Below are 139410 nucleotides of genomic sequence, written 5' to 3' on the forward strand. Positions count from 1 at the left end.
TGGTAGGGAGAGGGAGAGGGGGGAGAGAGACAGAGAGAGGGAGAGAAGGGAGCAAGAGAGAAAAAAGAGAGAGAGGAAGAAAGAGAGAGGGAAGAAGGGAGGGAGAGAGGGAGAGGGGGGGTTGATTTATGGTTTTAATTCATGTGGGGGTGATTGAACCCAGGTTCCTGATTGATAAGGCAGCTGCAGGTGTGAACGCATCCCAGAGGGGGAGAACTAAGGGAGGGAAAGAGCAGAAAGTGGGCTTGTGAATGCAAAAGCTGGGAAGCCAGTTGGAGCCCCCCACCCCCAAGAAAAAGGAAGGCATTCGCCAAGGCGAAACTTTCCTACCTCGTAGGGCTGTTGGGAAATTCAAACAAACTCTGATTCGTCCGTGGAACAGAAGTTGCCTCCTGAAGTTGTGAGAGCTTCATCGCTGGAGGCTTTTAAGACGAGACTGGACAGAAATGGTGTAGGGTCTCCTGCTTGGGCGGAGGGGGGTTGGACTAGATGACCTGCAAGGTCCCTTCCAACTCTATTATTCTATATTTATTCAATGGAACAGAAATGGACTTCGGAAGTTGTGGGAGCTTCATCCCTGGAGGCTTTCAAGTGGAGACTGGAATGCCATCTGTCAGGGATGGTGTAGTAGGGTCTTCTGCTTCGATGAGGGGGTTGGACTAGATGACCTACAAGGGCCCTTCCAACTCTGTTATTCTGTTCTGTTCATATATATTTTTTGAAACAGAGGGATAAATATCAGTTCTGTTTACCGGTTGTCTTTTATTTGTGTCCCTGCCTCGAATAATGTTTTGCCTACATTGGAATCCGCGTTAAAACTATCATGCAAGGGACTAGAAACTTGTCGAGACAAACAAACAAACAGAAATGGGTGAACTTGCATCCGTGATCTTGGTTCAAAGGAAGCGACAGTGGGGGAGATCAATTTAGAAAATGGCATAAGGATTCCCCCTTTTTTTGTGTCTGTTTTTCTTCCTTTTAATCTGCAAGATTAGTTTTTCGATTGCCCTCTTTCCATGCTCCGTGTCTCTCTGGCTGAGAAGGGGAGCTAAGCATGGCTTTGGGATCGAAATGATCTTTTCCCGCAAGAGCCACCCCCGGACTAATTTTGAGGATCTGGGGTTGTTGTTTTTTCTCGCCAGGACTTGGAGCCATCTGCTAGGATCCTTCTGTTCTTTTTTTGTGGGTATTTTAAAAAAAGGACAGTCCTGATGGAGACCCCACCCACCCACCCACGGATGCCGAAAGGGCTGGGATGGGATGGAAGCCCAAAATTGGAGGTGGGGGGCTGGGGATCAGCGGAAGCCCCCCCCCTTTGAGTTCAACCACGATTCAGTTTTAAGGCCTTTAAGCCGCGCGAGAAACCAAGCCCCGGATGGATGTTTCTTAATCTTGCCAACTTGAACAGAATAACAAGAGTTGGAAGGGACCTTGGAGGTCATCTAGTCTCCTGCAGGAGACCCTGTAAGACCAGTGAAGTTCCAAAATAATCTTCTTCTTCATCATCCCCTTCTCCTCCTCCTGCTCCTTCTGCTTCTCCTCCTCCTCCAATTTTTCTTCTTCCTTCTTTCTGCTTCTTCTTTTTCTTCTTCCTCCTTCCTCCTCTTCTTCATCTTCTCCTCCTCCTCTTCTTCCTTCTTCTTCCTCCTCCTCTTCTTCCTTCTTCCTCCTCCTCTTCTTCCTTCTTCTTCTTCCTCCTCCTTCCTTCTTCTTCCCCTTCTCCTCCTCCTGCTTCTTTTGCTTCTCCTCCTCCTTCTCGTCTTCCTTCTTCTGCTTCTCCTTCTTTTTCTTCTTCCTTCTTCTTCCCCTTCTTCTTCTTCCTGTTCCCTTCCTCCTGCTTCTCCTTCTGTTCCTCCTCCTCCTCTTCTTTTCTTCTTCCCCTTCTCCTCCTCCTCCTTCTGCTTCTCCCCCTCTTCTTCTTCCCATTCTTCTTCTCTACTCCTCCTCTTCTTCTTCTTCCTTCTCTTCCTCCTCTTGCTTCTTCTTCCCCTTTTCCTTTTCTGCCATTATTGTCTCTTTTCTCCTCCTCCTCCTTCTGGTCTTCCTTTTCTTTCTTCCTCTCCCTCTTCTCCCTTACCCCCTCCCTATGTGTAAAATTTATCCCAATATATAAGTGAGTCCTGCCATACCCAACACTTGCGTCATCCTTAACTCTGCCCTACAACTCCTGCCAGGCCCAAAAAGATCCAACATTTTGCCACCCTCTCAATTTCCTGTTTTTCAGCAGCTTTTCCAAGCAAGGATGCAAGATCTGTTGACATGGCAACAACTGTGGGTTTTTTAAAAATGTGTTTTAACTTTTGCGGCAAACCTACTCTGCGTTCACTCGGGCTGGGCATCAGCTAGTGGCAGCTGGCGAAGTCCAGGTGGAGGTGTTGGAGGGGGAGTTGATCTGCGTGGGTCCCCAGTAACTCTTTACCTTCTGGCAAGGTTTTTCTTTAAAAAGCACCTTGTGGATCTCATTTGTCTCCCGTAAATGCCGGTTGTCTGTTGGCAGTGACCTTACCTTGGTTTTCAAGGTGGAAAGAACATCAGTTCCCATGGAGGGGAATTTAGGCAGCTGCTTCAAAACAAACCCCGAAAGGAACAATTTTATGGAAGAGGGAGAAAGATTAGGATTCGTTTAATAGAAATGTACAGTCCCAACAGCTATGAAATTGTGTCTGATGGATATATATATAGGTAGGTAGGTAGGTAGTTAAGTAGACAGATGATAGGTTAGACAGAGACAGACATAGATAGAGATACATGATCAAGTAGACAGACAGACAGACAGACAGACAGAGTAAATAGACATGATAGGCCGATTAGATAAGTAAGTAGGTGAAATAGATGTAAGATAGGTAGATAAGTAGATTTGAAAGAGACAGATAGAATGATAAATTAGATAGATAGATAGATGAATAGATAGATAGATAGATAGATAGATAGATAGATAGATAGATATGAATAGATAGATAGATAATGAATAGTTACATACAGAGATAGATGAATAGATGGATAGATAGAGATGAATAGATAGATAGATAATGAATAGTTACATACAGAGATAGATGAATAGATGGATAGATAGAGATGAATAGATAGATAGATGAATAGATAGATAGATAGATAGATAGATATGACTAGATAGATAGATAATGAATAGATACATAGATAAATGAATAGATGGATGGATGGATGGATAGATAGATAGATAGATAGATAGATAGATAGATAGATGGAGATGAATAGATAGGTACATAGATGAATAGATGAATAGATAGATATATGTAGATAGATAGATAGATAATGAATAGATACATACATAGATAAATGAATAGATAGCTAGATGATAGATAGATGGATAGATAGAGATGAATAGATAGATATAGATAGATAAATAGATAGAGATGACTACATAGATAGATAATGAATAGATGGATAGATAAACGAATAGATGGATAGATAGATGGAGATGAATAGATAGGTACATAGATGAATAGATGAATAGATAGATAGATGTAGATAGATAGATAGATAGATAGATAGATAGATAGATAGATAGATGTAGATAGATAGATAGATAATGAATAGATACATACATAGATAGATGAATAGATGGATGGATGATAGAGAGAGAGAGAGAGAGAGAGATGATAGATAGATAGATAGATAGATAGATAGATAGATAGATAGATAGATGATAGATAGATATAGAGAGAGTCTGACTGAGCAGGACTTACGAATTCCCCCCCAACTAGTTGTAAAATACAATACAATAGTAGAGTTGGAAGGGACCTTGGAGGACCTTCCAATGTCGAAGAGGGTCGGGCCATCTAATCCCTCCCCCCCCCCCCTCCGCCTAGCTTCCTCCTCCTCCTTGCACCCCCGAGGCTTGGACAGGAGGGGAGGTGGGGGTGGGGGGCTGGAAAGACCCTCGGAGTGGGGAGGAGGAGGAGGAGGAGGTGGGTGTGTTGCAGGTGGGGGGGGGGGGGTTGAAGGCTGCTGCGCCCAGCCTCGCCATGAGAGGCGCCCGCGGAGCGCCGGGCCGGAGCCGCGCGCCGCCCTCCGCCCCCGCCCCCACGAGGCGCGCTCCCGAGCCTGGCCGAGCCAGGAAGAGCCTCCGCCTCCTCCGCCCAGCCGAGGCCGGTCCGCCTTCCCTCCTGCCCGGCGGCCGCCCGGCGGTCTTCCTCCCCGGCCATGTTCGGCCAGCAGCAGCTGCTCCGCTTGCAGCAGCTCCTCCAGCAGCAGCAGAGCCCGCCGGCGCCCCCCCAACCGACGCCCAGCCGGTAAGCCCTGCCGGGGAGGCCGCTGCCGGGCTCGCCCTCCCGACGCCCCCAGGAGGCTGCCAGGCGCGCCGCCGTGCGTAATTGCGCCCCAGAGGGTGGGGGGGGGGGGCGGTCGTTGCGCGCCCCCGCGGGGAGGTGTGGGGGGCCCGCGCGAGGTTGGGGGTGGGGGGGCAGACGGGGTTCCCCTGCCGGCGACCCTCTGCAGCCTCCCTCCCCCCCACCAGGCAGGGGGATGCACAGTCAGATCAAAGGAAGCGTCTGTCTTCCTTGGAAAGGTGCAGCCAAGTTCCTTAAGGCGCATGGACTGCCCATGCTCCCCAGCCATGTTCCCATGCTCCCCAGCCAGGCTGCCCTCCTCCCTCCTCCAAGACAGGGGGATGAGCTCAAAGAAGCTCTGCCTTCCTTGGAAAGATGCAGCCAAGTTCCTTAAGGCTGATGGACTGCCGTCCCCATGCTCCCCAGCCTGCGTAGAACCCCTGCCCCTTACCTAAGGAGGGGGCACCCCATCGGCAAAGCGCCCCTAACCCAGGTTGCAAACTCTGCAGACCACCCCACCCTTAAAAAAAGAATAGACCTCCCCCACGCTTCTCCCTGGTCTTTGGGATTACAATGCCCATCGCTCCCGCCCACCCCTCCAAGCAGCTAGAGTAGACATCTGGCTGTGGAGGATGGATGTTTTGGCTTTTCTTTCTTGCCCTGGCACAATAGAGTGTGCGTTTACGCAAAGGGCATCGCAGAACCTTTTAGGCTTCCCCCTGCAGAGACAGGCTGTAGAGGAGCGGTCCTCGTTTAGCGACCACAATGGAGACTGGGTCGTTAAGCCGAGCAGCTGCTGAGAGAAACGCCCACATCTGAGGGATCCCACCGCGGCCTCCTGCTACAGAGTCCTTTTAGTGGTGGCCCCCCAAAAATGAAAATCACCAAGTGGGGCCCATCCATCTTGCAAGGAAGCTTGGCCACCGCAGCTGGAGGCTTGTTTGTTTGTTTGTTTGTTTGTTGTGAATTTATTATTTATAATTTGCTGCCCATCTCGTTTCCAAGCGACTCTTGACTTCTGCTTCCCGCAGAAACAAAGCATTAAAATCATCGTGTATAAATAAGATACCCGATAATATCACGATCCAAATAGAATAAAATCATGGATGGAGGAAGGGGGGGAAGACTGGATGTTTTAAGTACATTTTTTTGGGGGGAGGGGGGAGTTAGGGGATTTTAATACAGGTAGTCCTCGACATACGACCACAATGAATCCCCCAAATTTCTGTGGTTGAGTGAAACGTGTGTGAAGGGAGTTTTGCCCCGTTTTACGACTTCCCCCCCCACTGTTGTTAAGTGAATCCTTGCCATTGTTAAGTTAAGGTCGCAAAAGAGGATCATGTGATCCCTCCCCCCCCCGGGATGCTGCAACCTTCATAAATATGAGTCAGCTGTCAAGCATCCAAATGTAAATCATGTGACCGTGGGGATGCTGGAACGGTCATAAGTTTGAAAAACGGTCGTAAGTCCCTTTTTTTCAGTGTGGTTGTAACTCGTGTCTGACCGATTACTAAATTATCATCACCTTCATTTAACGACCCCGTAATCCCTTGCGGGATGCAGTCTGGGCAACTGAATGGAGCTAGCAGGTTGTTTACTGGCCGGATGCCATACCTGTCGCCACTACGGAGTTTTGTTCAGCAGATATATTGAAAGTGAAATATCTGCCTCTACCTAGGATCGAACTCACAGCCCCCCTGATTGCGAGGCGAGAGCTCCACCTCTAGGCCACTGCACCACTCCACCGAACGGTCACTAAACGAACAGTTATAAATCAAGGATTACTTATATTCTGGTCCTTTTCTTTCCCAGAACGGTGACGCCATCTCAGCCACAGATGTTAACTCTGCAGGCACCCAGCCCGGCAGCCCTTCTCAACGCCAACCCTGTGCTCCAGCGAGCGCTTCTCCTGCACCAAATGCAAGGTACGATCTCTTCCACATTTCCCCCCCCCCACTTCCTTTCGGCTCTGATCCAGACCCACATTTGACGCAGGATTCCCGAGAACCTTGTTTCAATTTTTGGGATGGTATCTTATTTAACCCCAATAAGACCAAGGAGCTTATAGTGGACTATAGAAATAATCGATCAGGCATCCAGCCTTTGCTTAGCAATGGAGACAGAGTGGGGCAAGGGGCCAGTTTTAAGTTTCTGGGTGTTGTCATAAAAAGAGGACCTGACCTGGGGCAACTCACATTGCAGCCCTGGTCAAAAGGGTCCAGCAGAGATGATGCGACCTGAGACTTCTTGGGAAACAACAACTGGACCAAAAACTCCTGGTGTCCTTCTACCGCTGCACCACGGAGAGTATTTTAATTTATTGCGCCAATTGCCCAGTGGCAGATTAGGATGCACTCCAGAGGGTCAACGTCATTGCCCAGAGGATCATGGGTTGCCCTCTCCCCCTCTTTGGAAGAGCTTTGTAGTTCCCGCTGCCTTAAGAAAGTTCAAAACATCCTTAAAGATCCATCTCATCCTGGGGACCCTTTTTTTTTGAACTATTACCATTTGGCAGCCGGTACCGGATAATAAAAACACAGACAAATAGGTTGAAAAACAGCTTCTATCCCAGGCCAGTAACTATATTGAATTCTACGGTATAGTTCAATTTCAATTATATAGAATGTAAAGGATGTATGTTTTGTGTTTCCATTTTTATAATTGCAATGTACACCGAAGACGGCATTTCATTATTATTTTTTGCGCCGTGTGCAATGGAAATAAACTAAACTATCTTCAATCTCCAGTTTTTAAGCCCGGAAAGCTAAAATCTGTCCCGAGTTGGTTCAGTTTTGCCATGAAGGTGAAGCCCACCCTGGGTTTTCTAAATCCTGGTTTACAGCTCAATTTTTCTTTCGCTAACGATTCAGAAGACCTGCGTGATCTACAGATGGCAAGGACAGATTAGGGGAGACCTGGCTAAAAAACGGAGTGAGCGTGGAACTCCAAGACAAAGTCAACGGGCCCTATCCAACAGCGTGCAATTTAATGTGGAGAGAAGCAAGGTTTTACACCCAGGCAAAGATTAGGCGAAACCTGGCTCAAAAACAGTCACTTGGGGGATGGACTTTGGAGTCCTTGGGGACGATCTCTTAAATATGAGCCAGCCGTGTGCGGCCGCAGCCAAAAACCCTAATGCAATCTTTGGTTGTATAAACAGAGGCACAGAATCAAAATCACGTGAAGTGTTAGTACCTCTTTATAAAGCCTTAGTAGGGCCACCCCTGGAACGCCGCATCCAGTTTTGGTCCCCCCGTTACAGAAAAAAGACGTCGAGACTTTGGAAAAAGTTCAGAGAAGAACAACTAAGAGGATCAAAAGGCCTGGGGACTAAACCTAGAACTAGGTTGCAGGATTTGAGTTTGACTAGTCGAAGGGAAAAGAAGGACTAGAGGGGACATGATAGCAGGATTCCAGTATTTGGGGGGGGATGCCACAAAGAAAATTATTCTCCAAAGCACCAGAAGGCCAGACAAGAAACAATGGATGGAAACTAATCAAGGAGAGGAGCAACGTGGAATTAAGGAGAAACTTCCTGACAGTCAGGACAATGAATCGGTGGAACAGCTTTCCTCCAGAAGTTGTGGGTGCTTCATCACTGGGAGCTTTGGAGAAGAACCTGGATAGCCATCTGTCTGAAACGGTATAGGGTCTCCTGCTTGAGCAGGGGGCTGGACTTGAAGACCTCCAAGGTCCCTTCCCAGCTCTATTCTATTCTAATCTTCTGACTTGTCGCTTTTTGGTTGTTGAACTTGCGAGGTTTGCAGGGAGCAAAACAAATCTTTGGGATCCTTTTTCAGTTCTGGGTGCTAGGTGAGGTTTTCGGAATATTTGATGCCGAGACATTTGAGAAAAGAGCCCGTGCCTGAATAATTCAGGAGCTGCTCCATTAATGGCCCTTTCAAACGTCTTGCTTGGCTCACCCTCGAGGCTCTTTCTGCCATCCAGATATCGGCTCAGGGTTATCTCGGCGAATCTCAAGCATTACCCTTAAAAGTCTCTGGATGGAGCCGCAATAAACCAGAGGAAATGGGTTTATTTTTATGGACGGATCCCAATTGCGGTAGAATCGGTTGCTTCTTGTTCCCGATGCAGAGGGGAAAACTCCAGTTGTGTTCAATTTCCTTGCCAGCCTCCTGACCTTACCTGTTATTGCTGTTATTATTTGTTAGATTTTTTTTTTAATAGAACATAATAGCAGAGTTGGAAGGGGCCTTAGAGGTCTTCTAGTCCAGCCCCCTGCTCAAGCAGGAGACCCTGTGCCATTTCAGACAGGAAGGAAGATGGGAAGGAGGAAAGGAAAGAAGGAAGATGGGGGAAGGGAAGGAAGGAAGGAAAACTAAAGTTGGAAGGGGCCTTAGAGGTCTTCTAGTCCAGCCCCCTGCTCAAGCAGGAGACCCTGTGCCATTTCAGACAGGAAGGAAGATGGGAAGGAGGAAAGGAAAGAAGGAAGATGGGGGAAGGGAAGGAAGGAAGGAAAACTAAAGTTGGAAGGGGCCTTAGAGGTCTTCTAGTCCAGCCCCTTGCTCAAGCAGGAGACCCTGTGCCATTTCAGACAGGAAGGAAGATGGGAAGGAGGAAAGGAAAGAAGGAAGGTGTGGGAAGGGAAGGAAGGAAGGAAAACAAAGTTGGAAGGGGCCTTAGAGGTTTTCTAGTCCAGCCCCCTGCTCAAGCAGGAGACCCTGTGCCATTTCAGACAGGAAGGAAGATGGGAAGGAGGAAAGGAAAGAAGGAAGATGGGGGAAGGGAAGGAAGGAAGGAAAACTAAAGTTGGAAGGGGCCTTAGAGGTCTTCTAGTCCAGCCCCTTGCTCAAGCAGGAAACCCTATGCCATTTCATACAGGAAGGAAGATGGGAAGGAGGAAAGGAAAGAAGGAAGATGTGGGAAGGGAAGGAAGGAAGGAAGGAAAACTAAAGTTGGAAGGGGCCTTAGAGGTCTTCTAGTCCAGCCCCTTGCTCAAGCAGGAAACCCTATACCATTCCAGACATGTGGCTGTCTAGATTCTTCTTTAAAAACCTCCAGCGAGGTTTTTAACCTCTGGTGGCAAGCTGTTCCACTGGTTAATTGTTCTCACTGTTAGGAAGTTTCTCCTTCATTCCAGGTTGCTTCTCTCTCTGGTTAGTTTCCATCCATTGTTTTTTTTTTTTGTCTTGCCTTCTAGTTGGCCCCCTTCTCTTAGGGGCAGCCCCTCAAATACTTGAATATTATCATATAACCCCTAGTCCTTTTCATTATCCTGTCATTTTTAATTTTTAATTTACTATTAATTTGCAACGCACCCTTAATATCCCTTCCTTCCTCCTATTTTCCTCATAAGAGCAGCAAACAAAGCCACCCAGCCGCCTTTTATGCCTGGGGCAGTACTATAACTCCCTGTCTCCCAGTTTTGAGGCCGGTGCCTGAAAAACGATGCCCAACTGATTTCCTCCATTATGTTTTCTTCCACTGTCTTGGTCTGGGTTTGGTCATTCCCGTCCAAGGTGATAGGGCCAACACGCCAAGCCTTGGTTAACTCCCTGAACTGCAGGCTCCTGGGTTCGAAACACACCCTGCAATAGCAGCCCGTGCCAGCCGATCTGCTCTAACCACTCCCATCCCGACCAAAAAAAACCTTTTATCAATTTGGTGTGTGAATTCTGCTCGTTCACCTCCAGCAAAGATTTTCGAGGGAGGATTTACAGTCACAGACCTTCTCTGGCTTGGAGAGCTGCCAGGCCAAGATCTGCAAAACTTGGCCAGGAGTCTCGGAGAGTCACGAACCAATGAAGCGAACTAATGGCCTCCTGCAAACTCCACTCCCCTTTCTCCCCTCTTTTATTTCCTCTGGGAGGGGCCATTCATTGTCCCCTTGTGGCCTTACTCCCAAGTTGACCCCTGTTCTTTAGTTGTTCCCTTCGTCTGGCAACTCTCTGGAAACAGGCTCCAGCTGTTCTTCTGCCTCACTGATGTCTGACTCTGAAGGCAGCTGGTAACTGTCAGACGGCCTCGACCCCATCTCTGCCTCCGACACAGAGCCCTCATCAGAGCCTTCCCCAGACTCCAGGACTGGCCCAGGTTCCTCCCCAACCTCCTCACTGTCCCAATCTGCTGTCAGGTCTTCTGGCCAGCCACAATAGGAAGGCCCCAAATTTTGTGCAATATCTGATCTGTTCTCTCTCTCTCTCTCTCTCTCTCTCTCTCCCTTTCCTGGCTGTTTCTCTTGGGAGGGCTCTTCTTACAGGTAACATGAGAGGCTTCAATGTGGCCGCTGCTCCTGTGTTACAGCAATTCTTCCCTCAAGCCACTCGTCACTCTCTGCTGGGCCCCCCACCCATCTCCCTCAAGCCCCCTCACCTGGGTTTCCCAGCCCTCCCATTTCATCGCCAGGCGAGGCCCTTCCGCAAGGTGAGTTTCCTCTCCGATCCGGATTTCTTCCCGCCGTTTGCGGCTCACCGATCCTCGCAGAGACCTCGCCGTGGTGCAAACAGCACCCCTGCCAGGTAGGCAGGGTCACGAGAGAGCCCTTGGCAGCCCGGGGGCGAACGTATCCTCCGTATTCCCGGTTTAAAACCAACCGTTTTCGCCGTTTCTCCCATCTTCTCGTTACCGACTTAACTGACTTCCGTTTAGCGACCGTTCGAAGGTCCTGGAGAAAGTGACTTACGGCTGTTTTTCACACTTAACGACCACTGCAGCGTGTGTCGTCTCCCCCTCCCCTCCCCCTCCCGTGGTCACACGATCAAAATTCAGGGGCTTGGCAATTTATGACTTTTGCAACCTTCTGACAAGCAAAGTCAGATGTGGGAAGCGGGATTCGCTTAACAACCGTGTTCCTAACTTTTAAGAACGCTTAATTCGCTTAATCACGGGGGCAAGGCAGGTCGTAAAAGGGGGCACCGCTCGCTTAACGACTGTTCTGCTTAGCCACGTAAATTTTGGGCTCAATCGCGATCAAAAATCCAGCGTTATAGATATGATGGCAGTGGTAACAATCCTGCCATCAATCCTTCAATTTTCATCCCTTTTTTTTATCCATTTATCTGCTGGCTTCAGGCCCTTCGAGGGGGAAAGTCCTCAAGTCAGGAAAAGTTTCGGTGGAAATCGGAATAAAACGTAACGGATTTCCACTTCTTTTCACTGCAGATGTAGAAAAAAAATGCCGGTGGTTTTTTTCCCCAGGGGGTATCAGCAACGATTCATTTCCCTTTCTGCTTTCTTGTTCCTCCTTCTCGTTGGAGAGTTTAGGGCTTCATTTTTTGATTTTGCAGAGTTTCTCCCCGTCCTCTTTCCCTCCCGCATGCTCAACTGGAAGCATTTGGTCGCCACGATGTAGAAAAGATGTGGAGACTCTAGAAAGAGTGCAGAGAAGAGCAACAAAGAGGATTAGGGGACTGGAGGCTAAAACATATGAAGAACGGTTGCAGGAACTGGGTATGTCTAGCTTAAGAGAAAGAAGGACTAGGGGAGACAGGATAGCAGTGTTCCAATATCTCAGGGGTTGCCACAAAGAAGGAGTCAAACTATTCTCCAAAGCACCTGAGGGTAGAACAAGAAGCAATGGGTGGAAACTAATCAAGGAGAGAAGCAACTTAGAACTGAGGAGAAATTTCCTGACAGTTAGAACAATTAATCAGTGGAACAGAAGTTGCCTCCAGAAGTTGTGAATGCCCCAACACTGGAAGTCTTTAAGAAGAGGTTGGGTAACCATTTGTCTGAAGTGGTGTAGGGTTTCCTGCCTAGGCAGGGGGTTGGACTAGAAGACCTCCAAGGTCCCTTCCAACTCTGTTATTCTATTCTCTAGGTTATTAATGCTCTGTCTTGCAAAAGGAATTATGAAAAGTTGTCCTTACAATTCACTCCCCTGTTTTGTTTTGTTTTTTTAAAAAAATCTCTTTTATGCTGCAGGATTTTCCCAGGGTCGCGGAGAGGAAGCGAGAGGCAGACGGCGCCTCATCCTCCGTCCCAGGGCAAGGCGAGGAAGGGGCTGCGCTGGTGGGAAAACAGCCCAGCTCTCCTCCTTCAGGTAAGGCGAGGCCTCTCTTGATAGCTCAGAAAGAGTTGATGGTCTTCAGAAGACGCTTTGGCTTGCAAATGAGATATTGGCTGAGGAAGGAGACAGGGTGGATTTGATTTAAATCAACTCCATTTAAATTATGATTTAAATCAATTCCATTTAAATCACTAGTAAAACGGCTTGATTTAAATCAACCATTGGAATCACCATTGAAATCACTAGTGAAAAGGATTTAAATCAACTCCATTTAAAGCACCATTTAAATCATTAGTAAAAGGCTTGATTTAAATCCATTTAAATCACGATTAAAATCACTAGTAAAATCACTAGTAAAAAGGCTTGATTTAAATCAACCATTAAAATCACGGTTTAAATCACTAGTAAAAAGGCTTGATTTAAATCAACCATTAAAATCACAGTTTAAATCACTAGTAAAAAGGCTTGATTTAAAACAATTTAAATCACGATTTAAATCAACTCCATTTAAAGTATGATTTAAATCACTAGTAAAAAGGCTTGATTTAAATCAACTCCATTTAAATCACTAAATTCACCGGCTTGACCACTGGCATGAACTTATGACTGTTACAGTGTCCCAGGATCACGAGATTCCGTTTGGGGACTCCTTGACTCCCAACGTCGATGGGGAAGCCAGAGTCATTCGACAGCCCTGTTCCTCACTTAACAACGGCAGAGATTCGCTTAACGGCAGGCAGTCCTCGACCTACGACCACAATTGACCCCTGTTGTTCAGCGAGACGTTGGTTCCCTTTCTTGCCACAGCGGTTTTAAGTGAATCACTGCTACGTTAGTGACATGGTCGTTAAGTGAACCTCGCTTCCCCGTTGTCAGAAGGTCGCAAAGGTGAATCACGTGACCCCCCTCCCCCCCGGGACACCAACCGTCATAAGTATGAACCAGTTGCCAAGCCACTGAATTTTGATCTCTCGATGGCAGAAAGCAGATAACTCTGAAAAACGGTCGAAAGGGACCTTTTTCCCTGCCGTTGTAACTTTGGTCACTAAACGGACTGCTGTAAGTCAAGGACTACCTGTACTGTGGCAAGGAAGGTGTGGACTATCTCAGCAAGACAACTGGTGTGGACTGCATTGTTGTATGCCACTTCAGCGAAGGGTAGCAAGTCCGAAGGCTGTAAAGTGGGACCAGACTCACTTAACGGCCGTCTCACTTGGCTACAGAAATTTGGGGTCCTCAACCTATTTTTCTGCCTTGCAGAGACCCTCCTGGAGACTTCTCAAGATGGCGAACCAGCGGCCAAGCTGCCCCGAAGGTAACCACGATTCCTGCAAGGGTAATCTAAACGTTCCTCCCTTGGACATGGACATGGGGGAGACCCTCCGTCATCAAGGTTGCCTTTGTCCCAAAAAAGTGCTTCCCCCCCCCCTCCCAGAGGCAACTGAACTTTCTTGGTTTTCCTTTGAAGAGGTTTCACTAGAGTTGAAGAAGCTTCTTGGATGAGAAGCGAAACCTCTTCAGAGAAAAACCAAGAAAGTATCATAAATGTATCCTATCAATAAATTATTTATCATTAATTAGGATCATGATTGATCACTTGTTGCTTCGATGTACACTGAGGTTCAAATTCCTTCTGTGTCCAGTCACACTTGGACCAATAAAGAGTTTATCATAAATTTATCCTATCGATGAAGAGAAGAGAATATAGAAAATTTAATAGAATAGAATAGAAGCATGAAATGGAATGGAATGGAATAGAAGTTGGAATAGACCTGGCTTGAGAATAAATGTAAAACTTAAGGTATAAGTATAGTATATAGAGAGTATTTAAATATGGATATAACTTAGGATAGTGATATAGAGATAGAATTTTATTTTAGGGAAGTAGGATTATTACGAAAAACATGTATGCAGAACATGTATACGGAAAAGCTGTTACAAGTGTAAATATGTGTGTTGTTTTTTTTTTAATTTTGGAAAATGTAATAAATACTATTTTAAAAAAAAATCGGAATAGAATAGAAAATAGAATAGAACAGAATAGAATAGAAAATAGAATAGAATAGGAATGAATAGAATAGGAATGAATAGAATAGAAAATGAATAGAAAATAGAATAGGAATGAATAGAATAGAATAGAAAATAGGATAGAATGGAAAATAGAATAGAATAGAAAATAGAATAGAACAGAATAGAATAGAAAATAGAATAGGAATGAATAGAATAGAATAGAAAATAGAATAGAACAGAATAGAATAGAAAATAGAATAGAATAGGAATGAATAGAATAGGAATGAATAGAATAGAAAATGAATAGAAAATAGAATAGGAATGAATAGAATAGAATAGAAAATAGGATAGAATGGAAAATAGAATAGAATAGAAAATAGAATAGAACAGAATAGAATAGAAAATAGAATAGGAATGAATAGAATAGAATAGAAAATAGAATAGAACAGAATAGAATAGAAAATAGAATAGAATAGGAATGAATAGAATAGGAATGAATAGAATAGAAAATGAATAGAAAATAGAATAGGAATGAATAGAATAGAATAGAAAATAGGATAGAATGGAAAATAGAATAGAATAGAAAATAGAATAGAACAGAATAGAATAGAAAATAGAATAGGAATGAATAGAATAGAATAGAAAATAGAATAGAACAGAATAGAATAGAAAATAGAATAGAATAGGAATGAATAGAATAGGAATGAATAGAATAGAAAATGAATAGAAAATAGAATAGGAATGAATAGAATAGAATAGAAAATAGGATAGAATGGAAAATAGAATAGAATAGAAAATAGAATAGAACAGAATAGAATAGAAAATAGAATAGGAATGAATAGAATAGAATAGAAAATAGAATAGAACAGAATAGAATAGAAAATAGAATAGAATAGGAATGAATAGAATAGAAAATGAATAGAAAATAGAATAGGAATGAATAGAATAGAATAGAAAATAGGATAGAATGGAAAATAGAATACAATAGAACAGAATAGAAAATAAGAATAGAACAGAATAGAATAGAATAGAAAATAGAATAGAATAGAAAATAGAATAGAATAGAATAGAAAATAGAATAGAATAGAAAATAGAATAGAATAGAAAATAGAATAGAACAGAATAGAATAGAATAGGAATGAATAGAATAGGAATGAGTAGAATAGAATAGAAAATAGAATAGAATAGAAAATAGAATAGAATAAAATAGAAAATAGAATAGAAAATAGAATAGAACAGAATAGAATAGAAAATAGAATAGAATAGGAATGAATAGAATAGAATAGGACTGGATAGAATAGAATAAAATAGAATAGAGTAGAAAATAGAATAGAATAGAAGCAGAACAGAATAGAATTCTTTATTGGCCAAGTGTGATTGGAGACACGAGGAATTTGTCTTTGGTGCAGAAGCTCTCAGTGTATATAAGAGATATAAATGATAAATCACGATCCTAGTCGTCTTAAAAATACATTCATCATGAATCATAAGATGCAACACTTAGTGGAAGTCACAGGATACGAAATAAGCAATCAGAATCACACTAGGAAACTAAATGAAACAATAAAAGTCGTAGAGGCACAAGCAACAAAGCTATAGCCCTAAGTAGAAAGGGAGGGAGGTCCTAGGGAGGATGAGAAGAAGAATACTAATACAGTCTTAGTAAATAGTTTGACAGTGTGGTGGGAATTAGTTGTTTAGCAGAGGGATGGGGGAAAACTGTCCTTGTGTTGTGTTTTCCCGGTGTGCAGTGCCCTATAGTGTCGTTTTGAGCCGGGGGGGGGACGGGACGAGGGGGGGGAAAATTGGGAGCTTCAAATTCCTTGTGTGTCCAATCACACCTGGCCAATAAAGAATTCAATTCTGTTTCCGTTCCTGTTTTATTCTCCTCCTCCGCCCCACTAGTGAAGTGGAGATCTCCGACGCTGAAGATGCACCAGAGATTCCCAAAGTAGAAGATGCTCAGACAGAAAGAGAGACAGAATTCGTGGCAACAGGTAAGTATTGATGACCGTTGGGGCGTTTTGGGGGCTGCAACTGCCTGATTTGCTTAGTGACCGTGGCAAAAAGGTCATTAAAGTCAGGCAAGCCACGACTCCCCGAAGGATCACATCCCTTAGCGATGGAAATTCCAGCTTCAACGATGGTCGTAAGTCAAGGACTGTCAATCCAGGCAGTCCTCGACTTACAACGGTTCATTTAGTGACCATTCAAAGTTACGGCGGTGCTGGGAAAAACTAGACTTACGACCGTTTTTCACACTTAACGACCGTTGCGGCATCCCCATGCTCACGGGGTCAAAATTCAGATGCATGGGCAACTGGTTCATACTTACGACGGGTTGCATCCCACTTTTGTGACCTTCTGGGCAAAGCAAAGTCTGTGGGAAAGCCAGATTCACTTAACAACTGGGCGACTAACTTATCAACTGCGGTGATTCACTTAACAACAGTGGCAAGAAAATGGAGGAAGCTCATTTAACAAATGTCTCACTTAACAACATAAATGGGCTCAAATTGTGGTCGTAAGTCGAGGACTACCTCTATAAAGATCTACAGCAAAAGAAACATGCTAAAGAAATAAAGTTAAATATTCTTACAAGTTCTTTGAAAAAGGAATAAATGCTTCTTGGCTGGAGAGAAAAGCCAAATATTTTGAGAAAGCTTCCCTGCACCGAGCAGGGGCTCGACTGGATGACCTCCAGGGACCCTCTCAATTTTCTACAGCTCAATAAGCAGGGGTCTTGAAGGCCAGGCAGTCCAAGCCACCATTCGGTGGAGCGAAGGTTTGCCTTCGGCTCGATTATACGTAGCCAAGGAGAGACCACCTGCCGTTCTTCTGTCTCTGAGGATCTGTGTTCGAATCCAGACTTCCTCACAGTCTCTTGTTTCCTAGATGCTGGGGAAGGGGAGGTCACCGCGGAGGCTTCGGAGGAGAACTTTGAAGAGGAGGAGAAGAACTCAGAGGTGAGCCAAAAAGGGGTGGGGGGAGTGAATGTAGGTGGAATGACCCTGATGGCTAGCACCATCCCCAGAAGGTCTATGACAATTCACCACGGCCAACTTGCCATGGCCAACTCATCATGGCCAACTCATCATGACCAACTGGCCAAATTCAACTTGCCATGGCCAACTCATCATGGCCAACTCACCACATCCAACTTGCCATGGCCAACTCACCACATCCAACTTGCCATGGCCAACTTGCCACATCCAACTTGCCATGGCCAACTCATCATGGCCAACTCGCCACATCCAACTTGCCATGGCCAACTCATCATGACCAACTGGCCACATCCAACTTGCCATGGCCAACTCATCATGGCCAACTCGCCACATCCAACTTGCCATGGCCAACTCATCATGGCCAACTCGCCACATCCAACTTGCCATGGCCAACTCATCATGACCAACTGGCCACATCCAACTTGCCATGGCCAACTCATCATGGCCAACTCGCCACATCCAACTCGCCAAGGCCAACTCATCATGGCCAACTCATCATGGCCAGCTCACCACATCCAACTTGCCATGGCCAACTCATCATGGCCAACTCATCATGACCAACTGGCCAAATTCAACTTGCCATGGCCAACTCATCATGGCCAACTCACCACATCCAACTTGCCATGGCCAACTCGCCACATCCAACTTGCCATGGCCAACTTGCCACATCCAACTTGCCATGGCCAACTCATCATGGCCAGCTCACCACATCCAACTTGCCATGGCCAACTTGCCACATCCAACTTGCCATGGCCAACTCATCATGGCCAACTCGCCACATCCAACTTGCCATGGCCAACTCATCATGGCCAACTCATCATGGCCAGCTCACCACATCCAACTTGCCATGGCCAACTCATCATTGCCAACTCGCCACATGCAACTTGCCATGGCCAACTCATCATGGCCAACTCATCATGACCAACTGGCCAAATTCAACTTGCCATGGCCAACTCATCATGGCCAGCTCACCACATCCAACTTGCCATGGCCAACTCATCATGACCAACTCATCATGGCCAACTCACCACATCCAACTTGCCATGGCCAACTCATCATGGCCAACTCATGACCAACTAGCCACATCCAACTTGCCATGGCCAACTCATCATGGCCAACTCATGACCAACTAGCCACATCCAACTTGCCATGGCCAACTCATCATGACCAACTGGCTACATCCAACTTGCCATGGGACAGCTCGCCACAGCCAACTTGTTGCGGGACAATTCGCTGTGCGGCAAGGGTTACATTAATATGAAAGAAAGGGTGGAATGGACGCACTAAAGAAAGGATGCGAAAGGAGGGACAGAAGGAAAGATGAATGACAACATTGAACATTTTTGCATCCGTGTTCAAGAATGACATGGAAATTGTTAAACTGTCCCGCAGAGAGTTGGCCCTGGCAAGTTGCCCCATTCCTATTCCCCAGGGGGTGCAAAACGGGGGTGCAAAACATCTGCCCAGATGTGGCCGGAAGAAGGACCTCTTCCTTTCCCTTTGGCGGAAGCCAGAGAGTTGAGCTGGGCCCCCCTCTCGTTCTCCCCTCCCTTGTGCCAGGTGCTGAGCAACGCAGGTGCCTTGAAGGTGACCATCCAGCACAGCAGTGAGAGCCGAGCCATCAGCACCACGCCGGCGCTCAAGCTGGGCCCCCCCGGACCCCCCCTGCAGCCCCCCCCTGGGGCCACCTTGAAATTCTACTGCTACATCTGCAGAAGCAACTGCTTCAACCAGCAGGTGCGGAGAGGAGGGAGGAGGGGCAAAGGTCAGGGGTGGGGGGCAAGGCATTTGCCAAGGGGGGCCGTTGGGTGGGCCTGGGGCGGTAGCAGAAGGATAGGTGGTTTCAGCCAGCGCCTCTGTCTGGGGAGAAGCAGGATTTTACTTCTGGGTTTTGTTGAAGAAGGGAATGCTGAAATCCTTCGAAGGAGGAGAACGAAGCACTTTGGTCCCTAAAAGAAAGAGAAATAGAGAAGCGAAAGCTAAGTGGCTCCTTGTCTGCATGTAGAATGGCCTTCCCTTCTCTCATCTCTCTTCCTTCCTTTCATCTCCCTCCCCCCCACTGTCACCTTCCTTCTCTCCTTCCTTTCATCCCTTCCTTTCTTCTTCTCATCTTCCCTTCTTCCCCTTCCCTCATCTCTCTCCCTCCCTCCCACTTTCTTTCACTTTCCTTCTCTACTTCCTTTCATCCCTTTCTTCCTCACATCTTCATTTCTTCCTTCCTTCCCTTTCTCCTTCCTTCCCTCCCTCCCACTCTCTTTCACCTTCCTTCTGTCCGTCCTTTCATCCCTCCCTCCCTTTCTTCCTCTCATCTTCCTTTCTTTCTTCCTTCCCTCCCTCCCACTCTCTTTTGCCTTCCTTCTCTCCTTCCTTTCATCCCTCCCTCCCTTTCTTCCTCTCATCTTCCCCCTCCCTCCCTCATTCCCAACTCCTTCCTTCCCTTACTCCCCCTTGCTTCCATTCAAAAACAGATGACTCACTTAACAACGGCCTTACATAAGAGTGGAAATCGTGGTCATAAGTTGAGGACTACCAGTATCCCCAAACTGGTCTTCTTCTCTTTAGCTCTCGGTAAAAAACTGATTCAATTTTCTTGCTTTGCAAGGGTGCAGCTTCCAAGGAGCTAAGCAATTTCTCTTCTCTGCTCTTCTCTCTTCCCTTCCCCTCTTCTTCTCTCTCTCTCTCTCCTCTTTTTTTCTTTCCTTCCTTCCTACCTTCCTTTCTCTTGTCTTTCTCTTTCTTGCCTTCTTTCTTTCTTTCTCTTTCTTGCCTTCTTTCTCTTTCTTTTCTTTCTTTCTTTCCTTTCTCTTTCTTTTCTTTCTTTTTTCTTTCTTTTCATTCTTGCCTTCTTTCTCTTTCTTTTCTTTCTTTCTTTCCTTTCTCTTTCTTTTCTTTCATGCTTTCTTTTCTTTCTCTCTTTTTATTTCTGTCTTTCTCTTTCTTTTCTTTCATGCTTTCTTTTTTGCATTTCTTTTTCTTTCCCTTCTTTCCTTTCTCTCTTTCTCCTTTCTTTCTTTCTCTCTTTCTCTCTTTCTTTCTTTCTCCTTTCTTTCTTTCTCTCTTTCTTTCTTTCTTTCTCCTTTCTTTCTTTCTCTCTCTCTCTCTCTTTCTCTCTTTCTTTCTCCTTTCTTTCTCTTTCTTTCTTTCTTTCTTTCTCTCTCTCTCTCTTTCTTTCCTCCCTCCCTCCCTCCCTCCTTCTTTCTTTCTTTCTTTCTTTCTTTCTTTCTTTCTTTCTTTCTTTCTTTCTTTCTTTCTTTTTTCTCGCACTTGTCTTGCTCCAGAATTTCCAGGCTCACCTGTCAGGTGTTCAACATCGGCAGCGGCTTCAGGAAATCCAGGAGAGAAGCAACGTTTGCCTCGCCTCCCAGCCGCCTTTGGGGAGGGAGACAGCGGCGCCAGCCGAGAGAGACGGGTGGGTGCGCGGGACGGAAGCCTTGCAATTTAGGAACCTCAACACACACACACACACACACACACACACACACACACACACACAGAGCCGTGAAGGTGCGCTCCCCTTGCCTTGCTCTGGATCAAGAACCAGAGAGTGGAAATCCTCCGGGTTGCGAACGAGAGAAATCAAGCAGGTTGCCCTCCCGGTGGAGCCCTTTGCTCTCTCGGGCCGAAGGATGAGAGGGTTATCGGGGAGCTTGGGGGTGGGGGGGGCGAGGGGGGGGGATGAAAGGAGGTAGAGCAATCCTTTTGTGGTTCCCTTGAGAGCTTCCCTTCCTTCCTTTGCAGTGAGAGCCAGCAGCGCTGGTGTAACACCTGCCAGGTGAACTTCAAAGGTGACCTCATCAAACACCGGAGGACACAGGAACACAAGGTAAAAGCCCCCCCCCCCCCCTCCCCCGGATTCCTCTGATAAATTTGGAGTTTGGATTTCTGGAAAATGGCAGGGAATTGTTCAGCTGAACTAAATATCCCTTCCTCCCTCCTTTCCTTCTATTCCCAATCCCTTCCTGCCTCTCCTTCCTCCCTTGCTTTCCTCCCTTCTTTCCTCCCTCTTCCTTATTTGCTTTCCTCCCTCCCTCTTCCTTCCTTCCTTTCCTTCTTTCCTTCCTTGCTTTCCTTCCTCCCCCTCCCTCTTCCTTGCTTTCATTCCTTCCTTGCTTGCTTTCCTTTTCCCTCACTCTTCCTTCCTATCTTGCTTTCATTTCTTCCTCCCTTCTTTCCTCCCTCAACCTTATTTGCTTTCCTCCCTCTTCCTTCTTTCCTTCCTTGCTTTCCTTCTTTCCTTCCTCCCTCCCTCTTCCTTGCTTTCATTCCTTCCTTTCCTTCCTCCCTCCCTCCCTGTTTCTCCCTATCTTTCCTTCCTTCTTTCCTTCCTTGCTTTCATCCCTTCCTTCCTCCATCCCTCTTCCTTGCTTTCCTTCTTTCCTTCCTCCCTCCCTCTTCGTTCTTTCCTGCCTTCCTTCCTCTTCCTTCTTTCCTTCCTCCCTCCCTGTTCCTCCCTATCCTGCCTTCCTCCTTTCCTTCCTTGCTTCCATTCCTTTCTTCTTTCCTTGCTTTCCTTCTTTCTTTCTTTCCTTCCTTTCATTCCTTCCTTTCTTCCTCCTTCTTCCTTGCTTTCATTCCTTCCTCTTTCCCTCTTCCTTCCTTGTTTCCTTGCTTTCTTCCCTTCCTCCCTCCCTCCCTCCCTTCCATCCCCAACCCCTTCCTCCCTCCTTCCCCGTCTCGTTCCAGCTGGCCAAACGCTTCCTCCGTCCCTTCTGCACCGTCTGCAGTCGTTACTTCAAAACTCCCCGCAAGTTTGTGGAGCACATGAAGTCCTTGGAGCACAAGCAGAAGGCTAAAGAGGTCAGAGACTAAGAATAAAAGGGATTGGGGGGGGGGTGTTCCAGGGTCTTGTTGAACTCTCTTTCTTTTTGCCTTTCTGTCTATCCTTCCCTCCCTCCCTCCCTCTTTTCCTGCCCCTGACCAGGTGAGACTGGGTGAGAAAGACCTGGGGGGCCCCGAGGACTCCGAGGAGCTGATCACGGTGGACGCCGTGGGGTGCTTTGAAGAGCAGGACGAGGACGAGGAAGAGGAGGATGAGGAAGCAGGGGAGGGGCCCCAGCTGGATCCAGCGGAGGCCGTGAATCAACAGGTAAGGAAGGGCCTTCTCAGCAGCTCCGTTTATTTGCGAGGAGGGAGAGCAGAGCCAGAGGGGCTGGCCAGGAAATTTAGACACCAGCTTTATTCAGATAAGGGAAAGGTTCCCCTCGCAGATATGCGCTAGTCGTTCCTGACTCTAGGAGGCGGTGCTCACCTCCATTTCAAAGCCAAAGAGCCAGCGCTGTCCGAAGACGTCTCCATGGTCATGTGGCCGGCATGACTCAACGCCGAAGGCGCACGGAACGCTGTTCCCTTCCCACCAAAGGTGGTGCCTATTTTTCTCCTTGCATTTTTTACCTGCTTTCCAACTGCTAGGCTGGCAGAAGCTGGGACAAGTCACGGGAGCTCACTCCGTTACACGGCGTTCGGGATTCGAACCACCAAACTGCCGACCTTTCCAATCGACAAGCTCAGCGTCTTAGCCCCTGAGCCACCGCGTCCCTTTTATTCACTGCCTTAAGAAAGTTCAAAACATTCTTAAAGGTCCATCTCATCCTGGGAAACCCCCCCCCCTTTTTTTTTTTTTGAACTATTACCATCTAGCAGCCGGTACCGGACAATAAAAACGAGATCAACTAAAAACTAAACTTAACTCTAAACTAAAACCTAAACTAAACTCTAAACTAAACTAAACTAAACTCTAAACTAAACTAAACTAAACTAAACTGGCTGTCATAATTGAATTTTGCAAGCCCCGATTGTGTTTTTCCTGCTTTCTTCCCTCTAAGACCCCCTTGAGTCTGGGGGGAAAGGGCGAGGGGGTGGGTGGGTGGAGTCTTTATCATGCCTCTTCCCCCATTTCCCTCTTTCCCGCGACTTGAGGGATGTGTCTGCTTTTATTTATTTATTTTTTTGCAATCCCTTCTTCCGTGTTTCTTTTGGAGAAATCATCGTATCTTCATAATCCCTTGCGAGGGGAAATCTGGGCCACCAAATGGAGCTAGCAGTGTTTTACTGGCCGGATACCATTCCTGTTGCCAGTGCGGAGTTTTGTTCAGCAGATATAATTCTCATTTTCACCCAGAGAGAGAAATATCTGCCTCTACCTAAGGTCGAACACACAGCCTCCTGATTCCGAGGCTCCACCTCTTATCCCTCTTTTGCGAAACCCGAAAACAAAATTCTCGTTATTTTGGGAGCTTCCGATTCAAAAGTGGGAGTTTAAACCCTCCCCTCCTCGTTCCCCTCCCAGGTTGGGCAGAGAGAAACGTCTGTGGAAGACCCTGGAGGAAACGCCGAGTATTGTCCGGACACGGTCTATGGTAAGAGAAGCGAGTTGGTACTCCGTGTTGTATCTTTGTCTGTGCGCGTGTTTTTTTTTTCTTTCCTCTTTTTCTTGCTTCCTCTCTTGGTTTTTCCCCTGCGGAGGCTCAACAGGTAGACAAACATGTCCTGGTTTGAAAAGACACCCCCCCCCCCCAATATCCCCACTTCCTAGAAGTGGGATCCACCAGACCAGGGGTCCCTAACCTTTCGGATCTCAGGGACCGCTAAATTCATAATTTTAAATCCCGCCGACCGCTAATAAGATCTGCCTAATGACCAGCTGGGTGGGCATGGCTAGGCAGTTGTGTGACTGGGTGGGCGCGGCCAACTGGATGTCACTCACGTTGAGGGGCGCCTCGCCGGACTCTATTCACCCCTCCCCTCCCAGCCCCTCCTCACCTGCCTGGGCTCCTTGGGGCCCCAACAGGAAGCCGTCGCTGGAGCTAAGCAGCCCCCAGGAGAAAGAGTTGGCAAAAGAGCTCAGTTCAAATTCTGACCGAGGAGGAGGCTCAGAAGAAGCACCTCACTGAGGACTAGGAGCATAGGCTTCCCAAGCAGAGGGAAGACTTGCGGGAGGGCAAGGCCAGGTGCCAGCGCCTGGAGACTCAGCGGGCTGAGATGGTCAGCCAGTTCCAGGCCATGATGCCGTCCCACTGGAACGAGGCCCTCTGGCTCTTCGCCATCAGCGGCTCTTCCCTCCAGCCTTCGCCCAAAGCCCCCCACCAGGAGGCAGAAGCAGACCCCAAGTGGGAATTTCTGCCCCCCTCCGACCATCACAAAAAGACCCCAAAGGGGAAGACTCTCTGCAGCAACACAAGCGTCCATTGCACGTATCCGTCCCAGGGGGGCGTAGTTTGAGGACCCCCGATTTAGTGCAATATTTAAAAAATGCAAAAAAAATATATTAGGCGCACCCCCCAAAAAATTTTCGCGGAGCCCCAGTTGTTGATCGCTGCTCCAGACCGTCCCTCCGATCCTGCCTACCTTCCTTAACGTCCTCCCCCTTTGGTAGTCCTTGGTTTACGGGGACAGTTTTGAGTTTGGCCCCATCTTACGACTGTTCTTGCCGCCGTTGTTAAGCGAATCACCACGGCTGTTAAATTGGTCACGCGGTTGTTAAGCGAAACACCCCCCCCCCCCTTTGACTTTCGCTTGTCAGAAGGTCGCAAAAGAGGATCACGGGACTCCGGGAGGTTGTGACTGTCGTAAGTACGAGTCCGCTGTCCAGTAAATCGGGTGAGCCTGGAAGGGTCCCGAGTCGTTAAGTGTGAAAAAGAGGCCACCCGTCACGTTTTTTCCAGTGCCGTTGTAACTTGGAACGGTCGTTAAATGAACGTCGAGGACTTACCTGTAATAAAGATTCTTGGTTCTTCCGTCTTGAGAAAGCTGCCTTGTGTCCCTCCTGCGCGTTTTATGCTTTCTTGATGCGCGGCCTTCCTTTCCCCTCCCTCCCTCTGCCAGGCCTGGAATTCCTGGTGCCCGTAGCGGGATTCCTGTGCCGGCTGTGCCACAAATTCTACTCCAGCGACTCGGCCACGCGGCTCACCCATTGCAAGTCCCGGATGCATTTCGAGAACCTGCAGGTAAGTGCTTCCTTCCTCCCGCTCTCCCTCTATCCCTGCCTCCCTCCTTCTCATTCCCATCTTCCTTCCTTCCTTCTTTCCCTTTCTCTCCTTCCAACCTTCCTTCTTTCTCCCTCCTTCCTTCCTTCCTTCCTCCTTCTCCTCCCTTACCCTTTTTCGTTTCTCCCTCTCTCTCCTTTCCTTACCCTTCTCCTTCCTCCCTTTCCTTCTTTCTCCCTCCTTCCTCCCTTTCCTTCCTTCCTTTGCATTTCTCCTTCTCCTTCCTTTCTCCCTCTTCCTCCCTTCCTTACCATTCTATTTCCTTCCTTTCCTTCTTTCTCCCTTCCTCTCCTTCTTCCTTTCCTTACCCTTCTCCTTCCTTCCCTTTCTCCCTTCTCCTTCCTCCCTTCTCCATCCTTACCACTCTCCATCCTTCCCTTTCTGCCTCCTTCCTTCCTCCCTTCCTTACCCTTCTCCTTCCTTTCCTTTCTTCCCCCCTTCCCTTTCAGCCTCCTTTTCCCCTTATTTTCCTCTCTCCCTTCCTTACCCTTCTCTTCCCTTCCTTCCTTTCTCTCTTCCTCCCTCCCTTCCCCTTCTCCTTCCTTCCTTTCTTCCTCCCTTCCCCTCCTTCCTTCCTTCCTTTCTCTCTTCCTCCCTCCCTTCCTTCCCCTTCTCCTTCCTTCCTTTCTCTCTTCCTCCCTTCCTTCCCCTTCCTTCCTTCCTTCCTTCCTTCCTTCCTTCCTTCCTTCCTTCCTTCCTGTCTTCCTCCCTTCCTTACCCTTCTCCTTCCTTCCTTCCTTTCTCTCTTCCTTCCCTCCTTACCCTTCTCCTTCCTTCCTTCCCTTTCTCTCTTTCTCCCTTACCCTTCTCCTTCCTTCCCTTTCTCTCTTCCTCCCTCCCTCCTATCTAGCATTTCCCATCACCCGCTCCGCTAATTCTTTAATCCACTCCCCCACCTCCTCCTGGGGTGGGGAAATTCCAGGGGGTCTCCACCCCCTTCTGGGCTAGCTAAAGTTCTTCTCTCTGGCCCCGGAAATCTGAACCCTGCTCCGGCATTTGCCCACCGTTGAGGCTTACAGGTTAAGTCCTCGACATACGACTGTAATCGAGCCCAGAATTTCAGCCACCAGCTGTGACGATCCTAAGAAGGCTGTCTGGTGACTCATTTTACAACCCTGGTGGTTGGCAGTCATTAAGGGGATCCGTTGCTCGCTATGGGCCTTTTTTTTTTTTTGCACGAAACTGGAACTCAGTACCAAAAAAAACCCTCAAGAAAGCAATTTCTTTGTGCCTGAAAAAAGGCTCAGGGCAGGTTTATTATTCAGCCACTGGACTTTCTCCCTTAAGATATTTTATCTCCATGAGGACTAGTGGGCTGCGTAAAATTGCTAAATGGGGTTCCCAACCCAAGCTTTGGACCACTTTCTAAAAGAGATTCAGTTCCTGTTGTGGGCCGCCAGTGGCAAGCGGAGTTGGCAGCAGAATCGGACAGTGAGGAGGGTTGGGGAGGAACCTGGGCCAGTCCTGGAGTCTGGGGAAGGCTCGGATGAGGGCTCTGTGTCGGAGGCAGAGATGGGGTCGAGGCCATCTGACAGTTACCAGCTGCCTTCAGAGTCAGAGATAAGTGAGGCAGAAGAACAGCTGGAGCCTGTTCCCAGTGTGAGTTGCCAGACGAAGGGAACAGCTAAAGAAGAGGGATCGACTTTGGAGTAAGGCCACAGGTAGACGATGAATGGCCCCTCCCAGAGGGAATAAAAGAGGGGAGAAAGGGGAGTGGAGTTTGCAGGAGGCCATTAGTTCGCTTCATTGGTTTGTGACTCTCCAAGGCTCCTGGCCAAGTTCTGCAGAGATCAGCCTGGCAGCTCTCCAAGCCAGATAAGGTCTGTGACCGTAAATCCTCCATTGAAAGAACTTTGCTGGATGGGAATGAGCAGAATTTCCAGTCAATGAATAAAAGGAATTTTTGTAGGGACCAGAGGAAGGGAACAGCTAAAGAACAGGGGTCAACTTGGGAGGAAGGCCACAGGTGGACGATGAATGGCCCCTCCCAGAGGGAATAAAAGAGGAGTGGAGTTTGCAGGAGGCAATTACTTCGCTTAATTGGTTCGTGACTCTCCGAGACTCCTTGTCAAGTTTTGCAGATACCGGCCTGGCAGCTCTCCAAGTCAGATAAGGTCTGTGACCGTAAATCCTCCCTGGAAAGACTTTGCTGGATGTGGAAATTAATAAAAGGTTTTTTTTGTCGGGACCGGGAGTTTGCTTCAGGCTCTCGGGAAGCCTCAGCCAGAACAATTATTTTCTGCCTGCAGCGGTACAGGGCCTCCCGGCTCCAGGCCACTGGCGGACACACAGCCACCCCCTCGCAGCTGACGGACCCCCAACCTCCCTCCGCGACCAAAACGCCCGATCCAGAAGAGGCCGTCACAGGACGCCAGAGAATCTCGCCCCCTTGCGAGTCCCCCGAGGTAATCCAGACGTGCTCCGGGTACTTTGAAACGGAGGATATCTGCGGAGTCCTGGTCATTGACGAGAGGAGCAGCCCCTCCTCGCCGGGGAGCGAGAGCTCAGTGGGGCAAGACGGCGAGGGGTCAGGGGAGGGGGCTGGACTGCACCCCCCGGGAGAACAGCCCGCCTTGGAAATGCAGCAAAAACTGGCTGTAGAAGCTGCCTCAATGGACCCAGAAGAAGCCGAACTGAGCGAAGGGCTGGCCAGCCAAGATGGGGCGCCATCCACGCCGGGCGAAGGGGAGACAGTCACTACCCCCCGGCGGTCCAGCCGGCGCAGGGCGAGATGAGAGCAGAGGAGAAACTATTTTTTTTTCCCCTCTGTAGTCCCCCCTGTCCCCCCCGAGAGTTTCCTTTCCTCCCTTGGCCTTCGACTTTTAGCAAAAGAGAAACGTTCTAGTTTTCCTAGTTGGTTGTTTAAAAAATAAAATTTGAAAGAAAAAGAAAACGGCCCAGCCATTTTTTTTTCCTGTCTTCAATGCAGCGCTTACCGTCATTTTTTGAAAAAGAAAGAAAGAAGGAGAAAGAAAGAAAGAAAGAAAGAAAGGAGAGAGAGAAAGAAAGAGAACTTAAAAAAGGAAGGGGAAGAAAAAATGGAGGGAAAGAAAAAAGAAAGGAAAGAAAGGAAGGGAAAAAAGAGAGAAAGAAAGAGAAAGAAAAAGGAAGGAAAGAAAAGGAAGGGAAAGGAAAAAAGGAAAGAAAGAAGGGAAAAAAGAGAGAAAAAAAGGAAGGAAAGGGAAAGAAAAAAGAAGAGAAAGAGAAGGGAAAATAAAGAAAGAAAACGAAAGAAAATGAATAAAGCACCTTGAAACAGGAAAGACAATCTGAGACATTTTGTGCCCTGCTCCGTTTAATCAGTGACCATCAGGCCATGATCTAACTAAGTTAATTGCAAGAAAATGTTGTCCAGGGTTTGTGCAACAGGTTCAGCCAGGAGTGGTAAACCATGAAACTTAGCCTATTTTGCAAACCTTCAGGGCCAAACATAGCCTGTTTTCCCCCTAAATGTTGGTCTTTTCAATCAGACCCATTCTGGTTTAAACTAAGCTAGACATTCAAAGCAACGCGAGAATTCTATCCAATTATCCAAATAAAGAGAGGTTTGTGGCTGCCAATTATAGGAATTACGACCCCCACGGAGCCCGAAATCTCTGTTGCTAAGCGAGACAGTTGTTAAAAAACATTTTTCCTAATTTTTACGCTCGCTCTTGCGATGATTCTTAAGTGACTCCCTGCCGTTGTTAAGTCAGTAACCTGGTTTTTAAAATGGCTTTTCCCCCATATCAAAAGTTTGTAAAAGGGGATCATATCCCACTGGGGACACTGGGACCATCATAAATACGACTCAGTTGCTAAGCTTCTGAATTTTGATCTGCTCACCGCGGGGATATTGCAATGGTCGCAAGGGTGAAAAAACGGTCCCAAGTCAGGTTTTTTTCCCCCCAGCGTCACCGTAACTTAAAACCGTCACTAAATGAAAGTCAAATGTAAAACGCTCACTGCCTTCCCCCTATGGCAATTCTCACAACCACGCACCTATTTATTTTAAAAAGCCCTTGCTTAGAAGCACGGACAGGATTTACCGGATCTCTCAAACTCAACCATGAGATTCTGTGATTACTTTTTAAAAGCCGGATTGAAGATATAACTGCCTGCGAAATTCCATCAGCCAGAGAGCTGCAATCTTTTAAAAGCGGGTCAGCAGCTCTGGCTCTTGCATCCCTCTTTTTTTTTTTTAACATTTTGTTTAAAAAATATATTTTTTGAATAGACACAAACAAGACACACCAAACACCCTAAAAACATATTCCATTACAAATTATAAAAAGTGTGTCAATTGGTTACAAAGAACTTTCCCCTTCCACAGTCATCACCTATAATCCGTATCAAATTATATATTTGACGTCAAATATATTTTATCTACGTTACTATCATCATCCTTCATCCTTCATATGACTATAGTGGTTTTAACATCCCTTTATAACAAATATTCCAAAATTCGAAGCAAAATCACATAATGGCATTCCATTTATTTTCAATATCATCCCAACAACGTTGTATCTTTGTGAAACGTTCGAAATAAAAATTAATTATGTTTGATAACAAAGTTTCTAAACCTCCTTTCTTAATCACTGTTTACAATTTATATCCAATTTCAATATTATAGGCTTTCATACATAACTAAGTTTCAAAACTTCCTTTCGTGGTTACCATTTAGCAAATTTCCTCTTCGAACCAATATATATGTATACATTATATTATTATCAATTATTTATCTATGATCAATCCAATATTATAGGCTTTCATACATAACAAAATTTCTAAACTTCCTTTCATGGTCACCATTTAAAATTTATAGCAAATTTTCTCTTGTCAAACCAATAGATATGTATACATTATATCATTATCAATTATCTATCTATGATCAATCCAATTTCAATATTATAGGCTTTCATACATAACTAAGTTTCAAAACTTCCTTTCATGGTGACCATTTAGCAAATTTCCTCGTCAAACCAATATATATGTATACATTATATCATTATCAATTATTTATCTATGATCAATCCAATTTCAATATTATAGGCTTTCATACATAACAAAATTTCTAAACTTCCTTTCATGGTCACCATTTAAAAATGTATACCAAATTTTCTCTTGTCAAACCAATACATATGTATATATCATTATCAATTATCTATCTAGCTATATTCATTGTCACTTCATTTTTTAACATAATGCTCTAATTTTAACCATTTAGCTAGTATTTTGTTAATAGTTTTCACGTCTCAACCTCCAGTAGTCTTCCATCCCTCTTCTGCGGCTCCCTGTTGCTCAAAATATGAGCTTTTCGACCCCCCGTTTAAAGCCAACCGTGGTTAAATCCTAGAAAATAAAAGTTCCAGAAGAAAACAGAACATTTAATTCAACTACATATTCTAGTTTTGTGGCCGCTCAGGAAATAGTCAGGTTTTGTGGTTTTCTTTTCTGGGGTAAACGGGCCCCAATGGCTCTTTTGAATGTTTTAAGGTTGCCGACCCCTGCTTTAAAGTCTCCAAAGTTGATTTTTCGACCCTTAAGGATGCGGCTGGGCTTTTTGGGGTGCCCCATCCTGTCCGAGCTGCTGCTGCTGCTGGAACTCCAGACGGGCCTGGCGGTTGGATTCCAGCAGCTCCTTCAGCTGGCTGTTGAGATGATCGTTTTTCTCCTCCAAGTGATCCAGGCAAGAGTTGATCTGGTCCAGCATCAGGTTGATGGCAGCGTATTCTGTCCGGGAGGGAAGGAAAAAGCCAAAGTGCTTTGAAAGGGAGGTAACCAGGCCTAAAAGGCGCTAACGACATCTTTTTAAGTCGTAAAAGAGAATATTTGTCGCTCGGGGTTGACATGAGGCATCTCTGATGTTTTATTACCCTACTAGATAACATCAGCAAGGCTGGGAGGAGGAGGAGGAGGACTGGGTCCTCGTTGCTCTCTGAGTCTGGTTTTGTTGCAGACGTTTCATGACCCAACTAGGGAACATCATCAGTGCTAGAAGGGAGTGGGGTTTGCTGGGAGGAAGAGGAGGAGGAGAAAGAGGAGGAGGAGGAGGAGGAGGAGGAAGAGAAGGAGGACGACTATGGGTTACTTGGTGCTCTCTGAGCTTGGTGATTTTGTTGCAGACATTTCGTTACCCAACTAGGTAACATCATCAGTGCTAGAAGGGAGTTGGGTTTGGAGGAGGAGGACCACTTTGGGGTCCTTAATCCTCTCTGAGCTTGGTGGTTTTCCTGCAGGCGTTTCATGGCCCAAACTAGGGAACGTCATCAGTCCTAGATAATTATTAATCCTTTCAATTATTTCATGGATAAAATGTATTGGCCACCCGTCTCCTGACGAAGGACTCTGGGCGTGCACGCAGCGTAAAAAACGTGTTGTTTTTTTTAAAAAAAGAAACACCATTAAAAGCCGTCGGATATAAAATAACCAGAGGAGTCCTTGCAATAAATAAATCAGTGAAGTTTATTTTAGCCTTGCCTCCTTGGAGTCTTTTAGGGGCTCTTATCCACTGGAGGTTTTTTTTTTTAAAAAAATGACCGGGACGATATTAAGGTTCCCGGTTTGAACAGGGGTTGGACTAGATGACCTCCGGGGTCACTTCCAATGCTATGGTTCTGTTTTAACATCTTCCTTGGCTTTGGGATGAGCCCCCTCCCCCCTCCCTTTGGCAGACTGGCTAAAACCCTCCAGACGTCCCTTCCCAGCTTGAAGAGACATAAACCCAGGTATTAAATGATGTATTAATCCTATTTATACGGCTGCCCATCTGGCACAAAAGGATCATCCCCGGCGTACAGAGTGGCTTTCTGGGGCCGGTCACCTGGGTCTGCTAGGGCTTTCTACTTGCAGGGATGACCATGAGATCCCCTTGCGTAGAGATCACCCTGAGATCCCCTCCACAGGGATCACCATGAGTCTTGTGCAGGGATCACCATGAGATCTCCTTGCGTAGGGATCACCATGAGATCTCCTCAAACAGGGATCATCATGAGTCTCGCGAAGGGATGACCATGAGATCCCTTCACACAGGGACCGCCACGAGATCCCTTCACACAGGGATCGCCATGAGATCCACTGCACAGGGATCACCATGAATCTCGCGAAGGGATGACCACGAGATCCCCTCGCACAGGGATCGCCATGAGATCCACTGCACAGGGATCACCATGAATCTCGCGAAGGGATGACCATGAGATCCCCTCGCACAGGGATCACCTGGGGTGGGAGTAAGCAAAGGAAGATCCCTCTCCAAACCCCCCCATCCCCAGAGAGTGATCCCCTGGGGGGGGATCTGCCCTTGCAAAGGAATCTCAATGTTACCTGCCTCCTCGTAGCCTTCCTCTTCCTCGCCGCCCCGCCCCAGGTGGAGCTGCGGCTCCCCATTCGGACCCGACATCCCGGCTGGGGAAGCGCCCAGGCTAAGCCACGCCCACCACTTCCCGGATGGAAGGCGGAGACAATGTCGCAGAGGGCCACGCCACGCCCCCTTCCTCACAAGCCCCGCCCTGTTCTCCCCCCAACCCTCCCCAGATAATAAAAATCGTGACCATTGCATCAAAGATTAAATATTAATTTAGCATTCATGTTGCATTCATGGCAACTGATGATGCGCAATAATCAATGGGATTTAATTGGGGGGGAAAGGGGGGGTTAATTTAGGGAGGAGGCACCCAGCAAACAAAAGATTCATTCTACCCCCCCCCCTTTTTTTTTAAAATTAAGGATCATCAATGACCCTTTTTTTAAAAAAGGGGCGGTACAATCAGCCTAGAAATTGACCACCTCCGAAGGTCAGGGCCTGCGCCTTTAAGAAACCCCGCCCCTTCCTTTGCTTTAAAGTTTATGGTTCCCGGGCAGGCCGCCGGTCTGAATGCACGCGGGCGGGCGAGTCGCTTTACATCTCGTGTACAGACGGAATAATAAAAGCGAAATAAACAAATAGGGGAAAAAATCATTTTATTTTCCAAGAAAGGGGATAATCAAATGGGGTGGAGGGAGGGGGACACGCTTCTCCCTCCGAGGCCTCCTCCTTGCAAACCCGCAAGCTTCCACCCCAAGGCAAGCCTCGAGCCCAAGCCGGCCGCGTTCACACGACACCCGTGCAAAACGGGGAAAGCGAAAGGAGGGGGGGCTATTGCAAAGCACGCTTTACATTAACCAAAAGAAGAAGAATAAGGCGCAAGGGATCGGCCCTCCGGCGCCGAGGGAGCGGCTGAACGTGAGAATGCAAACGCGTGTCAGGCTTGCAATCCCCGGGCCGGATGCATCTTGCGGGGAAAGGGATTTCTAAACCCAACCGGGGTTTGCATTAATTGCAAAGCTTCCCCCTCCCTCCCCCGCCCTGGGTTTCCCCTGGCGCCCGCCCGCCTCCCTCCTTGCAAAAGGCGAAGATGGCGTTGGCGCGGCTTGCATGCAACGGCTGGGCCGGGCTGGGGAGGAGCGCGTGGCGGCGGCTGCCCCGGGCCGGCTTCTCCTCCTCCGGGAGGCCCGGCCGAGGCTGGAGCCGGCCTTCCTCCAGGGTCTGGCTGGGGGCCGCCTTCGCCCTGGGAGCCGCGGTGGGCACCGGCCACACACTGCACCGCCGCTTCGGAGCCCAGGAACAGCTGGCCGAGCAGCACCGGGACGGGGTAAAAGAGGACCCGGGGGGGGCGCCAGATGTGCAAGCATTTTGGAATCGTTGCAATTCTTGCATTTACCTATTGCAATACCTATTGGGGGGGGATTGCAACTCCCATGGGGCGCAGCGGGTTGGGTACTTGGGGAAGGGAGGGATGGGGGGCTTGACCTTGCAACCTGGTGTCTCTTCCTACCCCCCCCCCGCATCCTCAGGACCCCCCCCCAAAAAAAGCAGCCCCCCCACCCTCAAAGGTGCCTTTTAATTTTAATTTAATTCTTTTTGCTGAGCTCAAGCCTTGGCCTCTTTAAAGCTGCCTGGACTTCAACTCCCAGAATTCCCATGCATTCAGACAGGAAGGCAGGTTGGAATTCTGGGAGTTGAAGTCCACGGGGCTTAACAACTGGCAGGGCTCAAGAATGTCAGCTGATTGGAGCCCTGCAGCATTTTGCAAAAGCAGAGAATTGGTACATTTTTTTGGTTGGAATAGGAAAGGCGTGTAGGGAGGCGGTGGCTCAGTGGGTTAAGATGCTGAGCTTGTCGATCAGAAAGGTCGGTGGTTTGAATGCCTAGCGCAGCATAAAGGAGTGAGCTCCCGTTACCTGTACCAGCTTCTGCCCACCTAGCAGTTCAAAAGCACATAAAAATGCAAGTAGAAAAATAGGGACCACCTTTGGTGGGAAGGGAACAGCGTTCCGTGCGCCTTCGGCATTGAGTCACGCCGGCCATATGACCACGGAGACATCTTCGGACAGTGCTCTCTCTTCGGCTTTGAAACGGAGATGAGCAGCGCCCCCTAGAGTCGGGAACGACTGGCACATATGTGCGAGGGGAACCATTACCTTAGGGAAGGAGAACTTGAGTGGTTGTGTTTGAGAGTTTTCCCTGGGTTGTGTGTTTTCATTCGGGGGGGGAAGGAATTGCCAGCAAATATCCCGAAGCTGGATATATCTTGAATTCCCTTCTAGATCCTGCCGGACAGCCATCTCCATCTGACGCTCTATCAGTATAAAACTTGTCCGTTCTGCAGCAAAGTCCGAGCTTTCCTGGATTATCACCGGCTGCCGTATGACATTGTGGAGGTGAACCCGGTCATGAGAAAAGAAATCAAATTTTCCTCCTACAGAAAAGTCCCCATTCTCCTCATCGATACGGAGAACACTCTGGTGAGTTGGCGAGTTAGCCAATCCCTCTTTAAGGGACTGCTTGGTATATATTGTACTAGCTGGGTACCCGTGCTTTGCGACGAAACTATGTGATCGGGCTATGCAGGAGAAACCCGGTTTACAATCCGTTGGCTCAGTGGTGGTCGGTGATTGAAGCACATAAGGGAATATCGCTCCCACCGCCTTGAGTCCGGAAGCAGTCCCATACGTGGAAGGTGTAGAGATTATGGTGAGGTACCGACGTTTAGTACTGTAGGGAGCCTCGGGTCACTCCTGAGTGAAGGAGTGGAACGTCTGCCAGTTTAAACTGAGGTAACAGAATGTGAGGCAACTGGCAGTTGGAACAGAGTTCTTTTCTGGTGGGGAGGGGGAGTAGAACTCCTTAGCATCAAAGTGTGTTAATTACTGTATAAGAAATACTAATGATGGTCGTTTCGAAAAATCCTTTCTTAGTGAGCACCTAGAAGCCAAAAGGAGCATAGGTGCCAAATTTCAAGTTTGTAGGCTTTACGGTATATATATGGTATACGGAAGAAGGGGAAAACAGAAAATAAAATATTAAATATATAAGTATATAAGTATATATTCAAGAGCGAGATATAAAAGGGGAAAAAACATAGTTAGGATAGATGAGCGAAGGAAAGCGAATAAGAAATGATATTAAACTAAGATCTGGGTTTGCGGAAATACCATCCCAAGAAAACATAAATTGAGATTTGAAAGAGACACCTGTAACAACAGAAAAAGAAAGGAAGAGAGGAGGAGAGAAAGGGGAGGGAAGAAAGAGGTAAGGAGAGGAGGGTGGAAGGTAGAGAAAGAGAAGGAGAGATGGTAGGAAGGGGAAGAGGAAGAGTAGGAGAAAGATAAGGGAAGAAGGAAGGGGAAGGAGAGGAGGGTGGAAGGGAGAGAAAGGGAAGGAGAGAGGGTAGGAAGGAGAAGAGGAAGAGCAGGAGTAAGGGAGAGATAAGGGAAGAAGGAAGGGGAAGGAGAGGAGGGTGGAAGGGAGAGAAAGAGAAGGAGAGAGGGTAGGAAGGAGAAGAGGAAGAGGAAGAGTAGGGGAGAGATAAGGGAAGAAGGAAGGGGAAGGAGAGGAGGGTGGAAGGGAGAGAAAGAGAAGGAGAGAGGGTAGGAAGGGGAAGAGGAAGAGCAGGAGTAGGAGAAAAATAGGGGAAGGAGGAAGGGAAAGGAGAGGAGGAAGGAAGGAAGTAGAGAAGGGAGGGAGGGAGAAAAGAAAGGGAAAATATGGTTGTGTTATAACAGGAAGAAGGGATGGTAAATAAAGGAACTCAAACTGTATATTATAACCTATTAAATGAAATAATAAATGTAGAAGAATGACAAATGTAAAGAAGAATAACAATTATGCGAACGTATACTTAAAATGGTATGTAAGAGAATAACAAAATAAATAAAAAGTTCTTTGGGGGGAATAAAAGCTGAGCTAAGCGTGAGGAACAGGTGTTGCATTCTAGTTTATGGATGTGAACCATTAATTCTCTTTTCCCTCCAGCAACTGAACGATTCTTCCGTGATCATCAGCACCCTTAAAAGCTACCTTATATCCAGGTAAAAAGATCATTTTTCTGCCTTTTTTTTCTTTTTTAAGAATTCTTCCCTTCTTCGCCTCTTGTTCTCCTTCCCCCAAATGAGTTTAGGTTTATATTTTAACATTGAGAGGTTTTAAGGCAGCGAAGGCAAACCTTTTCAGCACCAAGTGCCCAAACTGCTATGCGCCTGCATGTATAATCCGTGCGCATGCCGGAGAACCAGACACCCAAAGACTAGCTGGGAAGTGCGCATGCTTGTATTTTGGCTGGTTTTGAGGCCGTTTTCACGCCGGTTTTCGAGCCATTTTCAGGCCATTTTCCCAGCTGTTTTGGCCCCCAAAAAACGCCCCAAAAATGGATGAAAAATGGACTGAAAATGGTACCAAAAATGGCCTGGATTTTCGGCTGTTTTTTGGGCTGTTTTCAGGCCATTTTCCAGCGCTCTGGCACCCGCTGACGATGGCATCAAACTTTTGTAATCTTAATGCACGTTTGTATTAAAATATAATGGTGCTCGTGGCCCAGAGGTGGCGCTCTCGCCTCACAATACGATCCTAGGTAAGGGCAGATATTTCTCTCTCTGGGCACAATGAGAATACATCTGCTGAACAAAACTCCGCGTTGGCAACAGGAAGGGCATCTGGCCAGTAAACTGTTATTATGAAAGAAGGATCTGAGCCTGCTTTGACGGGGATGTAATTCTCTTTTCTAGGAAGAGCTTGGAAGAAATTGCCTCTTACTACCCTTCCATAAAAGCCACAAATAGCGAAGGGAAGGAGGTGGCCGAGTTTGGGAACAAGTATTGGTTGATGCTGGACAGCAAGGAGGCACTCTGCGTTTATCCTGTCGAGGAAGCAAGGAAGTAAGTGGGTCTCACTTGGAGAATTGGGGGGGGGGGGCGAATTTTGTAAAAATGGAACTTAGGGGGAGAGGGAGGGTGCAAAAATCCGGAGGGAACCGAAACCACCAAGGGTGGGACTCTCTCAACTTCCTGCTTTTTTTTCCAGGGAAGAAATGAAATGGCGGAAATGGGTGGACGATCGGCTGGTCCACTTGATCTCTCCCAATGTTTACCGCACGCTGGGTGAAGCCCTGGCGTCCTTCGACTACATCGTGCGGGAAGGGAAGTTTGGCCTGGTGGAAGGCTTTTTCGCCAAATATGTGGGGGCGGCCGCCATGTTCTTCGTCAGCAAGAGGTTGAAGAAAAGGTTGGTGCTTCCTTCTTCCCTCCCTCCCTTCCTTTCCTTCTTCTCTTCCTACGTCCTTTCCTTCCTTTCTTCCTTCCATGCTGCCTGGGGGATTCTGGGAGTTGGAGTCCACGGGCCAAGGTTGCACACAGATAGAAGAATGGGTCTCTAGACTAGGAAGTACTATGTAGCCTTTAGGTAAGAATGTTTAGACTGATAGAGGATCAGAGTAAATAATACATGGGATGCTTGGAATTGTTAGAGTGGTGTATAGCGGAAGTCAGGGGGGTGGGTTTGAGTGGGAGGTGGGGGTGGGTTAGGGTGGAGGGTGGGGTAATATATACGTATAATTAAACTAGAAGATGGGATTAATGAAATACTGTTACTTTAAGAGAAATTTATATCATGATTTATATATGTTCAATTAACTTAGAAGATGGGATTAATGGGCTATTGCTACTCTAAGAGAAACTTATATTATGATTGTTGGGAGGTGAGGGGGTACAATATTTGAATGAATAATTTACCTTAAGACGGGGGGAGGGGAGGGGGTACAGTATTTGTATGTGATTTACATTATATGGTGGGGGGGGTAAAAAGGGGGGAAAATGTGTTTGTATAAAACTTTTTCAATTAAAAAAAAGAAAAAAAAAGAATGGGTCTCTCACCCCAGATCTTTGCTTTCGATCCAGGCATCATATGCGGGACGATGTCCGACAAGACTTGTACGAGGCAGTCAACGATTGGATGAAGGCTGTTGGCAAGCACCGGAAATTCATGGGAGGAGACCATCCTAACCTCGCCGATTTGGTAAAGAGATGAGGCCACGGCTGATTAAAACTGAAGCTGTCACCCTTTGCTTTGCCCAATTGTTAACGAAATGCGGCCTTTCCGTTCCCCGCTTTACCTGTTGAACTTCAGCTTTTGGTCAGTTTCCATCCATTATTCCTTGCCTGGCCTTCAGGTGTTTTGGACAATAGCTTGACTTCTTCCTCTCTGGGGCAGCCCTCAAATATTGGAAGACTGCTCTCCTGTCTCCCCTGGTCCTTCTCTTCCCTAGACCAGCCATGCCCAGTTCCTGCAACCATTCATCGTATGTTTTAGTCTCCAGACCTTGGATCATCTTAGACAGATTCAGATTAACAGAATTGGAAAGGACCTTGTAGGTCATCTAGTCCAACCCTCCCACCCAGGCAGGAGACCCTACACCAATTTCTGAGAGATGGCAGTCCAGTCTCTTCTTGAAAGCCTCCAGGGATGAAGCTCCCACAACTTCCGAAGGCAACTTCTGTTCCATGGGTGGATTAAGTTATGTGGTTGACGTGACTTATGGTGGCATTCCTTGCCTAGAAGATCTTGAGGTGGGAAATGTGGAATAGATGGAAGTCCCTCTTGTATTCCACAAATGCACAGCAGAGGTTGTGTCCCTTCTTCCTTGTGTTCCTTCTCGGTTTTAGGAGATGACAACTCTTCTTACACATCTCACTTCGCCCAAATCATGTCCTTCCGAACCTCCCAAGGCTGGGACATCTTCCTGTAGCATAAAACATGAAGTGTGGCTTTTTAGATTCCTCCCTTCTCCTTGGCCCTAATCCCGCCTGCAAATTAAGAGGTTTCTCCTTGATTGCAGGTTGCTTCTCTCCTTGATTGCTTTCCATCCATAGTTTCTTGTCTGTTTGCAGAAAGATAACGTGCCTCTGATGTGAGTCCTGGGGCCGCGAACTATGCGGGCTAAGCCTCAGCCATGTTCCCAGACGGTTTATCTTCAGGGCGGGCCCTATTTTGCATGCTGTCCTGGTTTATAGCCGGCTTAAAAGTATTAAGAAGGGTTAGAGGTCCGATGCCTGCTTTGAATGTCCGTTTCCTTGCACGGTTTGTGTTTGTGGGTAGATGGAAGAGTTCTGGATTTTGAACTTGGAAACTACGTACTAGAAATGTAGAATACTTATATAGTAGTGGGCTTCTCATCCACCGCTGGTCCCCTTTTGAGGAAGACCTGGGTGGAAAAACCCACTGCGCAATTTACAACCTGAATCAAAATAGAGCTTTGAGGTCGTCTAGTCCAGCCCCCTCCTCAAGCAGGAGTCCCTATTCCAGACAAGTGACTGTCCGGTCTCTTCTTCAAAACCTCCAGTGGTGGAGAGCCGACTATTTCCGGTGGCAAGCTGTGCCACTGGTTAATTGTCCTCCCTGTTAGGAAGTTTCTCCTTAATTCCAGGCTGATTCTCTCTTTGATTAGTTTCCATCCATTGTTTCTTGTGCTTGCCTTCTGGTGCTTTGGAGAATAAGTTGACCCCTTCCTCTTCTTTGTAGCAACCTCTGAGATATCGGAACACTGCTCCCGTGTCCTTCTTTTCATTTTCCACCTTTTCCAAATAGCTGGCCTGGCTCAATCATAACTTCGTAACGCTCCTGATGGGTTTTTTAATTTAGTAATTCTATTTAAGGGGATTTTAAATTGTGTTTTTTAATTTGTCTTTCACTTGTAAGTCAACTCTCCTCCATGCACATATGTATATGTCTCTGTCTTTTTGTATGTATGTTTGTTTTATGTGTATTTTTATCCGTTTTGATTGTACGCCGCCCCGAGTCCTTCGGGAGAGGGTTGCGGCTAATCAAATAAATTATTATTATTATTATTATTATTATTATTATTATTATTATTATTATTATTATTATTATTATTATTATTTCAAAGTCCTTCTTTTTACTTTTCAGAGAACGGTTCCATGCTTCGCTCCTGATTTCACTTTTTCTCTCTCGCTCAGGCAGTCTATGGGGTCCTACGGGTTATGGAAGGGTTAGAAGCTTTTGGCGACGTGATGGAGCACACCAAGATCCAGCCTTGGTACCAACGCGTGGAGGATGCCATCGGGCAGGGAGAGGCAGCCAGCTGGGCACGGTGCTGAGCCTCGAGGAGCAAGGTTTCGCCTTGCCTAGGGAAAAGCTGTTTCGATTTAACGCCGCGTAGTTCTGCGCATTGGACCGGAAGAGGACTACATCACGGGGAGAATCCCAAGCAAGCAGAACGGAGCTACGGATTTATTTTGATTTTAGGCAAGAGGTTAGAAAGAGGCTGTGTTCTTTGGAAGCTGGGTTTTGAGGTAAAAGCAACTATCTTCCCTTAGTCCCTTTGGAAAAACGTGAAATTCAAGCGCGGATGGAAGGAAACGGATGCTCGGACGCTGTTAAGAAGAAAGCAATTCAAAACATTTTGAATTGTCCCAAACGCTGCCTCGTTCCAGCAGCTTTAATTTAATCTAAGAACCAGTTTACGGAAGGAAATGCTTGGGTTTTTTTTTGGTGATTGGTTTTAACGGTTATATATCCTGGGGTGTCTGTTAAATCAGGATTGATTTGCAACGGAGGCAGAGTTTCTCTTCGAATTGCAATCCCTTGGGTATTTATAGGCGACCATTATAGACACATACGATGCTTTTACGATATTACTGTACAGTTTTGAAGAGTGCAATTGGGGGGGGGGGTGTCTTATTCTGATTCAAATAGGAAATTGGGCGCAGACATGTGGGGAAAAGGGGATATAAGATCCTGTCCTTAGAATGTTAAGGGAAAACTCGGGATTTAGCTAACCTTAAAAAGTGGGTCCTTGGTACCAATGCCAGAATAGTTCAGGTGTCATTCCTGCGCGCTAGTTTTAGCCTATAAATTTATTTCCTGTGGCTTTGATAGATCAAGAGAGCTTGTTCGCGAATGAAATGACCTGCCACGTTGATAACAGCTCTATGTTTCGAGCATTTTAGAGGAGGAGGATAGACGTGTTTAAGAATTGGCGACTCAAATCCTTCCCGTGAAATTAAAATGTGATCTTGGTCAGAAGGATTTGCAGTCACCTAACAGCTCCCAAAGCTGTGGGTGGTTTTAGTGAAACAGTCCTTTGCTTAGTTAGCATCCCTGCCTCAAGCATAACATTTGAGAAGTAAATGGAAGTCAAATGAGCGATTGCCTTGTGTATGAAATGAGAAACATAGACATAGGTTTTTTGAGAAATGTAGTGAGATAACAGATTTCTCAAAGTGGCTTTTTGATCTGCCAGCGGAAGCCAGTCGTTTTTTGAGAGGCAGATTTTGAGGCAAAAAATAATAATTCTCTACCTTTTTCTGGGTGATCCCTAAACTGGTTGTGTGAGGAGGCAAAACCTTAAACAAAGCTCAGGAAAGCAAAAGTTACAATAAAATGGATTTTGTTTTGGCTGCTGTGACTTGGCATGGTTTCCTATTGCAAAAGGTTTCTATGAAAATACAAATATATATGTATGTATTTATGTGTGTGTGTGTGTGTGTGTGTGTGTGTGTGTACACACACACACACACATGGGAGCTCACTCCATTATGCGGCGCTAGGGATTCAAACCACCAAACTGCCAAGTGTATTTGCTGGGTGTAAAATGCCACTGTTTGCACATTCTTCCCACTTTGACCCCTGCTCGCACACCAAATAGAAAAAAAGGATCAAGAGTGTTTTGTTAGTGTGCCATTTTTATTTCACTGAAACTTTCAAAGAATGGGACTTATGGTAAATGTGGGCAGAGGCACTCAGGGAAGGGGCTTTGAAAGCTGTTAAGCCAATTAGAGCTTCCCCAAGTAAAGTTCTCCTCCTGGTCCTCACAATAGCCACTGTTCTGTGGCCCTGCCTAGGACTTCAGCTCCAAACCAAAGTGCCATTCCCTAATGTTCTCTTTGGTCCTCCGATTCTAGGACTTCAGTGCCAAGCTGAATGAAAGTGGAGAGTTCTCTCTCTGGTCCTCCCAGTGGCTTTTCTCTGGCCCTTTCAGTGATGGCAAACCTTATTTTGGCTCGCATGCCATAAAGTGGGGGGGGGGGGAAGCACAGGGATTGTGTGCAGGCATGCTACACCCATAATGCAATGCATGACCTCCCCAGTGCACATGTGTGCACAGGTGCTTCCCCCCATTTCTACATGCTTTTTTCACCCTCCCCAGGCTCCTCCCCCATCCCTCTACCCCCAACACCCTCCAGAGGCCAGCCTTCAGAGCAGTCAAAATGACCCTCCAAGCAAACCAGAAGTGACTTCCTGTTTGCTCAGAGGGTCATTTTGAGCACTCTGAAGGCTTCAGGGACCATCCAGTGGCCTCCCAGATCCCTTTGGAGCACTCAAAACGACCCTCCGAGCAAACAGGAAGTCCATTCTTGAGCTTCCAGTTTGCCAGTAGGGTGTTTTTTTGCACTTGAGGCTTCACAGAAGTTCATCAAGCCTCTGGAGGGCCTCAGGAGGTGGGGAGGCTCTTTTTGCCCTCCCCAGGCTCCTATAAAGCCTCTGGAGCCTGGGGAGGGCAAAAAATGGCTTTAAAAAGGGGTGAACTCAGCTGGCTAGCGCATGCACACACACTGGCCAGCTGACAGGACACCACCTCACATGGCTCCACATGCCACAGGTTTGCCATCACTGGTCTAGCACTTCAGCTTGAACACCTATAGTGACTTCTTCTCTTTCCTCAGGGATTGAACTTGGTGGTGTCACTTTTCTTCCTCCCCGCAGTTCTTCCTTGGTGTGGCTGTAGATGACCCACAGGTCTCTTCTTTGTGTTCAGCTCAAGATCTTCCTCTTCTCCAAGTCCTCTTCCAGTCTTCTGCCTTCTCCCTCTGCTGCCTTCAGAGTCTTCTAGCCTTCCTTCTGACTTCCAGCTCTTCTGAGGGGGGAAATGGCTCCTGCTGGCAGCTGCACCCCTTTTTATACCCTCTCTCCCCCCCATCGCCCCCCTCTCTGCCAAGCCAGGACTCACCTCATTGGTGGCCCAGCTTCAGACTTCTCTCCTCCATTGGCTCACTTATCTGGTGAGACGATTGGTCCTCGTGCCCTGCAGGGAGACCAATAGCCACGTGGTTGCCTGAGGCCGCCTCCTCTCATTGGCTGAAAGCGAAAGGCTCTGGACCCTCAGGGTTCATATAAAAGGGCGTTCTACCTCCGAGATGGTGGTTAGGTCAGAAATATCAGTTAGGGCAAAGGTGCTTTTTTTTCAACTGGACTTTGACTTGGAAGATATTTTGCTTTTTCTCCAAGAAGCTTCTACGTTAGAGCTCTTACGTTATGGGTTTATTGACTGGAGCATAGTCAAATATCACAAGATAGAAACCACAATCAGGTTTATATAAACTCTTTGTCATGTTGAACTCAAACCATCACAAAGGTCCATTGTCAGCACCACCAAGGGAACATTTTATTGTAATTCTGATTAAAATGTCGCCCCTCTTAAGCTGCTACGAAGCCCTAATGAAGCCCACCTTGTGTGCGATGCTTTTGTGTCTCTCGGGGGGTTTAATTCTACACGTTTTTAACATGGGAGAAGCCTTAAAGAGCCATTTAAAACACCATTGCGGTGCTGATGGTATAATTTATCTATTTTGATGTAGTAAATTCATATGCTGCCCATTTCGCCATCGAAAATACCTGGGTAGTTATAATACAGTCAACATAGAAATCTCAAAATAAGAATGATCCATATAATACATTCCTGGATTGTAATTGCTCGATTTGATATAATGCCTGATTGGCCAGGGGATGATGGGACCTATAGTCCCAAACGCAGAAGGGCCCAGCATGAGTGAAGTCCAGTCCAAACATGCATTCAGGTCCAGGTTCCCCCCCCCCCCACAGAGGCCTTGATGTGATGGAGCCAAGGTGGTAGGGGATGATGGGAACTACAGTCCCAACCGCAGAAGGGTCTTGATTCCCTCTGGGTTCAGCATGAATGAAGTCCAATCCAAACAGATGCATCCAGGTCCGGTTTTTTTCCCACCAGAGTCCTTGATCTGATGGACCCAAGGTGGTAGGGGATGATGGGAACTATAGTCCCGAACCCAGAAGGGTCTTAATTCCCTCAGGGCTCAGCATGAATGAAGTCCAATCCAAACAGATGCATCCAGGTTTTTCCCCCCATAGAGCCCTTGATGTGATGGAGCAGATGTGGTAGGGGATGATGGGAACTACGGTCCCAACCGCAGAAGGGTCTTAATTCCCTCAGGGCCTAGCATGAATGAAGTCCAATCCAAACAGATGCTGCCAGGTCCAGGTTTTTTTTCCCCACAGAGCCCTTGATGTGATGGAGCCAAGGTGGTAGGGGATGATGGGAACTACGGTCCCCCAAGCCCAGAAAGGATTACATTCCCACCCCAAATCCAATCCGACGGCCGTAATTCCAGTTCCAGGTTTTCCCCAGAGCCGTTAGAGAACCGAGGCCTGTCAGTTTTTTTTTCCTCCCCTCCCCGCCCCTCCCTTCGTTTCCCCGGCAACGGCGTCTGGGCGTTTCCCCCCCCTCCCTCTCGCCGGACGCGCCTTGTGACGCCCCGCGCGGCGTCTCCTGGCAACGGAGGGCGGGACTAAGGGCGAGAGCCGGGCGGCGGGCTTGCAGGCGCGGTCCAGCCGGAAGCGGAGGCGGTCACGAGGGCGTGCGGGGCGGGCGCCGTTTGGCGTGGGGTTTAAACCGTCCAATGGGGGAGCGGCGGGCGGGGTCTCGGAGGCGGAGCCGGAAGTTGCTCTGCGGGTCGTTGAGCGGCGGCTGTTCTGCGGCGGCGGCGGCGGGAGCTTGCCGGTGTTACAGCAGCGGCGGCAGCGGCTGCTACGGCGGCGGGGGAGGCGGCGGCGGCTTCTGGCCGCGGCCGCCCACGCCCCGGCTCCCGTGTCTCCATGGTAGCGTGGGCAGCTACCGCCGCCTCATCCACGGCTTCGAGGACGTGCTGAGGAGGAGGCTCCGCGGTCATCTGCGAACTTCACGGTGAGCCCAGCCAGGGCCCCGAGTGGGGGAGGGAGGGAGGGAGGGAGGGGAGGAATGTCAGCGACGGGAAGCCGCGCGGGCCAAACCGCCCCTTCGCTCTCCTCCTCCTCGGGTAGACTGCCCCTGCACAGGGAGGCTCTGCTTCCGCATCTGAAGTCTATAGTATGGAAGGTTTCTGGACTCGGTCTGACCAGGAATGACTGACAGACCGAACTGTGGCTGATCTCTTATCTCTGTCTGTCTAATGTCTTCTATCTAATCTCTTTTCTCCATCTATCTGTATCTCTATATCATCTCTATCTATATCATCTATCTAATGTTTTCTATCTGTCTTCTATTATCTATCTCTATCATCTCTCTCTGTGTGTATCTATCTATCTATCTATCTATCTATCTATCTATCTATCTATCTCTATCAAACACCTGTCTTTCATCCGTCTTCTATTATCTATCTCTATCATCTCTCTCTGTGTGTATCTATCTATCTATCTATCTATCTATCTATCTATCTATCTCTATCAAACATCTGTCTTTCATCCGTCTTCTATTATCTATCTATCTCTATCATCTATCTTTCTCTGTATCTATCTATCCATCTATCTATGTAATGTCTTCTATCTGTCTTCTATTATCTATCTATCTCTATCATCTATCTTTCTCTGTATCTATCTATCCATCTATCCATCTATCTAATGTCTTCTATCTGTCTTCTATTATCTATCTATCTCTATCATCTTTCTCTGTATCTATCTATCCATCTATCTATCTAATGTCTTCTATCTGTCTTCTACGATCTTTCATCTTTCTCTGTATCTATCTATCTCTCATCTATCTATCTATCTATCTATCTATCTATCTATCTATCTATCATCTGTCTTCTATTACCTATCTATCATCTATCTAATGTCTTCTATTATCTATCTCTATCATCTGTCTTTCTCTATCATCTATCTATCATCTAATATCTTCTACCTGTCTTCTATTATCTATCTCTATCATCTACCTTTCTCTGTATCTATCTATCCTCTATCTATTGTCTTCTATCTATCTTCTATTTTCTCTAACAGAGGCAGTTGTAAAAAAGTATTTTCTTCACCATTAAGTTTTCGTTTCCTACCAGGAGAGCTTAAAAATCATCTATCTATCTATCTATCTATCTATCTATCTATCTATCTATCTATCATCTATCTATCTATCTATCTATCATATGTATGTATTGTGTCCCCAAATATTTATCAGCACAAATACAACACACACACACACACACACACACACACACACATATGTCTACAGTATCTCTCTCTTCCATCTATCTATCTATCTATCTATCTATCTATCTATCTATCTATCTATCTATCTATCTATCTATCTATATCATCTACCATTTATCTAATGTCTTGTTTCTGTCTGTCTTCTATCTAATCTCGCTCTCTGTCTATCTACTCTCTATCTCCTCTTATCTGTACCAATCCATATTTATTTGTTCACTTATTATATTTATTTATTTATTAAATTTATTGGCCGACCATCTTATCACAAGGTAACTCTGGGAGGTGTACAGTCCTAAAAAAAATATCCATCCATATATATACAATGAACCACTAACACGGAATTACACGTGGGGAAGGATAGGGGAAAGTGGGATCTCTTGTTAACTCGATTTCAAAGGCAGGATGGACATTTGCCAAAAATCTGTGGGATGATGAGTAATAGAAATACAGGTAGTCCTCAACTTGTGGCCAGAATTGAGCCCAAAATTTCTGTTGCTAAGCAAGGCAGAGGTTACGTGAGTTTTGCCCCACTTTGATCGACCGTGCCACGGTTCTTAATGAATCAATGCAATTGTTAAGTTCTTAACTTGGTTGTTAAATGAATCTGCCTTTCCCACGGACTTTGCTTGTTAGAAGGTCGCAAATGTGGATCGTGTGACCCCAGGACACTACAACCTTCATATAAAGTCCGTTGCTAAGCGTCTGAATTTTGATCGCATGTCATAGGGATGCTGCAGTGCGGGATCGCATCCTGCCCCATACATCCCTGCGACCAATTCGCTCTCACAGGGAGGGACTCCTCCGGGTGCCGTCCACGAAGCAGTGCCAGAGGGCGGCGCAAGGAGCAGGGCCTTCTCTGTGATGGGCCCAGCCCTCTGGAATGACCTCCCCCCCCCCGACATTAGGACTACTACTGATCTCCGCTCCTTCCGCAAGAAACTCAAGACCCACCTGTTCCAACTAGCCGGCCTGGCGTAACCATAGCTCTATCCTCTAATCCCCTTGGCAATTTTAAATTTTAGGGTATTTTAATGTTTTTAACTCCATTAATTATTGTAATTATTGTGTTATTTTAAAATTGCTGTTGTGAGTTTTTATACCTCCTCCTGTGTAACATATGATATGTATTTATTGTACGCCGCCCCGAGTCCCTTAGAGGAGAGGGAGCGGCTTATAAGTGTAATAAAATAAAAAATAATAAAATAAAATAAATTGTAAGCTGTAAGGAAAGAAAAAAAAAGCCATAAGTTCCCTTTTTCCAGTGTTGTAACTTCAGACAGTCACTAAATGAGCTGCTGTTAGTTGAGGACCGCCTGTGAACATTGCGAATTAAAACGTGACATTCAAAAAAAAAAAAACTGATCCGTGGAAAAACGAGCGCTGAATTTCCTGGAAGAGGCGCTAACTTTTTTCTTTTTTCTTCCAGATTGTCCCCATCGATCAAGAGCGGAATCATCATCACAACCCAGAAACCCTGCACCCAAGACAGCGAAGCACTATCCGTAGGTTTCTGCGCCCACCGGGCCTCCCGTGAAGTCCCTTTTGACGCTTGAAATAACCGCGCTAACTTTCTTTCGTTCTTTCTTTCTTTTAATGGGGTTGCTTCGTTTCAGGGTCAGATGGCGTTGTTTATAAGTGATTGGATGGCTTCTAGGAAGCTTTGTGATAGCCAACGACCCTCCGGGGAGAAATCTCCATTTGTTGTGTGTCTTAGGGACAAACGATGGTAGACTTCAAAGGCAGGAGAGTGTTTATGGAACGGGTGTGTATACACACAAACCTGTTGAAGTAATTGTTCAGGTAGATCAGGGGTCGGCAACTTTAAACACTCAAAAGAGCCACTGGGACCAGTTTCCCACACAAAAGAAAACGCCACAAGCCACAAAACCTGACTGTTTCCTGAGCGCCCACAAAACGAGCCTACATCGTTGATTTAAAGCAGTGTTTCTCAAACTTGGTGACTTTAAGTCCTGTGGACTTCAACTCCCAGAATCCCCCAGCCAGCTGTGCTGGCTGGGGGATTCTGGGAGTTGAAGTCCACAGGACTTAAAGTCACCAAGTTTGAGAAACACTGCTTTAAAGGTTCTGTTTCCTCCTGAAACTTTTATTTTCTTGGATTTATCCACGGTTGGCCTGCCGAGGTCGAAAACCTCAATCATAATCGCGTGCTGGCGGATGTCTCACATTGTCGGTTGCGACGCATATTTTGAGCGACGGGGAGCCGCAGCAGAGAGACAAAAGAGTCACATGCTGGGTTGCTGGACCCTTGAAATAGATGAACAATTACTTAGTGCTCCTATTTTACGAAACCCCGAGGCGTGCTGAAATTGAGCTGACGCCACAAGGTTTTGGATTTCTACTGCATCGTTGCGACATGCTAGTAAAAAAGAGAACGTAATTTGCGTCTGATACAGCCTCTTACGTCACAACTTAGCCAGATGAGAACTTGGAAGCTTTAAGAAAAAAAGATTGATTTCAAACTGCTTTATTTGAACTGGTTCAAACAAGAGACATCAGCTGCCGGAGAGGATTCCGATCAAACTTTGAAGCCGTGATGAAATGAGAAAGGGAAGCAAAAGTTTCAAGAAGAGACTCGCCTGCCATTTGTCCGAAATAGGGTAGGGTCTCCTGCTTGAGTTAGATGAGCTATAAGGTCCCAATAAGGTTGGACTAGATGACCTATAAGGTCCCTTGCAACTCTGTTAAATCTGTCTCCCTTTTCTTCCCGGGAAGGCTACAATTCTCTTTAAGGTTTGTTCTGCTTGCGCTCATCGCTTGCTGAAGCACATCAGGGCACCGTGCTCTGTAGAGACGAGACGCGTGCCTCTTTCGTAGGATGTGGCCCTGTGGCGGGTTAAATTGGTGGAACGTGGACGCTTTCTTCCATAGGTCTGAGGAAACGGCTCCAAAGGCCGAGAGTTGCTGAAGTTCTTCCTTTCTGAGAGAGGCCGGTGCGCCGGTTGTTGTTGGGGGTATTTTGTTTTCTGTCTCGGTGGCACCCCTGTTATTTCCAGTCTACTTATTCGCAGGTTGCCCCTTCCACTCTGTTGAATGCCCTTTCCTGTTTTCCCGGGAGGAAGCATGAAGAGCCGTTCCGCCACTCCCCCCTTGCACGTCCATGTGGATGAAAGTACCCCTGTCCATGTCCATATTAAAAAGGGTCAGAAAACCCCACCGTCGGCCAAAAACCAGGTAGGAAGGGGCAGCCGGGCACCCTCCCGAGCTCTGCCCCCTGCAAGGCCAGTGTCTGCTTTGTGGCTGCTCCTCGGTGTCTGTGCCAGCTTAACTCGCTCTGTTGCTGCTTCCGCTTGAAGCTTCCTCTCTCTTTCCCGCTGGAAATTGTCCGTAACCGTATAAAATCGGGACTAGTATTTCGGGACGCGGTCGGCTCAGTGGCTAAGACGCTGAGCTTGTCGATCAGAAAGCTCGGTGGTTCGGCGGTTCGAATCCCTAGCGCCGCGTAACGGAGGGAGCTCCCGTTCCTTGTCTCAGCTTCTGCCCACCTAGCAGTTCGAAAGCACGTCAAAAATGCGAGTAGAAAAATAGGCACCACCTTTGGTGGGAAGGGAACAGCGTTCCCTGCGCCTTCGGCATTGAGTCATGCCGGCCACATGACCACGGAGACGTCTTCGGACTGCGATGGCTCTTTGGCTTTGAAACAGAGATGAGCAGCGGCCCCTAGAGTCGGGAACGACTAGCACAGATGTGCGAGGGGAACCTTTCCCTTTATTTCAGAACCTGTTTGTGGCCGTGGCCCAATTTTCTCCATCCAAAATGTCTTGCATGGGAATTTGGCTCAGAATTAGCTCTGCTCCTCAGGAGGACGCATCCTGGCTCGTTCTCTTCTGTAGTCCCTCCAAGGGGAGCTTTGTCCCTGAGCTGACAGAGGACAAAGCTGGGAGGAGGAGGAGGAGGAGGAGAAAAAAAACTATAACATTTCTGAGCGGGGTTGTGTGAATTTCCTATCGATCAGCTAACTCCCGGAGGATGGAGGGGAAGACAAGTTGCTCCTGGCGGATGGAGGGAATAAAACTCTGTTTAATAGTTCACCCTGTGAAGAGGTCCAAAACCAATTAAAAGTTCTTAGGAATTATTTCGGATCCCCGGGGTTTTCCCACGCTCCCGGTCCTCGACTGGGTGGGCTTAAGTCACAATTTGGGTGGCTGTGCTTAACTGAACGGCCTACACTGAGAGGTCTACAGACTTCTCCTTAGAAACCTTGCCTAAATGATATGGGGGGGTGGAGAGACAGAGGGGGGCTTGAAGAAGACAGGGGAGGGCTGCCCCCTCCCCTGCTCCAAATTGCCCCAATCTAATCTTCCCAGGGTAACTAAGGGCCTGCTTTACATCACAAGAGGCATGGCCACCTGGGTGATGTCACAATGGCCTTGGCTGACCCCTCCCCATGCTCCTGCCAGCCTGTCCACATACTCTCCTAGCTATGCGGTACCTATATTTCTTTTTCCTGAGCGTGATAACTGAGACTGATCTGTGATGTAGAATGTGGCGCTTTTTCTGTGGTACAGTTCCTGGCGGCGGGCGGAGTGAAGGGAGGGAGGGCGAAAGCCACGGTTTGCTTTGCAGAGTCTCGCCCCGCCGCGGTTCCCCCGTCCGGGAGGGAGGGAGGGAAGGGGGAGGGCGCCGAGGCTCAAAAGCTCCCTTTCTCCTCCTCCCCCCCCCACTCCTCTCCCACAGCAGAGGCACAAGCAGAAAATGAAAGGGGATACCGTCAATGTGCGCCGTAGTGTCCGAGTAAAAACTAAAGTCCCCTGGATGCCCCCAGGCAAAACATCTTGCAGAGAATCATCATACAAGTGGGAGGTAGGCAAACAACACCCCAACCTCCCACCCCCTTCCCGGCAGCCGGGCCGGCTCTCTTTCTCTCTTCCCAGGGAGAGCCGGGATTCGAAGGATTTTTCGGGGACCTTGCCACAAGCAGGGTGGCTGTGTCTGTCTAAACTAGCGGTCCCCAAAAGGTGACGGCTTGGCAGCCCGCTGGGGGGTAGGGGAGGAGAGGGGGGAGCTGGCCAGTGGTGCGATTCATTTTTTTTTTTACTACCGGTCCTGTGGGCGTGGCTTGGTGGGCGGGGCGGGGCTTGGTGGGTGTGGCAGGGGAAGGATAGTGCAAAATCCGCATTCCCTCCCCACTCCAGGGGAAGGATACTGTAAAATCTCCATTCCCACTCACTCCAGGGGAAGGATACTGCAAAATCCCCATTCCCACTCACTCCAGGGGAAGGATACTGCAAAATCCCCATTCCCTCCCCACTCCAGGGGAAGGATACTGCAAAATCCCCATTCCCACTCACTCCAGGGGAAGGATACTGCGAAATCTCCATTCCCTCCCCACTCCTGGGGAAAGGATACTGCAAAATCTCCATTCCCTCCCCACTCCAGGGGAAGGATACTGCAAAATCCCCATTCCCACTCACTCCAGGGGAAGGATACTGTGAAATCTCCATTCCCTCCCCACTCCAGGGGAAGGATACTGCAAAATCCCCATTCCCACTCACTCCAGGGGAAGGATACTGCAAAATCCCCATTCCCTCCCCACTCCAGGGGAAGGATACTGCAAAATCCCCATTCCCACTCACTCCAGGGGAAGGATACTGCGAAATCTCCATTCCCTCCCCACTCCTGGGGAAAGGATACTGCAAAATCTCCATTCCCTCCCCACTCCAGGGGAAGGATACTGCAAAATCCCCATTCCCACTCACTCCAGGGGAAGGATACTGCAAAATCCCCATTCCCTCCCCACTCCAGGGAAGGATACTGTAAAATCTCCGTTCCTTCCTCACTACTGGGGGAAGGATACTGCAAAATCTCCACTCCCTCCCCACTCCAGGGGAAGGATACTGCAAAATCTCCACTCCCTCCCCACTCCAGGGGAAGGATACTGCAAAATCTCCACTCCCTCCCCACTCACGAGGAAGGATACTGAAAAACCCTCATTCCCTCCCCACTCCAGGGGAAGGATAGTGTGAAATCTCCATTCCCTCCCCACTCCAGGGGAAGGATTCTGTAAAATCTCCATTCCCTCCCCACTCCAGGGGCCTTTCTGCAGGCTTCAGCAGGACTGGGGGAAGGCAAAAACATCCTGTTTTTCTGAAAGAAACACCCCTTTTCTGCCGTTTTTCGCAAAAGCAGTGTTTTTGCCTTCCCTCAGCCCCGCTGCAGCATGCGGAGTTCTCCTGGGGGCCGGGAAAGATAAAAACTTTTTTCTCTTACTTACCTCTTCGAAATCCTGGTGCGTCTTATACACCGAAAAATACGGTACATAAATTCAGAGATAATTCCCGTCCCCGTCCCCCTACGTTGCAAAGCAGGCACGCAAAATTTAAAAGGTTCTACAACACGGTTTATCCCACCCGCTTGCCCTGGCATCGATCTACTAAACACAGTTAACAAGTGAAACCCAACAGCAAAATTTAACTTCAACACCCTGTGCTAACAGTCTATTATCGGTAGTCCTCAACTTACGACCCCAATTGAGCCCTCCTACATCTCTGTCGCTGAGCGAGATAGTTGTTAAGGGAGCTGTCTCCCGCTTTACGACCTTTTTGTTGCCACGGTCGTTAAGTGAATCCCGGCAGTATTTAAATTAGTAGCACGGTCGTTAAAACGAATCCAGCTTCCCCCTTGACTTTGCTTGTCAGAAGGGCGCAAAAGGGGAATCGCGACACTGCAGTGGTCGTAAATGTGAGTCAGTTGCCCAGTGCCTGAATTTTAATCCCGTGACCACGGGGGTGTAACGTTGGTTAATTGTGAAAAACAGTCCCAAGTCCCTTGAACTGTTGGAAGTCAAGGGCTATCCAAATTGTATTTCCCCTCGTAGAAAGTCCCACAGCGGCTTCTGCTCTATTCTAAGTCATCCCAGTGCTCTTCCTGTGTGTTTAGCACACCTTCTGTCGACGGGGCGAGCTATGGAAGCTGCCTTCGATTGTTGGTCGCTGTTCTGCCCTAAGCTTCCCAAGAGCATGAAGCAAACTCCAACAAAAAACCCTTTTATTAATTTACTGTGAATTCAGCTCATTCACATCCAGCTTTTCAAGGGAGGATTTACGGTCACCGACCTTATCTGGCTTGGAGAGCTGCCAGGCCGATCTCTGCAAAACTTGGCCAGGAGTCTCGGAGAGTCAGGAACCAATTAAGCGAACTAATTGTCTCCTGCAAGCTCCACTCCCCCTTCGCTCCTCTTTTATTTCCTCTGGGAGGGGCCATTCATCATCCACCTGTAGCCTTACTCCCAAGTCGACCCTTGTTCTTTAGCTGCTCCCTTCGTCTGGCAACTCACACTGGGAACAGGCTCCAGCTGTTCTTCTGCCTCCCTGATGTGTGACTCTGAAGGCAACTGATAACTGTCAGACGGCCCTGGCCCCCTCTCTGCCTCCAACCTCATCAGTGCCTTCCCCAGATTCCAGGACTGGCCCATGTTCCTCCCCAACCCTCCTCACTGTCCGACTCTGCTGCCACCTCCACTGGCGGGCCACAACACTCGCTCCCTCTGCCGTCCTCTTTCCCCGACAGACTTCCCGCTCTTCCCCACCGCTTTGATTTCTGGAGGGCAGCCAGCGTAGGGGAGGCTGCTCCGGGGTTTTGGGCTCTATCCTGTTTCGCTCTTGCCACCCTTAATCAGGGACCGACCCATCGCCTGGAAATCACCCCTCCAGATTCCGACAAGTTGCTGTCTGTGCTTCGCTTGAGTGATCTCTCCACCGACGAAGAGGACGCCATTCACTGCAAGATGAACAAATACGAGAAGAAGATCGACAGCTTACTCAATGTCGTGGGAACATTGAAAAACGAGGTGGGGGAACTGCCCTTGAATTGCCCTTGAAGGGGTGGCAATTCATTTGTTCAGCTCTGTTCGTTCAGCTCTGACTGAATGATGGGGTAATGGAAGAATTTATATTCCTCGCAGACCGCTAGTCATTTGCATCCTTTTAGACAGTCATTGAGGCCACTTGGTGTCGACAGGGTCAACAGTGAAGGGAGCGCAGGGGCAGAAACCCAGAAGGCCCCACACCCATCTGCACCGCTCAGGTGATCCTGAGGACACAGATGAACCTCCAAGTGGCCTCAACGACTCTCTAAAAGGCTGCAAATGACCAGCGTTCCTGAGCGAGCGAGCGCTAGTTTCTGGGCTGCTTTGGAAAAAAACTGTCGCGTTGACTCTTGTTCACAGGTTTGTCCGCAGGTCAAGATGCCAAAGCCTGTTGCCACGGGCTGTGTAGCCAAACGTCTTCTGGAGGAGCAGAAGGACGAGTTGGACGAGGTCACGCAAGAGCTGGTGGAGACCGAACACGAGAACACTGTCCTCCGTCGCAATATTGAAAGGATGAAGGAGGAGAAAGATCTCAGCATGTGAGGAAATGTCGCCCAACGCGGGGCTCTGTTCTATAGAACACAGGTCTTCAACCTTGGCAACTTTACAACTCCAAATCCCAGAATTCCTCAGCCAGCCATGATGCAGATTGGACACCGTGCTTGGCTGGCTGAAGGATTCTGGGAGTTGAAGTCATAGTGTTGCCCAAGTTGGAGACGCCCTGCTATAGAGCATTATAAGCCCATTTCATTTGGCTTTAACTGTGTCCCAAAGATGTTTTTTTTTCAGAAGGCAACTGGGCTTTCTTGTTTTTTCTTTGAAGAGGTTTCGCTTCTCATCCGAGAAGTTGCTTCAGCTCTGACTGGATGGCGGGGAATGGAAGGATTTACACTCCTTGCAGACAGCTGGTCATTTGCTTCCTTTTAGAGGGTCGATGAGGCCACTTGGGGGTTTATTTGTGTCTTCTTTGAAGACATTTTGCTTCTCATCCAAGAAGATTCTTCAGCTCTGACTGGGTGATGGTGGGGAATGGAAGGATTTACACTCCTTGCAGACAGCTGGTCATTTGCTTCCTTTTAGAGGGTCGATGAGGCCACTTGGGGGTTTATTTGTGTCTTCTTTGAAGACATTTTGCTTCTCATCCAAGAAGATTCTTCAGCTCTGACTGGGTGATGGTGGGGAATGGAAGGATTTACACTCCTTGCAGACAGCTGGTCCTTTGCATCCTTTTAGAGAGTCGTTGAGGCCACTTGGAGGTTTCTCTGTGTCCTCAGGGTCACCCGAGTGGTGTAAATGGATGTGGAGCCTTCTTGGACTGTGTTGTAGACTGTTAGATCTTTCCACAGTTCCAACAAGGCTCCACATCCATTTGAACCACTCGGGTGACCCTGAGGACGCAGACAAACCTCCAAGTGGCCTCAACGACCCTCCAAAAGGACGCAAACGACCAGCTGTCTGCCAGGAGTACAAATCCTTCCATTCCCCCCACCACCACCATCCAGTCAGAGCTGAAGAAGCTTCTGGGATGAGAAGCGAAACCTCTTCAATGAAAAAGCAGAAAGTCCAGTTGCCTCTTGGGGGTGGGGTGGGGATGCATCTTTGGGATGACAATGCATTGTGCGTGCAGGAGTTGTGTAGGTCCAAGCTTTTGGCCTTGGGAATTGAGGTGGGACCCTCAGCCCATCCCTGGCTTTTTAGCTAGAGACCAAGAGAAGCTCAATTTTCTCTCTCTCTCTCTCTCTTCCTCCCTCTCTCTCTCTATGGTCTTGCGACCCATTCCTTCCACACGCTTTCTCGGGAATTCCCACGTTCCCCCTTTTCAGACTCCAGAAAAGGCATCTGTTGCATGAGAAGGAGTGTTTGATGTCCAAATTGGTTGAGGCCGAACTGGATGGGGCAGCGGCTTCCAAACAGATCCAAGCCCTGAAGGATGTGATTGGGAAGCTGAAAACGGTACGGGCACAGCTGGGCGTGCAGAGGGGCAGTTTTTACTCATTGGGGAGGGACTCAAACAGTCCTTGACTTAGACTGCAATTGGGACCAGCCTTTCCACTGATACAGGTAGTCCTCGACTTACAATGGTTTCATTTAGTGACCGTTCAAAGTTACAACCACACTGAAAAAAGGGACTCGGGACCGTTTTTTCACATTTACTGCCTTTGGGCCCCCCGTCCCCCCCCCAACCACGCGATCAAAACTCAAGGCGCTCGGCAGCCGGTTCACGCTTACGACCGTCGCTGTGGTCATGCGATCACGTTTTACGACTCGCAAAGTCAGTGGGGAAGCCAGGATTCACTTGACCATGTTGTCAACAGGAGCGGTTCGCTTAACAATGATGGCAAGAGGGGGTCGTAAAAGGGGGCAAAAGTCACTTAACCAATGTCTCGCTTAGCAACAAAAAAATGCTGGGCTCCATTGCAGTCGTAAGCCGAGTGAATTGCGCAGAATCTGGCTTTCCTTGTCACTGGGAAGGTTGCAAATGACAATCGCGTGAATCGGAGGTAAATGGACGGTTGCCAAGCACCCAAATTTGAATCCCGTTGTTGTGGCCTGTCGGAGTCAGGGTCAGCATCCGGGCAACCTGAGCGCTCCAAGGGGGGAAGAGGGAATGGAGTTGACAGAGAGAGGCAGAGCCTGGCCTGTCCATCAGCCCTCAGATCTGGAGGTGGCTGATGAAGAAGAGGAGGAACAGCTGGGCCCAGTGCCTGATGCACAGAAAGCAGAGGAGAGGAGAACAGTGGAAATCTATGAGCCGGTCCTCAGGACAGAAAAGCCACCACTGCTAACAAAGCCCCACCTAGCTCTGGGGAGGAAAGGCAGGGGGCGGAGATGGATAGATATGGCAAACAACTATTCATCTCCCAGCCGGCCTGACTTGTTAGCCTGCGAGAGAAACATTTTTACCGGGGATCCCGGCATTCCTATTAAAGGAATCTTTTCAGTTCACTTCAGAGGATTTCTCGTGTTTACGGAGCTGGATCAGAACCCTGGGGATTCTGCAGTGTTCATAAGTGCAAGAACTGGTCGTCGGTCCCTTTTTCTCAGGGTGCCATCCCTTTGAATAGTCGCTAAACGAACGATTGTACTTGTGTTCGCGGCGGCCCTTAGAAGAGACGTCCCTTTTAATTGTGGGTTATGTGAGCGTGTCAGATTCAAAAAGGGCGTTTTAACATGTTTTTCTTCCGTTCGTCTTCTCGTGGCGCCTTCCCGAACCGCAGGAGAAAAACATGACAGTTTCGGACATCAACACCCTGACTAGGCAGAAAGAGTTGTTGTTGCAGAAGCTGAGCACTTTCGAAGACACCAACCGCACTCTTCGAGACTTGCTCAGAGAGCAGCACAACCGGGAGGTGAGTGAGTATCTTTTGAGGAGATCCCGCTCCGGCAATTCCTCGACCCCAGACAGGCCCAGCCTCTCGTCGTCAGGTTTCCAAAAGGTCCCCTGATGATTTTAGAAAAATCAACATTTAACTTAACTTAACTTTATTGGATTTCTAGACCGCCCCTCTCTCAAAAGAGACTCAACTTCCGTTTGTTTGCTCGGTGACTGAGTTATTTTAGAGTCTTAAGCCACGCCTCGTAGGCTTGACCACCTCCATTTCCCAACTCAGTCAAGCCCATCCAGTGTGACTTTGACTCTCTCCTCAATTCTTGAGCAGAGAAACAGAAATTATACTTAGCTTGGATTCTGCAAACAGCAGCAGCTTTTCAAGATCCCCCAAGAGATCTATAGCATCCCACCTTCTAAGGCATTTGCGACATCTATCCCACCCCCGATACTGAACCCACAAGGGTAGCGAAGTTTGGCAGGGAACATTAAGTGGGGTGTAAATTAGGAGGGGTGCGAAGGCCTAGAGGTGGAGCTGTCACCTCACAACCAGGAGGCTGTGAGTTCGATCCTACGTAGAGGGAGATATTTCTCTCTCTGGGCACATTGAGAAGATATATCTGCCGAACAAAACTCCGCATTGGCAACAAGAAAGGCGTCAGGCCAGTAAAACACATTGCTAGCTGTGTTCAGTTGCCCAGACTCTACCCCGCAAGGGATTACGGGGTCGTTAAACAATGATGATGATATTTAAGGTGGTGTAAACTACATTTTGGTGAGGGGCGCTGGGCCATAAGATTTTGCCCTCACCAATTTGTACTTCTTCATTGCGAGGATTTGCATGACTGAGAGGTATCAGTGCCCCTAAACTAAGGAGTCTGAAGGTTTTTCAGGAGCGACGTAAAAACGTCTCCAAACTAGAAGGCCCAAGAAGAAGCTCCCCTTTGTCTGTGCATCATTCTGGATCGTCTGACCTGAATTTTGCTGTTTTATTCCTCTTTTGCAGAAAGATGCGCAAAAGTTGACAGAGCAGCAAGCTACCCTGATGAAAAGGCTAACTGACTCCGATACAGAGAAGGCGGTAAATATACATACATATTAATTTACTATATACACATGTATACACATACACACATACATACATACTGTAAATATATAGAATCAAGATCTCATGGAGTCCTAGTGGACAACCGTTTAAAGAGGAGCCAGCCGTGTGCAGCAGCTGCCAAAAAAGCCAACACAGTTCTAGGCTGCATCAACAGAGGGATAGAATCAAGATCACGTGAAGTGTTAATACCACTTTATAATGCCTTGGTAAGGCCACACTTGGAATCCTGCATTCAGTTCTGGTCGCCACGATGTAAAAAAGATGTGGAGACTCTAGAAAGAAAGCAGAGAAGAGCAACCAAGAGGATTAGGGGACTGGAGGCTAAAACATACGAAGAACGGTTGCTGGAACTGGGTATGTCTAGTTTCATGAAAAGAAGGACTAGGGGAGACATGATAGCAGTCTTCCAATATCTCAGGGGCTGCCACAAAGAAGAGGGAGTCAAACTGGGAGAGGGATCTTGGAGTCCTAGTGGACAACCATTTAAATAGGAGCCAGCCGTGTGCAGCAGCTGCCAAAAAAGCCAACACAGTCCTAGGCTGCATCAACAGAGGGATAGAATCAAGATCACGTGAAGTGTTGATACCACTTTATAATGCCTTAGTAAGGCCACACTTGGAATACGGCATCCAGTTTTGGTCGCCACGATGTAAAAAAAGATGTGGAGACTCTAGAAAGAGTGCAGAGAAGAGCAAGAAAGAGGATTAGGGGACTGGAGGCTAAAACATACGAAGAACGGTTGCTGGAACTGGGTATGTCTAGTTTCATGAAAAGAAGGACTAGGGGAGACATGATAGCAGTCTTCCAATATTTTAGGGGTTGCCCCAAAGAACAGGGATTAAAACTATTCTCCAAAGCACCTGAGGGCAGAACAAGAAGCGATGGGTGGAAACTAATCAAGGAGAGAAGCAACTTAGAACTGAGGAGGAATTTCCTGACAGTTAGAACAATTAATCAGTGGAACAGAAAATGCCTCCAGAAGTTGTGAATGCCCCAACACTGGAAGTCTTTAAGAAGATGTTGGATAGCTATTTGTCTGAAACGGTATAGGGTTTCCTGCCTAGGCAGGGGGTTGGACTAGAAGACCTCCAAGGTCCCTTCCAACTCTGCTATTGTATTTGTAAGTTACGCACTTTATAATGCCTTGGGAAGACCGCCCTTGGAATACTGCATCCAGTTTTGGTTGCCACAATATAAAAATGATGTGAAGAGTCTGGAAAAAGTGCAGAGAAGAGCAGCAAAGATGATTAAAGGCCTGGAGGCAAAAACCCACGAAGAACGGCTGCAGGATTTGGGTATGGCCAATCTAGAGAAAAGTAGAACTAAGAGGAACATGATAGCAGCATTCCAGTATTTGGGGGGGCTGCCCCAAAGAAGAAGGGGTCAACTTATTCTCCAAAGCACCAGAAGGCAGGACAAGAAACGATGGAAACTAATCAAGGAGAGAAGCAACTTAGAACTAAGGAGGAATTTCCTGACAGTGAGGACAATAAATCAGTGGATCAGAAGTTGCCTCCAGAACTTGTGAATTCTCCAACACTGGAAGATTTTAAGAAGATGTTGGAAAACCATTTGTCTGAAGTGGTGTAGGGTTTCCTGCCTAAGCAGGGGGTTGGACTAGAAGACCTCCAAGGTCCCTTCCAACTCTGTTATTGTGTTACATTACTCAAATGTTGAGTTTCCTTGCCAGCGTACCAATAACACTTCAGTTAGAACTTTCTTTTTATTATTATTATTATTATTATTATTATTATTATTATTATTATTATTATTATTATTATTATTATTATTATTATTTTAAATTGGGAGTGGCAGGTGGTGGTTTAGGCCCAGGGAAATCCCCCTCCATACCTGATCTGGTCGAAATAATCTGCTTAAAATTTGTAGGTTGTTTTTTTTTTCCCAGTCGGCTTTTGCAAGGCAGGTAACCTGCATTTTCAATAGCTGCGGTCTCACACAGCAAACTCCCTGTCACTACCTGTCACCTGCATTTTCTGAGTCCCCTCCTGTGTATAAATTATCTTGGATAACTCTTGTTTCATTCAGCTTGCAATTTGACCTCTCTCTTTTTTTGATTCTGCAGCAATTAGTCAAGAAACTACAAGATAAAGAGAAGGAAGTGGATGATTTACTGATTCAGATACAGACCGAAAAGGTACGTTCTCCCTGTGTGGGGTGTGTAGAGACGGGGATTGAGTAACGCGAAGGAGGGGTTTTGTGTGCTTGTGCCGGTCGCGGAGCGGACAATCGGAGGCTTTTCACGCATTCTTGACTTCCCGCATGTCATTTTTGCCTTCTAGGATCAAGCCAAGACGGCCGCTGAACTCTCAAAGTCTATGGAAGCCGTCAGGGGTCATTTACAAGCCCAGCTGCGGAATAAGGAAGCCGAGAATCACCGGCTGGGTATCCAGATCCGGGTACGGCGCCTTGTCCTTCTTTGGAAAGCGGGGAGCCGGTGACACCAGTGTAACAAGTTATGGCGAGCCCCCTTGCGCTGGGTCACCTCGAGCATCAGGGCAGAGGTGCCCAACTAGGGGTGGGATTCAAAAACGTCAGCAAACGGTTCTCTGCCCGATTTGCTCGGTGGTTTTAACCCTCCGCAGGCTCTGGTGGTCTTTCTCGAGCCTCCGGGAGGGCGAAAACGGCCTCCTGTGGGCTCCGGAGACCGAAAACAGGCCCTTTTTTTACCGTCTGGACTTCAACTCCCAGCATTCCCTAGCCAGCCAGGAATTCTGGGAGTCGAAGTCCCTCTTAAAATTGCCAAAACTGGACCTTCCCGCTGTGGAGTCTATTTTTAAACACTAGTTGTTTATTTGACGTCATGAAGGCAACGAAGTCTTGAGGCACTCTCTGGATTGTTAGCTTGGGGGAGGTTTTAACTTAGGACAGGGGTGTCCAAACTTAGGAACTTTAAGACTTGTGGACTTCAACTCCCAGAATTCTGGGAGTTGAAGTCCACAAGTCTTAAATTTCCCAAGTTTGGACACCCCTGACTTAGGAGGATTATGGAAAAGTCATCTTTTGTGTACATTCAGGCTGCTACATGAGTAAACCAACTCTCAGTCTTTGAGTAGATTGCAATTTTGGGGAGGTTTTGGAGGAGTGATGGATACAATTACAGAACAATTGGGATCGGGAGTAGCCTTCCAGTAAGATAAGGTCTTACATCAGTGGTTGAATTGGGATCCATCTCCAATCGCTACCTAGAAATAACCTCCCACGTCTGGTTTCTCTCTCTCTCTCTCTTGGTCATCTTCTCCAACTTTCTCCTCTTCTGGAAGAAGACCGGCTGCCGCAAGAAATGGTGGCTTTTACAGGGCATATATTTGACCTCTCTTGCTATTAAGAACTGTGTCCACCGTGACTCTCAAAGCATGTTTGCCAGACAGGCTTAACTGCAGGAAGTAAAAAAGTTTCTTCGTGTTAAGGAGACAATTCCAGAGCAACATCGGTGGCTTTGTAGTTGTGTCTGCTGTATAGGGCTACCATAGAGAGTATTTTAACTCACTGCCCCTGTGTCTGGTTGGCCAATTGCCCCAGGGGCAGGTAGGACAGCGCTCCAGAGGGTCAATGTCATTGCCCAGAGGATCACGGGTTGCCCTCTCTCCTCTTTGGAAGAGCTATGTAGCTCCCGCTGCCTTAAGAAAGTTCAAAATAGCCAATATATACTAGATAGACAAGCCAAAGATAACGAAATAAGAGGGTTAAAAACTGTGAAAAAGTGAAACACATTAGGAGGGGAAACAGCATAAAGAGGATTGTACCGATTTGAAACTGCTATTAGAAGGAACACAAAGTTCCAATGTCTCGTGTAAATGTAGTCTATGTCTTAAGTTTTGGGGGAAAATTTTTTTTAAAGAAAGTTCAAAATATCCTTAAAGATCTATCTCATCCTGGGCACCCCTTTTTTTTTGAACTATTACCATTTGGCAGCCGGTACCGGATAATAAAAACACAGACAAATAGGCTGAAAAACAGCTTCTATCCCAGAGCAGTAACTATTGAATTCTACGGTATAGTGCAATATCAGGGGTTTTCAATTTCAATTGTATAGGATCCAAAGGAAGTGTGTTTGCGTTTTATTTTTATAATTATAACGTACGCTGAAGACTCCGTTTCGTTGTACGGGGCGCAGTGACAATAAAGTAAACTAAACTAACGAGGCAGCCTCTTGCCTTTCTGCTTCCTCTGCTTTGAGGACTTGAAGCGCTGAACATCCCTTCGAGCATCCTGATGTCCTACCTCACTGTCTGCCTTCCCTCCCTCCCTCCCTCCAGAATCTGGAGCGGGTAGCAGCTCAGCACAAAGCCGAAGTGGAGAACATCATGGAACAGTTGAAGGAGCTGAAGGCCAAAGGAGATCGGGACAAAGAAGCCCTGAAGAAAGCCATCAAGGCGCAGAAGGAGCGAGCTGAGCGAGCTGAGGAGTTTGCCGATCAACTGAATGTCCAGTTAGCTGAAAAGGTGACCGCTGGGCCACAGCTGGGAAAGGGCCTCCTGAAGCCACTTGGAAAAGGGGCATTTATTGAGATGTGATTCAGGTTTAGGGCAATAGAAGAAGAAGGGGTGTCTTGACTTTGCCCCCCAAAAAGATGGTCTGGTAGTCAAATGGTATTTAATAGCCTTGAAGGTCTCTGAAGATATCTTGAAGGTATCTCATGATATCTTGAAAGTACCTGGAGATACTTTGAAGGTCTCTGAAGATACTTTGAAGGTCTCTGAAGATATCTTGAAGACATCTAATGATAACTTGAAAGTATCTATTGATACCTTGAAGACACTTTGAAGGTATCTAAAGATATCTAATGATAACTTGAAAGTATCTATTGATACCTTGAAGATACTTTGAAGGTATCTAAAGATATCTAATGATAACTTGAAAGTATCTATTGATACCTTGAAGATACTTTGAAGGTATCTGAAGCTATCTAATGATACTTTGAAGATATCTAATGATACCTTGAAGCTATCTAGTGATACCTTGAGGGTATCTGAAGATACTTTGAAGGACTCTGAAGATATCTTGAAGGTATCTAATACCTTGAAAGTACCTGAAGATATTTTGAAGGTCTCTGAAGATATCTTGAAGACATCTAATGATACCTTGAAAGTATCTATTGATACCTTGAAGATACTTTGAAGGTATCTAAAGATATCTAATGATAACTTGAAAGTATCTATTGATACCTTGAAGATACTTTGAAGGTATCTAAAGATATCTAATGATAACTTGAAAGTATCTATTGATACCTTGAAGATATCTGAAGCTATCTAATGATACCTTGAAGCTATCTAGTGATACCTTGAGGGTATCTGAAGATACTTTGAAGGACTCTGAAGATATCTTGAAGGTATCTAATACCTTGAAAGTACCTGAAGATACTTTGAAGGTTTCTGAAGATACTTTGAAGGTCTCTGAAGATATCTTGAAGACATCGAATGATACCTTGAAAGTATCTATTGATACCTTGAAGATACTTTGAAGGTATCTAAAGATATCTAATGATAACTTGAAAGTATCTATTGATACCTTGAAGATACTTTGAAGGTATCTGAAGCTATCTAATGATACTTTGAAGATATCTAATGATACCTTGAAGCTATCTAGTGATACCTTGAGGGTATCTGAAGATACTTTGAAGGACTCTGAAGATATCTTGAAGGTATCTAATACCTTGAAAGTACCTGAAGATATTTTGAAGGTCTCTGAAGATATCTTGAAGACATCTAATGATACCTTGAAAGTATCTATTGATACCTTGAAGATACTTTGAAGGTATCTAAAGATATCTAATGATAACTTGAAAGTATCTATTGATACCTTGAAGATACTTTGAAGGTATCTAAAGATATCTAATGATAACTTGAAAGTATCTATTGATACCTTGAAGATATCTGAAGCTATCTAATGATACCTTGAAGATATCTAATGATACCTTGAAGCTATCTAGTGATACCTTGAGGGTATCTGAAGATACTTTGAAGGACTCTGAAGATATCTTGAAGGTATCTAATACCTTGAAAGTACCTGAAGATACTTTGAAGGTCTCTGAAGATACTTTGAAGGTCTCTGAAGATATCTTGAAGACATCGAATGATACCTTGAAAGTATCTATTGATACCTTGAAGATACTTTGAAGGTGTCTAAAGATATCTAATGATAACTTGAAAGTATCTGTTGATACCTTGAAGATACTTTGAAGGTATCTGAAGCTATCTAATGATACTTTGAAGATATCTAATGATACCTTGAAGCTATCTAGTGATACCTTGAGGGTATCTGAAGATACTTTGAAGGACTCTGAAGATATCTTGAAGGTATCTTAATACCTTGAAAGTACCTGAAGATATTTTGAAGGTCTCTGAAGATATCTTGAAGACATCTAATGATACCTTGAAAGTATCTATTGATACCTTGAAGATACTTTGAAGGTATCTAAAGATATCTAATGATAACTTGAAAGTATCTATTGATACCTTGAAGATACTTTGAAGGTATCTAAAGATATCTAATGATAACTTGAAAGTATCTATTGATACCTTGAAGATATCTGAAGCTATCTAATGATACCTTGAAGATATCTAATGATACCTTGAAGCTATCTAGTGATACCTTGAGGGTATCTGAAGATACTTTGAAGGACTCTGAAGATATCTTGAAGACATCGAATGATACCTTGAAAGTATCTATTGATACCTTGAAGATACTTTGAAGGTGTCTAAAGATATCTAATGATAACTTGAAAGTATCTGTTGATACCTTGAAGATACTTTGAAAGTATCTGAAGATATCTAATGATACCTTGAAACTATCTAGTGATTCCTTGAGGGTATCTGAAGATACTTTGAAGGACTCTGAAAATATCTTGAAGGTATCTAATGCCTTGAAAGTACCTGAAGATACTTTGAAGGTATCCGAAGATACTTTGAAGGTCTCTGAAGATACCTTGAAGGTATCTAATGATACCTTGAAGATACTTTGAAGGTCTCTGAAGAGCAGTTGGCCTCGAGGCATCTTTGATGCTTCCCAAAATTAAACTTCTTTCAGGGGTTCTCTGGCTTCCATCTTCTTCCTTCCACTGCTTCTTTCTTCCTCTTCTGCATCATTTCCCTGTCCTAGATTAAGGGTGGCTTCGCATGGACACCACTGAGCTCTCAAGCTCAGCCTTGCCTTTCCCTATGTCTCCCGCCTTACTTGGTAGGATGCCTACGTGGCCGAAGCACTGTCCACCCTAGAATCCTGGCGGAATCGCTACAACCAAGTTGTGAAAGACAAAAGTGACCTCGAGGTGGAGATTGTGATGCTGAACAGGTGAGAGCCGCGAGGGAGGGAGGGGCAGCAGAGGAACGGGCCTCTTGCGGTAACCGCAGACCCGTCCTGTGACATCTCGGCTTGATCCCCGCAGCGCCAATCTCAGCCAATGAAATTGGCCTCTCTGGCTGTGAGGTTTGTGGTGGTGAAGGATGGGGTCTTCTCTTGGAACAGCCCTCCCTTAATAGGACACCTGATTGGGGTGTCCCCCTTTGGATGGATGCCAATTCAATACCCTGTTTCCTCAAAAATAAAACCTCCCCGGACAATAAGCCCAATCGTAAACCTTACAATACAATACAATAGCAGAGTTGGAAGGGGCCTTGGAGGTCTTCTAGTCCAACCCCCTGCCTAGGCAGGGAACCCGATACCGTTTCAGACAAATGGCTATCCAACATCTTCCTAAAGACTTCCAGTGTTGGGGCATTCACAACTTCTGGAGGCAACTTCTGTTCCACTGATTGATGAATTTAGATAGATAGATGATAGATAGATGATAGATAGATGATAGATAGATAGATGATAGATAGATAGATAGATAGATAGATGATAGATAGATAGATAGATAGATAGATAGATAGATAGATAGATAGATGATAGATAGAAGATAGATAGATGATAGATAGATAGATAGATAGATTGATAGATGATGATAGATAGATTAGATAGATAGATAGATAGATAGATAGATAGATGATAGATAGATAGATGATAGATAGATAGATAGATAGATAGATAGATGATAGATAGATAGATGATAGATGATAGATAGATAGATGATAGATAGATAGATAGATGATAGATAGATAGATGATAGATAGATAGATAGATAGATAGATAGATAGATGATAGATAGATAGATGATAGATGATAGATAGATAGATGATAGATAGATAGATGGATAGATGGATAGATGATAGATAGATAGATAGATAGATAGATAGATAGATAGATAGATAGATAGATAGATGATAGATAGAAGATAGATAGATGATAGATAGATAGATTGATAGATGATGATAGATAGATAGATAGATAGATAGATAGATAGATAGATGATAGATAGACGATAGATAGATATTTAGATAATATAGATAGATAGATAGATAGATAGATAGATAGATAGATAGATAGATAGATATTTAGATGATAGATAGATAGATAGATAGATAGATGATAGATAGATAGATAGATAGATGATAGATAGATAGATAGATAGATAGATAGATAGATAGATAGATAGATAGATAGATAATAGAATAGAATAGTTGGAAAGGGACCTTGGAGGCCTTCTAGTCCAACCCCCTGCCTAGGCAGGAAAACCTATACCATTCCAGACAAATGGCTATCCAACATCTTCTTAAAGACTTCCAGTGTTGGGGCATTCACAACTTCTGGAGGCAACTTCTGTTCCACTGATTGATGAATTTAGATAGATAGATGATAGATAGATAGATAGATAGATAGATAGATAGATAGATAGATAGATAGATAGATAGATAGATGATAGATAGATAGATAGATGATAGATAGAAGATAGATAGATGATAGATAGATAGATTGATAGATGATAGATAGATAGATGATAGATAGATAGATAGATAGATAGATAGATAGATGATAGATAGATATTTAGATAATATAGATAGATAGATAGATAGATAGATAGATAGATAGATATTTAGATAATAGATGATAGATAGATAGATAGATAGATAGATAGATAGATAGATAGATGATAGATAGATGATAGATAGATGATAGATAGATGATAGATAGATAGATAATAGAATAGAATAGTTGGAAAGGGACCTTGGAGGCCTTCTAGTCCAACCCCCTGCCTAGGCAGGAAACCCTATACCGTTCCAGACAAATGGCTATCCAACATCTTCTTAAAGACTTCCAGTGTTGGGGCATTCACAACCTCTGGAGGAAAGCTTACGAGTGCTAAGAGATAGCAAGAAAGCGAGGTGGCTTCATACCCCCCCTTGTCGCTCTGAAGGGTGGGAAGCCTTCCACGCCCTGAGAAATTCTGTGTCGCGTCGCAAGGCCGCCGCTTTGCTTCCCCGTCAGTAACGCTTGATTCTCCTCGCTTGTGCGGCAGCCGGATTTCCGAACTATTGGAACAGCAGAACACCATGGAAGAGAAAATGCGGGAAGACCGAGATATTTTGGTGGATAAACTGCACAAGCAGGCCACCGAAACCACGGCTGTCAAACTGGAGAACGAGAGACTGAAGGTGAGTAGGGAAGGAGGAAGGCAAGAGCAGACAAGTGGCGCAAGATTTTGCACTCTGCAAACCTCCCCCAAAAGGGCATGCATAGCCTTTAGGAAGCTTATAGATTGCTCCTGGGGGCTGGGGGGAGGCCCAAAATTGAGCAAAAACCGGGCTTGCTCATTTCTTCCCTCCCCAGCCCCCAGGAGCTCTCTGAAAGCCTCCTAAAAGCTATGCATGGCCATTTTGGTGAGGGGTGCGGGGTTTCTGGGAGGCCAAAAATGCTGTATTCAGTGTATAAGACGCACTCAGATTTCCGGCCTCTTTTGAGGGGAAAAAGGTGCGTCTTATACTCCGAAAAATACGATAACCAGACACTGGGGACGTATAATCTATCGTGCGTAGTGGTCATGTGAAAAAGCAAAGAAATATTGGACGAAAACACATACACGCTTGGAGAAAATGTTAAAACAACACATGGGTTGTAAGCCAGAAATATTTTTGTTAGGCATGATACATGAAAAAGTATGGTAAAAGGGAAACTCTATTTAATGCTTTGACAGCAGCAAGAATTCTGTATGCACACTATTAGAAAAATGAGGAAAGGCCCACAGATGGCGATGTAATAAAAAAAAAATTAGATTGTGCCGAAATGGATAGATTGACATTAAAAATATCAATGACTTACTCTCTGGAGAAAAATGCTGTGGGCTAAGACACCCCTAAAACCCCTCAGGGTGTGTGTTCTGTTAAGACGCAGCCTGTTGTGCCATAAAATGGCTTCTACTGTACAGCGAAGCGGAGTTGCCATGGTAACGGCTTCACAGTACTCCACAAGGGGGCTCCCTCTGGTAAGGGGGAAAATCTAACATTAGAAATTACATTTGGTCCGGACATCCCCCCCTATAAATAAATACCTGGGCAACGCCGAGCTATCAGCTAGTTCAAAAGAAAAAGAAGACACTGTATTTTCGAACATGGGACTTGTTTTATAAATGGTTGGATGGTAGAGGTAGAGATAGGAGTGGGAAGAATATTATTGTTTAAAAACAAATATATTCAGACAATACCCTGTTCATTAAGCTCATTCATTACCCTGGAATCGGCCGAGATGCTATTCGCTGTCTCCCGAAATCGGGGAAATCTCATTTATACTCAAACCAGGGGGCCGCAACCCTCAGCTCTGGAGGCGCATATGTGGCTCGTTTCACCCCTCGCTCAAAATATGCGCCACGACTGCCAATGTTGTGACACCTTCCGGCACATCATTTATTGAGCCTTTTCAATCCCCGGCAGGCCAACCGTGGATAAATCCAAGAAAAGAAAAGTTTCAGGAGAAAGCAGAACTTTTAATTCAACTACATACGCTAGTTTTGTAGCCGCTCAGGAAATAGTCAGGTTTTGTGGGTCCTGGTGTTTTCTTTTGTGTGGGAAACGGGCCCAAGCGGCTCTTTGGATGTTTAAGATTGCCGACCCCTGATCGATCTGAACAATTACAGAAGAACAAGTCGTGTTTGTCCTTTTCAGGATCGACACATGTTGAGGTGACTGAAGCCGATCCTGGCTTGCTTAGCCTTGATAGCAAGAGAAACCTAGTTAGGGGATCCTCTCCCCAAGAAAGTGAGAGAGAAAAGAAAAAATTACTCGCAATTAGCGAAGAAGCTTTATCAGAAAGGGGTGTGGTTTAGATGGTTGATGCCTGAAGGTATGTTAATTTTCTGGGAGGATACTAGAGTTAGAATCAACACAACCATAGAGGCACAGGCCTTTATGGAAAAAAATAAAGCACTCCTAGATTTACCTGATGATCTTACACCCGACATACAAGACACGGGAGGGGCCGGAGCGCTGCTGCCGGGGGGAGAAGGGGCAATACCAAGAAAACTCAGATCACAAAAATGAAAGGAAATCGGCTTTATACAAATTGATTGAAACTTTCATATGAATTTATATGCTGACAAATTACTACTAGTAATACTGAATTATTTGTTTAAATGAATACTATGAGTACGGGGGGGGGGGGGGCGGGGATACCCTTCACACATTGTAACCGCCAAAATTTGTAACCTATCCCAATACCCTTTTCCTTATTATTATTATTTTTAAAAAAAAACCAATAAAACTTTGTTTAAAAAAAAAAACCTAGTTAGGGGATCCTCCACCCTGAATAAACCGGGTTCGTATGTGGCCCCCTTGCAGACTAGCATGATTCCAGTGGAGGAGCGGCTCAACCAGGCCCAGCAGGAAGTGTTGAAGTTGAAGGCTTCCCTCAAGAACTACGAAGGCATGATTGAAACCTACAAGAATCAGGTAGAGGACCTCACCTCTTTGGGCAAACCGTTTCCTCCTCCAGAAGTCGTCGATCTGGGCCTGGGGATGGGATGGAGCTCTGTTTGCTACTCAGGTTTTCTCGCATGCCACATGATGCTCTTTTCATTCTGGACTTGTGTTGATAGTCCATATCCAACTAAGAGCCTGCTTGGGTGATTAAACAGAACTGGCCCATCCTCCACATTTCCTGGGTTCAAGAAATAGCAGCTCTTGGGGTTTTTTTAAGATAGTTTCTGCCAGGGTCAATCCCCCAAGCTTCTGTTGTGGCCCGCCAGCAGAGCTGGCAGCAGATTCGGACAGTGAGGAGGTTGGGGAGGAAGATGGGCCAGTCCTGGAGTCTAGGGAAGGCTCGGATGAGGGCTCTGTGTCAGAGGCAGAGAGGAGTTCAGGGCCATATGCCGGTTATCAGCTGCCTTCAGAGTCAGACATCAGTGAGGCAGAAGAACAGCTGGAGCCTGTTCCCAGTGTGTGCATGGGCAGAGTTGCCACATGAAGGGAAGAGCTAAAGAACAGGGGTCGACTTGGGAGTAAGGCCACAGGTGGACGATGAATGGCCCCTCCCAGAAGGAATAAAAGAGGAGCAAAAGGGGAGTGGAGTTTACAGGAGAACATTAGCATTTTAAAGGTTAGGGCTATGTTTAAGAAAAGGTTAAGCCATTATTGGGCTTCTGGAAATACTGGACTGCCACACCCATCATCCTGTGTCCCTACACTGCCATCCCGTGAATTTATGGGATTTATAGGTGGATATAGTTGGATTAGGGGACTGGAGGCTCAAGCATATGAAGAACGGTTGCAGGAACTGGGTAACGGTAGTTTAATGAAAAGAAGGACTAGGGGAGACATGATAGCAGTCTTCCAATATCTCAGGGGTTGCCCCAAAGAAGAGGGAGTCAAGCTATTCTCCAAAGCACCTGAGGGTAGAACAAGAAGCAATGGGTGGAAACTAATCAAGGACAGAAGCAACCTAGAACCAAGGAGAAACTTCCTGACAGTTAGAACAATTAACCAGTGAAACAACTTGCCTCCAGAAGTTGTGAATGCTCCAACACTGAAAGTTTTTAAGAAGATGTTGGAAAACCATTTGTCTGTAGTGGTGTACAGTTTCCTGCCTAAGCAGGGGGTTGGACTAGAAGACCTTCAAGGTCCCTTCCAACTCTGTTATTCTATATTCTATTCCATCCCATCCCATCCTATTCCTTATTCTTTATTCTATTTTCTGTTTTCTCTATTATTTTATTCTATTCTATTCCTTTCCCTTCCATTCGGTTCTATTCTATTCTATTTTTCTTATTTTTTCATGTTCTACTCTATTCCATTCTTCTTATTCTTTCTTATTGTATTCCATTCTTATTCTTTCTTGTTCTGTTCTATTCTATTCTAATATACCCTGAGCATCCCAATTGATGCTGAGATAAGCAAGTATTAGTCTTGACTAAATTTATCCCGGAGGTTCCGGATTTATTGTCTTTTTTTCCCCCCTCTTGTTTTTAACTTGTTGTTTCTTTTATCCAAGGTGGTGAAAACACGAATGGAAGCCGATGAGGTGACAGTGAAATTGGAACTCTGCGACAAAGAGAACAAAGCGCTGAAGGAAGAAATGGCCAAAGAGATTGAAAATGCAAGTATCTGAGTCCTTTGCCTTGAAACTCCTCTCCAGGCCTGCTCACTTCCTCCTTTTTGTAAAGGGCTGAACTGGGAGCCCGCATTGCATTCGTTCCCTTTTGAATGGCTGTCTCTGAACCGCTGGCTTCCCAAATTCATTTCGGCCTCCTTCCCATCGGTCTCGGCTGGACACAGCCACCGCCTGCTGGCATGTTCTGTAGTTAATGTGCTCGATCAGAAGACGGTGGAATATGATACCCGTTGGGGTTAGAAGTGGGGTCCCCCAACATCTAGAACAAGGATGTCAAACTCGATTTCATCAGGGTTGTGTTTGACCTCGGGGGGCTGGGGTGGGCATGGCCAGGGTGGGCATGACCAGCTCGACGACACTTGTACCAGGGGCACCCGTGGTGGCCCAAGTGCTCTGCCAGCGAAAACGGGCTCCCGAGATCCGTTTTCAGCTGCGACAGCCTCCTGCAACCCTCTGCCAGCGAAATGGAGCCCTCCCGAGCTCCATTTTCACTGGCAGAGGCATCACAGGCTGGTTCTTTGCTGTTTCCAGGGTGGCCCCCACGGGTCAGATCTAAGCACCCCATGGGCTGGATCTGACCCCCGGCCCTTGAGTTTGACACTCCTGATCTAGAGTGCTGAGAGGTTAGATGCTCCGCTCTTCACTCCCGTCGTTCTTCCTTCTGCCCGCAGGCTCGCAAACAGTTCCAGAGCCAAGTGGCCGAGCTGGAGAAGCTTCCCGAGATCCTGAAGATAACCGAGACCAAGTTGGCTGAGTGTCAGGAGCAGCTTAAGAGTTATGAGAAGAAAAATATGGATCTGTCTGCCATGATCACAGACCTCCGTCAGCGGGTAAGGGATTGGCAGAAGGCGCCCACGCGAACCTCCAGCCGGGGACCAAAATGAGCTTCTAAGCATCAGGAATGTGCAATCTTTGTCTCTTGTCTCTTTTTGAAATGATTAAAACAGCTGCACGGCAGAATAAACAGACTCATGGCATTGCCTGTCTTTCATTTGTGTTGTGCTGTCTCCATTTAAGCTGTGTAGAATTGCCTCTGTCCCTCTCTGTTTGTCTTCCTTGACCCCGATGGTCAGAATGCCTCCCTCTGTGTGCTTCGCTTTGCTTGCAGGTAGCCAGCAGATCCCCGGGGGGGCGCCATGAAGAGGAGAAGCCTTTTCGCGCCGGATCAAACCAATGTCTGAAAAGGCCACCGAAAGGGTTGAATTATTTCGGACAGAGGGATGCAGTTTACTGCCCAGTTTTGGAAGGGTTTTATACGATTAATTGGTTCTTCCCAGGGGTTATGTTACGCATTTCACCCTAGTACCAACAGTGCAGCTGAAAGAGCCAATGCAACGGTGGAATGTTACCTCCAATCTTATGCCAAGATGCTCGCCTCCCACTCGGGTGGTTGAAAGTTCAATCCTAGGTAGCAGCAGATTTTTCTCTCTCCTAGGGCGCAAAGAAAAAAAAAATCTGCTGTGAACTCCCCCGTGGCATCAGGAAGGGCATCTGGCCAGTAAACGCTCAGCTCCATCCATATATATATGGGAGGGAGCTCACTACTCCCCCTTTCTGTCCTTCAGCTCATTACAGAAAACCATCCAGGCAGAAAACCATATTTTTATTTTTAATGTTGCCTTTTTATATTTGTGTTGTATTTGTGCTGATAAATAAATAAAGGGAGACTAGTATAGATCTATTTCAAGCTATTTAGCTCTCATCAGCTAGCCATTCAAATCCCAGTAAGGGTATGGCTAGCTGATGAGAGCTAAATAGCTTGAAATAGATCTATACTAGTCTCCCTTTATTTATTTATCAGCACAAATACAACATGTATATGTATATGTATATGTATATGTATATGTATATGTATATGTATATGTATATGTATATGTATATGTATATGTATATGTATATGTATATATATATATATATATATATATATATATATATATATATATATATATATATATATATATATATATATATATATATATATATATATATATATATATATATATATATATATATATATATATATATATATATATATATATATATATATATATATGTTGTATTTGTATATATATATATATTCCTGTTTTGTAATCCTTCTCCAGATAGTCATCGCTATTCAGAGAAGTGTATCTGTGGTGGGATAAAAATTATCACGATGAAAAGGTGCTGCTTCTTCCTGTTCCAGAAACTTCCCTGCCCTTAAACAGATTCCGGCACTCAACTCCCATTGGCTATATTTCTACCAAAGCTGCTCTCTTTTTTCCTACGCTTTTGCACTCCAGCTAGTTTTATTGCCTTGACCGCTTTCTGTTTCCAAAACAAGCTGGCTTCCGTGGAGGAAAAGAGCAGCATCCGTGCCCTAAATTCTCCGTGTTTATTTCTTTCTCCTTCCCCCCACCCCTCTTTTTTTCTTTTAAATCCTTCCTTTTTAGATTGAGCTGCAGGGGGACAAGATGGAATTGACCAGAGAGAAGTATCAGTCGGCCCAGGAAGAGAACAAGCAGCTGGCTCTCAAATTGGAGGAGATGGAGAGGTTAGGAGATGTGGGCCGATACTCAAGGGTGGAGGAAGACGTGGCAACGTTGATTTAACTGGCATTTCTTAGAAAATGCCGTGTTCTTGACTAAAGTGCTCCTTTTAACACACTGATGGCTAATCTTTTTGGTGTGTGTGAACCCTCCAAATTCAATGCAATGCTCCCCCCCCCCGTGCATGCACCCCGCTCCCCGCACATGCGCCCCGCCCCCACATGCATCCGCCCCGCCCCTACATTTTGGCTTCCAGGTTGCTGCAGGAAGCCTTCCAGGCCCAAATCGGGGTGTCATCAAAACCATCTCTTTGGTTTAATTCAGGGCTCTCCAAACTTGGCAACTTTAAAACCTCTGGACTACAACTCCCAGAATTCCTCAGCCTCCATGCTGACTGAGGAATTCTGGGAGTAGAAAAGTCCACACGCCTTTAAAAGTTGCCGAGTTCGGAGGCCCCCGGTTTAGGTCAGTAAAAGAAAACGCTGTCAACTTCCATGTTGACATTCCACGCATACTGTCGGCGGAGCGGGATCTCAGATTACAGTAGCTGGTTTGAGATGTGTGTATTTATTGGGTAACGTGATTTATGACACAGAGTGAGGGGAGGAAAGGAAGAGGGGCAAAGTTCAGAAGCAGATAGACAAAGCAAAAGAAATGTCTCTGTAAAGTTTCCCAGCGATGCCGTAATTAATTCGGGGTAGAGTCAGGACACCTCTCAACCCGTAACTAATGCGGGGTAGAGTCGGGGCGACTTGGATGGAGCTGAGCGCTTACTGCGAGCGTCGTGGTGGCCTAGCGGTGAAGCTAATCGCCTCCCGTTGGTAAGGTTGATAGTTCAATCCTAGGTAGCGGCAGATGTTTCTCTCTCCGGGTGCAAAGAAAAAAAAAACGTCTGCTGCGAATTCCACGTGGCGTCAGGAAGGGCATCCAGCCAGTAAGCGCTCAGCTCTATCCAAGTCGCCCTAACCTGAATTAGTTACGGCATCGTTGGGAAACTTTACAAATGCATTGCTCGTCTACCAATGATCGTGTTGGTGGTCTTATTTCAAAGGGGCACAGCTTGCCCGTAAATCACGTCTGGTTGCACTTTAGGAAACTCGAAGCGACAAGTGGGCAGAACGTAGAATTCCTCCAGATCATCGCAAAGAGGGAAGAGTCTATTCACCAGGCTCAGCTCCGGCTAGAAGAGAAGACCAGGGAGTGTGGGTCCTTGGCACGCCAGCTAGAAATGACCTTTGATGACACCAAGAAACAGGTTGGTCCCTCCTTGGGTGTTGGGTGGGAGAGCTGGGTCTTCTCCCAAGTGTTGTGGCCCACCAGCAGATCTGGCAGCAGATTTGGAGAGAGGGGAGGTTGGGGAGGAAGATGGGCCAGTCCTGGAGTCTGGGGAAGGCTCTGATGAGGGCTCTGTGTCAGAGGCAGAGAGGGGACCAGGACCGTCTGACAGTTATCAGCTGCCTTCAGAGTCAGACATCAGTGAGGCAGAAGAACAGCTGGAGCCTGTTCCCAGTGTGCGCATGCGCAGAGCTGCCAGACGAAGGGAACAGCTAAAGAACAGGGGTCGACTTGGGAGTAAAGCCACAGGCGGACGATGAATGGCCCCTCCCAGAGGCAATAAAAAAGGAGCGAAGGGGGAGTGGAGCTTGCAGGAGGCAATCAGTTCGCTTCATTGGTTCATGACTCTCTGAGACTCTTAGCCAAGTTCTGCAGAGATCGGCCTGGCCGCTCTCCAAGCCAAATAAGGTCTGTGACCGTAAATCCTCCCTCGAAAGACTTTGCTGGAGGTGAATGAGCAGAATTCAGAGTCAATTAAAAAAAGGGGGTCTTTTTTTGAGAGGAGGAGTTTGTTTCGTGCTCTTGGGAATCCTCGGTCAGTACACCAAGTCACTTGAAGAGCCACTTGTAGGAGACGTAACAAGGAGAAGATTGCGGTGATAACTCCATCACGTCTTCCTTCCAGAAAACTCTGGAGCGTTCCTTAGCTTGGATCCTTTCCGACACCTTTTGATGGTAATGTTGGCCATTGAGAGAAATCCAACCACTCTTAAGGCCGGTCATAATTAAGCAAGGATCCTCATTTGAAGACGGAAAGGGACCAGGCGACCCTCCTTCCTGGGATGGAGATGGATTGGCCCTTGTTTTACCCTTAATGGCTCTTTTTCCCCGCCTTCAGTTGGAGCAAACAAGGGATCGTGCGGCAGTGAGAGAGAGGATGGCCCAGTCAAAGATGCTGGATCTGGAAACCGAGCTGAGCAAGATGAAGACGGAGCTGAACCAGCTGCGACGCAGCAAAGATGATGTAAGGAGCCTTCAACAATAGACCTCCTCCGTGTTAGGAAGCCTAGACTGGCCATTTTTATGCAGGGAAGGCATATAGGTTCAGTGGTGGCCTCCACAGGTGCTGATTCTTTTATCTTGGAGCAGGGAGTTTGAGTTCTCCACTTGAGTGGTGTGGTGGCCCTAGAGATGGAGCTCTTGCCTCACAACCGGGAGGCTGTGAGCTTGATCCTAGGTAGAGGCAGATATTTCTCTCTCTGGAAACGGTGAGAATATATCTTCCGAACAAAACTTTGCATCGGCATGCGGCCAATAAACGTCAGCTCCATTCAGCACCCCGCAAGAGATGGCGGGGTCTTTAAAAGGCAGCTTGTGGTGAGGCTGGAAATCGCCGCCATAGAGGGAGGTTCGTGCAACTTGCAACTTTGCAGGAGGTGCGAGGAGTAGCGCAGCCCTCGCCGGCTGGAACGAGGTAGTGGTGCTGTTCCAGCAACGGGGTAGCAGCACAAGCGGGCTGCAGCAATGAGTGGCGGTAATCCGTAGCTCTTTCGTCCCCCTGCTGTGACACACGGCGCAACTTGGAGATGCGCAACTTCCTCTCCACCCCAAGACACTGCTTGCCCCCTTGAGATGAGAGAGTAAATGAGAAGGGAAAAGAGAGAGAGAGATATGTGTGTGTGTGTGTGTGAGAGAGAGAGAGAGAGAGAAATGAGAAAAAAGAGAGAAAGATGAGAGAGAGATGAGAGAAAAAGAAAGACGAGAGAGAGAAAGATGAGAGATGAGAGAAAAAGATGAGAAAAAGATGAGAGAGAGAAAAAGTAAGATGAGGGAAAGATGAGAGAGAGAGAAAAAGAGAAAGATGAGAGAGAAAATGAGAGAAAGAGATGAGAGCGAGAGAAAAATGAGAGAGAAAGAGAGATGAGAGAAAAAGAAAGATGAGAGACAAGGAAATGAGAGAGAGATGAGAGAAAAAGGGAAAGATGAAAGAGCAAAAGAGATAAGAGAGAAAAAAGGGAAAGATGAGAGAGAGAGAAAGGGAGAATGAGAGGGAGAGAGAAAGAAGAGAGAGAAAGCGAGAGATAAGAGAGAGAGAGATGAGAGAAAAAGAGAGAGAGAGATGAGAGATCCCGGCGATTTGTATACTGTGGGAAACGGGTCTAAATAGCGGGATTTAAAATGATAAATTTAGTGGTCCCTGAACTCCGAAAGGTCGGTGACCCCTCTCCTAGACCCTCCATCCAAAGGATGCCCCCGTGAATTCTTTCCTCGGAAACGCCAGAGGCAGAGGGATGGCCCTGGCCTCTCCCTTTTTGAATGGACCCTTTGGGGAAGGAAAGGACACGGGGGCTTCTCACCGCCCTTCCTTTGTCGTCCCCCTCCCGCAGGGAGAACGCCGGTACCAGAGTCGCCTGCAGGATCTGAAAGACCGCCTGGAGCAGTCGGAGAGCACCAACCGCAGTATGCAAAACTACGTCCAGTTCCTCAAGTCTTCGTACGCCAACGTCTTCGGAGACAGCATCTTGTCCAGTTCCCCCATTCGGCCCCGGTCTCCCCTGTAGCCTCCGCTTGGTGCTCTCTTCCTCCTTATCGTCCCATTGCACCGGGCTCGGTCGGAGGGAGTTGGGGGGGCATCTTAACAACTTACAAAGCCATAATCCGATTCTGGAATCCGCCCTTTCTCGGAATCCAGTTAGAACGAGGGAGGCGCCTTGTGCAGGAGGTCTCCCAAGCCCCTCCTCCTGCCAAGACCCCCCTCTCCCCCAGTGCCTTAACCCATCTCCCACCGTTTTCAAGTACCCTGCGTGCTTTTTTTTCACACACACACCCCCTTTTTTAAAAATCTTTTTCTGAAAAGTTTTGTATTTAATGTTTCGGGGAATTGCTTTCACTCTCCCCGATCCTTCAAAGTTTCAAAGATCATGTGGTAGGATACCGAGACCCATGGGATTTTTAACTTGGCGTGTTAGCAGCGGTGTGTGATTTTCTTCCTTCGAACCAGATGTGCGTTGTGCGAGAAAGAGCACCCTTCCTTCCCCCAATTTTTATTTCAACGAGTGATAACCGTAATGACACATTTGAAACCGCGGTTTCAAGAGATATGTGTATGTTAAATATCCCAATTTAATGGCACGGTTCTTAATCCTCCTCTTGGGTTAGTTTTGTAAGAGTTACCAAGAGTTTACAGAGCCACATATATTTTCTTTCAGTGATTATTCTGTTTGTTAAATATCACTCTAATCGGTTTTTTCTCCAAACGTTCAGGAGAATACCTTCACTTTTACTCTTATTAACCAGCAGGTTTCAATTCTAAACCAAGCTTTATTTTATTTTTATTCCCCTCAACCGAATTAGAGAAAGCATTTTTGCTTTGCAGAGCGTAAAAACATGGTTGTTTCACCTCGCCAGTTCTGTGCTTTTATCACATTTTGTTCTTTGTTGGGGTACGTGTGGGTGGGTGCGCGAGGAATCAACCAATGGAGTCAACGTATATATTTTTTTTGATTTTTAATATTTATGTGTGAGACCATAACGTTGCCTTGAAAAGTTTTAAAAGATTCGAATTGACGTGTGACTTTTTAAAAAAAAAAAATGTGAAAAGATACTACGATAAAGGTTTTTTTTTCTCTCCTCTCTCTTGAAATACCTTAGTTTTTAATTTTTATTTCTTTATTAGTTTGTTAAACTTGTATGAGAGAACAGGTATAAGTATAAACGCGGACATGAACAAAAATATTGGTACAAATAAATGGGGACAGTAGGACAGGGATGGAAGGCAGGCTGGTGCGCTTATGCACCCCCCCCTTTTACGGATCTCTCAGGAATGGGGTGAAGTCCACGGTAGACAGTTTGAGGTTGAAGCTGCGGGGGTTTTGAGGACGTAACAACGGAGTCAGGTAGAGCCTTCCAGGCGTTGACCACTCTGTGGCTGAAGTCATATTTTCCGCAATCGAGTTTGCTATTGTTATTATTTTTAACCCGAGAAAAAAAACCCTTTGCACAAAAGACAATCCTATCACACGCTGTCTCGGCTGACCCCCGCGGATTTTTTCCCATGAGGAATAACCCTTTGTCGTCTTTCTTTCTCGGAATAATGTGAATTGCATTTAAATGCGGCTAGGAAGAAAACCCACCTGCCTCCCTGATAGATGGGACCCTCTTCCTAGCCGCACGTCATCCAATCCACCAACCTAAAACCAATTGCAGGCTCCATTTGTCGTCCCATTTCATGCTTCATCCATCGATCCAGAGTTCGGGTCACATTTCCTTCCGATCCACTTTAAAACAAACCCTGATTGAGGGTGACGGTGTGAGGTGGGGAAACGGAGAGGGGGGAAGCCCTTATCAGCCCCCGGCAAAGCGCCCCAGGAGGGGAGAGTGCCGAGGGGCAGAATGGGGGGTGGGAATGTATGCTGTGCCCATCCTCTGGTTCCCCCCCTCCTCGCAACCCCTGCCCCTCCTCTGGTTCCTTCCCATTCAGGCACGTTTTTGAGGCCAGGTGCAGGCACGGAAGGTATGTTACGAGAGCAAAGCACACGCGTGGAAGGGGCTCGTACACCCACAAAGTGGAAGGGGGGTGCACCCAACCCCCCCTTATGAAGATTATATTGACATAAATATTGTAGAAGAAGTTCTCATTGAAAGAGTTCTGGATCGATCAGTTTTAGATTATGTACATCTGAATAATCCAGGTACTGCGTGATCATCAACAATCCGACAAAGACAAATGGATTACATTGTGAATTAAAGCACTGGTTGTTTATGCTGTTATTAACTAACATTCAGAATTTTGCACGCTGGGCAAACCAGTGGTAAGAAAATGTGGAACCCACCGCTGATTAAAGTTCTATTTTTTCCCCCAAGTCTTTTTCCATTAAGCCCAAAAGAGAAGTTTCTGGTTTTCTCTTTCTATTCACTTTGAGGATCTCCTGTATTCAAGTGTGAATCCTACTCCAATGAGAAGGATCTTGGAGTCCTAGTGGACAACCATTTAAATAGGAGCCAGCCGTGGGCAGCAGCTGCCCAAAAAGCCAACACAGTTCTAGGCTGCATCAACAGAGGGATAGAATCAAGATCACGTGAAGTGTTAATACCACTTTATAAGGCCTTGGGAAGACCACACTTGGAATACTGCATTCAGTTTTGGTCGCCACGATGTAGAAAAGATGTGGAGACTCTAGAAAAAGGGCAGAGAAGAGCAACAAAGAGGATTAAAGGACTGGAGGATAAAACATGAGGAACGGTTGCAGGAACTGGGTATGTCTACTTTAATGAAAAGAAGGACTAGGGGAGACACGATAGAAGGCTTCCAATATCTCAGGGGCTGCCACAAAGAAGAGGGAGTCAAACTATTCTCCAAGGCACCTGAGGGTAGAACAAGAAGCAATGGGTGGAAACTAATCAAGGAGAGAAGCAACTTAGAACTGAACAGCTTGCCACTGGAAATCGGCGCTCCACCACTGGAGTTTTTTAAGAGACTGGACAGTCACTTGTCTCCTGCTTGATCAGGGGGCTGGACTAGACGACCTCAAAGCTCTATTTTGATTCAGGTTGTAAATTGTGCAGTGGGTTTTTCCACCCAGGTCTTCCTCAAAAGGGGACCAGCGGTGGATGAGAAGCCCACTACTATATAAGTATTCTACATTTCTAGTACGTAGTTTCCAAGAACTCTTCCATCTACCCACAAACACAAACCGTGCAAGGAAACGGACATTCAAAGCAGATCTCGGACCTCTAACCCTTCTTAATACTCTTAAGCCGGCTATAAACCAGGACAGCATGCAAAATAGGGCCTGCCCTGAAGATAAACCGTCTGGGAACATGGCTGAGGCTTAGCCCGCATAGTTCTCGGCCCCAGGATTTCCCCTTCTGAGAGAGACACATCCGAGGCACATTATCTTTCTGCAAACAGGCCTCGGAGAATGCAAGAAAGAAACCGTAGAGATTCTCCGAGCACCCTCAGAGCGCCAAGCGTTGGCACAAGCGGAGCTAGATAAATTTACAGTTGCTGTTTTTTTTAAAGAACAGACCCTCTTAGAAGACAGCCTAAATCTCCCAAGTTCTATTAAAGTTCCCGCGTCCTATTAAACTTCCCATGTCCTATTAAACTTCCCAAGTTCTATTAAACTTCCCAAGTTCTATTAGTTTCCAAGTTCTATTAAAGTTCTCAAGTTCTATTAAACTTCCCACGTCCTATTAAACTTCCCAAGTTCTATTAAACTTCCCAAGTTCTATTAGTTTCCAAGTTCTATTAAAGTTCTCAAGTTCTATTAAACTTCCCACGTCCTATTAAACTTCCCAAGTTCTATTAAACTTCCCAAGTTCTATTAGTTTCCAAGTTCTATTAAAGTTCTCAAGTTCTATTAAACTTCCCAAGTTCTATTAGTTTCCAAGTTCTATTAAAGTTCTCAAGTTCTATTAAACTTCCCACGTCCTATTAAACTTCCCAAGTTCTATTAAACTTCCCAAGTTCTATTAAACTTCCCAAGTTCTATTAAACTTCCCAAGTTCTATTAAACTTCCCAAGTTCTATTAGTTTCCAAGTTCTATTAAAGTTCTCAAGTTCTATTAAACTTCCCACGTCCTATTAAACTTCCCAAGTTCTATTAAACTTCCCGCGTCCTACCGTATTAAACTTCCCACGTCCTATTAAACTTCCCGCGTCCTTTTAAACTTCCCAAGTTCTATTAAACTTCCCACGTCCTATTAAACTTCCCAAGTTCTATTAAACTTCCCACGTCCTATTAAACTTCCCAAGTTCTATTAAACTTCCCACGTCCTATTAAACTTCCCAAGTTCTATTAAACTTCCCACGTCCTATTAAACTTCCCAAGTTCTATTAAACTTCCCACGTCCTATTAAACTTCCCAAGTTCTATTAAACTTCCCACCTCCTATTAAACTTCCCAAGTTCTATTAAACTTCCCACGTCCTATTAAACTTCCCAAGTTCTATTAAACTTCCCACGTCCTATTAAACTTCCCAAGTTCTATTAAACTTCCCACCTCCTATTAAACTTCCCACGTTCTATTAGTTCCGAAGTTGTATTAAACTTCCCAATTCTCACCCCCCCTCCACCTTTATCAATGGGCCATTAAGGCCTGAGCCAGTCTATTCCACATAACAAAGATCTACCTCCTTCAGGCAAAGCCATAGTAGGAATCCCATTGCATCATCACCCAGCAAGAGTCAACCAAGCCTGGGACTCAGCTTCTAGAGTTACCCCTGCATGGCCTCATGGGAGTGACAACCAATCAGAATACAAGCTCAAATTCAAAAGCCCAGAGAGGGCATAAAACCCGGGCACGCTCAGTATCTCTTCCCTTTTTTTTTTTTTTTGCCCAGGACCTCAAATCACGGGGTCCTATCCACCATTAAAAACCATCTTTCCAACCAGTCACCGTGTTTCCAGTGTCTTTTCCCCCACTTGGAACTGAACCCAGGGGGACATTTCTTACAACACGACATTTCACAGCCTTCCTCCTAAAACCTCCGGGTTCTCACCGCTGAATTTGCTGAAATAAATAATATGACGACAATATACTCGGCAGCGTTGGATTCTTTCATTTGGCATCCCTCAGTATGAGTTTTCTGCTTGCAGGAAACATCATTGTAGTAACTGTGAGAGGGATCTTGGAGTCCTAGTGGACAACCGTTAAAATAGGAGCCAGCCGTGGGCAGCAGCTGCCCAAAAAGCCAACACAGTTCTAGGCTGCATCAACAGAGGGAGAGAATCAAGATCACCTGAAGGGTTAATACCACTTTATAAGGCTTTGATAAAGCCACACTTGGAATACGGCATCCAGTTTTGGTCACCACGATGTAGAAAAGATGTGGAGACTCTGGAAAGAGTGCAGAGAAGAGCAACAAAGAGGATTAGGGGACTGGAGGCTCAAACATGAACAGTTGCAGGAACTGGGCATGTCTAGTTTAATGAAAAGAAGGACTAGGGGAGACAGGATAGCAGTCTTCCAATATCTCAGGGGTTGCCCCAAAGAAGAGGCAGTCAAGCTATTCTCCAAAGCACCAGAAGGCAAGATAAGAAGCAATGGGTGGAAACTAATCAAGGAGAGAAGCAACTTAGAACTAGGGAGAAATTTCCTGACAGTGAGAACAATTAAGCAGTGGAACAGAAGTTGCCTCCAGAAGTTGTGAATGCTCCAACACTGGAAGTTTTGAAGAAGACGGTGGATAACCCTTTGACTGAAGTGTTATAGGGCTTCCTGCCTAAGCAGGGGGTTGGACTAGACGACCTCCAAGGTCCCTTCCAACTCTGTTATTCTAACCACTGTGCCACCATGGCAGATGATGGGTGGGTGGGTGGGTGGATGGTGAGATTTGGACTGCCAAATTGCAGGCAGCTGGCAGTCAGCAAAAGTAACCTACAGTACTGCAGCTCCTAAATGTAAACAAACACATGTAGTTCATTTAGTGACTGTCTGAAGTTTACCCAAAGTCTCTCTTTGTGTTGTCCCCTGTGACATTGCATCACAAAAGGGAAAATATTGTTCTTATTGCTAAGGATTACACAGATGCCGCTCTCTTTTTTGTTCCAAGAGAGGGGACATTTTGGTTCTGTTCCACTCGTACTTCTTCTTTTTCTACGGGGGGAAGAAGGAAAGGAGAGGAGAGAGAAGGGAGAGAGAGAAAGGGGAAGAAGAAAAAGAAGGAGAGGAGGAAGAGAACAGAAAGGGAAGAAGAAAGAAAAAGGGAAGGAGACAGGAAAGGGAGGGGAGGAGAAAGGGAAGGAAAAGAAAGGGAAGAAGAAAGAAAAGGGAAGGGAAGGAGAAAGGAAAGGGGAGGAGAAAGAAAAGGGAAAGGAAGGGAAGAGAAGGAGAAAGGGAAGGAAAAGAAAGGGAAGAGAAGGGGAAAGGAAAGGGAGGAGAAAGGAAAGGGAAAGAAGGAGAAAGGGAAGTAAAATAAAGGGAAGGAGAAAGAAAGAAAGTAAAGAAGAAAAGGGAGGGAAGGGAACGGAGGAGAAAGGGAGGGAAAAGAAAGGGAAGAAGAAAAAAAGGAAGGAAGGAGAAAAGACAGGGAGGGGAGAGGAAAAGGAAGGGAAGAAAAGAGGGATGGAAAAGAAAGGAGAAAGGAAAGGGAGGAGAAAGGGATGGAAGGGAAGGAAAGGAGGAAAGAAAGGAGAAATAGAAGGAGGAAGGGAAGGGGAGGAAAAAGAGAAAGAATGAGAAAGGAAAGTGTGGGGAGGGAGGAGAAAGTGAAGGAGAGGAAAGGAAGAGGAAAAGGAGAGGGAGAAAAAAGAAGGAGAAAGGACAGGGAGGGAAGAGAAGGAGAAAGGGAAGGAAAAGAAAGGAGAAAGGGTAAGGTAGTAAGATGTGTAAACTTTTACTACAGCCCCAAATGCAATCAGAAATAGTTGGAATTCCTGATAGTTCAGGAGAGAATGACCCTGGGTTGAATTAACTAAACACTCACTTCCTTGGGATCAGCTCTCCACCTTAAGAGATAAACAAAGGCTCCTAAAAGCCCTTTTCCTTTTCTAAACACGCTGGTCTTTGCTTGCTGCCCCCCCCCAAAAAAAAACCACCCCCACATTTAAGGAGACTCACGCAGAGAATAAAATAGTCCGATAAAGGCTCAGTGGTTTCACCCTTTCCATAAATAAAGCAGGATTCTCTTTAAAAAAAACCTCACACCCTTTTAAAGGGACACAAGAAGCAATAGGAGAAATATGGAAAGAGAAAACATTGACATGGGGATTTGGATTAGGAGGAGGAGGAGGAGGAGACTGAGGAGGAGGAGGAGGAAGAAGAAGAAGAAGAGGAGGAGAAGAAGAAAGAGGAAGAGAAGGAAGAGGAGAAGGAGAAAGAAGGAGGAGGAGGAGAAGGAGAAATAGAAGGAGGAGGAGGAGAAAGAGAAGAAGACTATTTAGAAAAGAATAGAATAAAAGTTGAAAAGGACCTTGGAGGTCTTCTAGTCCAACCCCTTGCTTAGGCAGGAAGCCCTACACCACTTCAGACAAATTATTGCCCAATCTCTTCTTAAAAACTTCCAGTGTTGTTGGAGCATTCCCAACTTTCTGGAGGCAAGTCATTCCACTGATTAATCGTTCTGTCATGAAGTTTGAGCAGCGCCTACAAACTAGTCAAACTATTCTCCAAGGCACCTGAGAGTAGAACAAGAAGCAATGGGTGGAAACTAATCAAGGAGAGAAGCAACTTAGAACTGAGGAGAAACTTCCTGACAGTTAAGAACAATGAATCCGTGGAACAGAAGTTGTGAATGCCCCAACACTGGAAGTCTTTAAGAAGACGTTGGATAACCATTTGTCTGAAGTTTTGTAGGGTTTCCTACCTAGGCAGGGGGTTGGACTAGAAGACCTCCAAGGTCCCTTCCAACTCGGCTATTGTATTATTGTATTCTATGTTCTAAATCGGGTGCTTCACAGCAGAAGCAATACAGCTGCCTGGACCATACCTGCACTAAATTCACGAGCTGTATGATCAAGCTCCATCCTTATCCCCTCCTTATCTTTTCCTCCCAGCAAGTAACAAGGCATAGCCAACACTGCAGCAGCTGTCAAAGGACTTGGTGTTACTCCAGGGAGCATCAGCTGATCACAGAAGGGTTACTTAATGCTCTTTATAGTCAAAATGCTTGCAATCTTGTCCTTCTTCCCAAAGGGAAGAGGTTCATCTCATCCCTAGAGCGGTGACTGATGGGTATCCCTCCTCTAATCCTGTCACTTTCTGTGGCTTATTGACTTGATTTAGCCTGTATCGGCTGCATTCCAGTTGCAACTGTTAAGAGGAGCTATTAACCCGAAGGTTAATTTTTAACTCATTCTCCTAACTGCATAAGCAATTAACTAACGGTTTGGGTGAACCGGTTGAATCTCACCTGTGTTGCAAGGGAAACTTTACCTATAGGTAAAGGTTCCCCTCGCACATCTGTGCTAGTCGTTCCCGACTCTAGGGGGGGCGCTGCTCATCTCCGTTTCAAAGCACAAGAGCCAGCGCTGTCCGAAGACGTCCCCGTGGTCACGTGGCCGGCGTGACTCAACCCCGAACGGGCACGGAACGCTGTTCCCTTCCCACCAAAGGGGGTCCCTATTTTTTCTACTTGCATTTTTTAAACATGCTTTCCAACTGCTAGGTTGGCAGAAGCTGGGACGAGTCACGGGAGCTCCCTCCGTTACGCGGCGCTAGGGATTCGAACTGCCGACCTCTCTGATCGACAAGCTCAGCGTCTTCAGCCACTCCAGAACCCCGATCCATTTTTCACCTCAAGGGATGAACAAAGCACCTCCCATCCTCCATCCAGCTGGTTTAAAGCAAGGCTTATCTGAATGAAGACTCCCGATTTTCCAGATATGCCGGCGTGAACAGCTCCTGGAAACGCTGCTGGGAACTGTAGTCGAAAGCCATCTGGATGCCATCCAGTTGGCACATGCTATTCTGGAGTCCATCTAGAGATGCCAATCTTTTGAACTCTCTCTCTCTCTCTCTCTCTCTTCTTTTCTTTTCCCCTCCTCCAAAGCCCTGCGGGTTCATTTTTTCTCTAATTGTATTTTCATTGTCCCTCCTTGGAATTTATTGCTGGTTAGAAAGAGTGCCACAAGGAAGAGAGAGAGGGGAGGGAGGGAGGGAGGAAGGGGAAGAAGAGAAAAAGGTCCTTAGGCAAGGAGAATATTTCAGGCCTGGCAAACGATAAAAGGAGCCACAGTTGCAAAATTAAAGCTTTCTTTTCCCAATCCCCACGCCCCACAGTGGGGCAATTTGAACCTCGTTTAAACCAAGTTATTGGCCTTTGAGGCGTCCTTGCGGGAGTTGAGTTCACTTTTTGAGTAAAGCAAGAATTATATGTCACTGGGGAGGGGGGTAGGAACAGGGTTTTAGAGATGCTTAGGCAGGGAGTGGCCGAAAAATGGGTGGGAACCACTGTCCTAATGCCTCCGAAGAGACCTTGGCGGAGAGCAAACACACCACCCACCAGGGACCACGACAAAAGTGTGGTAAGGCCACCCTTGAATATTGCATTCTGTTTTGGTTGCCACGATGTGAAAATAAGATATGGAGACTCTGGAAAGAGTGCAGAGAAGAGCAAGAAAGATGATTAGAGGACTGGAGGTTAAAACGTATGAAGAACGGTTGCAGGAACTGCGTATGTCTAGTTTAATGAAAAGAAGGACTAGGGGAGACAGGATAGCAGTCTTCCAATATCTCAGGGGCTGCCCCAAAGAAGAGGGAGTCAAACTATTCTCCAAAGCACCTGAGGGTAGAACAAGAAGCAATGGGTGGAAACTAATCAAGGACAGAAGCAACTTAGAACTGAGGAGGAATTTCCTGACAGGGAGAACAATTAATCAGTGGAACAGAAGTTGCCTCCAGAAGTTATGAATGCCCCAACACTGGAAGTCTTTAAGAAGATGTTGGATAACCATTTGTCTGAAGTTTTGTAGGGTTTCCTGCCTATGCAGAGGGTTGGATTAGAAGACCTCCAAGGTCCCTTCCAACTCTGTTATTCTATTCTATTCCAGAAAAGCAGAAGAGAACAAAGAGGAAGGGGTCAAGCTATTTTTCCAAAGCACCCAAAGACCAGACAAGGAACAATGGATGGAAACGGATCAAGGAGAGATTCAACCTGGAAATAAGGAGGAATTTCCTGACAGGGAGAACAATCAACCCATGGAACAGAAGTTGCCTTCGGAAGTTGTGGAGCTTCATCCCTGGAGGCTTTCAAGAAGAGACTGGAGCGCCATCTGTCAGAAATCGTATAGGTTTTCCTGCTTAGGGGTGGGTGGGTTGGACTAGATGACCTACAAGGTCCCTTCCAACTCTATTAATCTGTAAATCTGTATGTAGAGGAATATAAGATTTTGGAATGTATATTTATTTTACTTAACCTAGAAATAAGGAGAAATCTTTCTGACAGGGAGAACAATCAATCCATGGAACAGAAGTTGCCTTCGGAAGATGTGGCAGCTTCATCAGTTGAGGCTTTCAAGAAGAGACTGGATTGCCATCTGTACGAAATGGTGTAGGTTCTCCTGCTTGGGCGGCAGGGGGGTTGGACTAGAAGACCTCCAAGGTCCCTCCCAGCTCTATTCTGATTCGGATGATTCAGTCCTGAGGGTTAGGGGCCTCTGGCTCTCCTCCGGATGCCCAGCACCCTCTCTCTCCCAGATATGGTCTCTCCCTCCCCTCCTGGGTCCTTGCCAGGAGATAAGCAGTCAATGCTTCTGTGGTTTTTACTCCAGACTTCAGGAAGCGATGGGGACTTTGGGGGAACCCCCCCTCCTTAGTCGCTGAAAACCTGGGGTTGCGTGGCACGCTTCCTCCTAAGCTCCTGACAAGCTTCTCATCGCTTGCTTGCCCAGGGAAGGGTGGTAAGAGAATGACCTCCTTATTTAGGAAGACTGGATCCGTGTATCAAATCCTCTCACCTTCCCTGGCTTGGATCGATGGTTTCGAAATGCCAAAATCTTCACCAGCCAGGGAGACCAAAAATCAGCATGTGATGTTATGGCCGGCCATTGGAGCTGGCAGCAGATTCGCACAGTGAGGAGGTTGGGGAGGAAGGTGGGCCAGTCCTGGAGTCTGGGGAAGGCTCTGAGGAGGGCTCTGTGTCGGAGGCAGAGACGGGGCCAGGGCCGTCTGACAGTTATCAGCTGCCTTCGGAGACAGACATCAGTGAGGCAGAGGAACAGCTGGAGCCTGTTCCCAGTGTGCGCATGTGCAGAGTTGCCGGAAGAAAAGAACAGCTCAGAAACCAAGGTCAACTTGGGAGTAAAGTCACAGGTGGACGCAAGATCTTGGACTTTCAACGGGGTGGGGAAAACCGGGAATTCCTCCCATAGGAAATAAAAGAGGAACGAAAGGGGAGTGGGCTTTTGCAGGAAACAATTTGGTGGTTAGATTCATTTCAGGAGTGTGAAGATCTGTCCGTGAATCTCAGAGACTCTGTGCCCAGCCTGTCCTTGCACAGCACCTCATTTGAAAAATATTTACATGGCCGCTTTCCAAGCTAGATAAGGTCTGTGGTCATAAATACGCCTTTGAAAGACTATTTGCCAGGCCTTGGCTGAGTGTGAAGGAGAGGAATTCACATTCATTGAATAAAAGGGGTTTTGTCGGGACCAGGAATCTGCCGCCTGCTTTTTGGGGAAGTCTAGCTCAGAACATGTGGTCCCCACATTCTTTGAGAGGAAGCACAATTGTACTTGTCGGGAAGGCAGTCTAAATTAAGCATGGATGGGCAACGGGCAGAGGGCCCATTCTCAGTTCCTCTTTGCTTTCCTGAAGTCCCAGGAAACTTTCTTGGCAGCCCCAAACCCAGAACTGATGCTGAGCACGAGGATCGGTTCCCTTGGTCCAGCTGCCTCCCTTCATGTCATCTGCTCAGTGTTGGGTTTAAAAATTGACAGAGTTGGAAGGGACCTTGTAGGTCGTCTAGTCCAACCCCCACCCAAGCAGGAGACCCTACACCAGTTCTGACCGTTGGCAGTCCAGTCTCTTCTTGAAAGCCTCCAAGGATGAAGCTCCCACAACTTCTGAAGGCAACTTCTGTTCCATGGGTTGATTGTTCTCACTGTCAGAAAATTCCTCCTTATTTCTAGGTTGAATCTTTCCTTGGTCAGTTTCCATCCATTGTTCCTTCTCTGGCCTTTGGGTGCTTTGGAGAATAGCTTGACCCCCTCCTCTCTGTGGCAGCCCCTCAAGTATTGGAAGACTGCTCTCCTGTCTCCCCTGGTCCTTCTCTTCACTAGACTAGCCAGGCCCAGTTCCTGCAACCGTTCTTCAGATGTTTGATCCTCCAGTCCCTTCATCATCATGGTGGCTCTTCTCTGCGCTCTTTCTAGAGACTCAACCTCTCTTTTATAGTGTGGTGACCAAAACTGGATGTAGTATCCTAGGTGTGGCCTTACTAAGGCTTTATAGAGTGGTATTAGTACCTCCCTTCATCTTGATTGCATCCCTCTGTTAATGCAACTTAGGATTGTGTTGGCTTTTTTGACTGCCGCTGCACACGGCTGGCTCCTATTTAACTGGTTGTCCACTAAGACTCCAAGATCCCTCTCAGAGTCACTGCTATTAAGCCTGGTTTCACCGGGTTTAAATGTGTCCTTTGAGTTTTTCTTACCTAAGTGTAGGACTTGACTTTTCTCTACCTTGAATTTCATTTTGTTAGATAAGGCCCAGGGTTCAAGTCTGTGAAGATCCACCTGGCGTCAGGCCTGCAGCCATATTCCTTTTTGATCTTTAGCCTGCCACACTTTCTTATTATTCTACTATGCCATTTCTATTGTGGGAAAATGGGAAGGGGGAATTGTACGGAGTTAACTGCTAGGTAGCCAAAATAAAAATTCCTTTCTAGGAAGCCAAGGTCATCTTTTGTCTCTGCACCTCTGCACCTGACCGGAACTGGATGGGTGGAACTGCCAGCGTGGCAGTGGGAGATTGGACCATGGGATGGACTTGGGTGGGTGTGGGGGCAAGATCTTGAACTTTCGACTGGGTGGGGGAAACCGGGAAGCTTTCAGTTTTGGGTTTTCCCAGATGTGCCAACATGGCTCTCTTCATAAATTGGAACTTTGAGCAATGATTTGCCTTGGACTCTTGATTTAATTTTGGGGTGCTATTTGAAATGCTGACATTTGAATCTTGAGCCTACCTTCTAGGGTGTTGGCTATTCCTGCCAGCTTAGTAGCCAAATCTGCAAATTTGGTAAGTTCCTCTTCTGTTCCTTCATCTAAGCTCTTCCTGGGATTCTCCAGCTTTGGAGCTTCTGCCAAAAGATTTATCTGCCCAGCGCCTGGCACAAGATGCCCCCATGGAAAGATTCTTGCAACTCAACCCCACAGTAGGCAGATGGAAAGGCTCTTGACAAGAAGGAGGAGGAGGAGTCTTGGCAGAAGGTGGAGACCAGGCTGTCTTGGAGAAGAAGTCCAGGAGTTGCACAGCTCTCTGCTGGGACCAGATCGTCCCTCCCTCCCTCCCTCCTTCCTTCCTTCTCTCCCGCACCATGCAGTGTAAGTTCCAGGCGAGTTCTTGGCTCCCCACCCATCACCCACCCACCCACACCTTCCTCCTACCCACCAAATATTTCCTTTTTCTCTTGCCAGGCTTGTGGTCTGCCTTCCTGCCCTTGGCACTGTTGGTGGGTCTGAATGCCAGCTCAGGAATCTCCAGTTCAGGTAGGGGGGAAAACTTTGAAACAGCCCTGGCTGTGCCAGGGTTGGGGAGGGGGCCCTTTGGCCACCTTCTCCTCGCAGTGGCTTCTTGTGAGTAAGCTCCTGAAATGGGACCGGATGGGCAAGGAAGGATTGCACGCCTTCCTGGGAAGGGATCTTAGGAGCTGTGGTGGGGCCACGCACAACTGTCTTAGGACAGTTTGCTCTGCGTTTTGGGTCTGTGGTTATTAAGACAGCAGGTTAAATCCAGGATAAAGAGGAAATTGATGTACTTCAAGACATGGGGGAGATTTTATGATTGGCTAAAGAAAGGAATCTAGAAAAGAAAGTAAGGGGAAGATACAATATTCGGACAATGCACTATTCAAAGGAAAAGGGGGAGGGAGACAGGGAAAACAGAAAAGAAAATACGAGTATACAAGTATATATTCAAGAGTGAGATATAAAGGGGAAAAATATAGTTAGGATAGATTATCGAAGGAAGGGGAACAAGAAATGATATTAAATTATATTTGGGCTTGCGGAAATACCATCCCAAGAAAACATAAATTGAGATTTCTATAATAACAGAAAAAGAAAGGAAAAGAAGAGAGGAGAGGAAGAGGAGGGAAGGAAGAAAGAGATAAGGAGAGGAGGGTGGAAGGGAGAGGAAGAGAAGGAGAGAGGGTAGGAAGGGGAAGAGGAAGAGTAGGAGTTGGGGAGAGGTAAGGGAAGAAGGAAAAGAAAGGAGAGGAGGGTGGAAGGGAGAGAAAGAGAAGGAGAGAGGGTAGGAAGGAGAAGAGTAGGAGTAGGGGAGAGATAAGGGAAGAAGGAAGGGGAAGGAGAGGAGGGTGGAAGGGAGAGAAATAGAAGGAGAGATGGTAGGAAGGAGAAGAGGAAGAGTAGGAATAGGAGAGGTAAGGGAAGAAGGAAGGGGAAAGAGAGGAGAAAGGAAGGAAGTAGAGAAGGGAAGGAGGGAGAAATGAAAGGGAAAATAAGGTGGTGTTAAAACAGGGGGAAGGGATGATAAATACAGCAACCCAAACTGTACATTATAACCTTTTCCATGGAATAATAAATGTATAAGAATGATAAAAGTAAAGAGGAAGAAGAATTAGATGAATGCATCCCTATAATTGTATGGAATAGAATAAGAAGTTTTTTAAAAAAACGTTTCAAAAAAGAAAAAAAGAACAGCAGGTTAGAAATCGTTTTCGGGAGCAGACAATCCAAATGTTATTTCACTGACTTAGCCAAGCCACAGTTATGCCTCTCCCTCCCTCGCTAAGGATAGAGATACGCCCGAAGGGTTTTTAACGTGGTCGGCAGATGTTGGATACCAACGTGGTTTTGCGGTCGATGAATTTCCAATTCTCCCACCTTGGCGGCAAGACGGACTTTGCAACGGTGTGAATTGGATCGGCTTATGTAGTTTAGCCAGCTCCGAATTTATTCAAAAACCACTTGATAAGGTCACACTTGAAATACTGCATCTCGCCACGATGTAGAAAAGATGCGGAGACTCTGGAAAGTGTGCAGAGAAGAGCAACAAAGAGGATTAGGGGACTGGAGACTAAAACATAGGAAGAACGGTTGCAGGAACTGGGGATGTCTAGTTTAATGAAAAGAAGGACTAGGGGAGACATGATAGCAGTCTTCCAATATCTCAGGGGCTGTCCCAAAGAAGAGGGAGTCAAACTATTCTCCAAGGCACCTGAGGACAGAACAAGAAGCAATGGGTGGAAACTAATCAAGGAGAGAAGCAACTTAGAACTGAGGAGGAATTTCCTGACAGTTAGAACAATTAATCAGTGGAACAAAAGTTGCCTCCAAAAGTTGTGAATGCCCCAACACTGGAAGTCTTTAAGAAGATGTTGGATAGCCATTTGTCTGAAACGGTATTAGGTTTCCTGCCTAGCCAGGGGGTTGGACTAGAAGACCTCCAAGGTCCCTTCCAACTCTCCTATTGTATATCAAAGAGCCAGAGAGAGACTCCTCTAGAAGCAGGAATTCCGAATGTCCAGGAATTTATCGTTTGCCGGCCAAACAATTAAATTGTGTGCGCTTTTTTTTTTAAAAAAATGGAAGCAATCCTAGAAAACTCTCTATATTCCTTGGCTTCTCCTTCCCAACAAACAGACGTTTGCAATTAGTTCAGTTAGCTTACTTTATCGTCATTAACAAAATTAAACGCAATCTGCAGGGTGCAATGACAGCTCAGCTTGTGGTTGTTAAGGAATCAGGCGCCATCATTAAGCGCGACGACAGGCGGTGGCTGGTTTCCCCACTGACTTGACTTATTGGAAGCTGGCAGTGAAGGGTTGATGATGTGACTGTGGGAAGCTGTGGCCATTGTAACTGTGTGCCAGTTGCCCAGTGCCACAATCCTGCGACGGTGGGGACACTGCGACAGCCACAGCTTCAAAGGCTGGCCATAAGTCTTCTTTCCTGAGCACTGTTGTAACTTCGAATGATTTGCTGAACAAGAAGTCACTAATTGAGGACTGCCTGTAGAGTCAAAAGCCCTTCCCTGCCTTTCATGGTTGACAAAGCATCATGCTACCCCTGACGACAACCGTCGGATCGACCACTTGGTGGGCTCCGTAGTACCCTGGGGTCTCTGGCCTGCTGGCAAAACCACGTCTTCGTGCTGGTTGAAGGAATTAACCTAGGATGCTGCTTGATTTTTTCCCCCCTAATAAACCCTTGCGTGCCTGTGTAACGTCCCCTGTGTATTTCCTTCTGGGAGTTTGCATGTTGTCCTTCATCCTTCGGATCGCTCCAGTTGTGCCTCCTGCTTCTTTGGCATCTCCTGGTTCTCCTTCCTTCCTCCGCGTCGTAGGTACGAGCGAGACTGAGCCCGCGACCCGAAACTCCACTCGTTTCTCTGCTCCAAGGCCCTTCTGAGGTTTTTCTCCCGTAGAACTTCTGATCTTTCCTGACTCCAAAGGGTGCTTCGAACCGGCCGCGCAAATCAAAGGCTTTTCTCAGCCCTCCTGGATGCGTCCATGCTCCATTCAGACCGTATCTTGAGATCTTGTCAGGACTTCTGCCTTTTGAGAGACCATAAAAGCCACTGTTTGCCCCAAGGGCTGCAGAAGGTGGACGCGGAGGGAAGGCAAGGCAATGTTTGAGACCGGGAGTCACCAGGGAAGGCCAACCTTTTTCCTGACCTGGGATGCGAGAAATATCCTCTACCCCAGAGTAGGCGCATGCACCCGGATTGCGCGATAAAGTTGTGATAAATTCTGTATGCCACCATACGAAAAAGAGATGTCGAGACTCTGGGAAGAGCGCAGAGGAGGGCAGCAAAGAGGTTTGGGGGAAGGGAAGGTAAAACATGCAAAAAAACCACAAAACAGGCACATGCACTAGCTGGTTTTTGGGTCTGCACTGCGCATGCGTGAGACATGCGCACATGCATGGGGGCAGGGTTGTGCGTGTGTGTGCAGGGGGGCAGAGGTCATGCGTGCATACATGGCGGTTGGGGGGTCATGTGCAGGCACAAGGGCGGGGGAAGCATGGGTGGTGCGGTATTCTCCCCTACGCTCTGTTTTTGGTCCCTTGGAGGCTTCAGGTGCAGGGGGGATGTCACACGCATGTGCGGAAGGGAGGCAGAGCATGTGCGTGCACGGGGGGGGGGAGGATGCATTGCATTATGGGTGTGGGCACAGGTGCGCGGCCGAAAATTTTAGCCATCACTGGTCTAGTCCAGGAGTCAGCAAACTGCGGCTCCGGAGCCGCATGTGGCTCTTTCCTCCCTCTGCTGCGGCTCCGTCACCGATGGGCGCCACAATTTTGAGAGGAGCTTCCGGTGGGGGAGGGGGGAGAGAAGCGCAGTGCGCCAGGAGAAGACTCTATGGCAAGGGGAGGGTTTTCCAGTCGTCTCCACAATTGATAGGGCTTTCGGTTAGGACAGGTAGAGGGAAAAGGACGCCACGCTAGGAGGAGACTCTATGGTGGGGGAAATTGAACTTCCGGTCGGCTCCAGAATTGAACGGGGGGCTTCCGCTTAGGAACTTTGTATCTCCCGGTGTTTTCTTTTCTTTGGGAAACGGGTCCAAATGGCTTTTTGAGTGTTTTAAGTTTGCCGACCCCTGTTCTAATCTAATGAAAAGAAGGATTATGTTGTAATTTCTTTAAAATTAGTTTCTCATCCGTTCCTGTTAGAACGGAATGGAATTGGAATTTGAGCTTGTATTCTGATTGGTTGTCAGACTCCCATGGGGCCATGCAGGGGCAACTCTGGAAGCTGCCCTGAGTCCCAGGCTTGGTTGACTCTTGCTGGGTGATGATGTAATGAAAGGACTTTGGGCAAATCCTATTATGGCTCTGCCTGAAGGGGGTAGATCTGGCTCAGGCCTTAATGGCTCATTGACAAAGGTTGTGGGGAGCTGAGTTTCTGCCTCCCTTTCAGGGGAAATATTCTGCCCCTTTAATATTTCCTAAAAATATTTCATTTTTACAGGAGAGGGGTGGGTGCTAGCTTCCTACAGTAGACAGGGAGGAGGGGGAACCTGTGTTTGAAACAAACGGACGGTTGTGTGAATCCAAACTTTAGATAAAAGGAACTTGGGAACTTTTAATAGAACGTGGGAACTTTAATAGAACGTAGGAAGTGCCTGATCTTTGCTATGTAGAATAGTCTGGCTCAAGCCTTTAATGGCTCATTGACAAAGGATTCTGGGGCTGACTTTCGGCCTCCCTTTTCGGGGAAATATTCTGCTCTTTTCATATTTCCTAGAAGGGTGGGTGCTAACTTCCTACACACTCCCTTCCAACTCCAAGCATTCCGTGTTCTAACAGTTGGCCTCAAGCTTATCTCAGTCCCATATTCTCGTTTATTTATTCATTTTTCTTATCCTCTTACTCCACCAACCGAGAAATGGGCACCACCCAGAGATGAACGGAAGATAGGAGCTCTTGCTTAGCATTTTGCAATACGCAAAGATTAACAGCGAAATCAACTCCAAGACAGCTGTCTTGGCTTCTGCTCTGCGGGCGGGGGGCGCGGGGGGAGGAATTCTGCAGAGTGATGCAATCCTCATCAAGACAAGCTTGGACCCTCAATGTTGGCCAGATTTCCTGCTTGGACAAGACTGAAGTGGTTTGTTTTGTTTTTTTAAATAAGTAAAGCTGAAGTTTTAAAGCAACTTCCCTGTTTCTTTGTAAACCCTTGCATTCGTTTTTGGTTTTAACCAGAAGTTCTGTTGGTTTAAAAACATGGAAAATGGAAAGCCAACAGATTTAGATGCGATCCCAGATCGGAAGTTAATTTGCCCCTCGGTTGTTACTGCAGCCGTGTTAAATAAGCAGCTCTCCGTCTTCCCAAGGTCGGTAGAATGAGGACTCAGTTTATTTGGGGGCAATAGGCTGACGCTGTAAACCGCTTAGCAAGAGCAATAGACTTATATCCCACTTCGCAGTGCTTTTACAGCCCTCTCTAAGTGGTTTACAGAGTCAGCCTCTTGCCCCGCAACAATCTGGGTCCTCATTTGACCCAACTCAGAAGGACAACTCAACCTTGAGCCTGGTGAGATTCGAACTGCCAAATTGCAGGCAGCCCGCAGTCAGCAGAAGTAACCTGCAGTGCTGCACTCTAACCACTGCGCCATCGCAGCTTACAGAGGACTGTAAAGCGCTATGAAGCGATATATAAGTCTGCTCTTGCTATATCTCTATGTCTGTCTATCTTCCATCCATCCATTTATCTATCTACTGCTTAGAGAGGGCTGTGAAGCTCTGTGAAGTGGTATATAAGTGCTATTTTTTTCTTTCTTTCTTTCTATCTATCTATCTATCTATCTATCTATCTATCTATCTATCTATCATCTATCTATCATCTATCTATCTATCTATCTATCTATCTATCTATCTATCTATCTATCTATCATCTATCTATCTATCATCTCTCTATCTCTCTATCTATCTGTCTGCCATGATGACACAGTGGTTAAATTGCAGTATGGCAGGCTAATTCTGCCCACTGCCAGCAGTTTGATCCTGACTGGCTTTAAGGTTGACTCAGCCTATCCAATTTAACGCGGGCCGGTGGCTAATAAACTGCATTTTCTGCTATGAAAACAGACAGAGGTTAGTCTGTTGAGAGAGCGAATTTATTCACCCAAATGGGTGGCTCAGTGGCTGAGATACGGAGCTTGTCGATCAGAAAGGTCGGCAGTTCGGCAGTTCGAATCCCCAGCGCTGCGTAACGGAGTGAGCTCCCGTGACTTGTCCCAGCTTCTGCCAACCTAGTAGTTCGAAAGCAGGTAAAAAATGCAAGTAGAAAAATAGGAACCACCTTTGGTGGGAAGGGAACAGCGTTCCGTGCGCCTTCGGCGTTGAGTCATGCCGGCCACATGACCACGGAGACGTCTTCGGACAGCGCTGGCTCTTCGGCTTTGAAACGGAGATGAGCACCGCCCCCTAGAGTCGGGAACGACTGGCACAGGTGTGCAAGGGGAACTTTTACTTTTGTCTTTAGCTTCCAAATGTATTAAGAACCTATGACAACTTCCCCATATCCTCAGGGCTAAGTATTTGAGCTTTTGTTTACATGGAAATCTTGACTGAATGGTTGTTATATCAAGTTACCTCTTGAGTCCCTTGTCTTGATCTGTCCCTTGTCAGGTTTCACGCCCTAGCCTTTTTTAAAAGTTTATTTTGGCAGCAAAGAAATCCTGAGATCTTGCTTCTTGACCCTCCTTGCCTTCTCCTTTTCTCCTCGCAGTCGACCCGTGCTGCTATTTCCCATGCCAACACGGCAGCTTGTGCGTCCGAGTTGGCACGGAAGGGTACGAATGTGACTGTACCCGGACGGGATACCATGGCGCCAACTGCAGCTCGCGTGAGTATCGCTTCCGAACTCCTCCGTGCAGGGAGGGGGGGGCGGGCTGTACACAGAGAGAGAAATATTGAGGCCCAGAAACTCCATGTTCAGAGGCAGTCTAACTGTTCTGACCCCAGGCGTCCTTAAAAAGGAAGAAGCAGAGTCTTGGTCCCGGCAAAACCCCTTTTATTTATAATTCCTTTCATTCGCAGTCCGCAAGGCTGAACAAACAGTCTTTCAAAGGAACGTTTATCCACACGAACCTTATCTCGTTTGGAGCGCTGCCATATAACTGGTTTCCATGTGCGGGGCAAAGGAAAACTTGTCTCTTATAGTCGCAAACAGAACTTTCCACTCTTGGAACGATCGAAGGAACGAATTGTTCCCTGCAAAAGCCCCCTCCCCGTTCGCTCCTCCTTTGTTTCCCATGGGAGGGGCCAATCACCTCCAAGGTGTGGCTTTACTCCCAATCCCTTTTGTTAAACGAATATGAATTCCTCTCATTCACACTCAGCCAAGGCCTGGCAAAGAGTCTTTCAAAGGCGTATTTATGACCACAGACCTTATCTAGCTTGGAAAGCTGCCCTGTAAATATTTGACAATTGAGGTGCTGTGCAAGGAAAGATTTGGCACAGAGTCTCTGAGAGTCACGGACAGATCTTCACACTCCTGAAACGAACGAAGGAACGGATTGTTTCCTGCAAAAGCCCCCTCCCCATTCGCTCCTCTTTTGTTTCCCATGGGAGGGGCCAATTTCATTTCATTTCATTTATTAAATTTATAGACCGCCCCCTCTCCCCGAGGGGACTCGGGGCGGTGTACAGACAGAAGCTAAAACCGTATATACAATAACAATATTAAATACCCCTTATTAAAAACAAATTAAATATAGGGTCTGTACAATGATAATAAAAATTAAAACAGGTTAAAAGGACAACCCCTTAAAATTTAAAACGCCGGCCAGGAGGATTGAAAATTAAAACTACGATTGGGCCAGGCCAGCTAATTGGAACAGGTGGGTCTTGAATCACCTCCGAGGTGTGGCTTTAGTCCCAATCCCTTTTATTAAACAAATGTGAATTCCTCTCGTTCACACTCAGCCAAGGCCTGGCAAAGAGTCTTTCAAAGGAGTATTTATGACCACAGACCTTATCTAGCTTGGGAAGCTGCCATGTAAATATTTTCCCAAATGAGATGCTGTGCAAGGAAAGATTTGGCACAGAGTCTCTGAGATTCACGGACAGATCTTCACACTCCTGAAACGAACGAACGAATTGTTTCCTGCAAAAGCCCACTCCCCTTTCGCTCCTCTTTTGTTTCCTATGGGAGGGGCCAATCACCTCCGAGGTGTGGCTTTACTCCCAAGTCGACCCTGATTTCTGAGTTGTTCTTCTCTTCTGGCAGCTCTGCGCATGCGCACACTGGGAACAGGCTCCAGCTGTTCTTCTGCCTCACTGCTATCTAGCTCCGAAGGCAGCTGATAACTGGCATAAGGCCCTGGCCCCGTCTCTGCCTCCGACGCAGAGCCCTCATCAGAGCCTTCCCCAGACTCCAGGACTGGCCCAGGTTCCTCGCCAACCTCCTCATTGTCCGACACTCTGCCAGCTCCACTGGACGTTGGCGGGCCACAACTCTACCTCAACGTACCTGGCCAGAACTGACAATTGAAGCTTCCTATGGGTTCTTTTCCATAAATCCTCCAAACGGGACACCTTTAGGGAAATATCTGTGGTTATTTTTAAAAAATACAACCTGTCTTTGGGCCCCCCCAGCGGAGTTCTGGACGTGGGTACACGACACCCTGAAGCCGAGCTCGTCGTCTATTCATTACCTGCTCACCCATTTCCGCTGGCTGTGGAGTATCGTGAACCGAACTTTCCTCCGTAACTTTTTGATGCGAGTGGTGTTAACAGGTGAGTGGGCGAAGGGTCGGGAGATGGGCAGGTGTCTTCGGGAAGGCTCCCTGTCCCGTTGGGCTTGAGAGGCTCACCAGGCCCAGGTGCCCCCACCCAGCTGCCAGTCCTGGGATGCCCCCCCCCAACCCCTCCGCTGCAACTCCTCCACGCCCCTCTCTCTCCCCCCCTTCGCCCTCTCGCCCTGCAGCCCGCGCCAACCTGATCCCCAGCCCGCCCACCTTCAGCGGCGACTACGGATACCTGAACTGGGAATCCTACAGCAACCTCAGCTACTTCACCCGCATCCTCCCCCCGGTGCCCCCCAACTGCCCCACGCCGATGGGGGTGAAAGGTACGGCAGGGGGCAGAGGCCTTTCCCAGCAGCCTGGCTTTGCTTTTGTTGGGAGGAAGAAGTTGGGGAGGAGGGGAGGCAGGGGAAAGAATGGGGGCAGGAGGAGGAGGAGGAGAAGAGAGGGAGGGGAAGGAGAAGGAGGGAGAGGAGGGGGAGAGGGAGGGGAGGGGGGGACGAGGAGGGACAGAGAGATGGAAGCAAAGGAAGAAGAAGGAGATGGGGTACAGGAAGCAGAGAGGGAGGGGGAGAGGGAGGAAGGGGAGGTGGAGGAGGAGAGGGGGTGGGGGAGGAGAGGGAGGGGAGAGTGGGAGGAGGAGGAGGGACAGAGAGATGGAGGCAAAGGAAGAAGAAGAAGATGGGGTACAGGAAGCAGAGAGGGAGGGGGGAGGGAGATGGAGGAGGGGAGGGCAGGGGGAGGAGGGGAAGGGGAGGAGGAGAGAGGGAGGGGAGGAAAGGAGAGGGAGGAGGAGAGGGAGAAAGTGGAGGTGGGCAGGGATGGAGGCGAAGGAAGAAGAGGAGGAGGAGGGGAGAGGGGGAAAGGAAGGGGAGAGGGGAGGGAGGAGGGGGATGTGGGCAGAGAGGGGGAGGCAAAGGAAGAAGAGGAGGGGTACAGGAGGTAGAGAGGGAGGGGGAGAGGGAAGGAAGAGGGAGGGGGAGAAGGAGGGGAAGGAGGAGAGGGAGATGGAAGTGGGAGGGGAGGGGTCTGACTGGCACATGCCAGGAGACCAGGTCCGGGCAGGGCTCTCCTCTCTGCCCCACAGGACCACTGGAGCTGCCAGCGGCCGAACTGGTGGCGGAAGAACTTCTGCTCCGCCGGACTTTCCACCCGGACCCCCAAAGGACCAACCTCATGTTTGCTTTCTTCGCCCAACACTTCACCCACCAGTTCTTCAAGACCTTTGGCAAGATGGGCCGGGGATTCACCCGGGCTCTGGGACACGGGGTGAGGAGAGAAGGGAGGGGCACCATTTCTGGTGAAAGCTTTGTCACCAACTCGCCTTCCGGGCGTGATGATCAAAAGTCCAGAAATGCAGAAGGAAACCTGCCTCCCGGATAATAAACAATCAAAGGGCAGCTGGGGATAAGGGTTTATGGAGTTCTCTTCCGTCGTTCCCCTGAGTTTGGTACTCTCTTGCCTTCCCCCAGTATCTTTGGGAGTATCTCAAAAGTATCTCAAACTTTTTAGACTACTGAATCATCTCTCTCTCTTTCTCTCTCTCTCTCTGTTTCTCCGTCTCTCTGTCTCTGTCTCTCTCTGTCTCTCTGTCTCTCTGTCTCTCTCTCTCTGTCTCTGTCTCTGTTTCTCTCTCTTTCTCTCTCTGTCTCTCTGTCTCTCTCTCTGTCTTTGTCTGTCTGTCTGTCTGTTTCTCTCTTTCTCTCTCTGTCTGTCTGTCTCTCTCTCTCTGTTTCTGTCTCTCTGTGTCTGTTTCTCTCTGTCTCTGTCTCTCTCTGTGTGTTTCTCTCTCTCTCTCTCTGTTTCTCTCTCTCTTTCTCTCTCTCTCTGTTTCTCTGTGTCTGTTTCTCTCTCTCTTTCTCTGTCTCTCTGTCTCTCTCTGTCTTTCTCTCTCTCTCTGTTTCTCTGTCTCTCTGTGTCTGTTTCTCTCTCTCTTTCTCTGTGTCTCTGTCTCTGTCTCTCTCTGTTTCTCTGTCTCTCTGTGTTTCTCTCTCTCTCTCTCTCTCTTTCTCACTCATGCTCACACAGACACAGAAGCTCGAGAAATGAGTCACCTGTTATTTTTGGCTCTCTCTTGCAGGTGGATCTTGGCCACATCTACGGAGACAACCTGGGGCGCCAACATCAGCTGCGCCTCTTCAAGGATGGAAAGCTGAAATACCAGGTAAGGAAGTTGAACAAAACTCTCTTGCAGCCTGTGGAAACTCTCTAACTTGGAGGAAACGTTTGTGCCATGCATTTCATTCCGCACACATCTCCCACCCCTAAAAGAATCTCCCCTATGGGTAAAGGTCAAGGTTCCCCTCGCACATAATTGCTAGCTGTTCCCGACATTAGGGGGCGGTGCTCATCTCCGTTTCAAAGCCGAAGAGCCAGCGCTGTCCGAAGACTTCTCCGTGGTCATGTGGCCGGCATGACTCAACCCCGAAGGCGCACGGAACGCTGTTCCCTTCCCACCAAAAATGGTCCCTATTTTTCTCCTTGCATTTTTGACCTGCTTTTGAACTGCTCGGTTGGCAGAAGCTCTGGGACCAGTCACGGGAGCACACTCCGTTACGCGGCGCTGGGGATTCGAACTGCCGAACTGCTCTTCCCCATCTCCTAAGGGCGATCCTTTGCTTGTCTCTCCCCAGTTGATAAAGGGGGAGATGTACCCCCCGACTGTGAGGGAAGCCGCCGTACACATGATCTACCCACAAAGCACCCCTCCGGAGCAGAGGTTTGCCGTGGGCCAGGAGGTCTTCGGTCTTCTCCCGGGCCTCCTGATGTACGCCACCCTCTGGATGCGGGAACACAACCGTGTCTGCGACTTGCTGAAGCTGGAACACCCCACCTGGGATGACGAACAGCTCTTCCAGACCGCCCGGCTCATTCTGACAGGTGGGCAAGGGGGCTGCAAGGGAGTCCTAGCCACCTATTGTGAGTTTGGGCTTGACAGGAAGTCCCAAACCAGTGGCGTAGATAAGCTCTTATGGGAATATCATTCCCCACGCGTGGCTAGTTCAGAAGGTACGGTAGATGCCCTCACAGCCACTGCCGTTCCCAACTTGAGTTGTCACCTTAAAACCGTGGCTACAAGTATCAGAGCTTGCAGCATTCCAACCGGCATACACGTAAATAATTCAGCAGGACTCATTTATAGAAGAAACTTGTTTATGTACAATAATATAAAACATGATGCATGTATACCATACCCATGAAGCTCTTGCAAGAAGCAGAAGCAGACATCACTATATTGCAAGGACAAACCAACAGATAGATAGATAGATAGATAGATAGATAGATGGATGGATGGATGGATGGATGGATGGATGGATGGATGGATGGATGGATGGATAGATGATAGATAGATAGATAGATAGATAGATAGATAGATAGATAGATAATAGATAGATAGAGAGAAAGAGAGAGAGAGGATAGGTAGGTAGGTAGGTAGGTAGGTAGGTAGGTAGGTAGATAGATAGATAGATAGATAGATAGATAGATAGATAGATAATAGATAGATAGAGAGAGAGATGATAGGTAGGTAGGTAGGTAGGTAGGTAGGTAGGTAGGTAGATAGATAGATAGATAGATAGATAGATAGATAGATAGATAGATAGATGATAGAAAATAGAGAGATAGATAGAGATAGGTAGGTAGGTAGGTTAGGTAGATAGATAGATGATAGATAGATAGATAGATAGATAGATAGATAGATAGATAGATAGATAGATAGATAATAGATAGAGAGAGAGAGAGATGATAGGTAGGTAGGTAGGTAGGTAGGTAGGTAGGTAGGTAGGTAGCTAGCTAGCTAGATAGCTAGATAGCTAGATAGCTAGATAGCTAGCTAGATAGATGATAGATGATAGATAGATAGATAGATAGATAGATAGATAGATAGATAGATAGATAGATAGATAGATAGAGAAATAGAGATAGAGATGGATGGGTGGATGGATGGATGGATGGATTTATTTATAGGGGGGGGAAATGTCCAAACCAAATGTATTTTCTAATTTTGGATTTTGCCCATAACCAGAGGGAGCCCCCTTGTGGAGTACTGTGAAGCCGTTACCCTGGCAACTCCACGGCGCTATACAGTAGAAGCCATTTTAAGGCACAACATGCTGTATCATGTAACAGAGCCTACACCCCAAGTCTTTGTTTCCAGAGAGTAAGTCATCTGTGCACCAAGTTCGGTTGAAATTGCTCGAGGCGTTCCAGAGTTATGCTGGGACATACATACTTACGCACAGCCGTTTTTTTATATATATATATATAGAAGAAGATACAGATCAGTCAAGCTAGGCCACACCTGGGCTCCCGGCCATCTCACGTGGCTCACAACAGATCCTGCTTCTTAGTCACCAAACATGGCCGACTTGTTGCCCATGGCTATCCCGGCTTATCCTTTCTTCGACACCGACAACAAGGGAGTCTCGGCCGTGCCTCTCACAGGTGCTTTCTTCCTCCTTCTGCTCTACCCCAGGGGAGACGATCAAAATCGTCATTGAGGATTACGTCCAGCATCTCAGCGGCTACCACCTGAAGCTGGTGTTCGATCCCGAGCTTCTCTTTGGGGCCCAGTTCCAGTACCAGAACCGCATCGCCCTGGAGTTCAACCAGCTCTACCACTGGCATGCCTTAATGCCGGATTCCTTCCAGCTGCCAGACAGAGAATATAGCTACGACCAGTTCCTGTTCAACAACACCATTGTGACCCACTATAGCATAGAGACCCTGGTAGAGGCCTTCGCCAAACAGCGAGCAGGACAGGTGGGTCAGGGGCCAGATCAGGGGGGGTGGTTTGGTTGCAGAGAGGGCGGTTGGATTCACTCAGTCTTCTCCATATGGACCATCTTCTAAGTGATCTGAACTAGGCTTCCCCAAAAAGCAGGAGGTGGAGTTCTGGTCCCAACAAAATCCCTTTTATTAAAAGAGTGTGAATTCCTCTCATTCCCATTCAGCCAAGGCCTGGCAAACAGTCTCTCAAAGGAGTATTTATGACCACAGACCTTATCTAGCTTGGAAAGCTGCCATGTAAATATTTTCCCAATGAGGTGCTGTGCAAGGAAAGATTTGGCACAGAGTCTCTGAGATTCAGGGACAGATCGTCACACTCCTGAAACAAATGAACGAATGAACGAATTGTTTCCTGCAAAAGCCCCCTCCCCTTTCGCTCCTCTTTTATTTCCTATGGGAGGGGCCAATCACCATCTACCTGTGATTTTACTCCCAAGTCGACCCATGTTCCTTAGCTGTTCCCTTCGTCTGGCAACACTGTGTATGCGCACACTGGGAACAGGCTCCAGCTGTTCCTCTGCCTCACTGACTCCTAAGGCAGCTGATAACTGTCAGACGGCCCTGGCCCCCTCTCTGCCTCTGACACAGAGCCCTCATCAGAGCCTTCCCCAGACTCCAGGACTGGCCCATCTTCCTCCCCAACCTCCTCACTGTCCAACTCCGCAGCCAGCTCCATTTGCCGCTGGCGGGCCACAACATTGAGCGACCTTCCTCTCCTAGTCATGATCAAAGTCCCATTTGATCATGAAAACTGAAGGTTGGTAAGGAAAGACTGGACAGACACCTGTCTGAAATGGTGCAGGGTGTCCTGCTTGAGCAGGGAGGTTGGACTAGAACAGGGGTGTCAAAGTCGATTTCGTTGAGAGCCACATCAGGGTTGTGTTTGACGGGGTCGGGATGGGTATGGCCAGCTCAGCGTCACCTGTGTCGGGAACGCCTGTGGTGGCCCGCGGTGCTTCTGCCAGTGAAAACGGGCTGCTGAGCTCCGTTTCCAGCTGCTACAACCTCCTGCAGCCCTGGAGGTTGTTGCAGGAGGCTGTGACAGCCGAAAACAGAGTTCAAGAGCCCATTTTCATTGGCAGAAGCACCGCGGGCCAGTCCTTCACTGTTAGGGTGGCCCCAGGAGCCAGATCTAAGTACCCCGCGGGCCGAATTCGGCCCCTGGGCCTTGAGTTTGACACCCCTGGACTAGAAGACCCCCAAGGTCCCTTCCAGTTCTATTTTGATTGATCTAAGTTGCTTTTTCTTCATTTCTTTTCTTAAAGAGAGTTCGGATAACATGTAAAGTCTCACACGTGCCGCTTCTTTATTTATTTTTAAAATCTAATTGGTCACTAATTTGGGAGGCACTAAAATGCCATTTGTCGAAAGCGCCCCTCTAAAAGGATGGCGAGGGGGAAAACTTTGCTGTTCAGAGCTAAAAGATTTTTGTGGCTTCAGCGGAAGAGAGTCACTGATGTTCTGCTGGAAAAGAAGGGAGGTCAGAATAGAATAGAGCTGGAAGGGACCTTGGAGGTCTTCTAGTCCAGCCCCCTGCTCTAGCAGGAGATCCCATATCATTTCAGTCACTGACTGTCCAGTCTCTTCCAGTGATGGAACAACCACAACTTCTGGTGGCAAGCTGTTCCACTGGTTAGTTGTCTTGCACTATTAGGAAGTTTCTCCTTAACCCCAGGTTGCTTCTCTCCTGGATGAGTTTCCATCCATTGTTTTGTCTTCTGCTTTGGAGAATAAGTTGACCCCCTCCTCTTTGGGGCAGCCCCTCCAAGACTGGAATCCTGCTATCATGTCCCTTCCTAGTCCTTCTTTTCTCTAGACTAGCCAAACCCAAATCCTGCAACCATTCTTCCTATATTTTAGGAAGTTAAATACTGTTGCTTCCTAGATCTAGACCGGGCGATGTTTTAAAAAATCGTTCTTGACAAAGGAGCTTCTTCGGCTTCTCTTTTCAGATCGGCGGGAAGCCCAATATCAACAAGAACCTCTTAAAAGTGGCAATTGGAACGATCAAGGAATCGCGACTGCTGCATTTCCAGCCTTTTAACGAATACCGAAAGAGGTTCCATCTTAAGCCGTACACGTCCTTCCGGGAATTGACAGGTAATGTCCCCAGAAGATATCTCAAGGTCACCGAAGGCTCCTTGAGATGCTGTCATCGCCTACAGTAGTGGCCAAAATTGTGGAAACCTTTGGGGGGGTGGGGGGAGTGTATTTTTGAGATTTTTGATATCTAATAACGCCACTTTACAATACCAACAGGTGGATCTTCCAAGTAAGCACAAGGCAGGAGAGTTACAGGCAAACACAAGCAGTTAGTTTCATTTCAGCAGACAAGCCCAGTTTACTTTTCAGAGCAGCCGACTGCTTATGTTTCTGTTTCAATTCTCTGCACAGACTCGGATCTATTTAAGCTCCCACTGGCCGACTTCGTTGATATGCCTATTTATTGGCTGACCTTGTTCCCATGTCTCTCCCAGTCATGAATATTTTAACAATCTTTCCTTAAGCAGGGGGCACAGATATGTTTTTGCGACATTCTTACATAAATTATAATACATTATATAGTTAAATCTCTTATAAATCTCTTCCTCTTCTTAACATGTCTTCTAACATATCTTCTAATATATATACACCATAATATTAATTATAGTTATTTTCATCATACAAACAATTATCATTTTATTCTTGTCTCAGTGCATTTTCTATTCTTCTTTTTATCTTCTTTTATTTCCTATTTCCTTTTTTTGTTCTCTACCCATTGGTAAAACACCTCCCATATCATATCATATATAATCAGATTGTTCTTTCTCCTTAATCACCAATGTTAGTCTATTCATTTCTGCACGTTCTATTATTTCCCTGATCACCTTCTCTTCAGTAGGAATCTCTTCACTTTTCCAATAATGCGCAAATACAATTCTAAGCTGCGGTTAATATATGAATAATTAAATACGTATTCTCTTTATTGTAAGTTTCCGGTAAAATCCCCAACACACATATTTCTGGTTTTGACTCAATACATTGTTTTATCATCTTTTCCAACCATATCTTCATTTCTGTCTAATGCTTCTTTGCTTCTGCACATGTCCACCAGGTATGATAGGTAAGATCCAGGTAACTGGCGATATTTCCAACATTTAGCTGATTTGTCTTTAAACCAATGTTTTGGTTGCCACGATGTAAAAAAAGATGTGGAGACTCTAGAAAGAGGGCAGAGAAGAGCAACAAAGAGGATGAGGGGACTGGAGACTAAAACGTATGAAGAACGGTTGCAGGAACTGGGTATGTCTAGTTTAATGAAAAGAAGGACTAGGAGAGACATGATAGCAGTCTTCCAATATCTCAGGGGCTGCCACAAAGAAGAGGGAGTCAAGCTATTCTCCAAGGCACCTGAGGGCAGGACAAGAAGCAATGGGTGGAAACTAACCAAGGAGAGAAGCAACTTAGAACTGAGGAGAAATTTCCTGACATTGAGAACAATTAATCAGTGGGATAACTTTCCTCCAGAAGTTGCAAATGCTCCCACTCTGGAAGTTTTTAAGATGTTGGATAACCATTTGTCTGAAATAATATCAGGTTCCCTGCCTAAGTAGGGGGTTGGACTAGAAGACCTCCAAGGTCCCTCTGTTGTTCTCTTCTATTTTCACCTTGACAGTGGAAGATGCCAGCTATAAAACATCACATATAAATTACCTTTATATGCGGCGGACATTGTTAATTTATAATTTCTGTCCCACAGTTTCTGCCATTTATTTAATTCTATCGCGTGACCAAAACGCATTTATTTCCTGATTTCTCTCTTTTCTCTCCTTGGTGCAGACGACGAGAACATGGCTGCCAAGCTGGAGGAGATGTACGGAGACATCAACGCGCTGGAGTTCTTCCCCGGCCTGTTGGTGGAGAAGACCTACCCCAACAGCATCTTTGGACAAAGCATGATAGAGATGGGGGCTCCCTTCTCCTTGAAGGGGCTCCTGGGGAATCCCATCTGCTCCCCCGAATACTGGAAGCCCAGCACTTTCGGGGGCTCCACGGGATTCCAAATCGTGAACACGGCGACCTTGCAAAAACTGGTTTGCCTCAACGTGAAACGGTGCCCTTATGTGGCTTTCCACACGCCCGATCACGGAGAAGCCAAAGGCTCCGAGGAGAAGACGGAGCTCTAACGAAATTGTTCTAACCGAGGCTTCTTCCCAAGAGCCTGAAGGCAACTCCTGGTCCCCGACAAAAACCCCTTTTATGAATTGATTGTGTATTCTGCTCCTTCACCACCAGCAAAGTCTTTCAAAGGAGGATTTACGGCCACAGACCTTATCTGGCTTGGAGAGCTGCCAGGCCGAGATCTGCAGAACTTGGCCAGGACTCTCGGAGAGTCACAAACCAATGAAGCGTACTAATGGCCTCCTGCAAACTCCACTCCCCTTTCTCCCCTCTTTTATTTCCTCCGGGAGGGGCCATTCATTGTCCACCTGTGGCCTTACTCCCAAGTCGACCCCTGTTCTTTAGCTCTTCCCTTCGTCTGGCAACTCTCTGGAAACAGGCTCCAGCTGTTCTTCTGCCTCACTGATGTCAGACTCTGAAGGCAGCTGATAACTGTCAGACGGCCCTGGTCCCCTCTCTGCCTCCGACACAAAGCCCTCATCCGAGCCTTCCCCAGACTCCAGGACTGGCCCAGGTTCCTCCCCAACCCTCCTCACTCTCCGAATCTGCCACGGGCCACAACACAAAGCTTTCTTATACAGGTAGTCCTCGACTTACAACAGTTCACCATAACCGCTCGAAGTTACCGCGGCCCTGAAAACAGCGACTGGTGACCATTTCCCCCACACTTATGACCGTCGCCGCCTCCCCACGCTGACGCGATGGACGTTCGGAACGCTTGACAAACTGACTCGCATTTCTGACGGTCGCAGACGGTGTCCCGGGGGTCCCAGCCTTCTGACGAGCCGAGCTGGATTCACTGAACCGGCATGTGCCTCGTTTAAGAACGGCCGCCACCCACTTAACAAATGCGGCCAGAGGAAGTTTTGAAAATCGAGGCCTTTCTCATCCAACGGCAGGAATTTTGGCCCTCAACTGCGGACGTAACTTGAGGATGACCTGTACTTCTCCTCCTCCTCCAGCCTTGACGGCACGAGAGACGCAAGAGAAAGGAGTGTGCGTGCGTAGACGTGCAGCCTCTCTCCCTCAGCTTGCAGCCTAGCCCCCTCCTCACATTCTGCAAGCCTTCGGGGACCCCGTCCGGAGAGAAGAAGAAACACCAGCTGAACATTTTTTCTGTTTTTTCTTGTTTCTGGACATTTTGAGTCATCCATGTTGTTCCAAAGGTCCTTTTTTCAAGTCTTTCTGGGTTTTTTTTTCTTTGAAGATATTTCACTTCCCATCCAAGGAGCTTCTTCCGTTCTGGTTGAGGATAGAGAACTGGAGAAGCTTCCTGGATGAGAAACAAAATGTCTTCAAGGACAAATGAAGTCCAGTTGCCTCTTGAAAAAAGCACCTTTGGGACTGAAGGTCTGTGGAAATTCTCCGTCATCCAAGATCGTGGTGGTCCCAAAGGTGTTTTTTTTTTTTCAACGGCACTTTCTGGGGTTTTCCTTTTGAAGACGTTTCGCTTCTCCTCCGAGGAGCTTCTTCAGCTCTGACTGGATGGCGGAATGGAAGGATTGATGCTCCTTGCAGACAGCTGGTCCTTTGCATCCTTTTAGAGGGTCGTTGGAGGTTTCTCTGTGTCCTCAGGGGAGGGGTGGGTTTCAATTTTTCTTAGAACCTCTTCTGTAGGTGTGGCCGGCTTTGTGGGAGTGGCTTGCCGGCCATGTGACCGGGTGGGCGTGGCCAACTTGTAAAAAGTGGTGAAACTCACTTAACAACGCTCTGGCTTAGCAACCAAAATGTTGGCTCAGAAACTCTGGCATTTGAAGCACGCAAGTCTTAAAGCTGTCAAGTTACAAGACCTTTGCACCCCTAACCCTTTAGAAAAAAAGCCCCAGGGGTGTTCAAACTTGACAGCTTTAAGACTTGTGGACTTCAACTCCCAGAATTCCTCCTCCAGTCATGTTGGCTCAGAAACTCTGGCATTGAAGTGTGCAAGTCTTAAAGCTGTCAAGTTACAAGACCCTGGCACCCCTAACCCTTTAGGAAAAAAAAAAACACCCAGGCGTGTTCAAACTTGACAGCTTTAAGACTTGTGGACTTCAACTCCCAGAATTCCTCCTCCAGTCATGTTGGCTCAGGAACTCTGGCATTGAAGCGTGCAAGTCTTAAAGCTGTCAAGTTACAAGACCCTGGCACCCCTAACCCTTTAGGAAAAAAAAAAACACCCAGGCGTGTTCAAACTTGACAGCTTTAAGACTTGTGGACTTCAACTCCCAGAATTCCTCCTCTCGCTCTTCATCTTGATGATGTACGAACGGGCGGGGGGAGAGAGCTGGAACCGGTTCTAAACGGCACTGTCGATTTGTGGAACCTCTTCTATAGAAGAGGTTAGAACTGGCAGAAACCCATCCCTGGCCATAGGGTCACCTGAGTGGCGCAAATGGATGTGGAGCTACTCGAAGGAGTGTGTTGTAGACAGGAGATAAGTGATGTCGTTCCCCCCCCCCCTGTTGAGAGAGGGCAATTCAATTTGGACACCGCTGGCTGCCTTGACCCCCTCTTTCACACCAGCGGTCCTCTCTGTCCCAAGTGTGGACTTTGCTGTCTTCAAAAGAGTGACCCTTTCTCTTTGAAGTGCGGATGGACTGCTTAATCGGGTCCTGAGAGGTTTGTTCTCCTATGTCGAGTCGCGTGTTTGTGAAGTGGCTGTTTCGTTTCCCCAAATGTCTGCAAGGAGGATAAATTCTTCCATTTCCCACCATCCACTCCAGAGGTGAAGAAGATTCTTAGATGAGAAGCAAAGCATCTTCAAAGAAAGGGCCAAGAAAGTCCAGTTTGCCACTTTGGGGGAGGGGGGGGGAGAGAGAAAGCATTTTTGGGACCACCAGCTTAACAGAGCAGAAGGAATCCATCTCCGGCCAATGTCCTTGGGGGTCTTCCCCTCCCTCCCTGCCCAATTTTATCTCTGCCTGTCGTAGCTGCCCCCAGGAACACCTGCAAAGAAGAACCGGAGGGGACCTGCTGTAGGTGAGACTTCGGGGAGGGGGGTTGTGGCACACATCTGTCTCTGCTTTCACACTTATTCACGCAGGTATGTACCTTTGTGCCCAGAGGCCAGGAGAAAAACCCGAGAAGCTTGGGAGTAAAAAAAGATGTTCATTCAAAATAAAACCGAAAACCCGGATTGGCTGAGCTAAAGTACTCATCGATTGGCATTTCTTCTTCTCCAGGTAGGGGGAAATATTGTCCCCAGCATCACCTGGAGGAGATGCTGGGATCCAGATGTGCTTGGAGGGCCTCGCTCAGCAACGCTGGCACCAATGTTTTCGTGAACCTTAAGCTGGTTTTCCAGCATTGGAGAGGTGTCTGTGGGGTGTCTGGATACCCCATCTGGGCACAAGACCCGAAGCAGTCTCTCTTCAGTAGGAGTTGGGTGCCTGTGGCAAAGAGGTTGCCCCCTCCCACTCCATCTCTTGCCCCACTGCTGCTCTTTTCAGGGGGCTTATCTGGAATGAGGACCAGGGAAGGAGAGGTGTGTGTGTGTGTGTGTGTGTGGATAGGATAGGGATAGGGAAGAGTAGAAATGGAAATAAATAGAAACAATTAGAATAGAATAGAATAGAATAGAACAGAATAGAATAGAATTAGATTAGTATAGAGTAGAGTGGAGTAGAGTAGAGTAGTGTAGAGTAGGATAGGATAGGATAGGATAGGATAGGATAGAAAAAGCTGGAAGGGACCTTGGATGTCTTCTAATCCAGTCCTGTGCTCAAGCAGGAGAATAAAAGAAAGGAAGGAAGGAAGGAAGGAAGGAAGGAAGGAAGGGACAGAGAGAAAGGAAAGAAAAAAGAAAGTGAGAAAGAGAGAGAGGAAAGAAAAAAGAAAGGGAGGGAGGGAGGAGAGAGGGAAGAAAGAAAGAAAGAAAGAAAGAAAGAAAGAAAAAGAAAGGGAGGAACGCAGAGAGGGAAGAAAAGAAAAAGGAGAGAGGGACAGAGAGAGAAAAGAAAGAAGAAAGAAAGAAAAAGAAAGGAGCATAGAGAGGAAAGAAAGAAAGAAAGAAAGAAAGAAAAGGGAGGGAGGGTCAGAGAGAGAAAAGAAAGAAAGAAGGAAAGAAAGAAAGAAAAAAGGGAGGGAGGGACGGAGAGGAAAGAAAAGAAAGAAAGAAAATAGAGAAAGATAAAAACAAATGATACTATATCATTGCACAGTACCTATTCCACCTTCCCTCTATGCTCTCTTGATTTTAATGTCCCCATCCCAAGCCTGGTTTCCAAGCCTCCTTGTTCCATCCTCCTCCTCTCCTCTTCTCCGCCGGAAGACCCCAAAGCCCTCCTGAAATGCAACCCAAAGGGGCCACCCGCTCTCTGGGTCCAGGTGTGCCACACACTCACTCCCCTCCGGCTTCTCCCTCTTTCGGGCGGGGCCCAGAGAAACCAACACATCTGGCTCCCTTGGGAGTCTGAAAAGGCCAAAGCAAACCTGACGGATTTCTCAACCCAACCACAAGCACCTTTGCGTTGGGCCGCAGGTGCGTACCTGCCACCCTCCGGGGATGGGGGGGATGCTACCTTTCTGCTACTCCCATCATCCCCCGCCCAGCACCCTGGCTGGGGAGAAGGGTGTGTTGTAACCCATCTGGAGGGCACAGCTGGGGAAGGCTGCTGCGACGTAGCTCTTGTTGGAGCAGCTGCTAGGCTTATTCCCAAGCCCAAAGGACGCCTGGATCTCAACAAATATTTACTGCCTGATGGCGTCACCCACGCACATCAACTAATGTTGACCGCCTCTGAGTCACCCGTGTTTCTGGAGGGCGCCCATCCGGCCTTCGTGGCACGCCTGCCTCGCCTGACCCCGGAGGAAGCTCAGGGCAGACGGATTCCTGCAAAGGAGCGGATCTGTTTCCTGGCATTGTACGGAATTATAAATCGCCGATAAACACAGGCAAGAGCGTTTGGGGGGCAAAAAGGGGGGGAATTTTGTCGAAATCAGCGAAATCCGCTCTTGAGTTGCTCGGAAACAGCTGCGGTTAAAAAAAAAAACCTGGATCGTTTCTCCTCTCCAAGCCCAAATGCAGCCAAATCTCTCCTGGTTTCAATCCAACCGATTTGAATAGAGCTGGAAGGGGCCTTGGAGGTCATCTAGTCCAACCCTCCGCCCAAGCAGGAGACCCTACACCGTTTCTGACAGAGAGCAGTCCAGTCTCTTCTTGAAAGCTTCCATTTATGGACCTCTCACAACTTCTGAAGGCAACTTCTGCTCCATTGAATATAGAATAACAGTTGGAAGGGAGCTTGTAGGTCATCTAGTCCAACCCACCCACCCCCTAAGCAGGAGACCCTACACCATTTCTGACAGAGGGCAGTCCAGTCTCTTCTTGAAAGCCTCCAGGGATGAAGCTCCCATACCAAGGGAAATCTGGCTGCGTAGCCAGCAGCTTTACAGGTTCCGACAGAAAGGGCGGAGGGGCGTGGGGGGGGGGAGGGCTGCCTGTGTTTTGCTCTGTGGCTGCACAGCGGCCAGAGCCGGGGCTGACGGACACAAGAAAGTGAGAATATTTGTAGTACAGGATTGAAAGGAAGGGTCCTTGGTGCTCTCTTGAGCTTGGCGGTATTCTTGTCGACGTTTCATAACCCAACTAGGTAACATCATCAGGGTTAGAAGGGAGTGGGGATTGTGGAGAGGAGGAGGAATGGAGGAGGAGGAGGAGGAGGAGGAGGAGGAGGAGGAGGAGGAGGAGGAGGAGAATGACCCTGGGGTCCTTGGTGCTCTGAGCTTGCTTTTTTTCCTGCAGACGTTTCATAACCCAACTAGGTAACATCATCAGGGTTAGAAGGGAGTGGGGATTGTGGAGAGGAGGAGGAGGAGGAGGAGGAGGAGGAGGAGGAGGAGGAGGAGGAGAATGACCCTGGGGTCCTTGGTGCTCTGAGCTTGCTTTTTTTCCTGCAGACGTTTCATGACCCAACTAGGTAACATCCTCAGTGCTAGAAGGGAGTGGGGATTGTGGAGAGGAGGAGGAGGAGGAGGAGGAGGAGGAGGAGGAGGAGGAGGAGGAGGAGGAGGAGGAGGAGGAGGAGGAGGAGGAGGAGGAGGAGAATGACCCTGGGGTCCTTGGTGCTCTGAGCTTGCTTTTTTTCCTGCAGACATTTCATGACCCAACTAGGTAACATCCTCAGTGCTAGAAGGGAGTGGGGATTGTGGAGAGGAGGAGGAGGAGGAGAATGTCCATCTATTTGCCAGGAATTGAGAGGGCCGGATGCCATGATCTTAAGTTTTCTTAATGTTGAGGTTCAAGCCAACTTTTGCACTCTCCTACTTCACCTGCATCCAGAGGTTATTTATCTAGCTAGATGAAGTCTATCTGGATTGACTTATGCCAATCTCTGCCCCGCCCCACTCTCCACTGCCTTTGAATAGGCTTAAGCCTGGGGCATTTAATAGGAGAGTTGGAAGGGACCTTGGAGGTCTTCTACTCCAACCCCCTGCCTAGGCAGGAAACCCTATACCGTTTCAGACAAATGGCTATCCAACATCTTCTCAAAGACTTCCAGTGTTGGGGCATTCACTTCTGGAAGCACATTGTTCCACTGGTTAATTGTTCTCACTGTCAGGAAATTTCTTCTTAGTTCTAGGTTGCTTCTCTCCTTGATTAGTTTCCACCCATTGCTTCTTGTTCTACACTCAGTTGCTTTGGGGAATAGCTTGACTCCCTCTTCTTTGGGGCAGCCTCTGAGATATTGGAAGACTGCTATCCTGTCTCCCTTAGTCCTTCTTTTCATTAAAGTAGACATACCCAGTTCCTGTAACCGTTCCTCATGTTTTATCCTCCAGTCCCCTAATCCTCTTTGTTGCTCTTCTCTGCACTCTTTCTAGAGTCTCCACATCTTTTCTACATTGTGGAGACCAAAACTGGATGCCGTATTCCAAGTGTGGCCTTACCAAGGCCTTGTAAAGTGGTAGTAACCCTTCACGTGATCTTCTCTCCCTCTGTTGATGCAGCCTAGAACTGTGTTGGCTTTTTGGGCAGCTGCTGCCCACGGCTGGCTCCTATTTAAACGGTTGTCTACTAGGACTCCAAGATCCCTTTCACAGTTACTACTACTGAGCAAGGTTCCACCTCTACTGTAGCTGTGGATTTTGTTTTCGTTGGCTAACTGTAGGACCTTCCTTTTGATGCCCTGGGGAGTTTTCCTGTTATGATAAGGCAGACATAAACCAGGAAGCTGCTTCCAAACATCCTTCTAAAATGTGTTGGGAATGTGGTGTTGCGTCATCTCGAGCCCCCTCAAATCCAGCTCTCAACCGGCACAAGGGATAAAACGTTCTCTCTCTCCCCCCCCCCCGTTTCCCTCTTCATACCCCCCCCCCAAAGCCTTGATCACACACACACACACACACACAGAGCCCAGGAGGGCCATTTCTGAGCTGGGTTTGATCAAGCTGACTGCACTCCGTTAGAAAAGCGTCCGATTTTAAATCTTTTTTATTGCATTAAGAAAACACGGTTTAAGTTTCGCTAGGCGTGAAGGAGTCTTCAACAGTCAATTTGCACAAGACACACAGGGAAGGGAAGGGAGGAAGAGAGAGAGAGAGAGAGAAAGAGAGACAGACAACCCAGGGGGAGGGCCACATCGAGAGAGAGAGAGAGAGAGAGATTGCCGGTTCCCAATTTTTTTCGCGGGACGGAAAAAAAGATACCCGAGTTAGGAGCGCCCCACTCCCCCACCCCAAGCAACCCCAGAGACCATCTACGTCCTCTCGATGTTGGTCAGGTTTGAAGCGAAGGATGAGTGGCTCGCTCTCTCGCAGGAAGCAGTGGGGCTGACCCCCCCACTCCCCTCTGCTCTGGGTGGCTGCGGTGACAGGACCCCAAACGAAAAGGACGATTTCTGAATCTACGCGGTGCCGAGGAGGAGGAGGAGGGCACGGCTCGGGACGGGCACTGCCAAAGAAGCCGCTACAAGTCGCAAATCTGGGCTTGGGGAGGGGGCTTTTAGGGGGAAGAGCTATCCTTCCCGAGCCAAAGGAAGGGGGGGAGAGAGAGACCGGGGACTCCCGTGGCTCGGGCTCTCAGTCAATCTCCAAATCGCTGTCTTCGTCGTAGCAAGAGGCGGGGTTGCAAATGGAAGTGAAGAGCACCACGTCCTTCTCCGGCAGCAGGCTGAACTCCTGCAGGAAGGCCTCCAAGTCCGCGGCGAAGAAGTCTTGGCCCAGCTGGTCGGTCAGGCGGATGAAGTTGCCGATCAGCTCCCCGCCCTTGTAGACCAGCAGGGCCGGCAGGGCGTTGCTGGTGAAGCGGGAGCTGGCGCCGATCAGGGAGCTGCGCACCCGGCAGAACTTCACCGTGGGGTACTCGGCGGCCAGGCAGAGCATGCAGCCGTCCAGGGCTTCGGCACCGGGGATGTGGTCCTCGTAGATGTGGACCATGACCAGCGTCTTCTTGTCCCCTTGGTCCACTGTCTCCAGGAAGGCCTCGGCGCTCTGGATCTCAAAGACCTGCTTGAAGTGCTGGCCCGGGTGCAGCTGCCGGCGCATCTCCTCCATGCGCTGCTTGCGGTATTGCTGCAGGAAGGCCTCGTCGTCCGCTTCCTGGTGTAGCGCCAGCTGTGGGGGGAGGGGAGGGGGGGGGAGGAAGAGGCCACAGCTTTTAATGGACAATCATTTATCTGAGATGGTCTAGATTCTCCTCCTTGAGCAGAGGGTTGGATTAGAGGACCTCCAAGGTCCCTTCCAGTTCTATTCTGAGTTTGATTCTCTGTGGCAGCCATTCACGAACTGGAATAACCCTAATTCTTCTCTTCCTTAGGTTAAACATATCCAGTTCCCACATTATCTATCTATCTATCTATCTATCTATCTATCTATCTATCTATCTATCTATCTATCTATCTATCTATCAATCTATCTATCTATCTATCTATCTATCTATCTATCATCTATCTATCTATCATCTATCTATCATCTATCTATCTATCTATCTATCATCTATCTATCTATCTATCTATCTATCATCTATCTATCATCTATCTATCTATCTATCTATCTATCATCTATCTATCTATCTATCTATCTATCTATCATCATCATCTATCTATCTATCTATCTATCATCTATCTATCTATCATCTATCTATCTATCTATCTATCATCTATCTATCATCTATCTATCATCTATCTATCTATCTATCATCTATCTATCTATCTATCTATCTATCTATCTATCTATCTATCATCTATCTATCTATCTATCTATCTATCTATCTATCTATCTATCTATCATCTATCTATCATCTATCTATCTATCTATCTATCTATCATCTATCTATCTATCTATCATCTATCTATCTATCTATCTATCTATCTATCTATCATCTATCTATCATCTATCTATCTATCTATCATCTATCTATCTATCTATCTATCTATCTATCATCTATCTATCTATCATCTATCTATCTATCTATCTATCATCTATCTATCATCTATCTATCATCTATCTATCTATCTATCATCTATCTATCTATCTATCTATCTATCTATCTATCTATCTATCTATCTATCTATCTATCATCTATCTATCTATCTATCTATCTATCTATCTATCTATCTATCTATCATCTATCTATCATCTATCTATCTATCTATCTATCTATCATCTATCTATCTATCTATCTATCTATCTATCTATCTATCTATCTATCTATCTATCTATCTATCTATCTATCTATCTATCTATCATCTATCTATCTATCTATCTATCTATCTATCATCTATCTATCTACCTACCTACCTACCTACCTACCTACCTATCTATCTATCATCTATCTCTATCCATCCATCCATCGATTTATCTGATATCTATAATCTGATATCATCCATCCATCCATCCATCCATCCATCTATCATCTATCAATCCATCCATCCATCGATTTATCTGATATCTATAATCTGACATCATCTATCTACCTATCATCTACCTATCATCTATCTATCTATCTATCTATCTATCTATCTATCTATCTATCTATCTATCTATCTATCTATCATCTATCTATCTATCATCTATCTATCATCTATCCATCCATTGATTTATCTGATATCTATAATCTGATATCATCTATCTATCTATCTATCATCTATCTATCATCTATCTATCTATCTATCTATCTATCTATCTATCTATCATCTATCTATTTATCTATCTATCATCTATCCATCCATCCATCCATCCATTGATTTATCTGATATGCTAGCCAAACCCTTTCTATTCTCCCTGCGTGGCTAATAAATTTTAAGGTAAAGGTTCCCCTCGCACATCTGTGCTAGTCATTCCTGACTCTAGGGGGCGCTGCTCATCTCTGTTTCAAAGCCCAAGAGCCAGTGCTATCCGAAGACGTCTCCGTGGTCAGTGGCTGCATGACTCAACACCGAAGGCACCTGGAACGCTGTTCCCTTCCCACTTAAGGTGGCTCCTATTTTTCTACGTGCATTTTTTACCTGCTTTCGAACTGCTCGGTTGGCAGAAGCTGGGACAAGTCACGGGAGCTCACTCCGTTACGCGGCGCTAGGGATTCGAACTGCCGACCTTTCTGATCGACAAGCTCAGCATCTCAGCCCCTGAGCCATCCTTGTAAATTGTACTAAGAGATACATTTCTGCACGGCCTCCGCACCTCTTGCCGACATGGGCAAATCGATCCGAGACCCATCGGGAGAATTGTACCTTGTCGTTCAGCTTCTCTTGCAGCTCCTTCTGCTTCTGCTTGTCCTTCTCTTCGTCCAGGTGTGATTGGCAGGTCATGGAGAGCTTCTTGATCAACCTCTGCATCTCCCGGCACTGTTCCTCCCTCTGCTCCGTTTCCAGCTGTTTGAACCTCCTCCAGTCGTTGATCACGCCTTTAGGGCCTGAGGGGGAAAAAAAGCATAACGTGTCCCATCACTCAAACTGCGGCTTTAATCAATCTCGATTAAAAAAAGAAAAAGGACCCCCCCGATGCCCCCATTACAGGGAGAGGTTGTTGGTTTTTTTTTGGGGGGGGGGGGGACTAAGTTTATATTTATATATACTGTGTGTGTGTCCGTGTCCTGGACGCCATACATTCCAATCCAATTGAAACTAATCAGATTAAACATCATTCAATCAATCTACGTATTTCTAATAATACACATTTATATTAGGTTGCAATCTGTCATTATACAATTACTCCACATTTTCTCATTATTACTTTTGTTTTATAAGGTAAAAGTGTGTACATTAATATTCCCCTTATTTCTATCAACTTATTCTAGCTTTTAATCATGTCACCCTTTATGGAGAAACTTTTCCTTTCTTTCCTATCTAACTTCTAATCATGTCACCTGCCTGAGGTAAAAAGAGAAATAGAAGAATAGAGGGGGAGAGAGAGGGAAAGAGAGGAGAGAGAGAGAGAGGAGAGAGAGGGGGGGGAGAGAGGGAGAGAGAGAGAGGAGAGAGAGAGAGGGAGAGAGAGGGAGAGAGAGAGAGAGAGAGAGGGAGAGAGAGGGAGAGAGAGAGAGGAGAGAGAGAGAGAGAGAGAGAGAGAGGGGAGAGAGAGAGAGAGAGAGACGGTTCATATTTTATTTTATAACATACAAAAAATCCAATTTCAATGGAATAGGGTGTTGTCCGGGTACAAATCATTTTAGGAAATAAGAATCAAAATGTTTACAACAATACTCCTTGCATTAATATCCATTAATATTAATAACTATCATCATCATCATATTTGTTTAACCAAGTTAATGTATCTTCCTTATATCACTGATCCTTCCTTACATTTCTCTGATTCGGACACCTGTTTTTGTCAGCTAGACATTGATAAAATAAACCCCAAGCCCCAAAATATTAATATTTAAACTAATATTTAGATTAATTCAATTGTTATTAAAGTCATGTTTAAATATTTTAAATGAAAACAGGGAGGTTTTACGGGGGGGGGGGGGGGGGGAGAAGGACACGACTGGAAATTGTGCATGTATTCAAATCTTTTCGAACATTTTTCTTAAAATTTGGGACGTGGGAGAACCGAGAGGCCCAATAAGGAGAGAGAGAGAAAAAAAGGCTCTTAAAAAGTTTGAAATAAAGCCCTGAAAAATGCGGACCTATCTACAGGTAGTCCTCGACTTACAACAGTCCATTTAGCGACCGTTCAAAGTTACGATGTCACTGGGGAGGGGGGAAAAGCCACCGTCTTTCCCACTTACGACCGTTGCATGACATGATCACCCTTCAGACGCTCGACGAACTGATTTGTGTTTATGACGGCCGCGGTGCCCCAGGGTGTGTGTGTGTGTGTGTGTGTTTGTGTGTGTGTGTGTGTGTGTGTGAGACGAGATCCCCTTTTGCGACCTTTTGACAAGCAAAGATCAAGGAAAAGCCAAATTCACTTAACAGCCGTGTTACTAGTTTAACAACTGCAGTGATTTGCACAACAAAGCGAATCTCTGCAGTTCTCTGTGGGCACACGCGCCATCGCCAGAGCTTCTCTTCTGGTTTCCGGCACGGATGCTGGTCTTTGCAAGCGCCAAAAAACAGGGCATTCGGGGGCTTTTTTCAGGCTGCTTTTGGCCCGAAAAACGCCCCCCCAAAACAGCCAAGAATGCGCACGCACATTTCCGACACTTCGGTTTCCGACGCTGATTTGGGCACGCAGTGCCGAAAAGCTTCGCCGCCTGCTCTAAAGGAAGGGGGTACCTGTGTTTATGGCGCTGCCGTCAGCGCTGAGAGCCACCTCTTCCGTCAGGGCGGCATCGTGGGCAGCGGCCGAGCCCTCGTTGTCGTCCTTCTCGCTGTCCTCCTCATCGCTGCTGCTGTAGTAGTACTGGAGTTTCTCCCCCAACAGCTTATCGTCCAGGGTGGTCATCGTGGGGGGCTGGCGAAGGAAACAAAGAGAAGAGTCAGAAGGAAGCCGACGTGGTGCGTGGGAACGGAGACTCCGTCGTTGCCGCCGCCATATCGCGCTTCCTCCCGTCACCGAGGGGCAAAATAAACAGGGGAAAACAACCGCAGAGCACGTAACAGCTTGGGATACAACCTCTGGGACCAGCGAGACTTCTACCTACCTACCTACCACACCAAATTATATAGATTTGAGTCCAACTGGGGATTCTTAACAACAGCCTCAATCCAGCTAGTGGATTAATGCTAGGATCACGCCCTCTCCTGCTTAACAGATTCGATATTTTTAATTCCCTTCCCACCCACCCCCCAACGCGCCTGAAAATGGTCAAATAGAGAGATATGAACGAGACAGCGACAGCAGCAAAAAGGGGCATTAGCAGCAAACATTCAACACCCCCCCCCCTTTAATCCCCCTCTTTATCCTCTAAGCAGGTTCTGGATTTGCCAGCAGGAATTTTAAAAGCCATCTGGCAGCTCAGTTGTTAAAAGTTTTATTTTATTTATTTTTTTTAAAAAAGGATGTACGAATTGGGTACAAGAAGAAAAAGCGTTTAAACGATTGCGATTGGTAGCAGAAGTGTCCACTGAGGCACCGACTAATGAAAAGAATGAATAATAATAATAATAATAATAATAATAATAATAATAATAATAATAATAATACTTTAATTTATAGACCGCACCCTTTCCTAAACAGGACTCGGGGCGGTGTACAGTCATATTAAAAACAATGTGGATACAAAAATAGATTCTATTCTATTCTAATTCTCTTCTCTTCTCTATTCTATTCTATTCCATTCCATTCTTCTACTCTACTCTACTCTACTCTACTCTACTCTACTCTACTCTAATGGAAATGAAATGTAATTGCTATGAGTAATAATACTGTTTGTATTGAAACACCGGTATCACACCATTCACGCAAGGGTATGTATAAATAGTATAAAATAAAATAAAATGATGGGGGGGGGGGGAGAAGAAAAGCATTTTTTCCTCCTGGTGAAGTGGGATTTTTTGGGGGGGGGGATTGGGGGGGGGGGAAAGCAGGGCACTCTGCATCTCAACTCCAGCTTACGGGGCTTTTAGGAGGATTTCTGGAGCAGCTTGGAGAAGAGAGAAGCCCATGCGAGGAATTCTGCCGGATGCTGGGATTAAGAGGCTGAGCCATTAGGGCTGCTGGCCTGAAGGTAAAACCGCTCCTTTTTAAAAAAAAGAAAGAAAGAAGAAAGAAAGAAAGAAAGAAAGAAGGAAAGAAGGAAGAAAGAAAGAAAGAGAAAGAAAGACAGGACAGCCACCTGTCTGAAGGAAGGAAGGAAGGAAAGAAGGAAGGAAGAAAGAAAGAGAAAGAAAGACAGGACAGCCACCTGTCTGAAATGGTCTGCGTGGGGTTGGACTAGAAGACCTCCAAGGTCCCTTCTAGCTCTATTCTGATTGATCAATCAGGGGAAGGTTAAGGTGTTTCTTTCCCCATGAATCTGCCTTAACCCTCTTTCCTATCTGCAAGCCAGCTCTCCCCTTTCCCATGGGGCGGGTCGCTTTCCTCCTTTCCAAAGCCCTCCCTGCAGGGCAGACCAGCTTCCCAGCTCTGTGGGGCAGGTAGCCCCTTGCCCAGCCCCTCCTTCCAACCCTCTCCCTGCGGGGCAGGCCAGCCCCCTCCTTTTCAACCCTCTCCCTGTGGGGCAGGCCAGTCTCCTTTCCCAAATCTATAGGGTAGACACTGCCCCTCTTCCCCCCCCCCCTTCACATCTCTTTGCTCTAGGGCAGAGCAGTCTTCCCTTCCCATCCCTGTGAGGTAAGCGCCCCCCTTTCCCCTTCTCCCTGTAAGGAAGGCCAGCCCAGCTCCTGCTTCTGGGCCACGCAAGATGGCCCCAAACACCCTCCCTGCAGAGGAGGCCAGTCCCATCCCCTTCCCAGCTGTATGGGGTAGGCATCCCCTGTTTCCTAAGCCCCTCCCTGTGGGTCAGCCCACCCTCCCTTTCCCATCTCTTCCCTTTGGGGCTCCCCACCCCCCCTTTTTTACAACACCCTCCCTGCGGGGCAGACTAGATCCCCCTCCCAGTCCTATGGTAGGCGCCCCCCTCTTTCCCAGGCCCTTCCCTGAGGAATAGACCCCCCCTCCCATTCCCATCTCGTCCCTTTGGGGCAGCCCAGCCCCCTTTTCTCCACTACCCTCCCTGCGGGGCAGACCAGCCCTATGGAGTAGGTCCCTCCTCTTTCCCCCCTCCCTGAGGAATAGCCCCCCTCCTTTTCCATCTCTTCCCTTTGATTCAGCTCAGCTGAGCCCCCCCCTATTTATTTTCCAAAACCCTCCCTGTGGGGCAGACCAGCCCCCCCCCTTTCCAGGCCTATGGGGTAGGTTTCCCTTCTTTCCCAGCCCCCCCTCCCCCCTCCTTTTTTCCAATACCCTCCCTGCGGGGCAGACCAGCTCTATGGGGTAGGTGCCCCCTCTTTCCCAGCCCCCTCCCTGAGGAATAGACCCCCTCCTCCCTTCCCCATCTCTTCCCTGTGGGGCAGACCATCCCCCCCTCCCAGCTCTATGGGGTAGCCCCCCCTTCCCAGCCCCCTTCTCCCCAACACCCTCCCTGTAGCGCAGACCAGCCCTATGGGGTAGGTTCCCCCTCTTTCCCAGCCCCCTCCCTGAGGAATAGACCCCCCCTCCCCCATCTCTTCCCTGTGGGGCAGACCACCACCCACCAGCCCTATGGGGTAGGTGCCCCCTCTTTCCCAGCGCCTCTTTTCCTTACACCCTCCCTATGGGGTAAACCAGCCCCCCCTCCCAGCCCTATGGAGTAGGAGCCCCTTCTTTCCCAGCCCCCCCCCCGAGGAATAGACCCCCCCTCACTTCCCCATCTCTTCCCTGTGGGGCAGACCAGCCCCCCCCTTCCCAGCCCCCTTTTCCCCAACACCCTCCCTGTGGGGTAGACCAGCTCTATGGGGTAAGAGCCCCCCTCTTTCCCAGCCCCCTCCCTTCCAACACGCCCCCCCCCCGTGGGGCAGCCCAGACCCCTCCCCAATTCCTCACCCTTCGAGGGGCGGCTCCTCTCTCTCTCTCTCTCTTTCTCGCCCCCCTCCAACCGACGCCCAGGAAGACGCGCAAAGGAGGCTGGGAAAAAAAGGGGCGGGGCATGGAATAAGGAAGTAGGGAGAGGCCATAGAGGTTAAAAGAAAAAGCGAGACCGCCCTCGCCGCGCAGCACTTCCGGTTCCTTTCGAACCTTCCACCCTCCCTCCCACCCACCCCAAAAGAAAACCCAATCCACGCTGATTCCACGCGTGGCCTTTTAATGGACTTTTCTCCCCCGTCATTTCGCTGCCATTAAAGCCGTGCCTAGCTCCGTTCGCCTGCAACGGGGAGGGGGTGTTCCCCTCTTCGTCGCTCCTAAGGCCGCAAACGTCCCCGTTCGCTCCGCTTCTTCTTAGTTCCCCCGAGCTGCGGGCATGTGGGGGGGGGGGAAGCCTCGGGCCGGCTGTTGCCCGACGAACGCTTCCCTTTGGCTGGCTGGCGCGCCCCTTTCCACTCTTTTGCCCCGCACGGTCACTTGACAACCGGAAGTCTCTCGTTGGGAGGAGGGAAGGCAACTAAACGCGCGCTGGGCCCCCTGCCGGCGGGAAAGGGGACTCCATCAATGCATAAGCTGGTTGCTATGGTGATTCCGGCCTAGTCGCTCATCCTGAAGCCTGCCAAGAGCAAAACAATAACAAACTCCCCAGCACCAGGCTGGATTGTTTTGTTGGGAGAAATGTCCATCTGGGTTCAGCTCCAAGTGGGGAAAAAAAGACACTGTAAAACATGGAGGCTGCTTGGAAAGATGGTTTAACGGTGGACAGGATCACATTGTGGCAGAAAATTAAGGGGCTCAGGCTTCAGAACCAAAAGCCGTCTTTATTTGCGCAAAGGTTGAGAGCAAGTTAGCCAAAGCAGACCTCTTAACCATCTGAACGCCAACTTATAGAAAAGACAGTTCTTATATATCTTCCAAAAGCAGCAGAACAACACGGAAATGCCACATATCAGCTGACAACATTACTTGATTGATTCATCATTCCCGTTACGAAATATCTTGCCTAAGTTTCTAGCAACCTTTTTGTGTACTCTTGACTCATATGTGTGAACTGTAGCTGAACTTGCGGTTTGGCTTTTGGACATTTCCTCTTCTTGTACGCTTCCCAAAAGCAAGTTTTCACTCCTCCTTTCTTGTTGGGTCTCACTTTTTATAGCCTGATTCATTTTACGTCCTGCCTCAACGTAGCTTGAGCTCCTGAACAGAAAAGAAGGATCATCGCATACTTCCAGATGTTGAGTGAAAGAAGAAGAGACCGAGATGCTGAAAGTTCCTGGCTTCCTGCCTTATCTGGCTGTTGATCTTGAACAGGAGGAACTCGTATCACTTATTGACCCATCGAACACTTTTATAAAAGAGTAGCTTCTTATTTATTTCCTTTTTTTGCAAAAACAGAAGCCCGCCGAGTGCTCCTGGGGGCCAGGGAGGACAAAAAACACTTTTCTTTTCTGACTTTACCGCTTCGAAATCTTGCTGCGTCTTATAGTCCGGAAAATACGGCATTTCCCTGCCCCAACAAGATGAAAGCAAAACAAACTTTAAGCAGACTTTTTTTTGTTCTTTTTTTAAAATTTTATTTTATTTTACGGCATGCAAAATACATTTCAAGTATTGCAAATTGAGATTCTATGAAGTCTCTCTTGAAACACTGGAAAAACAAAACAGAAAAAACAAACAGACCACAATTAGCTAAAGTCTGTGACCAGCCTTAAAGCTAACAATCTACTTCAGTGCTACCGCAAACACACATGTATTATATTATTCAGGCTAAATCACAAAGCCAGTTTCCATTTTTTTCAACCCCCCCTCCCTCCCCCCCCCCAAAATACAGACCGTACGGTCTAAAACTTCCCTAAGTGTAAATCCTATTCCTCTAACACAAAAATAACCATAAATACAATTTGGAGCTTTAAAACAGAACAAAACGGAATAGAATTCATTGCCCTACCCTGAAATATATCCCCCCCTCATTTTGTTTTACAGATATTTTTTTTCTTTTAAATTAATATTTTTAAATAGAAGCTGAGAACGCACCATTAAAAATGAGCATCTTAAATCCACCGTAGCGATGGAATTGGCTTTATTATATATATGATGGGTGTACACCATCTTTTATCTCATTTACATTTTAATCGAACAATAGATTTGCAAAGAAAATGTCTAATACAGACGTAAGAATTATTCACACTTGAGCTTTACAAGCGGTTGTAGAATTGACCCCCCAAAAAACCCCGAAACAAACCTGGTCTCTTTTCCCAAATGTTTCCAGATTAAGCAGGTTTATAAAATCTTAAATCAACTCAAGAAAACGACGTTTTTTTCTTTTCCCCCTCCTCTTTCTTTTTAACTTTCAGGGAAAAGAATATATGCAGTATATAGTGTAAATACTATAATGCTTAATTACGATACTCCACAGGGGCTGTATCACAACTAAAGTATAATGGATTTATCCACCTGGAAAAAAAAAAAAGAGAGATAGAAGAGAAATGCATGCATTTCCTATGCCTTGAACTAATTGACCAAGAAGAATTCGTTAGGGGAGGATTAGGATCTTTTGCGGCACTTGCAAAGTCAGGAGTTGTTTAATGTCAAGATTTTTGTCAAGTACAATTAAAAAAAAAGTCATTAAAGCTTTGCAAAAGCAGAGTTGTGTGAATGTGTGTAGGAAAATCTTTCCTTTTGCTACGGGACCTTTCAGCATCTCCTGACTGTAGGAAGAGAACAAGATATCCTGATTTTACAGCCCCGCCACCCCCTCAAGCTAGCTGACCAAAGCAAGTAGACATCTTGGCTGTGAATGATGGACTTTGCAGTCCAACGCCTCTGGAAGGCACGAACACGTGCGACCAAAACAATGGGTGCTAGGACCCCTCCCTGTGGTGAAAGAAAAAACTGAACATTGAAAAGAGCTGGCGTTATCTGTCATCACATTTGTAAGTGATGACTCTAGTCCATAAAAGATAACGGGCCTTCGCAACAAACTTAAGCCCTGAATTCAATTCCTGCAAAGATCTTTGGAGAACTTAAATCTGAATGCACAAGAGTATAAATACTGGAAAAAAACATACCCACTGACAAAAAAAACCAGGTCTCAAAAAAATGGTCAGCACCAGGGGTGGGATTCAGCCGCTTCGGACCAGTTCCGGCGAACTGGAAGCTAATTTTACATCTAGTTCACCGAAGCGGTACTTGCAAGGACTGGCTGGCCCCGCCCATCCCATTCCACTCTTCCCAGGTGTCTCCACGCGGCCCATATTGGATGCCAGGTAAATGCAGGAGCTGCACGGAGACTCAGGGAGGGTGAAAAACAGGCTTCCTGGAACTTCCGTAAACTTCCGGAAACTGGGACAGGACATTTTTGCTCTTCCGGAGGCGCGAGAAAAGCCTCCGTAGCCTGGAGAGGGCGAAAACGAGAACCAGTTGCTAAATTTTTTCAATCCCACCCCTGGTCAGCATCTTTCTTTTCCGATTGCAGTGTACAGAACCTAGCCAGGCCAAACTCTGCCGAAACGTCCGATGATTATTTATTTAAAGACAACATTCACAGCGACTGGTTTGGATTTCTGTTTTGTTTTTTTTAAATAAAAAAAAGGCTTATCCTCCATTCCTCTATTCTGGCTATTGTGCGTTTGCTGCATGCCCTCTGTAGAAGGAATGTTTTGCCCCTCTTTTTACGTATCCAGATCTATTTCTGAACTGCCTCTCTGGGCAAAATAACGTATACAGCAAGGATGAAATACCACTGCCGCTTGCAGTGTGTGTTGGAAAGACGGCTCCACCATTCACCTGCTGATGGGAAACCTGAGGATTAACTGTCTACCGAAGTATAGCACCAAACAGTTTTGGCAATGCCAAACGTCTCCTGCGAAGCTCTCCTGTCTTTGCCACACCGATTCTCCCCTTAAGTCTGGGCCAATATGTGTGTGAGTGTGCAAAATTTCTCCTTCATTTCTCAGTAACGTGGCTACTTCTCTGCCAAGGAAGGAGTTTGGTCTTCCTTCCTCCTGGTTCTTTTTACTAGCCCTGGTTCTGTACACTCAGAGCCTTAAAACAGACCCTGCATCTCACCTGGCTGCCTCACCGCTCTGCCTGCAAAGAGAGAACAAAACTGGAGATGCTATGAAGCGCCCGACAATCAGCGCCCAATTAAAAACAAACAAACAAACCAAACCAACAACACAGGATCACAGCAAGATGCCAAAGCTGGGTTGAAAACAGTTGGTGGGGATGATTGGGGCCCTTGCTTAGACTTTAGCTGTTTCCTTTGATCTGCAATTCTCCTTCCATTGCTTTTCTTTTTTTAAATCAAGTTCCTATCAAGCGGTGCGAGTCCCTTGCTTGCTTCAAACTAATATATATATATATATATATGCTGGTCTTGTTGTATTCGGGTCTTTTCCCGTGCAAGATTGAGATTGTCTTGGCAACATTTCGGCGAGGTCTCGCTCGCCATCTTCAAACCAGCCATAGTCAACAAATGAGCCCCACCCACCACCCAGGCCGTTACAACACAAAACAACAACGGACACACAGCCAGCACCAATCAGCACCAATCATGATACAACCACACAGCCAATCAATCCACTTACTGAAACAAAGCCAGCACTCCACACACTCCCACCAAATTTATAGAAAGACGGCAGCTCCGACCACACCTTAAGCCGAAAACACCAGCCTGAAGATGGCGAGTGAGACCTCGCCGAAACGTTGCCAAGACAATCTCACACAGGAAAAGACCCGAATACAACAAGACCAGCATACCTACACCCGTGAAAATCTACGAAAACATAAAGTGTATATATCTGCCGAACAAAACTCCGTGCTGGGGACAAGAAGGGCATCCGGCCATTAAAAAGCACATTGCTAGCTGCATTCAGTTGCTCAGACTCCACTCCAAAAGGGATTTATGGGGTTGTTATATGACGATGATGATTCTAGATATCTTAGGAACAAACCCAGCTGAAGGGGAAGCTTCCTGACTGCGATGCACCAGAGAAATAGACAATGGTATGTAAACAATGGATTGTAAATAGCCAAATCCTGAGAAAGAAAACACAGTTCGTTAAAAAGCAACCCGCGAAAATCAAAACACTATTAACAGCTGAAACACGGACAATTTGCTCAGGTAACGAGCATTTCATTCTCAGAGTGTGCTGACAACTGGTGGCATTTCAGCTTTGCAAAAGGGCTATTTCCGTTGCGACAAAAATAAGGATCTTTCCAACCTTTTATATATATATATATATCAATCCGTATATACAAGAATTGCTTGGTTAAATTGCAAATTTGGCCATTGGCTGTTTAACAGTCGCCAGGTAAAATGAAGAGGTACGGTAACAGAAATCTTGATTTTTAATCCCCTTTCGTTTAAAGAGGTACGGTAGAAAGGAAAATTTGGGGGATTGTTAGGAAAAACGAAGAACGGAATTTCGCTGCTATAGAAATAGCCTTTTGCACCTCACTATCAAATTAGCAGATAAAAAACAGCCCCCAGAAGTTGTGAATGCCCCAACACTGGAAGCCTTTAAGAAGATGTTGGATAGCATTTGTCTGAAACGGTATAGGGTTTCCTGCCTAGGCAGGGGGTTGGACTAGAAGACCTCCAAGGTCCCTTCCAACTCTGCTATTGTATTGTATTTTTTTCCTTCTACAACATTGCTGGAATTATCAAAATATAATAAGTCCTTGTATTTTTCAATCTGTGCGTACAACGGAATTTTCCAAATGGCACATAGATGTATAGAAGGGAGATGTTGTTGTTAACCAACGATCCAAGTTAAGAGCTGTAACCCGCGGAGAAATGCCACAACGTTGTGAGTGTAAAAAACATTGTGATGCCACAATACCAGCTTTATTCTGGCAACAACATGATCACTTTTGAATGTTTTCTTTTGACATCCATTTGATAGAAGGATGAGCCCTTGTATATATATATATGTATATACAAGTGTGTGTATAGATATAATACACCCTGGTGAAAGGGCTTCTTGGCTAAAATATTCCAGTACGATTTCCAGAGTTAAAACAACTTCACAGAAGTTAATTAACAAACATTTTCTTAAAACAAAAACAAAAAAAGGGAAGACAAATGTAAAAATTATAAAAAGGAAGCTGAAGAGGAGGACCGATAGAGAGAATGTTTTTTGCCCAATTAACTTAGTATCTCCTTGCTCTGCAGATGTGGCCTGAATATTTTTTTTAAAAGAGGGAAAAGAGCACAGCTAAAAGGTCGCAGGGGAGAATGCCCCAAATTTAGATCTCTTATGGTTTTCAAAAAAATATATATCACATTTTAAAGAGGACTTACCGTATTTTCCAGAGTATAAGACACACTCCCTGTCCACCCCTAAGAGAGTGAAAATTTGGACGTGTCTTATACACCGAATGTAGCCCCGCCATTGGCCCCCACCCTTTGGCCTCTGCCTCCCAGCAATTTGCCTCCTTGCAGCAAGCAGCAAACAGCCTGTTTCCGTTTCAGCTTCAGCACAGCCTGATTAGCACAAGCAGCTGATTGTCGGTTGGATCGGCCTCCCGACCATCAGCTGTTTCAGGCTGCAGGGATTGCCATTGCCTATTGCCGCTTCTGCAAGCCCCATTTTCGGCCTCCGCATCCCATTTTTGGCCTCTGTGCGCCCCACTTTCCGTCCATTCCGATCCCTGCCACCCAGAAGGGGCGCATGGAGGAGGCAATAGCCCAAGGTAATCCCTGCGGCCTGAAACAGTTGATCATCGGGAGGCCGATCCAACTGACAATCAGTTGCTTGTGCTGAAATTGAAACTGAAACAGTTTACTGTTTGCTGCAAGGAGGCAGAAGCAGATTTTCTTTTTCTTGTTTTCCTCCCCCAAAGCTAGGTGTGTCTTATACTTCGGAGCATCTTATACTCCGAAAAATATGGTATTTCCCCCCCCCCCCCCCCGTGTTCTGTACAAGCCCAGCTCAAGCTACATGATAAAGACTTCAAGATATCATCGGAGTTAAATCACTAACAATTCTAAATACTGGCGTTCTCAGCAGCAAGATGGCCAACTCAATACCAGGAGCATCTCAAGGACCGCTAAATCAACCACGTGTTTTTGACGAAGAGAAAGGGGAACAAACACAGGTGTTAGCTGCGTCCGTTTTGCAGAGAATCACTGGGGGGAGGCATTGAATGCCAAGCCGGGAGGGGGAGGGGGGAGGCCCACAGGCGGTCGAGGGGGCTGCGGGAATTGAGCGCTCTCGCCACGCGTGGGCCGAGCTGTCACGGAACATGGTGATTCTTGCTTACAACTCTGAGCAAGAAAGAACCAAGTGGAAAAAAAAAAAACCCAGGCACTTGGTTTGACTTCGTTACCGATAATTTTTGTTAATATAGGAAAAGTTATTCGATGCCCAGGAAAGGCCAAGATGCCAAAGAGGCTGGGAAGAAGTGGCCCACAGAGGAACCAGTTGCAAAACTTAAGGGCTTGAGTGAAGGGTCCTGCGTGGAGATCCTCCACACGCCCCTCTCCTCTTTCCTCACAATTGCTTCTCCACGCAATTCCCGCCGTTGAAGGATCAGGCGACTTCCAACGGGTGCCAATTCCTCCCCCTCGTAACAAGGGCAGCAAAGCAACTTCAGTTGTACCCCTGCGAGCCACAACGTTCCCCTGAAACGACTGGCTTTAGTTTTTGAATGCTTCCCTACAAAAGGCATCGCAAAGCAAGAATGACTTGGTGTGTGTGTGTGTCCCCAAAACAACCTCACTGAAAAGCCACTTTAAAGGGAAAACACTTGCCAGATTCCACCCGCCTGGCGCGGGTGGGAAGTGAACGTCTGAAGCTAGCAAAAGTTGCTGGCCTCCGTCACTTCTCTCTTGTGTTCTCCCGAAAGCTAAGACACGAGAAGAGTCCGATGTATCAACAAGTCTGCAGGAAACAAATGATCCCCCAAAAGAGAAGAGAGTGACAGAGAGAAAGAGAGAAAGAGAGAGAGAGAAGTTAAACCGCTTCTGAGTACGTTCACCAGCCTGAAAGCCAAGCCCTTCTCACGTGTTCACCATTTTGCCGTTTGCAAGCGGCCTTAAAAAGTCACTCTGCCCTTCCACGATGCCGTGGGCTGTTTTGAGGAGAAGGCTGTGCATGCCAGCTGACGGCGTCATCAGGGAGATCCTGCTGCCTGCGGAGGACTCCGTCGGTTGGCCGAAGCAGGAGACGGCCGGCAAGGCTCCCTTCCGCTTCTCCCTGGTGGGTGGGGAAAAGCCAAAGGACACTTGGTCACACAAGCTCCTTTGCAGAAGGGAAATGTTTTCCAGGAAAAAGAAACGAAGGAAGTCCACTTGTCTTTTGGAAAAGCATGTTTGGGACAGGACGTGGCTCAGCCCCGATATCTAACAATGGTTTGGGGGGGGGGGGGAGGGAGAGATGGGAAGAGAGAGAGAGAGAGAAGAGAGAGAGAGAGAGAGAGGGGGGGGGAAAGAGAGAGAGAAGAGACACACAGAGAGAAAGGGCAGGAAAGAGAGAGAGAGAGAAGACACAGAGAGGCAGGAAGAGAGAGAAACAGAGGGAAGGAGAGAGACACACACGAGAGAGAGAGAGAAAAGACACAGAGAGAGGCAGCAAAAAGAGAGAGAGAGAGACAGAGAGAGGGAAAGAGAAGAGACACACATGAGACACACACGCACACACACACACAGAGACAGAGAGAGGGAAGGAGAGAGAGACACATGAGAGACAGAGAGAGAGACAGAGAGACAGAGACAGAAAGACAGAGAGAGGGAAGGAGAGACACATGAGACAGAGAGAGAGACAGACAGAGAGACAGACAGTGAGAGAGACACACATGAGAGACACACACAGAGAGACAGAGAGACAGAGGGAGGGAAGGAGAGAGAGACACATGAGAGACAGAAAGAGAAAGAGACAGAGAGAGGGAAGGAGAGAGAGACGCATGAAACACAGAGAGAGAGAGAGAGAGAGAGAGAGAGAAAGAAAGAATTAGAATCAGATATGAGAAGCTCCACCCACAGCAAGAAAAGAACAATGGAAGGCAAGAGTGTGGAAGAAAACCTCCGTGCAGGGAAACTGAGGTCTTGAGCTACCCTGGACCTTCCCATTTTGCCCCCCACTCACAAAAGAGCAAGTTCTTCATGCAGGAAGGGCCTCTTGGCCTGCCTGGCGTCCATTGGAGCCTGCTCCACAGGGTGGCCATTCTCCAGAGCTGACCCACTGAAGAGGTGATCATTCTGGTCATTAGTGCCAAGCTGCAGGCCCAGCATCTCCTAGAAAGGGGGGGGAAGGACAATTATTGTGGGGATGTATAGGGTTTCCTGCCTAGGCAGGGGGTTGGACTAGAAGACCTCCAAGGTCCCTTCCAACTCTACTATTGTATTATTGTATTATCTATCTATTGTATTATCTATCTATCACCTACCTACCTACATCTATTTATCTACCTACCTGCCTCTATCTATCTATCTATCTATCTATCTATCTATCTATCTATCTATCTATCTATCTATCATCTATCTATCTATCTATCTATCTATCTATCTATCTATCATCTATCTATCAATCTATCTATCTATCTATCTATCTATCTATCTATCTATCATCTATCATCTATCTATCTATCTATCTATCTATCTATCTATCATCTATCTATCTATCTATCTATCTATCTATCTATCTATCTATCTATCTATCTATCTATCTATCTATCTATCTATCTATCTATCTATCATCTATCCACCTACCTACCAACCATTTGTGGTGGCACAGTGGTTAAAATGCAGTATTGCTGGCTAACTGTGTCCACTGCCAGGAGTTCGATCCTGACCGGCTCAAGGTTGACTCAGCCTTCTGGGGTGGGTAAAACAAGGACCCAGATTGTTGGGGCCAATAGGCTGACCTTGTACACCGCTTAGAGAGGGCTGCAAAGCAACGGGAAGCAGCATATAAGTCTGTTGCTATTGTGAGATAATTGGCTGCCTACATTTGACCAATCAATCCCTCAATAGCTACAATGGGCATCTGAGTTCAGCCTTGTAAGGAACGGTGGACCCTTGACCCAGTGGGCTCTCTGAATTGGAAGAGGTGGCACCGCTCTGACATTCTGGGGAAGAGGGAGAACACAGAACAGCCCACGGGTGGGTAGAATCGAGAGAACGTACTTCCATTTGCTCTCCCTGCCCCTCGGCCTCATCCGTGTCCAGCGACGAAAGTTCCAGTTCAATGTCTCGGTTAGACGTGGTGCCCGTCCTGTCCTCGGGGGAGTCGGCCTGGGGAGGGAGCAGGAAAGGAAGGGACCATAAAACAGATGTTGGCGTTATGTCCCACCAGCAGCCAGCAAATTCAGACAATAAGGAGGTTGGGGAGGAACCTGGGCCAGTCTTGGGAGCCTGGGGAAGGCTCGGATGAGGGCTCTGTGTCAGAGGCAGAGAGGAGGCCAGGGCCATCGGACAGTTATCAGCTGCCTCCTGAGCCTGATTATCAACGAGGCGGAAGAACAGCAGGAGCCTGTTCCCAGTGTACGCGTGCACAGAGCTGCCAGAGGGCAAGAACAATTAAGAAAACAGGGGCGACTTGGGAGTAAGGCTTGGAGATGATTGGCCCCTCCCATAAGACATAAAAGAGGGGCGAACGGGACGTGAGCTTTTGCAGTGAGCAATTAGTCCATCTGGTCGGTTCAGGCTTGGAAAAGTTCTGTTTGATTCTGTGCTAAGCTTGGCCTTGCTCTGCATTGGGCAGTTAGGTTTCTGGCAGCATTCCAAAGGAGATCAGGTTGTGGCAACTCGAGCAGACATCTGTCGGACTCTTCACGGACTGTTTGGGAAGCCTTGTGGACTTTCAATGACCATAATTTGCAGCCGTATAAATAAAAGAGGGTTTTCGGAACTGAGATTGGGATTTATGCCTTCCCAGGAAGCCTAAATCAGAACAGTTGGAATGAAACACATCTCGGTGCAGCGGATACGGAGGGGGGGGGGGGAGAGAAAGCCTCCTTACCTGGCCATTCCTCAGCTCCATTTCCTTGCTTAAGAGCTTTAAGGCGAGGGCGCTGCCTTCGCTCAGGGAGTCCCACTTCTGCTGCGTGGCCAGGGCGTTGGCTTCTCTCTGGAGCAGCAGCGAGTTACTTTTGGCCTGGGCGGAAAAGCAGAGTGGGCCCCCAAATGGTCAAGGGAGATGGCTTTTCTTAATATCTCAAGACTTAAAATGGACACCTAACATCAAAAACATCATCAAATGAGCACAACAAAGAATGTTCTTTCTGCGCCAACTCAGGAAGCTCAAACTGCCCAAGGAGCTGCTGATTCTGTTCTACGGAGGAAGGATTGAGCCTGTCATCTCCACCTCCATCACTGTCTGGTTTGGTTCTGCAACCCAACAAGACCCACATGGACTTCAGAGGATAATCAGAACTGCAGAAAAAACCATGGCTACCAACCTGCCTTCCATTGAGGACCTGTATCTTGCACAAGTCAAAAAGAGGGATGTGAAAATATCTACAGACCCCTCGCATCCTGGACATAAATTGTTTCAACTCCTACCCTCAAAACGACGCTATAGGGCACTGCACACCAGAACAACTATAGGCACAAGGACAGTTTTCTCCCGAATGCCATCACTCTGCTAAACAACTAATTCCTACAATACTGTCAAATAATTTACTAAGACTGTATTAGTATTATTGTTCTCTCCCTTCCTAGTATCTTATCTCTCCCCACTTATGACTGTAACCATGTTGCTTGTATCTCTATAATTTATATTATTGTATTTCTTTCCTAGTATGATTTGATGGCTTATTAGTAACTTACGACTATCACTAAGTGTGTTGTATCTTATGATTCTTGATGAATGTATTTTTTCTTTTTAGCTTATGCACCAAAGACAAATTCCTTGTGTGTCCAATCACACTTGGCCAATAAAAAATTCAATTCAACCCCATTTTTGTAATCTATTTTATTCTGTAATGTGTCCCGTGTTCTCCTCTTCTCTTCTGCATTCTCTTCTCTTCTGCATTCTGTTGTTCTATTCTATTCTATTCTATTCTTGAAATCTATTTTATTCTGTAACGTGTTCCTTGTTCTCTTCTCTTCTGCGTTTTGTTCTCTTCTCTTTTGCATTCTGTTTTCTCTTCTCTTCTGCATTCTCTTCTCTTCTGCATTCTGTTGTTCTATTCTATTCTATTCTATTCTTGAAATCTATTTTATTCTGTAACGTGTTCCTTGTTCTCTTCTCTTCTGCGTTTTGTTCTCTTCTCTTTTGCATTCTGTTTTCTCTTCTCTTCTGCATTCTCTTCTCTTCTGCATTCTCTTCTCTTCTGCATTCTGTTCTGTCCTGTCCTGTCCTATCCTATCCTCTCTGTCCAGGGCCGTGAATCCTGCTTCAATCAGGAAGCTGTGCTCCTGGCTCCAAGAGCCACAGGAAGGACGCTTGCTAAAATCCCTCCCTCCCAAAATACCCTTACCCTTTGGGGGCAAGCTGTACCTGTTGTAATTCAGTGCTCAGGAGGTCTCCGGTGCTTGAGTGCTTTTGGGGAGCTGATTCCTCAGGAGGAACAAACTGGCCCCTTGAAAAAGAGAGAAGAAAAGCCAAGCCTTGACCTTCGGCCCCGGATGCATCTGCAAAAAAGGCCTCCCCAGGTAAATTCTGATCTCAAAGACTTTGCGTCCTGCCATCCAGGAGACTGTTCTCACTTATCAAGGGGACTGGGCTCTTCCTTGGCTCTCCTCACTGGTGGGATTTAAATAACTGAACCACCAGTTCTCTGGCTGGGTAGGCGTGGCCGGGTGGTCATGTGACTGGGTGGGTGTGGCCAAATCAACATAACTCATCACACGCAGCACCGCCTCCCGACACTTGCCTCAAAGGTGGAGGTGGGATTCAGCAATTCTGACCAGTTCAGGCTAATCCCACCAGTGGCTAGTCCCACCCCTGGCCATTTTGGGCCGTTTTTGGGGCATTTTTCAGACCTGAAAAACAGACAAAAAAAGCCTGAAAAATGGGCAAAAAAGGCCTGAAAACAGACAAAAAAAGGACAAAAAAGGCTGAAAAATGGGCAAAAAAGTCCTGAAAAACAGACAGAGACCTGAAAAACAGACAAAAAAGGCTTGAAAAACAGACAAAAAAGGCTTGAAAAATGGGCAAAAAAGGCCTGAAAACAGACAAAAAAGGACAAAAAAGACTGAAAAATGGGCAAAAAAGTCATGAAAAAGACAAAAAAGTCCTGAAAAACAGATAAAGAGACCTGAAAAATAGACAAAAAAGTCTTGAAAAACAGACAAAAAAGGCCTGAAAAATGGGCAAAAAAGGCCTGAAAACAGACAAAAAAGGACAAAAAAGGCCTGAAAATGGGCCAAAAAGTCCTGAA

At 46.9% G+C, this 139410-nt stretch overlaps 7 protein-coding genes across 18 annotated transcripts in view; 4 read left to right on the plus strand and 3 right to left on the minus strand.

The window, feature by feature from the left end:
- The first annotated feature begins 4098 nt into the window (after positions 1-4098).
- Positions 4099-28160, plus strand: CIZ1 (CDKN1A interacting zinc finger protein 1). Of its 2 annotated transcripts, XM_081967150.1 has the most exons (15): positions 4099-4271; positions 6120-6232; positions 10528-10691; positions 12192-12309; positions 13537-13591; positions 16192-16283; positions 17182-17252; positions 18852-19028; positions 20570-20700; positions 21030-21114; positions 21975-22088; positions 22213-22377; positions 23578-23647; positions 25113-25234; positions 27523-28160. In XM_081967150.1, the coding sequence occupies exons 1-15, from the start codon at positions 4183-4185 to the stop codon at positions 28006-28008; spliced, it is 2052 nt and encodes a 683-aa protein (XP_081823276.1). In that variant the 5' UTR covers positions 4099-4182; the 3' UTR covers positions 28009-28160. The 2 variants fall into 2 exon arrangements, with proteins under 2 accessions (XP_081823276.1, XP_081823277.1); XM_081967151.1 differs by lacking the exon at positions 22213-22377.
- Positions 28161-29728: 1568 nt separating this feature from the next.
- On the minus strand, positions 29729-32695 carry BBLN (bublin coiled coil protein). The gene is made up of 2 exons (XM_081967024.1): positions 32576-32695; positions 29729-30985 (listed from the first exon to the last, which is right to left on the minus strand). Exons 1-2 carry the CDS (start codon positions 32649-32651, stop codon positions 30795-30797), a joined length of 267 nt encoding a protein of 88 aa, XP_081823150.1. The 5' UTR covers positions 32652-32695; the 3' UTR covers positions 29729-30794.
- Positions 32696-33155: 460 nt separating this feature from the next.
- Positions 33156-41980, plus strand: PTGES2 (prostaglandin E synthase 2). 2 transcript variants are annotated; one of them, XM_081967169.1, is made up of 7 exons: positions 33156-33313; positions 34838-35035; positions 36546-36601; positions 37295-37444; positions 37590-37790; positions 38462-38579; positions 40538-41980. In XM_081967169.1, exons 1-7 carry the CDS (start codon positions 33239-33241, stop codon positions 40676-40678), a joined length of 939 nt encoding a protein of 312 aa, XP_081823295.1. In that variant the 5' UTR covers positions 33156-33238; the 3' UTR covers positions 40679-41980. The 2 variants fall into 2 exon arrangements, with proteins under 2 accessions (XP_081823295.1, XP_081823294.1); XM_081967168.1 differs by lacking the exon at positions 33156-33313 and adding an exon at positions 33561-33882.
- A 3255-nt stretch (positions 41981-45235) lies between these two features.
- Positions 45236-79981, plus strand: ODF2 (outer dense fiber of sperm tails 2; the record flags this gene model as incomplete). 6 transcript variants are annotated; one of them, XM_081967456.1, is made up of 20 exons in its annotated part: positions 45236-45519; positions 48217-48292; positions 51486-51611; positions 54427-54597; positions 54976-55154; positions 56439-56568; positions 57834-57965; positions 58950-59024; positions 61135-61206; positions 61352-61468; positions 63329-63514; positions 66253-66362; positions 68467-68602; positions 70778-70888; positions 72426-72530; positions 73217-73375; positions 74978-75078; positions 76166-76328; positions 77247-77372; positions 78736-79981. In XM_081967456.1, the coding sequence occupies 20 exons, from the start codon at positions 45236-45238 to the stop codon at positions 78907-78909; spliced, it is 2733 nt and encodes a 910-aa protein (XP_081823582.1). In that variant the 3' UTR covers positions 78910-79981. The 6 variants fall into 6 exon arrangements, with proteins under 6 accessions (XP_081823582.1, XP_081823583.1, XP_081823585.1 ...); XM_081967457.1 differs by having other exon boundaries at positions 51489-51611; XM_081967459.1 differs by lacking the exons at positions 45236-45519; positions 48217-48292 and adding an exon at positions 49872-49982.
- Positions 79982-92031: 12050 nt separating this feature from the next.
- Positions 92032-110519, plus strand: PTGS1 (prostaglandin-endoperoxide synthase 1). Of its 2 annotated transcripts, XM_081967161.1 has the most exons (11): positions 92032-92332; positions 92426-92497; positions 99204-99320; positions 101075-101215; positions 101406-101549; positions 102311-102492; positions 103304-103387; positions 103857-104103; positions 105698-105984; positions 107964-108111; positions 109831-110519. In XM_081967161.1, the coding sequence occupies exons 1-11, from the start codon at positions 92326-92328 to the stop codon at positions 110175-110177; spliced, it is 1776 nt and encodes a 591-aa protein (XP_081823287.1). In that variant the 5' UTR covers positions 92032-92325; the 3' UTR covers positions 110178-110519. The 2 variants fall into 2 exon arrangements, with proteins under 2 accessions (XP_081823287.1, XP_081823288.1); XM_081967162.1 differs by lacking the exons at positions 92032-92332; positions 92426-92497 and adding an exon at positions 97341-97580 and having other exon boundaries at positions 109831-110484.
- Positions 110520-117564: 7045 nt separating this feature from the next.
- Positions 117565-126540, minus strand: PDCL (phosducin like). Of its 2 annotated transcripts, none has more exons than XM_081967174.1 (4): positions 126345-126540; positions 122811-122988; positions 120822-121003; positions 117565-118704 (listed from the first exon to the last, which is right to left on the minus strand). In XM_081967174.1, the coding sequence occupies exons 2-4, from the start codon at positions 122977-122979 to the stop codon at positions 118171-118173; spliced, it is 885 nt and encodes a 294-aa protein (XP_081823300.1). In that variant the 5' UTR covers positions 122980-122988; positions 126345-126540; the 3' UTR covers positions 117565-118170. The 2 variants fall into 2 exon arrangements, with proteins under 2 accessions (XP_081823300.1, XP_081823299.1); XM_081967173.1 differs by lacking the exon at positions 126345-126540 and adding an exon at positions 126040-126124.
- Positions 126541-129666: 3126 nt separating this feature from the next.
- RC3H2 (ring finger and CCCH-type domains 2) overlaps positions 129667-139410 on the minus strand; it is a 32516-nt gene continuing 22772 nt past the window's right edge. For 2 of the 3 annotated variants that reach the window (XM_081967124.1, XM_081967123.1), the window contains exons 17-21: positions 138528-138609; positions 137046-137180; positions 136211-136318; positions 135171-135319; positions 129667-134282 (exon numbers count right to left, since the gene is read on the minus strand). In XM_081967124.1, the coding sequence (XP_081823250.1) occupies positions 134087-134282; positions 135171-135319; positions 136211-136318; positions 137046-137180; positions 138528-138609 (670 nt within the window). In that variant the 3' untranslated portion in view covers positions 129667-134086. The remainder of the gene's footprint in view (positions 134283-135170; positions 135320-136210; positions 136319-137045; positions 137181-138527; positions 138610-139410) is intronic. The other variant, XM_081967125.1, reaches the window with a different exon arrangement.

The sequence above is a fragment of the Natrix helvetica genome, assembly GCF_964273705.1.
Source record: "Natrix helvetica genome assembly, chromosome: 15".
Lineage (NCBI taxonomy): Eukaryota > Metazoa > Chordata > Lepidosauria > Squamata > Natricidae > Natrix > Natrix helvetica.

Excerpts from the sequence above, each read along its gene's own strand:
- BBLN (XM_081967024.1), bottom strand. The coding sequence starts at position 32,651 with ATGTCGGGTCCGAATGGGGAGCCGCAGCTCCACCTGGGGCGGGGCGGC. Across the intron at positions 30,986-32,575 it reads GGAAGGCTACGAGGAGGCAG|AATACGCTGCCATCAACCTG; the intron begins GTAACATTGAGA and ends CCTCCCGGACAG.
- CIZ1 (XM_081967150.1), top strand. The coding sequence starts at position 4,183 with ATGTTCGGCCAGCAGCAGCTGCTCCGCTTGCAGCAGCTCCTCCAGCAG. Across the intron at positions 10,692-12,191 it reads AGGCGAGGCCCTTCCGCAAG|GATTTTCCCAGGGTCGCGGA; the intron begins GTGAGTTTCCTC and ends TTTATGCTGCAG. Across the intron at positions 13,592-16,191 it reads GCGGCCAAGCTGCCCCGAAG|TGAAGTGGAGATCTCCGACG; the intron begins GTAACCACGATT and ends CCGCCCCACTAG.
- PTGES2 (XM_081967168.1), top strand. The coding sequence starts at position 33,646 with ATGGCGTTGGCGCGGCTTGCATGCAACGGCTGGGCCGGGCTGGGGAGG. Across the intron at positions 36,602-37,294 it reads AAAAGCTACCTTATATCCAG|GAAGAGCTTGGAAGAAATTG; the intron begins GTAAAAAGATCA and ends TCTCTTTTCTAG. Across the intron at positions 37,791-38,461 it reads AGCAAGAGGTTGAAGAAAAG|GCATCATATGCGGGACGATG; the intron begins GTTGGTGCTTCC and ends CTTTCGATCCAG.
- PTGS1 (XM_081967161.1), top strand. Across the intron at positions 102,493-103,303 it reads CCCGGGCTCTGGGACACGGG|GTGGATCTTGGCCACATCTA; the intron begins GTGAGGAGAGAA and ends TCTCTCTTGCAG. Across the intron at positions 104,104-105,697 it reads CGCCCGGCTCATTCTGACAG|GGGAGACGATCAAAATCGTC; the intron begins GTGGGCAAGGGG and ends GCTCTACCCCAG.
- PDCL (XM_081967174.1), bottom strand. The coding sequence starts at position 122,979 with ATGACCACCCTGGACGATAAGCTGTTGGGGGAGAAACTCCAGTACTAC. Across the intron at positions 121,004-122,810 it reads CGGCAGCGCCATAAACACAG|GCCCTAAAGGCGTGATCAAC; the intron begins GTACCCCCTTCC and ends TTTCCCCCTCAG. Across the intron at positions 118,705-120,821 it reads AAGAGAAGCTGAACGACAAG|CTGGCGCTACACCAGGAAGC; the intron begins GTACAATTCTCC and ends CTCCCCCCACAG.